This window comes from Schistocerca nitens, chromosome 7 (assembly GCF_023898315.1).
Source record: "Schistocerca nitens isolate TAMUIC-IGC-003100 chromosome 7, iqSchNite1.1, whole genome shotgun sequence".
NCBI lineage: Eukaryota > Metazoa > Arthropoda > Insecta > Orthoptera > Acrididae > Schistocerca > Schistocerca nitens.
Window position 1 is genome coordinate 519,847,437 of NC_064620.1, and position 144,179 is coordinate 519,991,615.

Here is a 144,179-nt window from a genome sequence, read left to right on the forward strand (position 1 = left end):
CTTACTCCGTGAGGCACATTCACACTGTAAGGATTATTTTATACCTAGAAAAAATAATTACAGCAGGTACAGCTTGAAGGGGGTGTAGTAGGACGTTTGCGCTTCTATACATTAGCAAAACTAACGTGTGACAGATGGATTCACTCACGAAGCTAATGAACACCACTATTAAGAGTTACAGTACAACACAGCTATCAATAATCACCATTAGGCTTAACCAGCAGTATGTAGATCAGACCGAACCAGCCATAAGACTATGGATCATTAATGTAAAACTTGAACCGACACCATAAATAAATCTCCTGGATTTGTCTTTTAGTGCTCAAAAACTCATGATGATGATGTTTGGTTTGTGGGCCTTCCGGTGCGTAGCTATGAGCGCCCGTAGAAATTCCCAAACTTTTCACTGTCCAGTATCGTCATATTTCCAAATGATGATGAAATGACGAGGACAATACAAACACTCAAGCCTCTGGTGTAGAATATCCCTGACCCGATTTGGAATCTAACGTGGGACCCCATGATTTAGAGGCAGCAATGCTAACCACTTTGCCGGCTGCAGTGGCCGAGCGGTTCTAGGCGCTACAGTCTGGAACCGCGTGACCGCTACGGTCGCAGGTTCGAATCCTGCCTCGGGCATGGATGTGTGTGATGTCCTTAGGTTAATTAGGTTTAAGTAGTTCTAAGTTCTAGGGGACTGATGACCTGAGAAGTTAAGTCCCATAGTGCTCAGAGCCATTTGAACCATTTTTTGCTAACCACTTTTTTTGTATCTCGTTTTGTTCATTTATGTCCGTTGCATTTGTTCGGAGCGGACGTCCCATGACACCCGTTCTAGCTCATCGATGATCCCTTAACTCAGTTTTTTTATTACCGAGGGCAGCTAACCCTCTGACCGAACACGCTCACCTACCGTGCCGGCGATCACAGGCCACGAGGTGTGGACTCAACAACTTAGTGTTTTCCATATGTTGCTTTCTTCACCGATTGTGTTGAGAACATCCTCATTTCGTTGCCGTACCAATCCAACAAATTTTCAACGTCCTGCCATAGCGCCACATGTAAGTACTTCGATTTTCTATATTTCCGGTTTTGCCACAGTCCATGATTCACTACGACACAATTCTGTGTTCCAAACGTACATTCCCAGAAATTTCGTCATGAGATTTAAGTCCGACGATAATACTAGAAGACGTCTCACTGCCGGGAATATTTCCGTTGCATCTGCTAATCTGCTATTTTAGAGTGTTAGGAGTTTAACAGTGATAACTACACTCCTGGAAATGGAAAAAAGAACACATTGACACCGGTGTGTCAGACCCACCATACTTGCTCCGGACACTGCGAGAGGGCTGTACAAGCAATGATCACACGCACGGCACAGCGGACACACCAGGAACCACGGTGTTGGCCGTCGAATGGCGCTAGCTGCGCAGCATTTGTGCACCGCCGCCGTCAGTGTCAGCCAGTTTGCCGTGGCATACGGAGCTCCATCGCAGTCTTTAACACTGGTAGCATGCCGCGACAGCGTGGACGTGAACCGTATGTGCAGTTGACGGACTTTGAGCGAGGGCGTATAGTGGGCATGCGGGAGGCCGGGTGGACGTACCGCCGAATTGCTCAACACGTGGGGCGTGAGGTCTCCACAGTACATCGATGTTGTCGCCAGTGGTCGGCGGAAGGTGCACGTGCCCGTCGACCTGGGACCGGACCGCAGCGACGCACGGATGCACGCCAAGACCGTAGGATCCTACGCAGTGCCGTAGGGGACCGCACCGCCACTTCCCAGCAAATTAGGGACACTGTTGCTCCTGGGGTATCGGCGAGGACCATTCGCAACCGTCTCCATGAAGCTGGGCTACGGTCCCGCACACCGTTAGGCCGTCTTCCGCTCACGCCCCAACATCGTGCAGCCCGCCTCCAGTGGTGTCGCGACAGGCGTGAATGGACGGACGAATGGAGACGTGTCGTCTTCAGCGATGAGAGTCGCTTCTGCCTTGGTGCCAATGATGGTCGTATGCGTATTTGGCGCCGTGCAGGTGAGCGCCACAATCAGGACTGCATACGACCGAGGCACACAGGGCCAACACCCGGCATCATGGCGTGGGGGGCGATCTCCTACACTGGCCGTACACCACTGGTGATCGTCGAGGGGACACTGAATAGTGCACGGTACATCCAAACCGTCATCGAACCCATCGTTCTACCATTCCTAGACCGGCAAGGGAACTTGCTGTTCCAACAGGACAATGCACGTCCGCATGTATCCCGTGCCACCCAACGTGCTGTAGAAGGTGTAAGTCAACTACCCTGGCCAGCAAGATCTCCGGATCTGTCCCCCATTGAGCATGTTTGGGACTGGATGAAGCGTCGTCTCACGCGGTCTGCACGTCCAGCACGAACGCTGGTCCAACTGAGGCGCCAGGTGGAAATGGCATGGCAAGCCGTTCCACAGGACTACATCCAGCATCTCTACGATCGTCTCCATGGGAGAATAGCAGCCTGCATTGCTGCGAAAGGTGGATATACACTGTACTAGTGCCGACATTGTGCATGCTCTGTTGCCTGTGTCTATGTGCCTGTGGTTCTGTCAGTGTGATCATGTGATGTATCTGACCCCAGGAATGTGTCAATAAAGTTTCCCCTTCCTGGGACAATGAATTCACGGTGTTCTTATTTCAATTTCCAGGAGTGTATTTATTTCAAACTTACACAAAAGAGATGTATGTTTCAAAGTAAACTATCATTCAAGGTAATCACCAGCATTGTATACAACTCGTTTCCAGGGACTTAGAAGTCGTAGGATACCATTAGAAACGCCAGATATGTTGATAGTTCGAATGAAGCTCTCTGTTGCCCGACGAATCTCTGCAGCACTTCTGAAGCGAATGCCATGAGTGCTTCCCGTTACAAGGGAACCTCCCCATCGCACCCCCCTCAGATTTAGTTATAAGTTGGCACAGTGGATAAGTCTTGAAAAACTGAACACAGATCAATTGAGAAAACAGGAAGAAGTTGTGTGGAACTATGAAAAAAATAAGCAAAATATACAAACTGAGTAGTCCATAAGCATGATAATCAACATCAAGGACAGTGTGAGCCTCGGAGCGCCGTGGTCCTGTGGTTAGCGTGAGCAGATGGGGAACGAGAGGTTCCTTGGTTCAAGACTTCCCTCCACTGATAAATTTAATTTTTTTTATTTTCAGACAATTAGCAAAGTTCAGGCACTCATACATAATCAACTTCGCTCTCCAAACTTCCAGGACATGTTCAGATTTGCTTGGACATATGCAGGATTTGACGGTCTACACATGGAAAAATTTGAAAACGTTAAAAACATATGTTTTAACAGAGCAAAGGCAAAAATGTGCGACTGTGAAACTGTTGCATTCATTTGTTGTAGTTTATGTGACAAACACTTATGTTTTCATCACTTTTTTGGGAGTGATTATCACATCCACAAGAAAACCTAAATCGGGCAAGGTAGAAGAATCTTTTTACCCATTCGCCAAGTGTACAAGTTAGGTGGGTCGATAGCATATTCCTGTCATGTGATTCACATGCCGTCACCAGTGTCGTATAGAATATATCAGACGTGTTCTCCTGTGGAGGAATCGGTTGACCTATGACCTTGCGATAAAATGTTTTCGGTTCCCATTGGAGAGGCATGTGCTTTCGTCCATTAATCGCACGGTTCTGCGGTGCTGTCGCAAAACACAGACACTAAACTTATTACAGTGAACAGAGACGTCAATAAACGAACGGACAGATCATAACTTTGCGAAAATAAAGAAAGTAAACTTTTCACGCCAGGGAAGACTTGAACCAAGGACCAATTCTTCCGCAGCTGCTCACGCTAACCACGGGACCACAGCGCTCCCGGGCTCAGACTATCCTTGATGTTGCCTATCATGCGCATGGACTACTCAGTTTGTATATTTTGCTTATTTTTTTAATGGTTCCCCACAACATCTTCATGTTTTCTCGATTGATCTGTGTTCAGTTTTTCAAGTCCTATCCACTGTGCCAACTTAAAACTAAATCTGAGGGGGGTGCGATGGGGAGGTTCCCTTGTTAGTAATGAAACCATGAGGACGTAAGTCTGAGGAGAGCAGTGAGATGTACAGCATCTCCCAGCCCAATCGATCGAACAAATCAGTCACAAATTGCATCATATGAGGTGTGGCTAGAAAAAAACCGGACTAGTACTGGTGAAACAATAAAGCGAATGCAATAAGGCTGAAAGTCGCGTGGCCTGTCACGTGACTGTCGCTCCGCCTACTGCTCGAGTTTCATCTGCCTCCTGCACTCAGTCTGCCCGTGGCGTCTGTTTTAAGTAGTTGACGTTTTGTCTGTGCGTCGGAAAATGTTGAGTGTGCAGAAAGAACAGCGTGTTAACATCAAATTTTGTTTCAAACTAGGAAAATCTGCAAGTGAAACGTTTGTAATGTTACAACAAGTGTACGGCGATGATTGTTTATCGCGAACACAAGTGTTTGAGTGGTTTAAACGATTTAAAGATGGCCGCGAAGACACCAGTGATGACACTCGCACTGGCAGACCATTGTCAGCAAAAACTGATGCAAACATTGAAAAAATCGGTAAACTTGTTCGACAAGATCGCCGTTTAACAATCAGAGCTGTGTCTGAGTTAACAGGAGTTGACAAGGAAAGTGTTAGGCAGATTCTTCATGAAAGTTTCAACATGAACAAAGTGTGTTCAAAAATGGTTCCAAAGTGTCTCACAATTGAACAGAAGGAACGCCGAAGAATGATTTGTTCTGACATCCTGGAAAACATTGAAAGTGATCCCACCTTCTTACAAAATGTTATTACTTGCGATGAATCGTGGTTTTTTACTTACGATCCCGAAACTAAACGCCAATCGATGCATTGGAAAACTCCTGGTTCTCCACGAGAAGAAAAAGCACGAATGTCAAAATCGAAATTCAAGGCAATGATGATTGTTTTTTTTTTTGACATCAAAGGGATTGTGCACATTGATTGGGTACCAGAGGGACAAACAGTGAATCAGCATTACTACATTAGCGTCCTGGCTACCCTACGTGAGCGAGTACGGAGAAAACGGAACGATTTGTGGAGAAAAAAGTCATGGATCCTTCACCAAGACAATGCCCCAGCTCACAGTGCGTTGTCAGTGAAGACGTTTTTGGCAAAACACAACATTCCCATCTTAGATCATCCACCCTACTCACCTGATTTGGCCCCCTGTGACTTTTTTCTTTTCCCTAAAGTCAAGTCAGCTTTGAAAGGAACTAGATTTGAGACTGTTGAAGCAGTAAAAGAAAAAGCGACGGAAGTAATGTATGGACTTACCGAAAATTATCTGCAGCATTGCTATGAACAGTGGAAAATTCGTAAGGAGCGGTGTAGAGACCGAGGAGGAGAGTACATTGAAGGAGATAACATGAAATTGTAAATAATTGTAAATAAATGTTTTTTCCAGCATCAGTCCGTTTTTTTTCTAGCCGCACCTCGTATGCGCCCGAGCACTATCCTGCAAAGTGGGAGACTGGTACTGCAGAAAGTGCTGCCGCTTCTCTCTCTAGGCTGTTCATTTTTGGAATAGGGCCTGCGACCATCTTAGAGAAAGAAACTCTTAGTGTCAACAGTCACATTGACGGTGTCGAAGGGAACACCGAATTGACACGGGCATTGCGTACCGATACGACTCTACACATTGTTTCTGGATAACGCTATCAAATATTTGTTAATGCAGACATTACTCAGGCAATCAGTCTTTCATGCCGTGGAGCACCCGTTTCACAACAGGGAATAACTACGCGTGAGGAAAACGTAAAATCCTGAGATTTGCAGGTGATATAGCACTGTTAGTCGAATGAACAAGGTATTTTCAGACAGATGCAAAATGAAATTAAGAAAATGAGAAGGAAACCGAAATCGGGGTACTTAGTGAAGTTCCAATAGCAGTAAATCAATATCTGGTTAGAGAAACTCTGAAGCAAGTCACCAGCTGTACGTACTTGACCAGGAGAATAAGGCAGTGTTGTTGATCATACCAAGAGATTAAACGTGGAGTTGCACAGGTTGAAACAGCACTAAACAACAAGAAGGAACTGCTAACATCGAAGAATATTAGTTTATACACTTGGAAACAGTATGTCAGAATTTCTGCTGCGAGCGTGGCGTGATATGGCCCAGAGACATAGACAGTAGGGAACAAAAACGGAAAAGACTAAAGACTTTAGAGGCTTGGTATCGGAGAAAAGTTTTAATCGTTTTACGGATAGAGAAAATTACGAATGAAGAAGTCATCAAAAACATCGAAAAGAAAAGATCGTTGTGGGAGACTTGTCAAGAAACGGAGGGACCGATGGGCTGAACACATTCACAGACATTGCCCCTTAATTGTGAAAAGAATAAGAGGAAAATGTAAGGAAAGAATGCACGAGGAAGAGCACGACTTCATTATATCGGGCAGATAAAACAATATCTGAGTCTGACAAAATACTCGCAAATGAAAAACTTGCAGAAGATTGGGAAAAATGGAGCCCAAGAATTGCTGCCAACCAATCTACGGACTGATCACAAAAGAGGAAGAAGCCATGGGGATTCTTCGTTGGACGGGACGTAGCGGTGGTTAGCCTTTTAATAAGGCTGCTTCACCGCTGCGACCATGTTGCTGAGCGTACAATAATTTTAAATACTTCCTCCTTTTTTTCATCACCCTAACCAAAGACATGCAGATCCAGCAGAAATGACAAAAGACTGACGTAAAACCAGACGGCGTGTGCTGACATCATGCTACAATTTAAAGGCGTGTGAGATGTTATTCTCAAAGGAAGCTATTACTTGACCCGAGTTGCGAGCCGTGCACTACAAGATATCTAGATTCTCTGATGGTGAGAATCACTTCAGAATGTTCGTACTAGTAGATGAGGTCCCCAGGAGATGGCGGAAATTTGTGTATTAGATCTGTAACAGCTCTCTCGTTGTAGCCTTTAGTAGTGATGAACTTTTAGTATATTAGCAAATAACCATCTTGACCAGGCTTTAAGGTTTTTTCCGTCTTTATCTGTATATGGACTATTTTTGGTTTTCAAAACTCCACCTGCTTCAAACCACAGTATTTGCCTTCTTCTTATTCAGTATAAAGAACAAAGAAAGCATACTTTTTTTACAAATGGCCAAGTTTTAAAAACAAAATTTACTGTAGCGAATTTTGCGAAGAGTTTCTTTATTATTCTGCTTCTCTTCGTCGATTACTGCAACACATTGATTCCGGGCAGACAGAGACAGCAGTCTTAGTAGCGATGAACGCGACACGTAGACTAATTTTAAAACTATGGCGACGATTCCGAGGTGCATGAGAGGATAACCACAGGCCAGAGTGTAACGCCACGACCATAGACAGAGTCGTCACGCGTCTGGACGCAGTGGTGTTCGCTCGAGAACTAACAAAAAAGAATCCCAAAAATTCGAAAATCAGTTTGTATCATTCGAGATTCCGTACCCTTTCTTAACGACTGAGGCGCTGGTGATCTCTTGCTTTCGAGAGGCTTTCAATAAGTAATGCAACATTTTTTTTTTCTGAAAGCAGGTTGGTTTCATTTAGGAATACACCATTATATTCCCCAGTCTTTTAGCTAAAAAAACCTATTTTCAGCATAATCTCTGTTCAATGCGACGGCCTTACGCCACCTTACTGGGAGGCATATATGCCAGCATGGTACCACTCTACTGGTGAACGTCAGCGTCAGCATCTTGCTACAACGACCACCCCATCATACATGAACCGCTTCCTTCATTGGGTCAAACAGATGGATGTCCATGTCTATGTCTACGTTGTGTGTGTGAAATCTTATGGGACTTAACTGCTAAGATCATCAGTCCCTAAGCTTACACACTACTTAACCTAAATAACCTCGAATCTCCGCCGGGACCTGCCGCACAGTCCACGACTGCAGCGCCACAGACCGCTCGACTAATCCCGCGCGGCGTCTATGCCTACGTCATACTCCGCAAGCAACATAATAGGATGTGGCAGAGGGTACTTTTCGTACCACTAACTTAGCCCTCCAACACTGTTCCACTCGGGAACAGCACGCGGGAACAATGATTGTCGGTAAGCCTGTGTATTGTCTCTAATTTCTCGAATTTTCTCCTCATGGTCATTACGTGAGAGGTATGTGGAGGGAAGTAATATGTTGCCCGACTCTTCCCAGAAAGTGCTCTATCGAAATTTGAATAGTAAATCTCTTCGTGATGCTTAACATCTCTCTTGTTACGTCTGCCAATAGAGTTTGTTGAGCATCTCAGAAGTGCTCTCGCTACGGTTAAACCGTCCCTTGACGAAACGTGCCGTTCTTCGTTGCATCCTCTCTATCTCTTGTATCATACCTCCATGGTAGGGATTCGAGACTGTTGAAGAATACTCAAGAATCGGCCGAACAAGCGCCTTATAAGCCACTTCTTTCGTGAATAGCCTACATTTCTTTAAAATTCTTCCTATGAATCTGAGTCTGGCATCTGCTTATCTCACTATTTGTTTTATGTGGTTATTCCACTTCAATGTCGCTGTAGATAGCTACTCCTAGAAATTTTACGGTAGATACTGTTTCCAGCGGTTTGTCATCGATAGAGTAGCTGTACACTAGTGGATTCCTTTCACTATGTATGCACAATACGTTATATTTATTTCCGTTCAGGGTTAACTGCTAGAGCCTGCACCATTCGTCATTTCTCTGGCGGTCATTCTGCAAATCCTCACTGTGTCCTGGCGTTTGTTATATGCAACCGCATCATTCTGGAACAGCCTTAAAGAGCATCCGACGCTTTCTACCGGATCATCTATAACTGTATTGCAAATAGTAACGGTCCTATCACACTTACCTGCGGTACTCCGGAAATTAAATTTACATCTGCCGTTAATATTCCGTTAAGAGCGACGTGTTGAGTTCTACTGTACCTGCAAGGGAGTCCTGAATCCAGTCGAATATCTGCTCCGATCCTCGGTAAGCTCGACTATTTGTCACTAAACAGCAGTGCGGGACTGTGGAAAATGCCTTCCTGAAGTCAAAGGACACGGCATCAACCAGAGCGCCATTGTCTACGGCGCTGTGGAACTCATGGAGGAATATAGTGAGCTCACTGTCATGTTGATCTCTGTAGAAGAGATTTTCATTCTCCTAAAATGTCATAATTTTTTAGCATAAAACGTGTTCCACACTTCTACAAGAGATTGACGTCAACGTTTTAGGGCTATAATTCTGTGCATCTGTCCTACTGCACTTCTTGAAAACGAGAATGACCTATGCATTTTTCCAGTAGTTAGGTATCTATCGTTGCTCAAGCGCTCTACGATATATTACTGCTAGAAGAGGAGCAAGTTCTTTCACATAATCTTTTTAGAATCTTATAGGTATCTCATCTGGTCAGGACTCCTTTCCACTACTAAGCGATTATAGTTGCATTTCTGTGCCGGATGCTGTGGCCGAGCGGTTCTAGGCGCTTCAGTCCGGAACCACGCTGCTGCTACGGTGCAGGTTCGAATCCTGCCTCGGGCATGGATGTGTGTAATGTCCTTAGGTTAGTTAGGTTTAAGTAGTTCTAAGTCTAGGGGAGTGACGACCTCAGATGTTAAGTCCCGTAGTGATTAGAGCCATTTGAACCATTTTGCATTTCTGTTCCAGGGTCGGTTATGCAACGTCAGCCATTTCGACGTTCGTACGACGAATGAAAGGAGGGACCGTGTTATGATCTGCGGTGAAGCAATTTTGGAAGGCCGAATGCAGTATTTCAGCCTCCTCTCTGTTCCATTTCGGTACCAGTATGGTCACTGAGTGAATTAATAGATGATTTTGACACTGATCTTCCATACCACCAGAACCTCTTAAAACACGGCTATTAAACCATGGTATGAGATCCAGGCCTTAGAGAGGATGAAGAAGAGCAGTTCCATGAAGTTCAGTGAGCCCCTCTTGCGTGCGCAGACTTGCGTGAGACCTTGCATTGTTATGGTGAAGGAGGTGTTCCTTTGCATATTGGTGGCGACGGACACAATGCAGGAGCAACAGCTGCTTGCGGCCGGCAGTCACGGAGGAGATCGACATCTTGGCGTGACCTTTTTGCGGTGATGACAGACCGCCTCGCCCAACGACTGAACGTCCATTTCTTGACTGCCAGGTCTCCGCAGGCATTCTGCAAGAGCCTGTGACTATCTGCGATGCTCTGGTTTTCCGCCAAAAGAAACTCAATGACAGATGTCTTCGTGGACCGCCCCTCCGATACTGAAATCATGAAGCCTACGTTAGCGCAGTCACCTATTGGAACTTCATGAAACTATTGGGGCTGAAGTGGGCATATTCCACCACGTCCCACAACAAATTCAAAATTTTTTCAACAGAAACTAGCACAGAAGAAATTATGTTTCATTGCTTACTGAACGACCCTCTCATTATAAAAGTGTATGTACGTATGTTCCACATCACTGGTCGATTTCAACCACACGTGGTAACGTACCACTTACTGCCTGGAAACAACCGCGTTGGTAGTAAGAACCATCTGCCTATCTGTCTGTCAAAAGGGTGGCGTGGGGGGGGGGCAGGGGGGTGCGAAAAAGAGGAGTAGCCCACGACCCGTGAATACCCAGAATTTATTAATCCAGTATCTGAGAATGAGAGCTCTTTGCATCTTCTCTACTTCTTGCCATTGAGACTTGTAGCCAAATTTTGGGTGAATACTAAAGACGTAGTAAAACATCACTAATATCATTCGATGTAATATCTTTTATAATGCATCAGTTGAAAAGTATCGAGTATAAAAATATGTGTGTAGAGATGTAGGCATTCAGTACGAAGATGTAGGGATGCTTTTCCGTGTCCCTACCTGTGGGTCTCACACACAGCGGTGCAGGGACGGATCCATTTATTATGAAGTACGAGAAGTCTAATTTGCACCACGAAAGGAGGAAGAATGTGCCACAATAGGAGACTTCCAGTTTCTTTGTAGAATGTTTCTCATCGTACATTACTGATTCACATCGTAAATTGGTCTGAAGAGTAGCGGTATCAGGTAGTGTCGCAGAAATATCATGGATGCAGACCAGATGGGTGATGGTGGCGTCCAGATGTGGAGAGTCATATGGAGTTTCACACTTTCGTTGATGATCAAAGATATATCTCCAACAGAGTTGGCGAAGTACAGCATCCGGGCACTGTGGCCGAGCGGTTCTAGGCGCTTCAGTCTGGAACCGCGCTCCCACTACGGTCGCAAGTTCGAATCCTGCCTCGGACATGGATACGTGTGTTCTCCTTAGGTTGGTTAGGTTTAAGTAGTTCTAAGTTCTAGGGGACTCATGGCCTCAGATGTTAAGTTCCATTTTTGTTAAGTTCCATTTTTGAAGTACAGCATGCGCAGCTTTTCAAAAATTGAATTATGCCAGACGTCCTCCGCATGAACGAGAATATTCGTCTGACGCAGGTTGACCTGCACCGTATGTGCAGGAAGTGCGTGATGTAACGAACGTCTCTCAGCTTGCTACCATTGACTGCTGCGTCGCTGCCGTGTATGTGCAGTAGGGAAAATCGCATCCTTTCAGACCTATTTTTTTTTCTTATATTGGAGAGTTTCCAGGATTGTTGCTTTCCTCTTTAAAAGGATTATTTATGATTCCAGATACATTTAGACTGAATGCTTTGGAACCTGTGTTATAGAAAAAATGGCTTTTGATTGAGCTACATCTTGATGTCTATCGTTTCAAAGCTCCCTGTTCAAGATACACGCTTTTATATCTTTAACACTTGGAAGGCAGCTTGACAGATTATGAAGGGTATGAAACAGAGAAGGTGTGTGAGTGTTTGAGATCTTAAAAGTGAACCTCCACTCGTACATCTTTAAAGAATCGAATCCCTAGTATATAACGCCATATCTTGCGAACTGTGTGTCATATAACGATATAATTTTGAAGGTGCATTTAATTCTATATGTAGATGCTGACTGAAAATGTGTAGCGAATACAGATAGTAACAAAGAAGTAATATTTTAAAACGTCGTGCCTGGTGCTCGAGTTTCACTGCACGAACAGCGAAAATAGAGTAAGCGATATTCTTCATTATTTTGGGTGCAGTGTAAGCGAGAAAAATTTTCGAAAGATTTAAAAATACGTGTAAAATTTGTTGGATGTCGATAAGTGCTTTAATTCTCAAAAGCTGGACGACTCATCAAAGACTAATTAATGAAGAGTAATGAAATCTCGGGAATACATTTATCTGGCTAACGTATTTGAGTTCTTATCAATGCAAGTTCACAGGTTAATGTGACAAGCTGGTGCATTAATAAACGGTGTAACCGCCAGAATGTCGAATGCAAGCATGAAAACATCCATGCCGGAGGTCAGTTTGTGGGATGGGGTTCCATTCCTGTCGCACTTGGTCGGTCAATACAAGAACGGTTAATACTGGTTGTGGATGATGCTGGAGTTGACGTCTGATGACGCCGCATGGATGCTCGATTGGAGATAGATCTGGTGTTCGAGGAGGCCAATGCAATATGTGGACACTCTATAGAGCATGCTGGATTACAATAGCGGTATGTGGGCGAGCGTTATTCTGATGGACAATACCTCCTGAAGCGCTGTTCGTAATTGGAGGAACAATAGGCTGAATCACAAGACTGATTTTCAGTTTTGCAGTCGCGGTGTACGGGATAACCACGAGAGCGCTCTTGCTGTCATACGAAATCGTACACCAGACCATAACTCCAGACGCAGGTCCAATGTGGCTAGCACAGACAGGTTGGTTGCAGGTCCTAAACTAGCCTCTTTATAACCAACAAACTGCCATCACTGGCATCTAGGCAGAATCAGCTTTCATCTCAAAGCACAACAGACCTCCGCCCTGCCCTCCATTGAGCTCCCGCTTGACACCACCGAAGTAGAAAAAGGTGTTAGTTTGGAGTCAGTGGGATGAACGCTACAGGCCTTCTCGCAGGGCGCTGTCCTTGAACTAACCGATTGTTAACAGTTCTACGTGTCACTGTGGTGAGAACTGCTGCTCAAATACCTGTTGCAGACGCAATACGATGCAGCAGAACCAGACGCCGACCACGATGGTCTTCCCTTCCGGTAGTGCCTCTTGGCCATCCGGATTCCGGTCTTCTTGCATCAGTACATTTCCGTGACCATCGCTGCCAACCGTCATTTATAGTGGCTGCATTCCTGCCAGGCCTTTCTGCAATATCGCGGAAGGAAGAACCAGTTTCTCGTAGGCCTATTACACGACTTCGTTCCAATTCACTGAGGTGTTGATAACGGCGTCTTTGTCGCCTTGAAGGCGCTCTTGAGTAACATCACTCACTATGTCTAATCTCAAGGATGATGATGATGTTCGGTTTGTGGGACGCTCAACTGCTTGGTCATCAGCGCCAGGCATAATCTCAATATTTACACAGTCTAATTTTTCACGCAATCCAATCGATCCACTGTCACGAATGATGATGACTATGATGATGATGATGGAATGATGAGGACAACACAAACAATCAGTCCCAGGGTAGATAAAATCCCCAACCCGGCCCGGAATCGAATCTGGGACCCCGTGATCCTGAGGCAGCAATGTTAGTCACTAGACCATGAGTTGCAGACATCTCAAGGCTAACTGACGTTCACGACGGTTGCAATGTTGAAGCAAACCTGATTTGCATCCTCATAGTTGTGGTACTAGCGCTACTCTTAAGCAACAGGCGAGAAACTGGAACAGACATCACCTTTCAGAGCAGAAACAGCTTCCTATCAATGTATACACATATTTAGTAAATATAATACTTGTGTTCCTGTGCTGAACTTTTCATAAGATTATACCCCTTTATGAGTACACCATGACAGCACTTTAAACTTTTATATTCAGTCAATAACTATACGTACCTTTGAACATTAAATTTTTGCATATCTGGTATCCGCTAGATGTGCATCCTGCAACTGGCACCGTGTACCGAGATAACCATTTGGTCAAAGAACCCTAATTCAGAAACCCTAATTCAGAATGACCCACATCATAAGAGTCAAAATCGTGGCACTGTGTACAGAGTTAACCATTTGGTCAAAAAACCATAATTCAGAAACGACCCACATCATAAGAGTCAAAATCATGGCACCGTGTACCGAGTTAACCATTTGGTCAAAAAACCCTAATTCAGGAACTCTAATTCAGAATGACCCACATCATAAGAGTCAAAATCGTGGCACCGTGTACCGAGTTAACCATTTGGTCAAAAAACCCTAATTCAGAAACCCTAATTCAGAATGACCCACATCATAAGAGTCAAAATCGTGGCACCGTGTACCGAGTTAACCATTTGGTCAAAAAACCCTAATTCAGAAACCCTAATTCAGAATGACCCACATCATAAGAGTCAAAATCGTGGCACCGTGTACCGAGTTAACCATTTGGTCAAAAAACCCTAATTCAGAAACCCTAATTCAGAATGACCCACATCATAAGAGTCAAAATCATGGCACCGTGTACCGAGTTAACCATTTGGTCAAAAAACCCTAATTCAGAAACCCTAATTCAGAAAGACCCACATCATAAGAGTCAAAATCGTGGCACTGTGTACTGAGTTAACCATTTGCTCAAAAAACCCTAATTCAGAAACCCTAATTCAGATAGACCCGCATCATAAGAGTCAATATCGCGGCACCATGTACCGAGTTAACCATTTGGTCAAAAAACCCTAATTCAGAAACCCTAATTCAGAAAGACCCACATCATAACAGTCAAAATCGTGGCACCATGTACCGAGTTACCCATTTGCTCAAAAAACCCTAATTCAGAAACCCTAATTCAGAATGACCCACATCATAAGAGTCAAAATCGTGGCACTGTGTACTGAGTTAACCATTTGGTCAAAAAACCCTAATTCAGAAACCCTAATTCAGAATGACCCACATCATAAGAGTCAAAATCGTGGCACCATGTACCGAGTTAACCATTTGGTCAAAAAACCCTAATTCAGAAACCCTAATTCAGAAAGACCCACATCATAAGAGTCAAAATTGTGGCACCGTGTACCGAGTTAACCATTTGGTCAAAAAACCCTAATTCAGAAACCCTAATTCAGAATCACCCACATCATAAGAGTCAAAATAGTGGCACTGTGTACCGAGTTAACCATTTGGTCAAAAAACCCTAATTCAGAAACCCTAATTCAGAAACCATAATTCAGAATGACCCACATCATAAGAGTCAAAACGTGGCACTGTGTACCGAGTTAAGCATTTGGTCAAAAAACCCTAATTCAGAAACCCTAATACAGAATGACCCACATCATAAGAGTCAAAATCGTGGCACCGTGTACCGAGTTAACCATTTGGTCAAAAAACCCTAATTCAGAAACCCTAATTCAGAAACCCTAATTCAGAAAGACCCACATCATAAGAGTCAAAATCATGGCACCGTGTACCGAGTTAACCATTTGGTCAAAAAACCCTAATTCAGAAACCCTAATTCAGAAAGACCCACATCATAAGAGTCAAAATTGTGGCACCGTGTACCGAGTTAACCATTTGGTCAAAAAACCCTAATTCAGAAACCCTAATTCAGAATCACCCACATCATAAGAGTCAAAATAGTGGCACTGTGTACCGAGTTAACCATTTGGTCAAAAAACCCTAATTCAGAAACCCTAATTCAGAAACCATAATTCAGAATGACCCACATCATAAGAGTCAAAACGTGGCACTGTGTACCGAGTTAAGCATTTGGTCAAAAAACCCTAATTCAGAAACCCTAATACAGAATGACCCACATCATAAGAGTCAAAATCGTGGCACCGTGTACCGAGTTAACCATTTGGTCAAAAAACCCTAATTCAGAAACCCTAATTCAGAAACCCTAATTCAGAAAGACCCACATCATAAGAGTCAAAATCATGGCACCGTGTACCGAGTTAACCATTTGGTCAAAAAACCCTAATTCAGAAACACTAATTCAGAAAGACCCACACCATAAGAGTCAAAATCGTATAGACGGTACATGTGGGATAACTCTAAACAGAATAGGAGTGCTCGGTAATGAGCGTTTCAGGCTGGCCGGAGTCTTTAATGAGTAATGCGTGCGTGGCACGTTTTCTAGACTGCATTTATTTTACAGTGAAGAAGTGCGTGCCTCAATGAGGTGGGTGTTGCCACCTTGAGAAACGGAGAAATGTTTCCGCGGTGGACTTTACTACAGTCTACAGCTCAGATCTCGTTTTCAAAGAAGAAGTGTTACTTCTACCCGGAACTTGCAGGTGTACCTCAGCAAGATGTGTCCGAATAGCCGAACGAATATGTAGATTGAAGATTAGCAATATGTGTCGTAAGTAGTAGAAGAAATGTTATGTCGGGGAAGAAACGTAAGAGGAACTGCACTGATCAAACTACGAATGATTTGCAAACGGTATCTTCATCTACATGATTACTCTGCAACTCACAATTAAGTGTCTGGCAGAGGTTTCATCGAACCACCTTCAAACTACTTCTCTACCGTTCTACTCTCGAACAGCTCTCAGGAAAAAGGGACACAAATCTTTCTGTGCGAGCTCTAAAATAATTGTTGAGAAAGAAAAACTTGAGGAAACAGTTACATCGTGTAGCGGAAGATTCGTAAAGAAGCAACAGTCAGTTTTTCACAGAACGCGCATTACGAATAATAAAATGTAGACATTACTGATACAGCTGCAATTACAACACTTGGCATAACAACGACCGCAATCATTGGGACAATATGATTTTGAATTCGAAGTAAAGTTTTGTCAATGGGTTGTGTTGTAATGCGAGCACTGAGGTTAACAGTCACCATTTTAAACAATGCAGTGACCTTAATTTAGTGCTGTGAAGTTTAAGTGAGGTAACGGTATGCCAAGCAAAAAGTAATTATTGCTGGCCATTAAACCCTTATCGCAAAGTAATTTTCGACTCCTTGCTATCTGCACGATCGTGAAACTAAAGATACGGAACACTCTACATCCGAAAAGATAAAGAATATGATGAAACGAGATCAAAAACAAGATTACCAACAGGATTCTAAACAAAAAGTGCAACGAATCAGCTACGATGCCACATCGGGGACATATTTTTCGTTATAACAGGAGAGTCGGAACTTTATGGAGTGGCTAATTAATTTTTGTGTATTGTAACCTGACCCCTTCACAATGAACACCAACATCAATTTGTACGTATTCAGTGCAAATAACATACGACTGCCGAAAATAGTAGTGCTATAAAATAGAAAAGATTTTATTTAGTATCCGATGGAAGACGATGTCATTTCCGAGAAACTGCAAGCTAAAAATGAAACAAAACGACTTCCAGTTTCTTTTTAAAAATATGGTTCCCGTATTCACCCTTTATAAACTCAACTGCGTAAAACTAACAGGACTGTTAGACAGACTATTGAACACTGTTGAGCTAGCGTTTGATGTTAATGGGAGAACATTAAACGGAAATTAGTAACGGATGCAACTGTCGGGGAAAGAAGTCAAAGATATAGACCAGACTGTTGAACATGTTGGTGAGATACAAGAAAATAATTCACGACTACGTATTTTAAAACTCCACAGTACCTTTGTTGCCATAGTTTTCTGTATGAACGCTGGTTTTGATGTAGCTTTCCACCTAGTCCATCCTATGCCAATCTCAATATCTATGCGTAACTACTACACACCATATTCTACTTGGACGTATTAATTTTAATCATATTTCTGTCTCCCACTACGATTTTTACCTCCTTCCTGTATACCCCCCCCCCCCTCCCCACTTCCCTCTCCAACAGTTCCATCCATTACCATGTTAACTGTTCCTTGCTACCTTAAAGTGAGTCGTATCAATCTGTTCATTTTATTAGTCAACTTGTGCCCTACATTTCTTTTCTTCTTTGCGATTATATTTATTATTTTTTCGTCTACTACCCGGTCTACCGCTCTAATTGTCAACATTATTCCGCAGTACCACGTTCCATAAGCTTCTGTTGTCTTCTTATACATTTATCCTGCACATTTCTCTTCAGTACAATGCTACTCCCAAGACAAATATTTTCGTAACATACTTCCAAATACTTCAATTTGTATTCGATATTTATAATTTCTCATTTTCAAAAATGTTTCCTTGCTATTGTGAGTCTGTATTGTTTACGCCATTTGCTTCGGCCTTCGTCACTTACTTTGGTGCCAAAGCAGCAAGTTCCATATACTACTTCTTGTGTCACATGTCCTAATACAATCTTGCCGGAATCACCTAATTTAATTCGACCACGCCAATGTACAAGGGGACACTGCACAGCGGAAGTAGAATTGAAAATAAAAATGTTGAGGTGTATGAATATAGCAATAAAGCAATGTTTATATTGATACAAGAAGGAGAACAATGCCAAATGACTTCTGCCTTGAGGAAAACGGATATACTGCGCAAATATATCATTGAAGCAATTACTGTACAACATGTATATGAAGTGAGAAAAGGCAACTGCAGGTGATGGAATTTCAGACGGGAAAATCTGAGGAAAGATAAAACAACAGGAAAAATATCAACATATCTCACTCTTTAGTATAAAACCGCTGTTATAGAAACTGTAGCTGCAGAAAGAGAGGAAGAGAGATTCTTTTGACACAGAAAGAGGTCAGAAACAGGGAAATGTGAACGCGATAAACCTGTAGCTCCTCGCAGTTGTAAATATTAATAGCACCAATTACGGGAGATCATAATGAAGACTGCTTGTTACGAAACAGAACCCACAATAAACGTAATTGCTGTTTAAAAGTTAACGTGGAACTACTTAGTAAGTATAGCCGAAACTCCACTGCTTACTCCGTAAATTAATGCTGTCCGTCACTGGAAACAGAAACGAGCAGACTAGTGGCTCAGAAATGCTCAATAATAAGAGTCATACGATATTTGAATGACGTTTCCCTGAACTCTTCGCTTGTCAGCCGTCAATACAGCACAGTACTTTGCAAGTTCTTAGCCAGGACGTGTTCATTTGTCATAAATCTGTGGAATGACAACACGGAATTATTGAGACCAGCACTTAATGGGAGAAGGCACACCAACGCAGACATTTGTAGGTGTGTTACCCCTCGCCACAGATACCTCGCTCGGTCGTACGTCGACTGACATCAGCGAGCAGTAGCGCCCTGCCATCGTACGTCAACATCTTCGAGCTGCAGCACTTGAAAGGTACGACGATTTTTCTGGGATACCTGTCGCTATTGTTTTCTGACATACGTCTAATTCTATGTTAGGAAATGAAATTCACTAATATCCATTTTCAACTGAAATTACAAATTATTAGAATCATTTGTAACATACTGACATTCTTCTTCAGTTTTGCAGGATTTAAACTTCCGTCATCACACTGATTTATCTAGATTATTAAGGCATGTATACGTTGAATGTACGACTTTTCAATAATCTGTGGCAGTGTCTGGTAGCAGGAAACAAAAAGCAAAGCATTATTTTAGTATAAGGTTTAACGTAGAAGATGCTGATTTCATATACAAAAAGTTGTCGTTTTCTTCTCTTATGCTAGTAGACAGTGCCACAGAGTTCCATATGTCGTACAAACAGTATTTGCATGCCTCGTTGTTTCACACAGATCCATTTGGTCGTGGAAGTTGAGCACTCGAAAATGCTTAGAAAATACATTGTGACTGGTTACAGTAATTTGTAGTTTCCATTACTGTCCATAAAAGACACAGTAATGCTTAAACTAAGATGTTCTTATTCAAAATAACCATTTCCTCTTACTACCTGATAATATTACTTTCCGCTTCGATATTTACTGTAGACAAAAATTAGAGAACACGTTTTTAAGCTCGAAAGGTTGCAGTCATACAACGTTCAGCATGATAGTCTAAATATTAGGTTACTGATGCTACCACCATATTACAATCCGAAATAATTTTACTAATTTCGACTTATACTAATGGTATTATTATTATTATTTAAAACTACAAATATTAAATTTGTGATTTTCAGGTAATTTTATCCGCACATTTAGTCCGTGAGCATAACTGAGCGTAGAAAGCATCAGAAATCCACTGATTTTTATTTTTAGTTATCTTCGGTGCTTGACAAATTTTGCTCATGATTTCATTTTAAAATTAATAAGCCTACAAATGTTTGCACTTGACAGGGCATTTATTACTTCTATTTCCATTCAATTATACCAACACCGTTTGAAATAATATTTTTATATATTCACTAATCAAAACTGAATGCTGCATGCTGAAAAACATTATCTAGAGCTTTCTGAAAGTAATAAATTCTGTTGCCGTCTAACTTAAATTACTAACTGGCACAACCGCTGCAGATTACTGCCGACGTGAACATTAGTTGGCAGGAGTAACGACAGTGTTATACATAAGGAAATGCTATTACAGTATTATACAGTATCATCAAAATGTTAATAAAATTTAAGTTATAATTCAATTTCATGATTCTACGAAAGTCCAGGTACAGAGTGAAGCTTTACAAAAAACAGAGATATGTTTTAAATAGGAATTAGGCTAAATATGTCTTTTACATAAAGTTTTGGAAAATAAAATGATCAACAATTAATTCCAAAAGACATTTATGTTTCACTATTTGCAACACTAATTTAGATGATAACATAGTGATGCCTAACTCAGATAACTTGCTGGTGACAAAAGAATGAAAACTCGTCTCTACATACTACTGTCGGCTCTGTAGCAATCTGATTACATCCCATTCCATCAGTAAAGGAAACTTCTCTGGATCAATGTTCAAAACAAGAAAAGCCAGCAGTCACAAGCAATGAAACAGATCAGTTCTAGTGAAACAATAAAGTTCATTTTCTTTCTAAGCGATCTAAAAACCTTAGTCCTTTATGTGATAAAGCTCCCTTCTGTTAATAACACCTGCTTTTTATGTATTGCGCACTCTGCTTCTGCACTAAATAACTACACTGGCCTTCAAAAGTCGGAAACTGTTGCTGAACCACCACGCACACGCACAGGAACTTAATTTAGAGTTCATTATATTATTATTGTAACCATAACATCACTTCTTCATTCTCCATGGACGACAAAAGTGTAGTGAAACCGAGATTTTGCAGAAATTATCCACTACGCTGTGCGTTTTCCTGAACGTTAAGACCTCTCTTATAGCCTTTATTCGCGCGCGCGCGCGCGCGCGCGCGTGTGTGTGTGTGTTTGTGTGTGTGCGTGTGAGGGAGATGATGAGAATAAAAGAGAAAGAGGTGGGGAGGGGGGTGGCAGGGACAGGGAGAGAGAGAGAGAGAGAGAGAGAGAGAAAGAGAAAGAGGGAGATGGTAAGGAAGAAGTGAGGGAGATGTCAAAGAATATGAAGAAGGCTGTAACCACAAAACACAATGATGAAAAAACATTACCACAAGGAAGAAGTACTGCGACGTAACACGCTCTTTCGCAAGTCGACGGCGGTTCTGCAACATGTGTTGTCCACCTACTGCTGCAGATCTGCACACGTCACAACAACATGTATTGTCCACCTACTGCTGCAGATCTGCACACGTAACTCCTGACTGCATCTACTTAAGAGATCTCAGAAAAGCAGTGGTGAAGAAACTGAGATTTCATAACTACACGTCGGAGGCCGCTGAAAATAGTCTTGTGAACTGTAAAGAATAAATCGGAAATGGGTTGCTGTTAAAATTTCTAAGTTCAAAGGTCTTTTTAAACTTGCATTAGGATTTTTTTATTGCTATTAAGCAAGATCATCAGGCAACATGTGTTTAAATCATTAAAGTTCCTGTTCACAGACCTCGTCACACTCAAACAACCAGAACTTTTCCTATCCAATTCCGCAATCATTTACGAGAGTAACACAGTCAATAAACTGCCATTTACTTTGGCACTCGGCATTCAGTGGTTGATTTTAAATAAAGGTTTAGCTCGCCATAAATACTCAGTAAACAAAAATTTACTTAGTACCGCCACGCTTTTAGTTCAAAGCTTACACACGCGATTTTCTCCAGAGCAAAATATCTCTAGACTCTTAAAATTTCGCAAATAGTTAATGGTAAACACCAACTACCTTTACCACTGTACCGAAACGCCGAAGACACAATGTCACTTCATTTTACACATAATGCGTTCGGACACTTTCAGCAGGACCGGCTCCTTCGAAAGCTAGTCCACCACCTCCTCCTTCTCGCTGCCTCTACAAGCCCCTCTATCTCACGCGTTAGGTGGCAAACCGTCTCACCCCTTATTGGCTGTACAGAATTACGGTCAATCAGAACTCACTTTCAGGGTGCGGCTCGCGCCAAAATCTAGCAAGAACCAACCACTGTTCTCAGCTCATTGACGCCATTAAAATAAGCAACTCAAAACTCTCTTGTTAAACCAATAAAATGAAATAAACCTTAAGCTGTACTTTACGTCTGGAATATAACTATATATTCGCGAACGTTCTGGCTGTCTCTTACATATTCAAACATACTTGGACATCCATCTCCAATAGTAGGAGAACCACTGGTGGATTCGTTCCCACGATACAAAGCTGGAACACTTGCAAGTTCCTATAGAGAATTACAAACTGAAAATCTCTGATATTTGCGAATGTCCCACATACACTCACACAAGTACTCTCTTTCACACTCACACTAACACATAATTACGAAAGGTTTTCTAAACTGAGAACTTTCCAAATTTGAATCTAAACACTGAGGTGTTAACATATCTTTTCAAATAGTCACAGTTGGTGAACTATTAACATATATATATTGATTTAGTTTTTTAAGTGTCATGTTTTTTACTGACTTTTCCTTTTTTAACTTCCAAATTATGACAGTTATTGTCTTCAGATTTTGACACATTGTTCCTTTACACAACAGAAGGTTATGTACCTAATATGAAGTTCCTCAGGCTATTTCTAGACCAGTTATTAATTTTTATAGTTCCAGAGAATGTAACTACTATGTAACCGCTTCTCCGCTACTTTCACACGCTGCAGTCACGCCATATGATCATGACACATGTCTGCAGGACACAGCTCGCCCTTTGCAGATCGAATAAGATTCTGACTGCTTACACTGGAGCTCACGTACATTCATACAAGAAAGCTTTAATAGAAAAATTCGCAATCGAGCCCTAGCTGCGACGCCTCAGTATGTCATAGCTCCATTTATGATTGGGAGAAAAGGATACAAGGCGTGAAAGTTTTGAGAACTAAGAGTGAGTTATGAAACAGACCACTTAAAATTGGACTATTTCGTAGATTTCGGGATTAATGACAGAGAACGAAAGTAAAAGAGTGGAAAGAGAGGGAGATTGCTAATTAAGAGGAAAAGGGTAATCTAAACGAAATCCACCTGATATTTTTTATTAGTTTTGGGAGGGCGGAGTTTAAGGGAGAAACAGAGAGAGAGAGAGAGAGAGAGAGAGAGAGAGTGGGGTGGCAAAGGGGGCGGGGGTTAAAGAGGAGGAACTAAAGTTCTGTTCCTTCTTTTGAGAATCACTATCCCAACATTTATTTTCGTAGTAATTTGAGAATCATTCCCCGATAGATTTATTTTAGCGGTTCGAAATCTCTTCTGAGGAAGTATCTTTCGCTATTTTTTGAAATACAGAACTATTCGAATAACAGGGTAGGCTACATGCAGTAAGGCCCGCTATTTCGTTACTCTCAAGCCTGTTAGTGTGGGTAAACATTCTTCTAAATACCATGGTCGTTTTCTTTCTGGTGAATTGGTTCGTTGGTAAGATAAAAGAGGTTGCTTATTCGGATCATCACACCACACAAAAAACTAATAGACGTCGAGAAAATTGACAAGAGAGTGCTCCCGATGATGGTATGAATCCATATACCTGCGACTGGCAAGTTTCTAGCATTAATCAGCATTAAAAAACTTGTAAACCTATGATTTCATTGTGAAAAAGACGAACATTTTAGCAAAAAACTTCTACATGTAATATGACTTTCATTTGCAGCTATTTTGTATTAAACACAAGCCGTTTTATTGCCTTCGTGCTTCATATACAGACTGAAATGGGTACACGTGGAGAAATTTCTATTGGTGATTCACGACGGTGTACTGAACATCAGAACCTCAGAATAATAATTTTGGCTATTATAAGTCTTTGTTTTTTAGATTGGGTAGTACTCCCAAGTACATGTGGCAAGAGCACGCCATTAATAGTTATTTTCCCCTGGGCGGCAAGTCAGGTGTTGAAGTGTGGACGCGTGGAAGAAAAACGGGTAGTCTATAGTGACAATGGTAGTTAATTTAGTGATTCCGTTATGACCGTGCAGAAAAAATCACGTAGTAAATTATGTGGCTTGTTCCCGGGAAGACGGTTCGACGCAGAGGAAAAACAACCAACACACGTATTAGGGTACCACATAAAAAATATCTGCGCGTTACCAGTTACAAAAAAGTAGTTGAAATGGCTCTGAGCACTATGGGACTTAACTTCTGAGGTCATCAGTCCCCTAGAACTTTGAACTACCTAAACCTAACTAAGGACATCGCACACATCCATGCCCGAGGCAGGATTCGAACCTGCGACCGTAGTGGTCGCGCGGTTCCAGACTGAAGCACCTAGAACCGCTCGGCCACTCCGGCCGGCATACCAGTTACAGCCTTTGTCTTTATATCCAGCTGCTGTTGCCGCTTTTCGAACCATCAGTCTGATGCACAATCTGTCTCATAGGCAGCAGGCGTACTAGGCCGTACTTTCCCAGAAACTAAACAATTCTGAGACCTGGGACATAGGAAGTTTCAGAGGGAACGTCAGCTATGTCACATTTTCTAATTATATGCCTCGCTTCCTCTGACTTCAAACCAAGGATCAGATTTTCTGCTGCCGTTGCCAAATGGTCTGAATTTTCTGTCGTTTCGTCTACAGTGGCCCTATCCCTTTGCTGTCGTGTGTGAAGTGCAACTTGTTATTTCACTGAAAGGTTTTTAGAATATGAGTGTATTTCATAAGTTGCGGGACGTTATTGGAAGCTCCCTTGCTACCTACACATTTACCATTTTAAGGCGCTTTCCCTGACTTGCTCTAGGCAAACGCAAGGATGGTTTCTCTGAAACAGCACAGTCGATTTCCTTCCCCATCCTTCCATCCTTGACACAATCCGAGCTTGTATTCCGTCTCGTACGACGTCCATAGCCAAAGGGCCTTCCTTCCTTCCTTCCTTCCTTCCTTCCTTCGTTACCACTTTAAAGTGTAACCTGTTCCAGTGTCGACAGTTAGTGATAGCAGTTCAAAGGTTTTCAAAGACATTAGCTACAGTGGGCATTGAAATGAGTCAATGGCAACAGGTAAAAATACATGCCAGACCAGGACTCAAACCCGTATCTCCCACATACTACGAGTGGTCACCGCCTCGGTCATCCGAGCATGCTTCCCATCCGTCCGAAATATGCACTGGATATACACCTCATATATTAGTGACTGCAGCCTATGTACCACAGATGGGTGGAGTCGCATAAACTATGCGATGCTCCTGTTAGTCATCAGCGAACATACGGGGCATGAGGTGCATTGGCTTCGTAATGCGCCATGTACGTTTATAGACAACACAACAAAAGGCGCTTAGTGTTTGTATAGAGTGTTACCTTATATGGAAATTAAACAAATAGAGTAAAGACAAGAAAAGAATAGATGCTTATGAAAAGCAGTGCCACAGAAGAATGCTGCAGATTGAATTGGTAGATGCAATGAAGATGCACCGACTCGAACTGAGGAGAAAAGTTGTCATAGTCTCCCTATAATGGGTCACATGCTAACAGGACGCATCCTGAAGCAATAAGAAACACTTAGCTAACGGAGGACAGAGTGGAATGTGAAAACTGTAAAGGGAGACCTAGACTTTATCATAGCAAGGCGGTCCGAGGAAGTAACGGAACCCAGCATGTTGTCCTCGATGCCGAGTATTCATCAGAGACAAGATTATCGTTAGGCGCTTCCCAGGAAAAAGCTATAGGACACTTATTATTTTCGATATGAACAAATGATGTGGTGGACAGGGTGGTCAGTAATATGCAGTTGTTTGCTGATGATGTTATGATGTATGGGAAGGGGTCAAATTTGGGTGACTTTATGAGGATGCAAGATCACTCAGACAAAACCTCTAGTCATTGTGCTGAATGGTAGCTAGCTCTAAATGTAGAAATATGTACGTTAATGCGAATGAGAAGAAAAAACAAACCTCTAATGTTAGGATACAGCATTAGAAGTGTGCTTCTTGAGACAGTCACTTCGTTTAGATATCTGGGTGTAACGTTGCAAAACGATTTGAAATGAAACGAGCATGTAAGGATTGTGATAGGGAAGGCAAATAGTCGACTTCGAGTTACTGAGAGAAATTCGGGAAAGCGTGGTTCATACGTAAAGAAGGCCGCGTATACTGCGATCTATCCTTGACCACTGTGCGAGTATTTTAGATCCGCACGAGGTCGGATTAAACAAAGACGTAGAAGCAATTCAGAGGCGGGATACTAGATTTGTTAGCGGAAGGTTCGCACAACACCCAAATAGTACGTAGATCCACTGGAAGCTTAAATGGGAATGGCTGGAGGGAAGGCGACATTCTTTTCGAGGAACATTATTAAGAAAATTTAGAGAACTTCCTTTAGAAGCCGATGCGAAAGTTTTCTACTGCTACCATCATGCATTTCACGTAAGGATCGCGTGGATTAGATACGAGAAATTAGAGCTTGTACGGTGACAAATAGGCAGCCGTTTTCCCCTCGTTGTATTTGCAACTGGAACAGGAAAGGAAATGACTAGTACCGGTAGGCGTTATCCTCCGTCACGCACAGCACGGTAGCGTGCGGATTATATTTTTAAATACATTTGCAGTGTGGAGCAAATATGAAGAGTTGGTAAGTCAGACCCAGGAAAGAGTGTAGAGCTGCATCATACACTGCAACTGGTATAGACATGCGTATGGCCGGCCGAAGTGGCCGTGCGGTTAAAGGCGCTGCAGTCTGGAACCGCAAGACCGCTACGGTCGCAGGTTCGAATCCTGCCTCGGGCATGGATGTTTGTGATGTCCTTAGGTTAGTTAGGTTTAACTAGTTCTAAGTTCTAGGGGACTAATGACCTCAGCAGTTGAGTCCCATAGTGCTCAGAGCCATTTAGACATGCGTATTCAAATACAGAGATGGACAAACAGTCAACGTCTACATAAGACAACAAGTGTCTGGCGTAGTTGTTAGATGGTTACTGTTGCTACAATGGGAGGTTATCAAGATTTAAATGAGTTTTAACGTGGTATTATAGTCGGCGCACAAGCGATGGGCACAGCATCTCCGAGGTAGCGATGAAGAGGGAATTTTCCCGTATGACCATTTCACGAATGTTCCGTGAATATCACGAATCTGGTAAAATATCAAACCTCCGACATCACTGCAGCCAGGAAAAAATCATGCAAGAACGGGACCAATGACGCCTGAAGGGACTCGTTCAACGTGGCAGAAGCGCAACCCTTCCGCTGCAGATTTCAATGCTGGACAATCAACAAGTGTCAGCGTGCGAACCATTCAACGAAACATCATCGATTTGGGGTTTCGGTCCAAAGGCCAATTCGTATATACTTGGTGACTACACAACACAAAGCATTATGCCTCGCCTGGGCCCGTCAGCACCAACATTTGACTGTTGATGACTGGAAACATGTTGCCTGCTGGGAGGAGTCTCGTTTCAAATTGTAGCGAGCGGATGGACGTGTACAGGTATGATGACAACCTCATGAATCCATGGAGCCTGCATGTCAGCAAAGCGCTCTTCAAGCTGATGGATGCTCTGTAATGGCGTTGGGCGTGTGCAGGTGGAGTGATATGGGACCCTCGATACGTCTAGATACACGGCACTGACAAGTGACACAATACGTAAGCATCCTGTCTGATCAACTGTATCCATTCACGTCCATTGTGCATTCCAACAGAGTTGGGCAATTCCAGCAAGACAGTACGACACCCCATACGTCCAGAATTGCTACAGAGTTGCTCCAAGAACACTCTTCTGAGTTTAAACAATTGTGCTGGTCACCAAACCACCCAGACATGAACATTTTTCAGCATATCCATTTAACGTGCTGTTCAGAAGAGACCTCCACCCTCTTGTACTCTTACAGATTTATGGACAGCACTGCAGGATTCATGGTGTCAGTTTCCTCCAGCACTACTTCAGACATTAGCCGAGTCCATTGCAAGTCGTGTTGCGACACTTCTGCATGCTCGTGGAGCCCTACTCGATATTAGGCAGGAGTACAACTTTCTTTGGCTCTTCAGTGTGTAAGTTAGTGTATAAACTACAACAGTGATTACGGCGTCTCGTCTGCCACTTTACTGCACCCCTGTTCCATTGTAGATCCGTTGGCGGCCCTACTGGTGCTTGGGATGGCGGACACGGCTCGCCAGAGCCAAGAGCTGCTCGGTCCCAGCTCGGTGGCGCTGTCGTGGATTGGGATCTGGAGGCCCCCTGGCGGACGCAGGCCAGGCTTCCGGCTTCTGGGCGCCATCTTCATCGCCACCACCGATATCGTCATCAACTCTCTCGCTGTCGCCCAGATGCTCATCGACACGCCGACCGACCCCGAAATCTTCCGTGAGGTTTTCTTCATCTGCACCTGTAGCCTCTCGTGGTTTGTGAAGGTGAGCCAACCTAAGGGTATCTGCGCGCCAACTAATTTCCAACCTGCTGATCGCAGTGTGTTGTGTATTGTTGCACATTTGGAGTCCCTAGCTGAACACGCATGCAGTCAAGTGAGACGTGAGCAGGAGGTAGTGCGAAACTTTGTGACTACCTACCTCGCCGACCACAGGTGGCAAGATGCAGAGAGAACACAGTTAGTTTACGTTGGCAAAACGAGACTGCCGAGGAGTCGGAGAAGCTGATGGAACAACGGAGCTGTGGGAATGCAACGGTCAGCGTTGGGTGTGGGCGGATGCCACGCAGATATCGTTTTGCTGGGGGCATACAAAATAAATGGCTCCTGGCATCCAGGCAGGAATAGTGCAAGGGGGTTTCGATTATGACGATTCTAAAGCAGGGCATAAGAGTGATTTGTGCCACTCAGTGTCCCCAGAAATGCATTTGTGCTGGCATTTATTACTTCTGCCACAGACAGCCCCTGCCAGGCAGACTACACTCAAGACCCCTATGTACCATAAAACATACACAAGCACTGGCAGGCGCAACCAAGAGGAAAACAATTCTTCAAAACAAACAGAACTTGCTAGAGACTAATGCGAACCTTTTTCTACAGATGTCGCCTCACAGATACAGGGAAAGTTGGAGTACTCCACCGGCCTCCGCCGGCTTTATAAGGCCAGCGCAGCAGCAGTACAGCCAGTTCCTCGCCGAGCTAGGACCAACTCTGACGGACCTCACCGACAATCTTGATGAATGGTCATCTACAAGTTATTTTGTTTTTTTGTGTATGTAATTATTGTTCGAGAAGTGTAGCTCAGTTTCAATAAACGACATTATACTGAATGTTCTACAATACTGAGTATTCTACAGCATTAGTGTGTGAGAAGGATTTGAACTGTCAAAACACTGTGACGCCATGTTGCACATGTATTGGTACAGGAGTACTCAAATAGCAGTACTTGATTTGAATAGGCTTGATGACACTGTGGTGTGCTCTGATTATGTTACAACTCCAACTGAATCGAAAAGACACAGTGATGGGACATAGAGATAAGTTTTGTAATAGTATATCCTTGACTGTATGCTAGCTTGTTGTGTCAGTGTAGAATGTTTTATTTACATGTGTTGACTGCCTGGTGTGTGCTTAAGGCTTCGGTTGTAGTTGATTGTGATTGTATTTCCTGATAAGCTAGCATTGTGGTCCAGCATTATTTTTTCTCAGGGATAAATGCATGGTTATTGTCAATAACACATATAAGTTACTTGAATAGTAAGGCAAAGAGAGCATGGCCTCGCATTGCAGGTTGCCTACATCAGGAGCAAATATACATTCAGGGGCAAACCTGTTATTCTTTTTTGACTGACAGGACCTTAACCTATTGTTCTGCTAAGTGGGTTATGACCACCTGGGGAAAATCCGTCTTTCTGATTGACAGGTCCTTAGCCTATTGTTGGATTAATTGGTTTTCCATGTCACACCCTTCTCCTCCCCCCCCTGTCCCTCCTCCTCAGAATACTGCTTCCCCACCCCTTTGGGAACTCCCATCGACGATACTAGTATATTATACATATCAATTTGATTGTCTAATTAATTAAATCGATCAGTTAATTAACTCCTGCCACTATGGGGAACCTCCCAGACCTCCCCCTCCTCCTCCCCGACCTTGAAATATGTGGGACGAAGACTCAGATGATTGGTGATTTTGTGGTAGACCGACTGCAGTGTATAGCATATTGTTTATAAACAGTTTATAGAATACAAAGCGGTGTCTGGAATATACACTCCTGGAAATGGAAAAAAGAACACATTGACACCGGTGTGTCAGACCCACCATACTTGCTCCGGACACTGCGAGAGGGCTGTACAAGCAATGATCACACGCACGGCACAGCGGACACACCAGGAACCGCGGTGTTGGCCGTCGAATGGCGCTAGCTGCGCAGCATTTGTGCACCGCCGCCGTCAGTGTCAGCCAGTCTGCCGTGGCATACCGAGCTCCATCGCAGTCTTTAACACTGGTAGCATGCCGCGACAGCGTGGACGTGAACCGTATGTGCAGTTGACGGACTTTGAGCGAGGGCGTATAGTGGGCATGCGGGAGGCCGGGTGGACGTACCGCCGAATTGCTCAACACGTGGGGCGTGAGGTCTCCACAGTACATCGATGTTGTCGCCAGTGGTCGGCGGAAGGTGCACGTGCCCGTCGACCTGGGACCGGACCGCAGCGACGCACGGATGCACGCCAAGACCGTAGGATCCTACGCAGTGCCGTAGGGGACCGCACCGCCACTTCCCACCAAATTAGGGACACTGTTGCTCCTGGGGTATCGGCGAGGACCATTCGCAACCGTCTCCATGAAGCTGGGCTACGGTCCTGCACACCGTTAGGCCGTCTTCCGCTCACGCCCCAACATCGTGCAGCCCGCCTCCAGTGGTGTCGCGACAGGCGTGAATGGAGGGACGAATGGAGACGTGTCGTCTTCAGCGATGAGAGTCGCTTCTGCCTTGGTGCCAATGATGGTCGTATGCGTGTTTGGCACCGTGCAGGTGAGCGCCACAATCAGGACTGCATACGACCGAGGCACACAGGGCCAACACCCGGCATCATGGTGTGGGGAGCGATCTCCTACACTGGCCGTACACCACTGGTGATCGTCGAGGGGACACTGAATAGTGCACGGTACATCCAAACCGTCATCGAACCCATCGTTCTACCATTCCTAGACCGGCAAGGGAACTTGCTGTTCCAACAGGACAATGCACGTCCGCATGTATCCCGTGCCACCCAACGTGCTCTAGAAGGTGTAAGTCAACTACCCTGGCCAGCAAGATCTCCGGATCTGTCCCCCATTGAGCATGTTTGGGACTGGATGAAGCGTCGTCTCACGCGGTCTGCACGTCCAGCACGAACGCTGGTCCAACTGAGGCGCCAGGTGGATATGGCATGGCAAGCCGTTCCACAGGACTACATCCAGCATCTCTACGATCGTCTCCATGGGAGAATAGCAGCCTGCATTGCTGCGAAAGGTGGATATACACTGTACTAGTGCCGACATTGTGCATGCTCTGTTGCCTGTGTCTATGTGCCTGTGGTTCTGTCAGTGTGATCATGTGATGTATCTGACCCCAGGAATGTGTCAATAAAGTTTCCCCTTCCTGGGACAATGAATTCACGGTGTTCTTATTTCAATTTCCAGGAGTGTAGTTTATTTAGAGAACTTGTCTGGAAAGACATCGCTGTGTGTTGAGTATTTAAACAATTGCGGCGCTTTTTCCATTCCGAGCGGGTAAGGAACACGTAAATACACTGTCACAGACAGCCTAAACATATCTGCACCAATGTTGTTCGCGCTGTAAGAGGCCATTTTCAAGGCTCGTAGCGCATGTGATCCCAAAATCGCCTCACTATACCTGAAAGCAGTTAGATCTTGTTGATTAACCTGTAAAATTTCATAAATGGGTGTTCGAGTGGTCAACAGAATCCCTGCCCACAATATTAGAGATCTTCCTCGATATCGGTCTCTTTCCACAATGTTTGGGTCCTGAAATCGTGTTCCCCGTGCCCTCCAGATGCGAATCCAGCAAGAATCGCTCTCCAGACCAAGTAGGGAGTCATCTGTGAAAAGAACATTGACGCAGTGTTCAGTCGTCCACGAGGCAAGCTGACGTCTCCCCTCTAGACGTTCTCTTCTGTGAAGACGTGTCAGAGGCACACATACAGCAGATCGCCGATAGTAAAGGCCAGTCTGTCGAAGCCTTCTCTACACCATTTGCCTCGATACAACACGTCCAGAGGATGCTGCGAGGTCAGACGTCAGTTGCAGTGCAGTAGTAAGGCGGTACCGTCGTGCTCTTACGGCCAAATAACGGTCCACTCTTTCTGATGTCACATGAAGTCGGCCCTGTCCTGGTCTCCAGGATACAGTTTCGGTCTCTATACACTGTAGCCTCATCCGAGAAACAACAGAACGATTCACATTAAGCCATCCGGTCACATCAGTTTGCGATGTCCCTTCACAGCAGACAGCCTGTAGGCGTCTTCTCTCTGTCATACTGCATTGTCTGTGACTGTACGCAGCGATTGTGGGTGTGGGACTAACCTGCAAACATTACCCGCTTGATATGTGCCCTGACGTAACTGTTGGCGTGGTTGTCCGTTGATCCGAATGCCATATTCCGTGCAGAACACGATTGTAACGACATCTGTTGACAGTTTGTATGGTTATATCATTAATTGGACACAGGACGGGGAAATAGCAGTTTGTTGCTTTGGTTTTGGACCCCTGTGTGAATATATACTACTCGCCATTAAAATTTCTACACCACGAAGATGACTTGCTACAGACGCGAAATTTAGCCGACAGGAAGAAGATGCTGTGATATGCAGATGAGTAGTTCTTCAGAGAATTCACACAAGGTTGACGCCGGTGGCGACACCTACAACGTGCTGACATGAGGAAACTTTCCAACCGATTTCTCATACACAAAGACCAGCTGACCGGCGTTGCCTGGTGAAACTATGTTGTGGTGCCTCGTGTAAGGAAGAGAAATGCGTACCATCACGTTTCCGACTTCGATAAAGGTCGGATTTTAGCCTATCACGATTGCTGTTTATCGTATCGCGTTGGTCGAGATCCAATGACTATTAGCAGAATATGGAATCTGTGGGTTCAGGAGGGTAATACGGAACGCTGTGCTGGATCCCAGCGGCCTCTCATCACTAACAGTCGAGATGACAGGCATCTTATCCGCATGGCTGTAACGGATCGTGCAGCCACGTCTCGATCCCTGAGGCAACAGATGGGGACGTTTTCAAGACAACAACCATCTGCACGAACAGTTCGACGACGATTGCAGCAGCATGGACTATCAGTTCGCAGACCATGGCTGCGGTTACCCTTGACGCTGCATCACAGACAGGAGCGCCTGCGATGGTGTACTCAACGTCGAACCTGAGTGCACGAATGGCAAAACGTCATTTTTTCGGATGAAACCAGGTTCTGTTTAGAGCATCATGATGGTCGCATCCGTATTTGGCGACATCGCGGTGAACGCACATTGGAAGCGTGTATTCGTCATCGCCATACTGGCGTATCACCCGGCGTGATGGTATGGGGTGCCATTGGTTACACGTCTCGGTCACCTCTTGTTCGCACTGACGGCACTTTGAACATTGGACGGTAGATTTCAGATGTGTTACGACCCGTGGCCCTACCCTACATTCGATCCCTGCGAAACCCTACATTTCAGCAGGATAATGCACGACCGCATGTTGCAGGTCCTGTACGCGCCTTTCCGGATACAGGAAACGTTTGACTGCTGCCCTGGCCAGTACATTCTCCAGATCTCTCACCAACTGAAAACTTCTGGTTGATGGTGGCCGAGCAACTGGCTTGTCACAATACGCCAGTCACTACTCTTGATGAACTGTGGTATCGTGTTGAAGCTGCATGGGCAGCTGTACCTGTACGCGCCACCCAAGCTCTGTTTGACTCAAAGCCCAGGCGTTTCAAGGCCGTTATTACGGCCAGAGGTGGTTGTTCTGGGTACTGATTTCTAAGGATTATGCACCCGAATTGCGTGAAAATATAATCACATCTCAGTTCTGGTATAATATATTTGTCCAATGAATACCCGTTTATCATCTGCATTTCTTCTTGGTGTAGCAATTTTAATGGCCAGTAGTGTATAATGTATGGATCCTGTCATTCTATGGAACCAGCCCGGTTCGAAACTGGGACATCTGTTAGTGTTTTTACTTTGCGTTAAGAACTTATCTTGGAAACGACGTCGTTACCCATCCTTTAGTTACACGTCCGTGTGGTTGTTGTTCTCCTCTGGGACTGATCCATTGCGAACCATGGACCGTAATTTTGTGTTTTTAATTTATATAACGAAACTGTCTTTGTACTTCACACTTTTATCGTTGCTCTATTGTGAAAACTGCTCTGACGTTATCTTGGTACTGTTGTAACTACTGCTGGTTGTCTGTGGTTGTCTGGTGTTTCTCTTTTAGTGTTTTTATTTTATATTATATTTCAGTATACACGCTCGTGGTAGCGTTTAAGATGTTAATTTTTATTTTTAGATGGCTGCTTCCGATCTTATAAGAAATCACCTTCCTGTGGAGTAGAATACAACTTAATGGCTTAGTTACGATCGGAACGGGCACTAAAATAGAATAATTTAGTCACAAAGTGCATCTGGTACACCCTTGATGACTGCAGGAACCGTTGACGTGGAGCAGGTCCATCTGTGCAGGCGTCGAGAATATTGCTAAATACGGCTCGCCTGCCGGAGGTTAAAATAGCTGTAGCCCCGCCCATTGTCTCTTGGATAACGTTACTGGTAGGCAGTGGCCGTGAGAACTGGTTATATTGTACGAAGAACATGTAGTAAGAATCTAGTCCTTGAGAAAACGCCGAAGAAGTTTCGATGTTAAAAGACGACGAAATAAACAGTCACCACCCAATGACAGTGCTCATTTAAACGTGAGCTGCCTTCTGGTAAACGTAAATGTGCCAAAGACAGTCGGTAGGTCATCAGCTTGATAACTAAGGAGACGATATACGTTACACCATTACTCAAAGATATTATGAATTTCCATGGCAAGAGGGACACCAGCTACTAACTAAGGCAATGACGTGGAATGCGTAAGTACCGTCAGCTGTCAACACGGGTGCGTGTGTACTGAAATAAATTGTAATATGTTCCTGAAGTTCGCTGTCAAAAATGGCAACTGCATTCGGATTAACACAAAATATTTATAATAAGAAATCACGTTCTAATTTCTGTAAACTAGGGCATTACAGCACTGTAATAACACCTGATTGTGTTTACGGAGCAGAAACTTTAATTTTAAACAGAAAGAGGGATACTGAAGAAATTCAAAAGAAAGAAAGATTATTAGGAAAATATTAGACCCCAAAATTACCGATGAAGAAACTTATAGGCCGAGAAGGAATAAGGAAATAGAAGAATGCATTGTCATACATGGTGACATGAGAAAATGAAGATTTAAATTTTATGGGAACATTAAAAGAATGTCATCCACTAGGTTCACAAAACAAACGGCAGAATTCTACAAAGACAGACCTAGCCAATTAAATGAATCGCTGAAATTAACGATGATCTTAAAATAGCCGGTATTGCTCAGGCAGGCTTTATAGATTCAGACAAAAGATATGTATTTGGATAGTCGGTCAGAGGGAAATTAGAAATCGGATTAGAACACCTTGGTCTGATGAGAGAAAGAGACTTCATTCTGAAAGGATGAAACAAATTTGGACACTAAGGAAGGCAAGCCATCAAACACGACATCCATTGATTGTACCTCGCGTGGTCCTGTTGGACCGATACGTCAATAGTATTGATAATATTCCTGGGACAACACCCCGAAAAAAGTTTGTATTTTATATTAAGAACTTACATTTGTACATCGAACCACTTTTGTTATTCTACTGTAGAAATTGTAATTACATTATTATGGCACTATTCGTTTCCCAAAGCCACAAATAAAAAACTTTAGTTTTTTTAAATAAAAAAAATATATATAAATCACAACGGCGTCTAGACAAACGGCCGTGTGCTCAAACAAAACCGAGTCCCGAGCCACCTCGGAGCTCTTTTCAGTCGGTCGTGTCACACACTGGCCACACTCAGACCCTTATTGCTTCTAGCTAATGCATCATATTTGAAGACTGCTTGTATTCTTCCATCTATTTATTGCAGACTGGTTATAATTGCTAGTGTTTAGATATTATCTAATACGCCGTATTATGTTGGCAGTTGGTGTCGTTTTTGGTGCAATGGAGGCGACTGCAGCGAATGGTGTTGAGTCTGCTGGATGCGAAGATACGGTTTCCCGACAATGGAACAGGCGTCCGGGAGAGATACACCAGGACCGCCTACAGCGTCTGGAGGTGGTGGCAGGTCAGTGCTGACAAACGTTAGTAGTCAGTATCCGGCCAGAGGCGCGACAGCAGTATCAGGTGATAGCGGTGTGCCCCCACACACAGATGGTAGCTGCATCGCGGACACAAGGTATAAAAGGGAAACACATCGGCGGAGCTATCATTTGTACTCATGTGATTAATGTAAAAAGGTCTCCTACATGATTATGGGAGCAAGACCGGAATTAACAGGCTTAACGTGGAATGCTAGTTGCAGCTAAACGCAGGGGACATTCCATTTCGGAAATGGTTAAAAAAAAAAAAAAAAGCACTCCGTCTTCAGGCCGAAAGTGGCCCATCGGGACCATCCGACCGCCGTGTCATCCTCAGATGAGAACGCGGATAGGAGGGGATTGTGGTCAGCACACCGCTCTCCCGTTCGTTGTGATGGTTTTCTTTGACCGGAGCCGCTACTATTCGGTCGAGTAGCTCCTCAATTGGCATCACGAGGCTGAGTACACCCCGAAAAATGGCAACAGCGCATGGCAGCTGGGTGGTCACCCATCCAAGTGCCTGCCACGCCCGACAGCGCTTAACTTCGTTGGTCTCACGGGAACCGGTGTATCCACTGCGGCAAGGCCGTTGCCGGGAAATCGTTAGGTAACTCAATATTCCGAGAGCCACAGTGTCAACAGTACAGTGTCTCGAGAATACTAAATTCCAGGCTTTACCTCTCACAACGGACAACGCGGTGACTGGTGGCCTTCACTTAAGGACGGAGTGCAGAGATGTTTGAGTAGTTGTCATTGCTAACAGACAAACAGCTCTGAGTGACACAACCACAGAAATCAATGTGGGGCATAGAATGAAAGTATCCCTTAGGACAGTGCATCGGAATTTGGTCTTAATGAGCTGTGGCAGTAGACGACCGGCTCGAGTACATTTGCTAGCAGCACTACATTGTCTGTAGTGCCTCTCCCGGTCATATCGGCTCGACCATAGAGGACTGGAAAACTGTGATATGATCAGATGAGTCCCGACTTCAGTTGGTAAGAGCTGGTGGTATGGTTCGAATGTGGCGCAGTCCCCACAAAGTCATGGACCAATGTTGTCAACAAGTCACTGTGCAAGCTGATGGTGGCTCCATAATGTTGTGGTATGGTGTGAACCGATCATTGAATGGAAATGGTTGTTTTCGGCTACTTGTAGACAATACGCAGCCATTCATGGATTTCGCTTTCCCAAACAGCGATGGAATTTTTATGGATGACAATGCCACGTGCCACCGGACCACAACTGTTAGCAATTGATTTGAAGAACGTTCTGGACGATTCGAGCTACTGATTTGGTCATCCACATCGCCCGACATGAGTCCCATTGAACATTTATGGAACATAATCAAGAGATCAGTTCGTGCACAAAATTCTGCACTGGAAAAGTTTAGCAGTTATGGACGGCTATAGAGGCAGAACGGCTCAGTATTTCTGTAGAGGACTTCCAACGACTTGCGGAGTCCCTGCCATGTCGAGTTGCTGCACTACACCGGGGTAAAGGAGGTCCGAAATGAGATTAGGAGGGGCCCCGTGACTTCCGTCACCTCACTGTACCACTACAATCGTAGACGGCTACACGAAAACAGCAACACATCTCGATTCCTCACTGTGTCATTCTGCTTTTTGCGGGAGTCCAAATAATGATGCGAGCCATATATGATAAATTTAGTGGACTACGATGTCGACAGTGTGAAATAGGGAACTTCGTGTTGGACCATGGATCGCATGCGGATGGCCGAAGTGGTTATGATTACAGCTCAGTATAAGCTGGACATCAGGGTTCGAGTCCCAGTACAGCATAAATTTCCCTGTGTCACTGTAGGGTCGTGGATCTATGAGGTGCGACAATAAAGTAATGAGATTGATTTTCTTTGCAAGATGTGGCAATCCTGCAGGCTTGCGTAGGCACAATATGTTTGACCTTGGTCTATAAGCTGCTTCCAGTCCAAGTAGCACATCGATGCAACTACCCAGTCATGCTGTAATCACTTAACACGAGTTTGTGTCTCTAGTAACGGAAATGGTACAGCATAAAATTGCGCAACGGTATGCCATTTCCTTTTGTGTTTAACTGGGTAAAAACGTGACGACAACTTACGATAAGCTTCAGAAGGCTTTTGGAGAGGAGGTTACGTCAAGAGCTCAAGTTTTTCGTTGCCATAACACGTTTAGTGAAGGCAGAACGATTGTTGAAGATGAAGACTGCAGTGGACGACCATCAACCTCACGGACGGATGTCAACTTGGCCAGGGTGCGTGAACTCGTACAATTTGATCAAAGATTATCCGTGAAAATGATTGCAGAAGAACTGAACATCAGTCAAGAAACGGTTCGTCTAATAATAACTGGAGATCTTGGTATGAGAATGTGCCATCTCATACTGCTCTGTCAGTATAGTAATTTTTCACATCAAAACAAATTTCAGTACTACCACAGCCACCTTATTCACCAGATATCGCCCTGTGCGACTTTTCTCTATTTCAAAGAGTCAAAACGGCGGCCAAAGGACACCATTTTCAAGATGTCCAAAAAGCTGTAACGAGGGTCTTGGAGGACTTTACAGAAGACGACTTCCAGAAATGTTACCATCAATGGCAGAAGCGCTGGAAAAAGTGTGTGCAATCAGAAGGGGACTACTTTGAAGGAGATAACGCTAAACTTGACTAAAACGGTAAGCAACATTTTTTTTCACATCAGTCTCATTACTTCATTGTCGCACCTCGTATACCTATACAGCTGACGGCGAAGAATTCGCTGTCAGCGAATTAACTTCGAAGTGTTTCTTATAGCGGTGGATCATCAACAGTGTCACCTCTTTGAGACATGCATATCACAAACAAAGGCAGGCTCATGACGATAACAGACACCTAGATTCTTAGATATCTCGTTATCCCTAATATGGGAATCCAAGTGATATACCGACCATTGGGTGCATTTTAAAGATGTACACTGTGCGACATATGGAAGTACGGATAACTGCAGTGGTTAAGGCAACCGCTCGCAGTAGGTGGGACATCCGGGTTTGAGTTCCGGTGCGTCACAACTTTTCAAATTTCACTACTGGATAATAGATCTATACGTAATACAGTTGTTGTCAAGGCATCGCAGACAGTGTCTTAATTTGAAAAAAAATCTTTTTCACATAGCAGGGGAGATACTTCTCACGGCATTCCGAGGTGTTTTTGTCTTTAACTGACTGCCTTTCGCACAGAATTCCCAGAAGGCGAGTTTTCGGCGAAAAAGAAAGTTCCCTTGAAGTTTGTTTGGCTCGGGGCCCATACTCGTCACGCCACGTTAACTATTTCTGGGAAACCTGTCCTGGGTGTGGGTATCTCAGAGCGCGTAACATTGTGTGAAACTGGCAGGAAGGCACCTGGCCATTGCCGACATTGAAAACAGCGGTGAAAGCGCCAACCACCTGCCTTTAGCATCGCTCCAGCTTGCAGTGTTTCCTATAAAAGTCGTCCTGGAGCCCCCAAGGCGGTCTTCTTAACATTGGGCAACTGATTTTGCTCATGTGGCTCGGCTGTTCGTACACTCTTCTAAGCAAAAGAGAAAATTACACTACTGGCCATTAAAATTGCTACACCAAGAAGAAATGCAGATGATAAACGGATATTCATTGGACAAATATATTATACTAGAACTGACATGTGATTACATTTTCACGCAATTTGGGTGCATAGATACTTAGAAATCAGTACCCAGAACAACCACCTCTGGCCGTATTAACGGCCTTGATACGCCGGGGCATTGAGTCAAACAGAGCTTGGATGGTGTGTACATGTACAGCTGCCCATGCAGCTTCAACACGATACCACACTTCATCAAGAGTAGTGGCTGGCGTATTGTGATGAGCCAGTTGCTCGGCCGCCATTGACCAGACGTTTTCAGTTGGTGAGAGATCTGGAGAATGTACTGGCCAGGGCAGCAGTCGAACATTTTATGTATCCAGAAAGGACCCTAAAGGACCTGCAACATGCGGTCGTGGATTATCCTGTTGAAAGGTAGGCTTTCGCAGGGATCGAATGAAGGGTAGAGCCACGGGTCGTAACACATCTGAAATGTAACGTCCACTGCGAACAAGAGGTGACCGAGACGTGTAACCACACCGGGTGATACGCCAGTATGGCGATGACGAATACACGCTTCCAATGTGCGTTCACCGCGATGTCGCCAAACACGGATGCGAACATCATGATTCTGTAAACAGAACTGGATTCATCCGAAAAAATGACGTTTTGCCATTCGTGCACCCAGGTTCCTCGTTGAGTACACCATCGCAGGCGCTCCTGTCTGTGATGCAGCGTCAAGGGCAACCGCAGCCATGGTTTCCGAGCTGATAGTCCATGCTACTGTAAAGGTCGTCGAACTGTTCGTGTAGATTGTTGTTGTCTTGTAAACGTCCCCAGCTGTTGACTCAGGGATCGAGACGTGGCTGCACAGTCTGTTACAGCCATGCGGATAAGATGCCTGTCATCTCGACTGCTAGTGATACGAGGCCGTTGGGATCCAGCACGGCGTTCCATATTACCCTCATGTCCCACCGATTCCAAATTCTGCTAACGGTCATTGGATCTCGACGAACGCGCGCAGTAATGTCGCGATACGATAAACCGCAATCGCGATAGGCTACAATCCGACCTTTAGCAAAGCGGAAATGTGATTGTACGCATTTCTCCTCCTTACACGAGGCATCACAACAACGTTTCACCAGGCAACGCCGGTCAACTGCTGTTTGTGTATGAGAAATCGGTTGGAAACTTTCCTCATGTCAGCACGTTGTAGGTGTCGCCACCGGCGCCAACCGTGTGTCAATGCTATGAAGAACTAATCATTTGCGTACCACAGCATCTTCTTCCTGTCGGTTAAATTTCGCGTCTGTAGCACGTCATCTTCGCGGTGTAGCAATTTTAATGGCCAGTAGTGTACAAGCAAAATATCCACCAGTAAAGAGAAGTAATTAATATAGAGGTAGATTTATTTCTCACAATCGCCGGTGTTATTCACTGCAGTCATTAGTTATTTATTAAATGACGGGAATTAAGTTCAGACAGTAATGAATGCAAATCAAATTATGATTAGCACATGAGCCGCACCTGCACGGCAACAGACTGCAGTTTATCAATATCTTCATTCTTTCGCGTCGTAAGAATGATTGTTCGGAAACTTCCGTTTTAGGTCTAATTTCCCGTTGCGGTCGTTTTGCGAGATGTAAGTGGTAATAAACATGTTGCCTGACACGTAATGTCTCTAATTTTCAACAGTAAACCTCCGTAACACACAACGCCTCTCACAGCACCTGCTACAAAAAAATGGCTCTGAGCACTATGGAACTTAACTGCTGAAGTCATCAGTCCCCTAGAACTTAGAACTACTTAAACCGAACTAACCTAAGGACATCACACACATCCATGCCCGAGGCAGGATTCGAACCTGCGTCCGTAGCGGTCGCACGGTTCCAGACTGTAGCGCCTAGAACCGTTCGGCTACTCCGGCCGGCGCACCTGTTACAGGAGATGCTCTGAGTAACAGATTATGTGCATATCACTAGCTTTGTATCTTCTATTAACGTAGCCTTGTTACGCGCCCACGCTGTAAAGCAATACTCGCAAAGAAGTCGATCGAACAAGTGCTTCCTTCGTGGATGGAATATATCTTCTTAAGATTCATCCAAACAAATACGGCCCCTCGGCATATGAATTTCGTTTATGAAGTCCTTCCACTTTCGATCGCTCCTGAGGATACTCCTAGAAATTAAATACTGTTTCCACTAGTAGCGTTAATCGTACAGTACAGGATTTGTTCACCTTTGTATATGCAGTACGCTATATTTGTTTACACTAAGTCTCTGTAACAATCGCGTATCCTCTGGAATTGGCTACGGTCTTCTGGTGTTACTGTCACCTTGGGGATAACGGCATCGACCACGAACAGCCTGCTTCTGCATCTTAACAGACACTCCGCAAGCCACTGAACAGTGTATGGCGAAGGGTAAATCGGAACAGTATCAATGAATTGTTTTCTTATTCCATTCGCAGGTACTGATAGAGTGAAAAGTGACTTTCTATATGCCTCTGCAAGTGCCATAACCTCTCTTACCTCATTCTTCGAAACGCTACGTCAGGTATACGATGATGGAGACATAATGTTATCACAGCATTCGTTTAAAGTTGTTGTTGTTGTGGTCTTCAGTCCTGAGACTGGATTGATGCAGCTCTCCATGCTACTCTATCCTGTGCAAGCTTCTTCATCTCCCAGTACTTACTGCAACCTACATCCTTCTGAATCTGCTTAGTGTATTCATCTCTTGGTCTCCCTCTACGATTTTTACCCTCCACGCTGCCCTCCAATGCTAAATTTGTGATCCCTTGATGCCTTAGAACATGCCCTACCAACCGGTCCCTTCTTCTTGTCAACTTGTGCCTCAAACTCCTCTCCTCCCCTATTCTACTCAGTACCTCCTCATTAGTTACGTAATCCACCCACCTAATCTTCAGCATTCTTCTGTAGCACCACATTTCGAAAACTTCTATTCTCTTCTTGTCCAAACAATTTATCGTCCATGTTTCACTTCCATACATGGTTACACTCCATACAAATACTTTCAGAAACGACTTCCTGATACTTAAATCAATACTCGATGTCAACAAATTCCTCTTCTTCAGAAACGCTTTCCCTGCCATTGCCAGTGTACATTTTACATTCTCTCTATTTCGACCACCATCTGTTATTTTGCTCCCCAAATAGCAAAACTCCTTTACTACTTTAAGTGGCTCATTTCCTAATCTAATTCCCTCAGCATCATCCGACTTAATTCGACTACATTCCATTATCCTCGTTTTTTTTTTGTTGGTGTTCATCTTATATCCTCCTTTCAAGACACTGTCCATTCCGTTCAACTGCTCTTCCAAGTCCTTTGCTGTCTCTGACAGAATTACAATGTCATCGGCGAACCTCTGATTTCGTCTCCATGGATTTTAATACCTACTCCGAATTTTTCTTTTGTTTCCTTCACTGCTTGCTCAATATACAGATTGAATAACATCGAGGAGAGGCTACAACCCTGTGTCACTCCCTTCCCAACCACTGCTTCCCTTTCATGCCCCTCGACTCTTATAACTGCCATCTGGTTTCTGTACAAATTGTAAATAGCCTTTCGCTCCCTGTATTTTATCCCCACCACCTTTAGAAATTGAAAGTGTGTATTCCAGTCGACATTGTCAAAAGCTTTCTCTAAGTCTACAAATGCTAGAAACGTAGGTTTGCCTTTCCTTAATCTTTCTTCTAAGATAAGGTTAATATTGCCTCACGTGTTCCGACATTTCTACGGAATCCAAACTGATCCTCCCCGAGGTCCGCCTCTACCAGTTTTTCCATTCGTCTGAAAAGAATTCGCGTTAGTATATTGCAGCTGTGACTTATTAAACTATTAGTTCGGTAATTTTCACATCTGTCAACACCTGCCTTTTTTGGGATTGGAATTATTATATGCTTCTTGAAGTCTGAGGGTATTTCGCCTGTCTCATACATCTTGCTCACCAGATGGTAGAGTTTTGTCATGACTGGCTCTCCCAAGGCTATCAGTAGTTCCAATGGAATGTTGTCTACTCCCGGGGCCTTGTTTCGACTCAGGTCTTTCAGTGCTCTGTCAAACTCTTCACGCAGTATTGTATCTCGCATTTCATGTTCATCTACATCCTCTTCCATTTCCATAATAATGTCCTCAAGTACAGTGCCCTTGTATAGACCCTCTATATACTCCTTCCACCTTTCTGCTTTCCCTTCTTTGCTTAGAATTGGGTAACCATCTGAGCTCTTGATGTTCATAGAAGTGGCTCTCTTTTCTCCAAAGGTCTCTAATTTTCCTGTAGGCAGTATCTCTCTTACCCCTAGTGAGATAAGCCTCTCAATCCTTACATTTGTCCTCTAGCCACCCTGCTTAGCCATTTTGCACTTCCTGTCGATCTCATTTTTTCCTTTTTGCCTGCTTCATTTACTGCATTTTTATATTTTCTCCTTTCATCAATTAAATTCAATATTTCTTCTGTTACCCAAGAATTTCTACTAGCCCTCTTCTCCTTACCTACTTGATCGTCTGCTGGGATCACTGCTTCATCCCTCAGAGCTACCCATTCTTCTTCTACTGTATTTCTCTCCCCCATTCCTGTCAATTGTTCCCTTATGCTCTATTAAAGTACTTTCTTGAAATTTACCCTCTAGTGTTTCGAGAAAAATACGTCGGATTTTTTACAGGGATTCCCCAAGCTTCTCTGTTAAATTTTTCGAGTGGGGTGTACTAACTTTATATGACCCTTTCTGCATTACGCCGCTTCCAGCACTATTCAGTGGATCACTTAGATAGATGCAGCTACTTCGCAGACCAAACAAAACCAACCACAGCAAAGGGATTTTATCAGTAGTAGTGTTTTGTAGACCACGTCTTTTGCGTAGCAGTTACAATTCCTAAAGTGTCCGACTACTAGTAAAAGTGCGGAATCTGCTTTTCTTACATTCTGTTATGTAGTCATTCCTCATTAGGCAGTTACTGTTTCCAGTGATTTCTCTGCAACAATGTAACAGAAGAGTACTGGATTTTTCTTCAATGTATGCACTATGCTACATTTATTTACATCCAGTATCAACTTCCAGTCTCTCTGCCAATCTTCGATCCTCTGCAATTCGCTACAGTCAGCCGGTACTCTATTTCGCTTATCTGTGACCAGCCTTAGCATACTACAATAACAAACTGCCTATTGGTTTCTGTCGCGGGTTCTTCGGCCGACGTTCATCTATTGATTTTTCTGACGTTTCGCCAGCACGAGTGGCTGGCATTGTCAAAGCTTCACCCTCCATTGCCGGTGGTGAACTGGAGCCGAGCTCGCGGCCGCAGACTATATGTGCCTGGCGCGCCAACGTCCGAGGGCTTCTCCGCGGTCATTCCCGGTGCGGTTCTCCTCTTGCTACCCGCAACGGTCGTTCGCTGCAGTACGGGAAGCCAGGATCCGTTTACCTTAAGGCTTTCCTCTTTCTTGTTGAAACTGTTCGCGTGTTTTTGTATTTCTACAGCTTCTCTGAACAAGCGCGTGTGATAGTGCTTCTCTACAGCCAGAACTTCCGCGTCGGCGAATTTTATTACGTGGTCGGTCTCATTCAGTGCGTGCTCTGCCACGGCCGATTTCTCCACCTGCCCCAACCTGCAATGTCGCTTATGCTCTTTGATCCTGGTGTTAATTGATCGTCCAGTCATTCCAACATAAACTTTTCCGCATGTGCAAGGTATACGGTATATTCACGACATTGCAAGTGGGTCTTTTTTCTCCTTCGCCGATCTAATACACGCTTTGATCTTCCTTGTCGGTTTGAAAATCGTCTTTACGCCATGTTTGTGCAATATACGGCCGATTCTGTCCGTCACTCTGGGAATGTATGGCAGAAAGGCCGTACACGACATTTCTTTTTCTGGTTCCTTACTTCGCCGAGTGTTTGGCTCTGTTACACTTCTAATGTAATTTGTGGAGCACCCATTGCTCCACGGAAGTTCTGGCTGTACAGAAGCACTATCACACGCGCTTGTTCAGAGAAGCTGTAGAAATACAAAAACACGCGAACAGTTTCAACAAGAAAGAGGAAAGCCTTAAGGTAAACGGATCCTGGCTTCCCGTACTGCAGCGAACGACCGTCGCAGGTAGCAAGAGGAGAACCGCACCGGAAATGACCGCGGAGAAGCCCTCGGACGTTGGCGCGCCAGGTACATATAGTCTGCGGCCGCGAGCTCGGCTCCAGTTCACCACCGGCAATGGAGGGTGAAGCTTGGACAATGCCAGCCACTCGTGCTGGCGAAACGTCAGAAAAATCATTAGATGAACGTCGGCCGAAGAACCCGCGACAGAAGCCAATAGGCAGTTTGTCAACAAGTGGCCGCGAAAGCCTTAACAATTTTATACTACAATAAGCAACCTGCATGTGTCTTGTAGACATATCATTACTTTCATATAGATAGAAATTGCTTACAAAACATTACTAAAGGTATAAATGTCGTGTGACTAGGGCCTCCCGTTGGGTAGACCGTTCGCCGTGTACAAGTCTTTCGATTTGACGCCACTTCGGCGACTTGCGCGTCGATGGGGATGAAATGATTATGAGGACAACACAACACCCAATCCCTGAGCGAAGAAACTCTCCAACCCAGCCGGGAATCGAACCCGGGCCCTTAGGATTGACATTCTGTCGCGCTGACCACTCAGCTACCGGGGGCGGACATTACTAAGGGTAAAACCGCTTTACGTGATTGGTTGTGGCTGCCATGCAAGCAGCTGCATTCACGTAAATGATCCACTGGATAGTCTTTATAGTTCCATGATGCAGTGAGGCTCATATCAGACTGTTAGATTCCTTTCTTAAAAGCGACAGAAAAGCTCGTGGAATTGCTGGAAAAAAAGATTTCGGCAAATACCTATTCGGTGGATTTAAATAAACTGCTTTAAAGGAATACTGTGATACCATTGAGCCACCACCGTCGTATGTCTGACGTACCATTCTTGAGAATGAGATAAGGGAGGTTAAAGCATGTACAGAGACATACAGACAACTATTTTCTTCCTGTACCAGTACATGAGAGTGGAATATCAGAAAAAAACCAGAACACTTTTATTACGTACCCTCTGCCATGCACCGTACACCGTGGAGTATGTGCTTAGTTTTGTAGTTGTAGGCTGTTCGTGGACGGTGTTGTTTCCTGTAAGCATCAGAAAACTATAGTGAGGTGCAGAGGATCAACGACTGGCACCGAGACAGAATGTAAACAAATGTGACGTACTGCACATAGGGAGAAGAAGAAATCCTGCACTTTACGACTCACAATATGGTTGAAACAATGACTGCCACATTATAAGTAAGAGTAATCGTCAGGAGCGACCTAAAGTGGTCTGAATTTGTAAGCGAAAAGCCTATGCCATGGGCTCAGATTCGTTTGGTTGAATCATAATGAAATATAATCCACCCACGAAAGAACAGGGTTACAGAACACTTGTTCAACCGACTTCTTTGCGAAAATTGCTTGTCTGCTTGGAACCATTACCAGGTCACGTTAATAGATCCAAAGTTAACGACATACACACAATTATTTATTTAGGGGGTCTCCTGTAGTAGATTCTGCGAGAGAAGCGTTCTGCATCATGGAGACGACTTACTTTTGAAAATCCGATAGAGTATGTTCCAAGCAACACAGTACTTCTTCCCACATACATCCCACACCAGGAAATAAGAGCTAATACGGAGGTTTACCGCATATCATTCCTTCCACGCAAAGGGCGTGCGGGCACGTGGTTGTGTGGCTGTGTGGTGCAGGTGCCCTCAAACACATATTGTAAGGAGGTATGCGGGTGTTACACATCTGATTTTCGGTACAACCTTTGTATAGACACTAGAATCGACAAGAGAAAGCTTTATGGAGCTTCCAGTGTTACAATATGCACATTTGTTTAGTTCCTAACTACTGCAAAAGTAAAGAATTATTTTGTGACTCCGTGTTATCTTTTACACATAAGTAAATGTAATCCTTTCTTCCATGTTTCTTGAGGAATAACGTATAGTTAATATGATTTGTAATGAAATCTCCTATTGTGTGCACGTGCACTGTCAGAGGAGATGTACGCTACTGTATCTGAAATCCGATATAAAAGGAAATCATATAGGCCATTACGCTACAAAAATGGCTCAAATGGCTCTGAGCACTGTGGGACTTAACTTCTGAGGTCATCAGTCCCCTAGAACTAAGAACTACTTCAACCTAACTAACCTAAGGACATCACATACATCCATGCCCGAGGCAGGATTCGAACCTGCGACCGTAGCGGTCGCAGATTCCAGTCTGTAGCGCCTAGAACCGCTCGGCCACCATTCCGCTACCAAACAGCACATGAACAAAATGTATATATTAAAACCGTAAATCTTTACATACTGTTAAAGCATCTTTGCACTGTGTGTGAAGAACCTCGTAAGAAGATACTTTAAGACTAAGTAATGCTCATCTCAGACGTGATACTAAACAATGTCTATTTATTAGTAACCTAAATTTCTGTACAATCCCCTATTAACTACAGGATATGCTCTAAATAGAATTGTGTAATTTCTGTTATAGATCTCATTCAGTTTTGTACCTCGTCACCCTCTGTCGGTCAGTGAATGCAATAACAATTATTATTACAGTTTAAAAATCTATGTATGCGTCTGTGCAGAAGAAACTTGGTGGGTTTGCTGCCGTGCAACTGCTAGTTGTAATATGTAAGCCTGTGAGGACAGTGCTACAGATTTATTGTGCTTAAATAATGTGTAAACATAACACTACATGACGTAAGAACATTTTGTCAAAGAGGATTATGTTCCGTTGTAAGTGGGAGATGACACCATTTATTGGTACTTTGACAGAGGCATTCTACGAGCATTGTGATTTATACACTCAGATACATTGCAGAAGTCGATCATACACAAGGAAGTAGACGTTTCTGTGCAAGTATTTCATCCTCTTAACGTTTGTGACTGAAATGTGTGTAATTCTTTGTACAGGGATACCGAGCTAGAAGTAGTACATATCTGAGGGTGCTGGGATGTTAGTAACATCTTATTCTTGGGAAGCACTGAGATGGATAAGAGACCAGTTAAAAAATTACAGCGCGTTGAAGACTGGCGACCGCTACCTATATGTTGTGTCTCTAATGGCCTTCATGAAAGAGATTTATCTTTTCCTGCTGGCGCTGGGTGGGACGGAACTTAACGCCTGTTTATCAAGATGAGTGGCAAAAGCCCTCTGCACGCACTCACTCGCACTGACAGTTGCGTAGCTGTGTATGTAGCAGGAGGACAATTGTTGCAGTGGTAGCGCACCATGGTGTGATGTGTTGCCTATATGGCCAGCATCAGCACAGCATGGGTGCCACAGGAAGCCTTTCGGGCACTTTGTTTGTTTACAATACAGATGTCGTCACTGTTCCTGTTCTAACCCAGTGGTGGTGGTAACATCACAAATGGGCTGCCAGCAGTGCGGGCCAAATTATTGAAATGTGGAAGCAAGGGAGACCAGTGTGATTCTGTGATGTCCTGCAGTGTGTCATTTAATATGTACATTTCTGGACAAACGTCCCTGCACATATAGACGTTTTCAGTTTCCTGCTTTCTTAGACATCCCCAGTAACGTCATGGTGTCAAACTCCTCTTAAGTAGCCATGTTTGATTGAGATGTCATAGTGTGTGATAAATTTTATTAATTAAGACAAGGATATCTTGGAAAAGCATCCAACGAGTGTATTGAATCATGAAGTGTAGCCATTAAGGTAAGGGTGATGGAAGATATAAAAGCTAGCATGTTACGATTTTAGCAGACAGAGTACGTTCTAAGTGATAGTGATGAAGATAAGATTGACATCTAGCAGCTATACTGAGTCATAAATTTGATATCAATGACATAAATATAGAGACACTCATGTTTTGATTGCAGCTTACATCCTGGTTTAATAAACTGTCGCCATTATGATAAGACAGCCATAGTGGGACATAGATTTCTAGCCATTAAGATTGAAAATCTGGCAACCATGCCGGCTGGGTCACTACCTGCAGTCAGTAGTGTAATGCTTCATCCCCAACTTTTTAATCTCCCATCAGAACCTCACTCCAGTGCTGTAGAAGATAGGGGCACGTTGGATCCGGAAGGTCACCTTCATCCTGTCTATTTGGGATTTCTGGCAGCCATGCAGTCTGTGCCAGCTTGCACTGCGTCCCCATACGACAGATTGGGTACATTTCGAGAGCTGGCACTAGACGTTAGGTTTACAAAACAGTGGAGAATTCGACAGAACTATGTCAGACTTCTTGTACTGGATCTGAAGTTGAAAAGTGAACCTCTGTGTTTCAGGCAATGCCAGCGGTGACGGTGGTGCTGTGGATGGGAGACCCACTCATGCAGACCCTCATATCGCCACCAGCCGAGAACGGCACCAGGCCACTCATCGTCTGGATTCCCGTAGAATTGCAACATTCGCCTGCCTACGAAATAACCTACGCCATCGAGGCGTTCTGCGTAGGATGTGTTTCGGAGACGAGCATCCTGCTAGACATATTTCTGATAATTCTCTTAGTCTATGCAGCAGGTGAAATAGCTGTTCTGAATGAGAATATCGCTGGAATGAGGCTTTCGAATACTCGTGAGCGAGAAAAAGTAGAGCCAGACAAGGGGGTACAAGCTCTAGAAAGGAGTATTGATGAAGTGGGCATATCACAAACAGCCTACGTGTTCAGCGAGGACAGTTCAGATAGTAAGCGCAATCTTTTCGTTCTGGATAGAAATGACACGTACAGGAAACTACACAGCAGTTTAGTGAAGAACATACGACATCATGAAGTTATTCTAACGTAAGTATCTGTTTCATTTAAGGTCTAAAATATATTGTAACATTTGTGACAACTCACTCATATAAACCATACAAAATGACTGAAACCCAGTTGTGTAACATGCATAATTGTAAACATATCTGGTGGGGGTGAGGGAGGGGGGTGGGGAGAAGGTGGGGGGACGAGCAGTGCTGAAAATGTTAGCCTTCTTAAAATCACGAGTATTTAATGCTTAGATGTTGTGTATCAGGTATTCGAGATGTTGCTTCTTAACCCTGTTCAGATGTTCAAGGTGGCTCTCCTAAGGTCATCAAGTCTGCGTTGATGCTTTCTGCAAGCAAGTGTTAACCGGTCACAAGCTGGATCAATCTGGCTGTTATCTGCAGAGGTCACAGCCAACTCCATTTAGTGGGTTACTTCCTTTTTGTGGAAAGCATTCGCTTGGTGAGCATGGTGTGCTTTATCGTGTTTTATCGCCTAAATACGGTCTGCAGGACTGGACAAATGCATACAGAATCATGTTGTGATACTGTACTGCATCTTAAAATACCCTCAACATCCTACAAGGTTGGCTCCGTATTCTACGACTACGATCCGGCGACACGCAAAAGAAATGGTTCAAATGGCTCTGAGCACTATGGGACTTAACTCCTGTGGTCATCAGTCCCCTAGAACTTAGAACTACTTAAACCTAACTAACCTAAGGACATCACACACATCCATGCCCAAGGCAGGATTCGAACCTGCGCCCGTAGTGGTCGCGCGGTTCCAGACTGTAGCGCCTAGAACCGCTCAGCCACTCCGGCCTGCGGCGACACGCAAACCTTGCATTCTCCAGTGGTGAGAACCCAACGCCATCAATCCAGCTTATATTTCCGGGGTTTTCTTGTACACCTCTTATGCGAACGATGGTTCTGTGGATTCACAAAGACACCTAGGAACCCAATTGACCGTGGAGCCTGCTGGGTACTGGCTGGCGCGTTACAGCCCGAGAAAACCAACGAGTAATTCTGTCACATTCTGTTAGGGTTACCTGCGAGTATTAGTCGGCGGGTAGCAAACAACTACTGGCAAACACTACAAGACAGGTACATAGCGTTGTTGCAGTGTGTGCAAATTTTATATTTGTGTCCTCATCTCGTTCCAAATGATCTCTTAACACTCTAAAAGCAAGCCATTCGGTCAGTATATGGAGGACAGGGATTTCAGCCATATGAGGGCTTTCCCACATTGGTAGCCATAGGCTGCACAAACTAGAACCGGAACAAAGATGGTACAGAGAATTGAGACGCGTATCACTGTCATTTGCTGGTCGTACCGACTGAGATACTGCTGTGTTCATTGAAATATTTTGCCCTGCAATTCTACACCCCTTATGCGCTGCTGTAAACTGGACTAGAGAACTGAAGGGGTAAGAGATTCAAGGTGTTGTGCAGGAACTTCAAGTTCTGACAAGGGAACCTCCCCATCGCACCCCCCTCAGATTTAGTTATAAGTTGGCACAGTGGATAGGCCTTGAAAAACTGAACACAGATCAATTGAGAAAACAGGAAGAAGTTGTGTGGAACTGTGAAAAAATAAGCAAAATATACAAACTGAGTAGTTCATGGGAAGATATGCAACATCAAGGACGCTCGGAGTGCTGGAGCGCTGTGGTCTCGTGGTAACGTGAGCAGCTGCGGAACGAAAAGTCCTTGTTTCAAATCTTCCATCGAGTGAAAAATTTAATTTTTTATTTTCAGTTTATGTGACAAACTCTTATGTTTTCATCACTTTTTTGGGAGTGATTATCACATCTACAAGAAAACCAAAATCGGGCAAGGTAGAAGAATCTTTTTACCCATTCGCCAAGTGTACAAGTTAGGTGGGTCGACAACATATTCCTGTCATCTGACGCACATGCCGTCACCAGTGTCGTATCGAATATATCAGATGTGTTTTCCTGTGGAGGAATCGGTTGACCTATGACCTTGCGATCAAATGTTTTCGGTTCCCATTGGAGAGGCACGTCCTTTCGTCTACTAATCGCAAAGTTTTGCGATGCGGTCGCAAAACACAGACACTAAACTTATTACAGTGAACAAAGACGTCAATGAACGAACGGACAGATAATAACTATGCAAAAATAAAGAAAATAAAATTTTCACTCGAGGGAATACTTGAACCAAGGACCTCTCGCTCAGCAGCTGCTCACGCTACCACGGGACCACGACGTTCCTGAGCTCATTTTATCCATGATGTTACCTATGCGACCCGTGGACTACTCGGTTTGTATATTTTGCTTATTTTTTCACAGTTCCACACAACTTCCTCCTGTTTTCTCAATTGATCTATGTTCACTTTATCAAGGCCTATCCACTGTGCCAACTTATAACTAAATCTGAGGGGGGTGCGATGGGGAGGTTCACTTGTGAGCAGGTAGAAAGTGCTAAATAAACTGGTATAGGCACGCATGTTTAAGTTCAGAAATATGTAAACAGGCGGAAAATGGTGCTGCGGTCAGCAACGTCTATATAAGACGACAAATCTCTGGCGCTGCTGTTAAATCGGTTACTGCTGCTGGTGTTATAGTCGGCGCACGAGCGATGGGACACATCATTTCCGAGGTAGCGATGAAGTGGGGATTTTCCCGTACGACCACTTCAAGAGTGTACCGTGAACATGAGGAATTCGGTAAAATACGAAATCTCCAACATCGCTGCGGCCGGAAAAGGATCCTGCAAGAACAGGACCAACGACAACTGAAGAGAATCGTTCAACATGACAGAAGTGCAACCCTTCCGCAAATTGCTACAGATTTAAATGCTGGACCACCAACAGATGTCAGCGTGCGAAGCATTCAGCGGAACATCATCGATATGGGCGTTCGTAGCCGAAGACCTATTGGTGTACCGAAGATGACTACACGACACAAAGTTTTAGGCCCAGCCTGGGTCCGTGAACATCGACATTGGCCTGTTCATGACTGGAAACGTATTGCCTGGCCGGACGAGTGTCATTTCAAACTGTATCGAGCGGAAGGACGTGTACTGGTACGAAGACAACCTCATGAATCCATTGACCCTGCATGTCCGCAGGGGATTCTTCAAACTGGTGGAGGCTCTGTAATGGTGTGAAGCGTGTCCAGTTGGAGTGGTACGGGACCCCTGATACGTCTAAATACGATTCTGACAGGTGACACGTACGTAAGCATCCTGTCTGATCACCTGCATCCATTCATCTCAACTGTGCATTCCGAGGGACGTGGGCAATTCCAGCAGGACAACACGAGACTCCACACGTCCAGAATTGCTACAAAGTGGCTCCAGAAACACTCTTCTGTGTTTAAATACTTCCGCTGGCCACCAAACTCCCCAGGCATGAACATTATTGAGCATAGCTAGGATGCCTTACAACGTGTTGTTCAGAAGAGACCCCTCCATCACTACTCCAGACATTAGTCGAGTCCATGTCACGCCGTGTTGCGGCACTTTTGCGTGCTCGCGAGGGGTCCTACACGATATTAGGTGGATGTACGAGTTTCTTTGGATCTTGAGTGTAGTTACAAAGCTTTGTTGGGAAGGTACAGCAGTGAATGTATCGGGTTCAGTACTGCTGTTATATATGCTTGAAGCCGTAAACATTGCCCCAAAATGTTACCAGTTGTCAGTATTCCCCTACCTTCCAGCTCCAAAGGTTCTGCAGCCTTAGATCGCCTTTGCCCTTAGAATTCGTGATAACTGCCACCTAATCGTATACTGAGTACAACCAGTGTGTATCTGCCTTTTAGACATATGGTATGGTGCGAGGATGTCTTGCTGACACCCCTCCTCTGTGGCCCCTCGTAAGAACAACTGCATTTCACACAGCGCTGTGGAACTCTCGATCGTCCTAGTTAGCGTTACACACTATTCTACGTGCCATTGTTCTTGCCAGATATGGTTACGATATTCCCTTCCTAAATCAGTATATCATTAATTGCAACATACATTTCATCACTTTTGTTGCTGTTGTTGGTATTGTTGTGATTATCATTCCGAAGAGTGGTTTAATCAAGCTTTCCTTACTGCTTTAATCTGTAACAGCCTCTTCATCTCCGAATAACTACTGCAACCTACATCATTCTGACTCTGCTTACTAAAGGCATCTCTTGGCCTCCCTCTACGGTTTTAACCCCCCACACTTCCCTCTAACACTAAATTGGTGATCCCTTGAGATCTCAGATTGTGTCCTGTCAACCGATACCTTCTTGTAGTCAGGTTGTACCACAAATTTCTTTGCTCTCCAATTCTATTCAGTATTACCTAATCAGTCGTGTGACCTATCCATGTAATCATCACCATTTTTCTGTAGCAGAACATTTCGGAAGCTTCTATTCTCTTTTTGTCTAAACTGTTTCACTTTTATGCATGGCTACACTCCATTCAAATAGGTTCCGTAAGGAGTTCCTGACACTTAATTCTATATTCGATGTCAATAAAGTTTTAATCTTCTCAAACGCTTTTCTTACCATTTTCAGTCTGCATTTTATATACTCTCTACTTCAGCCATAATCAGTTAATTTCGGTGTCCAAGTAACAAAACTCATCTACTACCTTAACTGTCTCGCTTCCTAATGTAATTCCTTCAGCGTCACCTGATTTAATTCGGCTGTACTTGATTATTCCTGTTTTGCTTTTATTGATGTTCATATTACATGCTCCTTTCAAGACATTGTCCATTCCTTTCAACTACTTTTCATGGTCCTTTGCTGTCTCTTACAGGATTACAATGCCAGCAGCAAAACTCATAATTTTCATTTCTTCTTCCTGATCTTTAATTCCTACTGTAGGTTTTTCTTTTTCCGTATACTTTTCTTTTCATTTCTCCAAATACTTTATAAATTTCTTCTTTCCTCTTTATTTGCTGCTTTCGCAAATTAAAGATGTTGTTTCCACAGCTGTGACCACAGTCATACCACCAGAAAACACTCGAAGCCTTACTACACCACATTCACACGTTAAGATAAACAAAAAAACACATACAAAATTGTTAAGGCTTTCGTGGCCACTTGTTGACAAACTGCCTATTGGCTTCTGTCGCGGGTTCTTCGGCCGACGTTCATCTAATGATTTTTCTGACGTTTCGCCAGCACGAGTGGCTGACATTGTCAAAGCTTCACCCTCCATTGCCGGTGGTGAACTGGAGCCGAGCTCGCGGCCGCAGACTATATGTACCTGGCGCGCCAACGTCCGAGGGCTTCTCCGCGGTAATTTCCGGCGCGGTTCTCCTCTTGCTACCTGCGACGGTCGTTCGCTGCAGTACGGGAAGCCACTATCCGTTTACCTTAAGGCTTTCCTCTTTCTTGTTGAAACTGTTCGCGTGTTTTTGTATTTCTACAGCTTCTCTGACCAAGCGCGTGTGATAGTGCTTCTCTACAGCTAGAACTTCCGTAATTTCTGAGGAGCAAGGGGTACTCCACAAATTACATTAGAAGTGTAACAGAGACCAACACTCGGCGAAGTAAGGAACCAGAAAAAGAAATGTCGGGTACAGCCTTTCTGCCATACATTCCCAGAGTGACGGACAGAATCGGCCGTACATTGCACAAACATGGCGTAAAGACGATTTTCAAACCGACAGGGAAGATCAAAGAGTGTATAAGATCGGCGAAGGAGAAAAGAGACCCACTTGCAATGTCGGGAATATACCGTATACCATGCACATGCGGAAAAGTTTATGTCGGAATGACTGGACGATCAATTAACACCAGGTTCAAAGAGCACAAGCGACATTGCAGGTTGGGGCAGGTGGAGAAATCGGCCGTGGCAGAGCACGCACTGAATGGGACCGACCACGTAATAAAATTCGCCGACACGGAAGTTCTAGCTGTAGAGAAGCACTATCACACGCGCTTGTTCAGAGAAGCTGTAGAAATACAAAAACACGCGAACAGTTTCAAGAAGAAAGAGGAAAGCCTTAAGGTAAACGGATCCTGGCTTCCCGTACTGCAGCGAACGACCGTCGCAGGTAGCAAGAGGAGAACCGCACCGGAAATGACCGCGGAGAAGCCCTCGGACGTTGGCGCGCCAGGTACATATAGTCTGCGGCCGCGAGCTCGGCTCCAGTTCACCACCGGCAATGGAGGGTGAAGCTTTGACAATGTCAGCCACTCGTGCTGGCGAAACGTCAGAAAAATCATTAGATGAACGTCGGCCGAAGTTCCCGAGACAGAAGCCAATAGGCAAAAAACACATAGTCTTCAACACACTGGGAATCTAAACAAAACAAATCCACACCTCACTACGGTACCAAGACAAATCTGTGCATCATCTCCTCAGAAACTACTATGGATTTCAGCCAAACTTGGTATACACATCATTTGCTATCTGGAAAGAAGTGTGAGAGTAATAACCATCTATCTCTCAAAGGGGCGGGTGTAAGGCTGATAAAAATGTGTAACGCAATGCGCGCAAATACGCAGCATATATTCATCCCGTCTTTGAGAATGAGAGCACTTAGCGACTTTGCACATTATTTGAAAGCTTAATGGAACTTTTCCTCGCTGACACATATCAGAAAATGAAGAAACAAAGGAAGTTTGTCGCTTACTACGTTATCGCTGTTCGTGCAGTAAAACTGCCCATCGCGCACGACGATTTAATTTTTACTTAATTTAATGCTAAGTCTATTGGCAACACATTTTGCAGAAATTGTCCACTCTACCACGGAATGTACTTGCAAAATTATATCACTGTCCGTCACATAGTTCAGGAGATGTGACGTAAACACTGAGATGCGTGAGAAACAGCCACATTATACATGACGGTTTGTTTCTTTCTTACAACTAACTCTGTTCGCAACATATTTCGAAGACAGTATCCACACACACACCTGCATTTTTAGATATTTATTCGCTGACTGATAACCTCTTGATGTCGGCTGTTTTGGGTATACATTCAGTAGCCAGTAGTGAAAGTTGAAAATTTGTACCAGATCGCGACTCTAGTCCGGATTTCCCGCTTATGACCATCGGTCGCCTTAACCACTTTGGCCATCCTTGCACGCTTCCCAGTCCGCACTAGAGTTCCATGTGTCAAATTTTCTATGTAGTCCTTTGCATCGACTGCCTCCAACCAGCGCAGCGCCGCAATACAGTATCAAGAAGGCACTGACCGCGCGCCAATGGGAAGAGCGTGCAGCGCCACGCCAGCCCGCCTTGGTGTTTGTGAAAAAGGCCCTAAAATATCCACTAAAATCATCTGAAAAGGGTTACTGGCATCCGGTAGCCTTTGCAGTGGAATATGCTGATCGTTTTTGACATCCCATCAGTGGGTACATTCCTCAATGACACTGTGTGCTAATTGCTCATCAGTGTACTGCTCCATCAGTAGCTGTAGTTGATGGGGTACCTGATGTAGCTTGTGGCATAATGGTGATTCATTCATTCCCAGTTGTGATTCTGTGTTGCATCACCAGGGTAGCTGGTAAATACCCATGAGGACTAAATAACCCCTTAAACTCTATTAATGATTAGTCCATCACTGCTTCCTCTATTCATTATAAGTGCTTCACTTTCTTATGTAATGAAGTTAAACTGGTGGCTTGCTTATAGTTAGGGTCTAAATTGATCCTACCAAGATCATCTTTATCTAGAACATTTAAATTAGCGACCGACAATCTTTAGAGAAATCCATGCCCTTGGTCCAAAAACTATCAACACCGACTGGTACCAACCAGTCACTGCCTACCATCCATAGAAGTAAAATGATCTGGTGGAAAAAAAAAAAAAAAAAAAAAGCCGGCCGCGGTGGTCTAGCGGTTCTGGCGCTGCAGTCCGGAACCGCGGGACTGCTACGGTCGCAGGTTCGAATCCTGCCTCGGGCATGGGTGTGTGTGATGTCCTTAGGTTAGTTAGGTTTAAGTAGTTCTAAGTTCTAGGGGACTTATGACCTACGATGTTGAGTCCCATAGTGCTCAGAGCCATTTGAACCATCTTTGAAAAAATAAAATCCTGCTTTATGTAATTCGTGTTTTTCTCCCAGTGGCACAACCACACACACTACCTTACAGGGTACTTTGTTACTACGCTAATCCTTGCAGTTTCCAAGTATCTTGCAGTACTGTATTACGCAAACTGATCCTTAGTGTGCTTGGATACAGCCTAATTGGTTCATCTTGGTGAACCTTGTTGCAGTGTGTCACTGATAACTGTTTTCCCCAGATGGAACAATGTCCCACGAAGTTCTGTGACACGTTTCCCAAGGTCAATTTTAGCGTGAAGTCATAAAGGAATGTAACTTCAAGATGGCGCAGTGACCGTCACCTATGTGAGATAAAATTTCAATACATTCGTAGAACTTTTTGCCCCCAACTGAAAACTTAATATTGTGAAACCTAGCGAATGTGCACCGTACCCACAACGCCACATAACATATACTGAGGAGGGTTTAACTGGTTCTTGCCCACGAGGTCCCAACCTACCACAAACACGTGTGCATCTGTTTGTATTAAAAACTTCCATCCACTATGCCAAACAAGCAAGATTCCGTTTCTGCATACACTACAGTCACGTTAAAAATTACTAGGAGCACTGATCAGCGCTTCTGGCGTTATCATTGTTGTTCATCAACTGATTATTCCTAATAAGTCCGACCATATTATACCCTTCACTTTGTCTACAGCCCCATTCTCCATGTCCAACTTTCAGACACCTGCAGGTACCGGAGTCTCTGTATAATAGTTTCATGGACTATTGCAGAGACAGAACAATCGTTTGGCAAATGGACAACCAGAAAGTGATTAAACGAATTACAAAAGGCTGTCCACAAGGGTCGATCTGCGGCCCCATCTTCTGGGACATAGTTATAGAACCGCTCCTACAGCTACTAGAGGAGCACATCTTGACAGATGTTGTCGCTTATGCTGATGATCTACTCGTCGTAGTTTCAGCAAACAACCGTGCCCAGCTAGAAGAAAGAGCCAATGGAACACTTCGGACAATAACCCAGTGGTGCACAGATAATAAATTAAAGATAGCAGGAAACAAAACAACTTATACATTGCTAAAGGGTACCCTGCGCAGGAATCCAGTAGTCAAAATCTGGGACACAAACATAAAAAGAGTAGCAGTCACACGCTATCTAGGAGTATACATTGATGAACGATTGAACTTCCACGAACACATGCGAATATGCACAAACTAAGCAGAAAAGATACTACACAAACTGGCTAGGCTAAATTCGGAACAATTCAGACTGCCCCTGTCAGTGACACGAACATACCATTGCGCTCTCTTCGAGTCAGTACTATGCTTTGCTGCCAGTACGTGGGCCCACAGATTAAATCTCTCAACCAACAGAACCATTGTACGTCGAGGCCAAAGAAGTGTTCGACTAACAGGGGCATTCAACACAACATCAAATGACGCACTATGTGTCGTCATGGGAATCTTCCCCATAGATATCACCATCAGGTACCGCGCAGCAATGTACTGGCTTAGGATGGGGAGAATAGACCAGGTTCAGCAGATCACTTGTGTACCGATTGAGACAACACGCCAGCTCAGAGCATGGCGAGTGGATACCTGGCAGAGCGAGTGGGCCAACAGCGATAAGGGCCGCCGTGTATACAACTTCTTCCCTAACATCCGGGAAAGACTAAAACTAAAAGATATCGATCCCAGTCGCGGTATGGTACATTTCATCACAGGACATGGCCCTTATCCCACGCACCTGTACCGCGTGAGTCTGCAGCAGACTAATAGATACACCGAGCGAGGTGGCGCCGTGGTTAGCACACTGGACTCGCATTCGGGAGGACGACGGTTCAAACCCGCGTCCGGCCATCCAGATTTAGGTTTTCCGTGATTTCCCTAAATCGCTCCAGGCAAATTCCGGGATGGTTCCTTTCAAAGGGCACGGCCGACTTCCTTCCCCATTCTTCCCTAATCCGATGAGACCGATGACCTCGCTGTCTGGTCTCCTTCCCCAAAACAACCCAACTCAACCCCCCAACTAATAGATGCACATGCGGGGAAGAAGGTTCCCCTGAACATACTGTCTTCTTCTGCGGACAACGCACAAACATAAGACACACTGTACACATTAATCGCCTGAACACACAGAACGAACTACATGCCATAATACGCGACCCGGAAAGGTGGACTGAACTCAACAAACTAACTGACGAAATCTCGAAGATCCAACAAATAGAATACTTGCGCAACAGACCCTACCGAAGGCAAGTCGGTCCAAACAGACATCACGATGCCCAGGGGGACACAGATATGATTAGCACCACGAGTGATGAAGAAGAAACAGATACAGACCAGGGCACCAACACCGATATTGAAGCGTCCAGCGCGGATGATCCATAGTGTCAATCAAGTCAACTTCAAAGAACAGAGTGGAACAACCGACAAGAGGCGCACAAGTCACACACAATCCTAAAAACAGGTTGCACCTAATATGTAAATAGTTAACAGCATATCCATGTCTAATAAGAGCTTAAAGCTAGGTACCTCTTCAAGGGACCTACGCCTTCCATTAAGAGGCAGTCTGGATGGAAGGATCTTAATTGTGGTCCCTCTCTTTTGAGCCCAACCCGACGGATACCTATGGTAGATCGGGGAAAACCACCGTTCAGGCTGTGTTGCTGGCGGGGCCGGAAGGTGCTAACTGCCACACCACGTATCATTTTGTAAGTCTCATTGGCTCAGCGTGAACTGTTTGTACAACCAATTTACACAGCCTATACCTCAACCTCCACTACAATAATAACTTCTGATCTGAAGCTTAAAGTTAGGCACCTCTTCAAGGGACCTACGCCCCCTGGTAAGAGGCGGCGCACGGCCTGGATGGAAGGATCTTAATTGTGGTTCCTCTCTTTTGAGCCCAACCCGACGGATACCTATGGTAGATCGGGGAAAACCACCGTTCAGGTCGTGTTGTTGGCGGGGCCGGGAGGTGCTTGCGCCTGATGTACTCTACTAGGAGCCCTGTAGACTCAACACAAACCGTTAGCGTCATTACCTTATTATGTTTACCACAAGTACCCTTTCATTAGCAACTTTGAGCCAAGCACAAAATCAGTTACCTCTCTATTGTACATCGTAAATAGTTTAGCAGGCTGGACATGGAGGTCTTCGTCTTAGTTTCTAGCTTTAACGTACCCTACCTCTTCTAGTTAAGTTAGTTTTTAGGATGGTAGATGTTAAAGGCATGGTGAGCGACGGCCAGCGTCTTGAGGGTCATTCCAAGACCCGGGCCGCCGCCCACAACCAGGTGATGGGCAATATTATACCTATTCCTTCTCTATTCAATTCTCTTCTTTCCTTCTTCCTAAATATTTAATTTCGTTTTGTTTATTAATATCTCACTTGATTTTGTATTAGTTATAAGTTTTTCTAATGCTGCATAAAAAAAAGATATCAAATGGATCTAAACAAATAGAGCCCGCCTCCATGTGGCGTGACACGGCCAACGGTGTGAGTGGGGACGGGAGCCGGTGTGGTGTTACTTTCAGTCACTCCGGACCCCGGACCCAGTCACAGCAGCTAAGTGGCAACATACGACCCACCATAAGAAAGTAGACGGTGGGTCGGCAGCTAGTGAAAAAAAAAAAAAGTGTCCAACTTTCCCACAGTTCTTACAGTTTGCCGGCCGGTGTGGTCGAGCGGTTCTAGGCGCCTCAGTCTGGAACCGCGCGACCACTACGGTCGCGGGTTCGAATCCTGCCTCGGGTAAGGATGTGTGTGATGTCCTTAGGTTAGGTAGTTCTAGGGAACTGATGACCTCAGCTTTTAAGTCCCATAGTGCTCAGAGCCATTTGAACCATCTTACAGTTTCGCTGTACGTCAGGGAAAAATATTTTTCTCCTATCACGGACTCGAGTTACCGCCACTATTTCTCCTAAAACCATTGCTGTGCCTATGGCCCCAGCTAACTATTTCGGAATTTCCGTCTGCAGTTTGCTTGACAAAAATATGTTCAAATGTGTGAATTCCTAAGGAACCAAACTGCTGAGGTCAGCGGTTCCGCAGCTTACACGCTAAACTGTAACTTATGCTAAGAACAATACACACACTCATATCCGAGGGAGGACTCAAATCTCCGACGGGAGGGGCAGCACAATCCATCAAACTGCACGGTCACTCAGCTTGGCTTTTGCTCGACACATATGCTGATAATCCCCGTAATGACTCTGGTCATTCCCTGAAAACTGGTTGGACAGAGAAGGTACTGTTCGTGGCCAGTACGTTCACCTGATCTCGCCGTACTTGTTTCTTTTGTGAAGCCGTGTGAAAAGTCAGGTTTACAAGACTCCTGTCGAGACTGAAGAGGATCTCCTGGGAAGAACTATCGTTGCTGGCGACACTGTTCAAACGACATCAGGGACATTAGAACCAGCAGAAAAACTCTCCTTTCTGAGAAGAGAAAGGCGAATTTGCTCCTGTTCAAAACATTCTAACTGAAAAGTGGGTTGCCTCATCCTACTTCCTCAGCACCTATAAAAATTTTCCAAAAAATTTGGCACGCGAACATACTAGCCCTCTTTTTAACACACAACTATCACTCCCACAAGCTCCCAAAACTGTAACTCAGTCATACCCACTAGTCCATTGCTGTAAGCCCCTAATACCCATCCACTCTTGCACAGTCAGTAATTCAGCCCAACTCATTGTCATCATCTCTATGAATCTCTCTAACTTCCACTGTCGCTTGTCTCACAGCCACAACCTCCTCCGTTCTGTCCTGCTACTACTGTCTTCTCTTACTGTCACTGTCTCTCTCTTACTGCTGCAATCTCATTCATTCATTCCCACTGTTGCTGTGTCTTCTCACTGCCATTATTCCTCTCTTCCTCATAGTCATTGTGGTAGAGCCTGTCTCTCATTGTTACTGGTTCTCACCTACTTCAACTTTCACCTTCTATTTATTTCTCTCCCACAGGCACTGCGCCATTCACTACTTTCGTAGGACTGTTCTGTCACTGTCAACCAAGCTCCACAATCATGGTTTCGCTCTCTTTCTCTCATATTGCCATTGCCTCCTACACACTCTCTAAAGTACAAACACTGTCTACTATCTTCCAGTATTTATTACCTCTCTGTCCCTTTCCCACTGCCATTATCTCCTTCTCCCTCAGTAAAAAAAAGCGCAACTATGTTCACACGTCAAAATTTTTGGGAACATTCTTAAAGGTGATGAGGAACCTAGAATCAAGCAGCTGCTACCGCAATTTTCCGTCAGAGTATATTAAAAAGGAGCATATTCGCCTTTTTGTGCTCTAAGGGGAGCATTTCTCCCATGGTTCCGTTTTTTCCTTGAAACACCAGGATATGTCGTTCACATTAAAAGAACATTATGGGTCAGTAAAATTTTGATAGTTTACTAACGCGGAATAGAAATAACCAAAATTAATTTTAAACCTAAGAGTGTATTTCACATGCAGAAAAATTTTGCCTTTGGCTGTATTACAACACGGGATTCGAGAGCCTTATAACGGTAATGGAGACACATTAAAGCAAGTTTCTTCCCCCTGAAGTGTCTTTATAAATTAATTTTTCGTCTCACATCTGATTTTACGTGCGTATTTTATGTGTCCCAGTAGGACAACTTTGAATCTCTGTGTCCCGGAAACAGATAAAAATATCAAGACAACCCTCAAGGATGTTTGAGATACGGATCTTAGGGAATATTTTTAGATAAATGCCTAGACAGAACATGCCGTTAAAATTTGAGCGTTTGTTATTTAGATATCCACTGATAACACCGAAAAAATTATGAAAAGCACTTGTTTCGGGTTTTCCTAGAAAGCGCCAATGAACTAAATGGTGCCGCCGTAAGCCCTTTAAGGTGAACTGTAGGCCACATCTATTGCAGAAAGAACCAACTGATTCGCTTCATTTCCCTAAGGTGTAGTATTCAGACTTTGACCTCGTTCTGCAGGATAGTTACCATAATACGATCCTTGTGTTGGATGCACAAATGGTCTGTAGCACAAGGACTATTGAAAACAATTTACTCTATCTTTTTGTCACCAACAGAATCCGCCTTATGAACCACACAAAAGTTCGATTTGTTAGAGTGACATTTTGGAACATAATGGCAACACATGCTGTCGCATGCGTACCATTGGGTACGACAGAAATTTGTGATAACATGCCATGCCCGCACAGACTCTGCGGGTCGTTATTTTGAACAAATGTAAATGTAGCAACATGTGAAACATGTGCGGGTAAGTAAAATTCATTATTACTCAGAATTTTTGGTCTCTCTGATATCGTGTTAGTGCGCCGTTACTGCTCCATCAACAGTCTTTATCACCTGAGGGTATTGCTGAGTATTCAAAGGGAATTCTGTACCTCATGATCATGGTTGGGAAGTTGGGGCACGTAGTCTTGGTTCTGCACTAGGCTAAGGTGGAACATGAATAAATTTTCGCTCATACTTTTCGACTTGGTCGTTTCCAGACTGTGGTCTCTTATCTTAGATTGCTACATTTTTACCGAATCGCTCTATATATTGACTCTGAACATCCTCAAATTATCGTCTGCACTCGAAAACCAAACCTTGCAAGTCAGCAGGAGGCGCTAGCAGTTATCCTAGCATGGGACGCCACAATGAAAGTTAACCCTTGGGGTGACTATATAAATTGATTCAGAAGGTATGCAAAATTTGTTTACTAACAACATTTGTTTTTCAAAAGAAAAAAAAAACAGACATAAATTATAGTTATTGATTGAATGCTGTACACAACTAACATTTGGGTTAAGAGAAAAATGGACACGGATCCTGGGTGACAGAAATGAGTCGGGTACTCTGGCCCTAAAATGTGGATTACGCAATCTGAATTGATCTGACACTGAGCAGACTTTGATTGATAATCTACAGAAGTTTCTCAATATACGAGGTGCGACAGTGAAGTAATGAGACTGATTTTCTTTGCAAGATGTGGCAACCCTGCAGGCTTGCGTGGGCACAATATCTTTGACCTTGGTCTATAAGCTGCTTCTAGTCCAAGAAGCACACTTTTGCACCTGCTCAGTTGTGAGTTGTGCTGTAACAAGTTAAAACGTGTTTGTGTCTATCGTCACGGAAATGGAACGGCATAATATTGCGCAATCGTATTCCGTTTCTTTTTGCGTTAAATTGGGTGAAGACGCGACGACAACTTACGGTAAGCTTCAGAAGGCTTTTGGAGAGGTGGTTATGTCAAGAGCTCACGTTTTTCGTTGGCATAAAATGTTTATTGAAGGCAGAACGAATGTTGATGATGAAGACCGCAGTGGACGACCATCAACCTCAAGGACGGATGTCAACTTGGCCAGGATGCGTGAACTCGTACGATCTGATCGAAGATTATCCGTAAAAATGAATGCAGAAGAACTGAACATCAATCGAGAAACGGTTCGTCCAATAATAGCTGAAGATCTTGGTATGAGAAAGATTTGTGCAAATATGGTCCCCAAAAATCTCACACTACAACAGCGAGAAACACGGAAAAATATGGCAGCCGATCTGTTAGAGCAAACGGAAATCAATCCGGAATTGTTGAGCCGTGTTATCACTGGTGATCAAGGTTGGTTTTTTCAGTACGATCCAGAGACAAAACGCCAAAGTTCTCAATGATGCTAAAAGGGATCACACAGACCATAAAAGGCTCGCATGTCAAAGTCAAAAGTGAAATGCATGCCTGTGGGCTTCTTTGATTCCAAGGGAATTGCTCATAAAGAGTGGGTGCCTCCTGAACAAACAGTTAACCAATATTACTACAAAGAAATTTTAGAAAGACTTCGTAAAAGAGTTCTTCGTGTCCGTGCCTACATTGCTGATAATTGGATTCTGCATCACGATAATGCACTGCTCTGTCAGTAGAGCAATTTTTAACCTCAAAACAAATTTCAGCACTACTACTGCCACCTTATTCACCAATATCGCTCCGTGCGACATTTTTCTATTTGCAAAAGTCAAAACGGCGGTCAAGGTACACCATTTTCAAACAACCTAAGATGTCCAAAAAGCTGTGACGAAGGTCTTGGAGGATATTACAGAAGATTAGTTCGATAAATGTTACCATCAACGGCAAAAGCGCTGGAAAAAGCGTGTGCAATCAGAAGGGAACTAATTTGATGGAGACAACACTAAACTTGACTAAAACGGTTATCAACAATTTTTTTTTTCACATCAATTTCATTGCTGTCGCACCTCGTAGGTGCAGCAGAGAGCAAGTGGTGTTTGAGATCTGTACTCCCTGATAAGGCCAGTGCAGCAGTATGTTACCCTGTTTACTTTGTGCGGTGATGTAAATTCCAGCTGTCGAGAAATGCACGGCGGTGACGAGACGTTGAGGCAGCACCTGTGAATCGACCGCGGCCACGGAAGAAATGAAAAAATCTTTCAGTCCAGCGATCAGACAGACGGATCGCAATTCACTCTCTACCAGAGCCCTGAAATCACGGTAGATTTCAGTGTGTGACACACCCGTTCGCTGGTCGTACCAAGAACCAATTTGGCTCACTTATACGACAGAGGGCACAAGGATACCAAACGTCGAGACTGGTAAACCAAAAACAAATAAGTGTGCCCTCACCAAACGAATAGTCCGAGAAGTTTGAAGCCACACTGTTGGTACAGTAAGAAATTCACCACAGCCTCTCCAGTCTAACTACTTGCAAGTGAAGTCAGTCTCAGACCAGGTCCCAAGCACCAACCACACATTCCAGAGCTTCGACCAGAAGATGCTTCCAGACCGTTATGCAGTACAGACCTGTTATGCACTACATTTTATACATTGAAGGATTACTTAGATAAAACAGAGCAGGTGTTTGATAAAAACTGTTATACATGAAATGAAATGATGGTATGGTGTTATTGGCTGGGAGGCCCCATTCGGGGAGTTCGGCCGCCATATTGCAAGTCCTCATTAGTTGTCGCCACTTCGGCGACTTGCGAGTCAATGATGATGAAGAACACACAACACCCAGTCCCCTGCAGGTATTCGAACCCGGGCCCCTGCGTAGTAGGCGGTAACACTACCGCTACGCTCCGGAGACGGACAATGTTACACAAATAAATAATAATAATAATGATTATAAAGCGTCCAACATTCCACATAACACCTTCGCTTTATGTTTTTTTCCCTTCTTCTTTCCTTTCGAGAAATATTTACCCCCAAGCTATGCACAGCACAATACTAACACCTCTTCCTATTTCTAAACCTCACTCGTTATGGAGGGATACTGACTCAATTTTTCAGGATAGCAAATGGGAAGTTGCGGTACAGAAAATGGCCCAGAGATCACCAGTGTGTGTGTGTGTGTGTGTGTGTGTGTGTGTGTGTAGTGAGTGAAGTGTTATGAAACAGTGTGTGTATATTGTGTGCAGTGACTGATAGTGAGATATGAGTGAACAGTGTGACATTACATTATTTAATAAGTCATTTGTAAGAAAAGTATTGCATACCAGGAGTAAATCTAATGATTGCCTTCGCACCTCTCTAGATAAACAATTTCCGTTTTCCCGCAAAGTGCACGAACGACGCTGCCTTCACCACGTCTTGCGCCAATCACAGGGCTTTAGAGGCGCTAAATCCTCCCTTCCAGACGAGTGCACAAATCCTGTCGAACCAGGACAAGAGTTAAGAAACCTTCATCTCTGTAAAAGAAAGAAACCGCCAATTGCCGGCTTTTTTTTAAGATTTCGCAGAGGTGGAAGATGTTTTTCCCGAAGTTGTGTCGCTTCCCATGGCAACAAGCGAACAGATACAATCTTAAAGATCTTTATTTAAATCCCCTGTGCCTTGGAGCATGTCAGTCCTAGCTATGGGCTGTGATAAAGATTCTCTCAACGTTTCTCAGACGCTGGAGTTTCTTATACAACCGAGGCGGCTAATGGAAGTGGGTCACAGGCATATTTCCAATACTGGCGAACACGAAATCTTGTGAATTTTTATCATGCGTGGCTCTACACACAATGCCCGGTTCACGACTCCACTATGTAGACGCATCCCTACAGTCCATTGCCCCCAGCCCAGCCTTCCACTGGCGCCATGGCAGGTAGCTCAGCAAATTATCTGCTGGAGAACTGTCTCGACTAGGGGCTGCTCTGTCTGCCCTGTCTGGCTGTGGACCTGTCCGGCAAGATTTGCTGAGGTATGGGCTCGCCGTCAATCGTATTCAACTTCCAACATGGTGTTTCTGAGAGCTAAGAACCATAAAAATACCTCGTGCTTTTATCGCCCTACCAGGCTCCATCAACATCTGCTCAGTCGTTAACTTTCTAGAGTCTCGCTCAAGGTGTGTAAGGCTGTAACAAAATCTTTAATAGTTTTCCGTATACAAAAGAGAGGTGAGAGAGTAAGTTGTCCCCTCCCAGCCCCAGCAGATGGCACCAGTTCAGATCCCGGCACCATCAAATTCTAGGCATGACCCTAGGCCAGCGGATCGAGGAAGCAGTGAACAGTTACATTATTTGTATCGGTTATTATACAAAGTTTGATGATGAGCGATTATGGAACTAGTTGTGATACATACCAATAAAGTATACATCAGGTGTCATTGGTTCAAATGGCTCTGAGCACTATGGGACTTAACATCTATGGTCATCAGTCCCCTAGAACTTAGAACTACTTAAACCTAAATAACCTAAGGACATCACACAACACCCAGTCATCACGAGGCAGAGATCAGGTGTCATTGCATGATGTGTATCTTATTGGTAAATGAAGCACAGCAGTAAAATATGTTATTATTTTCAGGTACATCAATGATCTGGAAATCGTGCTGAGCACATCTATCTATGTCCTGATGCTTACGAATGCACTAAATGTTTGTTTGCATTCTTTTGGAATTGTAGCGGTAAGTGAGTATGTTTTGCTATATCGATGAGGGTGGCTCGTAATATGGTTTGTGTATGTAAGCGTTCAAGCGAGTAAGTTGGTAAGGAAGTTAAACTTCAATACCGTTAATATGTCTGTATACTGAATATATGTTCCGATTGGCAAACACGTTTTTAGAACTCATATCAGGTGCAAAAATATAGTTAGAACATGTGTATGTGTCTTCTTTTCAGGATTCACAACTAAATGAAATGGCTGAAAACCTAAATCTCGAGTTAACACGCATGTGTTATGGGGAATTTAGAACTCTGTGGCACTAAAATAAACAAGATTTAGCTGGTTTTATTTTAGTAAAGTGTTGTGTGTTGAACGGTGTCATTACTTGCCCTCTACGAACGGTGTCAGTAAAATACACTCCTGGAAATGGAAAAAAGAACACATTGACACCGGTGTGTCAGACCCACCATACTTGCTCCGGACACTGCGAGAGGGCTGTACAAGCAATGATCACACGCACGGCACAGCGGACACACCAGGAACCGCGGTGTTGGCCGTCGAATGGCGCTAGCTGCGCAGCATTTGTGCACCGCCGCCGTCAGTGTCAGCCAGTTTGCCGTGGCATACGGAGCTCCATCGCAGTCTTTAACACTGGTAGCATGCCGCGACAGCGTGGACGTGAACCGTATGTGCAGTTGACGGACTTGGAGCGAGGGCGTATAGTGGGCATGCGGGAGGCCGGGTGGACGTACCGCCGAATTGCTCAACACGTGGGGCGTGAGGTCTCCACAGTACATCGATGTTGTCGCCAGTGGTCGGCGGAAGGTGCACGTGCCCGTCAACCTGGGACCGGACCGCAGCGACGCACGGATGCTCGCCAAGACCGTAGGATCCTACGCAGTGCCGTAGGGGACCGCACCGCCACTTCCCAGCAAATTAGGGGCACTGTTGCTCCTGGGGTATCGGCGAGGACCATTCGCAACCGTCTCCATGAAGCTGGGCTACGGTCCCGCACACCGTTAGGCCGTCTTCCGCTCACGCCCCAACATCGTGCAGCCCGCCTCCAGTGGTGTCGGGACAGGCGTGAATGGAGGGACGAATGGAGACGTGTCGTCTTCAGCGATGAGAGTCGCTTCTGCCTTGGTGCCAATGATGGTCGTATGCGTGTTTGGCGCCGTACAGGTGAGCGCCACAATCAGGACTGCATACGACCGAGGCACACAGGGCCAACACCAGGCATCATGGTGTGGGGAGCGATCTCCTACACTGGCCGTACACCACTGGTGATCGTGGAGGGGACACTGAATAGTGCACGGTACATCCAAACCATCGAACCCATCTTTCTACCATTCCTAGACCGGCAAGGGAACTTGCTGTTCCAACAGGACAATGCACGTCCGCATGTATCCCGTGCCACCCAACGTGCTCTAGAAGGTGTAAGTCAACTACCCTGTCCAGCAAGATCTCCGGATCTGTCCCCCATTGAGCATGTTTGGGACTGGATGAAGCGTCGTCTCACGCGGTCTGCACGTCCAGCACGAACGCTGGTCCAACTGAGGCGCCAGGTGGAAATGGCATGGCAAGCCGTTCCACAGGACTACATCCAGCATCTCTAGGATCGTCTCCATGGGAGAATAGCAGCCTGCATTGCTGCGAAAGGTGGATATACACTGTACTAGTGCCGACATTGTGCATGCTCTGTTGCCTGTGTCTATGAGCCTGTGGTTCTGTCAGTGTGATCATGTGATGTATCTGACCCCAGGAATGTGTCAATAAAGTTTCCCCTTCCTGGGACAATAAATTCACGGTGTTCTTATTTCAATTTCCAGGAGTGTATCTATGAAGAGAACATCACTGTATACGGAATTTCTACCACTCTGCCAGTTGTACACATTGGTTCACTCTTTAAAGAACAGGGACGTGATACTGTGCACTGAAACTGGCATCATATAGAACCTGTTGATGGAGAGACCATCGCTCGGGGTGGCTGCACCCCTATATCACGGCACACAGTAGTTAGGAACCCTAAACATGACTACTCTTAGGAATGACACAAGTGGTATCTGTCGTTACAGAGGCAACTCTTCGTATGAACGTCGACCAAGGCAGTGCCAGAGTAGTAATCTGATGGAAACAGCGTGAATAAGGAGTACACTTAGGAGACGCAATCACAACTCTTGTCCACTCTGTTATGGGGTATTACTGCGTATGGGGTACTTTCCAGACGGGATTAAATGTGTACGTTGAAACAAGGCATACAGTTTCACAGACATGATACAACTGAGGTGGCAATAACTACAGATCCCTTCTAGGAACCTTTCAGCTATTGATGACAACATCTAGATGCATTATTGAGCAATCTCAGGCAGTAAGTAGTTTGTGGAGATTTCAGTGTAGACAGTTAGTAGTTCGTGGAGATTTCAATGTAGATTTCTCAAAAGATACGGACAGAAAAAGTGAACTAAAATTATTATTTGAGTGCCTCAAACTGATTTCAATAGTCATTTTTCCAACTCGTGTGCAGCAAGATAGTAGGACACTGATTGATAACATTTTTGTAGACGGTGCTCAGACTAAGAAAATTAATGTGTACTCTATTGTTAATCGACTATTGCTCATACTGCACAGTTAATGGAAGTAAACAACATGGCACCGTGCAGGCCTAAGGAAGGTTCATAAAGAAGCAGTGAGGCTTATTAATGATAACAGGATAAAATGTTTTAAGAGTAAGGTGAGACAGGTAGTACGTGATGAGATGTTCATAGAAATAGATGCTAATGTCAGATTCAATTTTCTCCCAATTTATGTCAACATTTGGAAGCTGCTTTGTTAGAAAGTTAGGCGGAAGATCAATTAACAACAAGTAAGTCACCGAAACTAAAGGAATCAGAATCTCGCGTAAGAAGGAGAGGGAAACTTACATAAATCGTAGACTAAGTCAAGATCAGAAATTGCTTGTATACTACAAAAATTAGCGTAGTGCTTTAAGAAAAGTAAAAAAAAAAAAAAAACCAGAAATATGAACGTCTCAACAGAAATAAATAATGCAGATAACAACATAAAAATTATACAGGATATTGTAAAAAGGAACAATCATTCAATGTAGAATATTCCATAACAAACTGAATGACAATGTTGTGACTGATAATTCACAAATTGCGAGCAATTTTTACCATTAGTTTCTAAATGTAGCAGCGAAAATAGAATTCAATGGCTCAACTGAAGAACCAAGACAATATATTAAAAATTTAATTCCACAACTAACTAAAAGTAGCACCAACATCCTTCACTGAAGTTAATACGATTACAAAAATTCTAAAAAGCAAAAGCAAACGTGGTTTTGATGAAATTTCAGACAGAATTCTAGGAAGTTGTTTAACTTAATATGTAAAATCTAATAATTACTACAGAATTTCTTACCTTTTCCCAAGAAATGCGAAAAGCAATGTACTCAAGAGTAGTAGCAGGCTTAAGTAGGAACAGTTAGCGTATCACTGGATTTCAGGAGGGTTGCTCAAATAAGAATCTTAGTTATACATTCACTCATAATATAGTGCAGACTTTACGTAATGAAATCTCGCCAGCTGTTACTTTTGTTATCTTTTAAAGAGGGTTTGATTACATCTCACGTTACTCGCTTACAAAAGCTTAAGTTTTATGAAATTAATGGCTTTACACACAGCTGGTTTGAATCATACTTAACCCGACAGTGCAACACCTGGGATCTCGACGTCAGTACTTGCAGCTAGTTTCACAAACCCTTACAGTTTCCATCGCTTTTCATTTGCATTTTATTGTATATTATGGAAGGAAGTGATACTAAATAAGTAGTATCATTACCAATCACTCTACTACATATTTTAAAAGAAAAATTCTACATTTTGGACAAAAACTTTGAAACGCCCGCAAAACCCGCTGGGAAGAACAGGGGATTAGGATTGTGGAAAGGGCCAAATAAGGTGCCGGTCAGTTTCACATCAAAACTGTAATTTATTGTAATTTAATAACACATTTGCAACCAAAGCGGCAAACAGCCGAACTTTTACAACTACGAGTTTCAAACTCCAATTCCTTCAGGGCTGAAGGCCTCCAAACAAGAAAACTTAAAAATCAAGAAGGTAAATTTCAAGTGACTGAAGACTCACAGTTAAAATTATAAATAAAGTAATATATATATATATATATATATATATATATATATATATATATATATATATATATATATATACATACGAAAAATCTACAAAGAACGAAACTCGTCTAGCTTGAAGGCGGAAAGCAGAAGGCGCTACGGTTGGCCCACTAGATGGCGCTGCCATAAGTCAAATGGATATCAACTGCGTTTTTTAAAATAGGAACCCCCATTTTATTACATATTCGTGTAGTACGTAAAGAAATATGAATGTTTTAGTTCGACCACTTATTTCGCTTTGTGATGGATGGCGTTGAAATAGTCACAAACCTATAAGTACGTGGTATCACGTGACATTCCGCCAGTGCAGACGGTATTTGCTTCGTGATACATTACCCGTGTTAAAATGGATCGTTTACCAATTGCGGAAAAGGTCGATATCGGGTTGATGTATGGCTATTCTGATCAAATTGCCCAACGGGCATGTGCTATGTATGCTGCTCGGTATCCTGGACGACATCATCCAAGTGCCCGGACCGTTCGCCGGATATTTACGTATTTAAGGAAACAGGAAGTGTTCAGCCACATGTGAAACGTCAACCACGACCTGCAACAAATGATGATGCCCAAATAGGTGTATTAGCTGCTGTCGCGGCTAATCCGCACATCAGTAGCAGACAAATTGCGCGAGAATCTGTAATCTCAAAAACGTCGGTGTTGAGAATGCTACATCAACATCGACTGCACCCGTACCATATTTCTATGCACCAGGAATTGCATGCTGACGACTTTGAACGTCGTGTACAGTTCTGCCACTGGGCACAAGAGAAATTACGGGACAATGACAGATTTTTTGCACGCGTTCTATTTAGCGACGAGGCACGTTAAGTTATTTTGAATTGCAAGCTCGGAGCGGTCGTGCAAACCGTATATTTACCGCCGTCTCCTGTGGCTGCGATCAGTAAAGCTAACGACAATTGTTAAGGTGTTTGTGTAGTCAGGCTCCGTCATATTAAGTACACGTATGTTCTGACGGTCGAATGAGAGTCTACACAGCTTGTACCGACAGCTGTTATCAAAATAATACGCGTGTTCAGTGGAATACTTGGTGGATACAGTCTTGGCATACAGGAACAAAATTTTCAAGGAAAATTTATTTCTTTCAATTTTTAAAAACCTATCTAGTTTTCTTGGTTCTGCTTTTTCAGTCCACACACCTTCCTCGAGAGGTCACAGTTAATTCCACTTCAGAGATTTTAACACAACAGATTTCTCCAATTCTTTCATTTACCTTGGTGGCGAAGTTTTTGACATTATTTATTTGCTGAAAATGGTCCGGCAGAAGAGCAAAAGAAATATGCCTAAAAATTCTCTTCTTCTCAGTTGCTCTTTCGTATTCCTGTAGAAAAATAATAGACACTGAAAAGTTAGCGTCTTGGAAGCAATTGTCAAACGTTGTATCAATATGAAAATATTCTCTGGCTTACAAACCACCTGCATCTACTGACGTGTTAACAAACAGAATGAAAAAGATGGTTCTGATTAATTACAAAAATGTTGGAAGGGCACACCCCAAGTGTGAGTCATATTCTCCTCGGAATGTTATTTTATAATAACAATTTTTTTTCTAGAAATATTTTGTTTCAGATTTTCTCCTTCCTGCCACCTTCGCAATACGTACATTTGTGCTTCAAACAAGTAAACATTGCACAGAAACAAGAGATCTTATTTGGCATTCCGTTGGTGGATTTAACATACATCACCTCTGCATCTGGGCGGACGTGAGGAGGTGTCTTTCACAGAGCTGTTAGTTACCTGTTGTGCTGGACGCCTATGTCTCTCTGTCTCTCTCTCTCTGTCTCTCTCTCTCACTCTCTCTCTCTCTCGGTCATCCAGCTAGAGGCTGCACTGATATCCATAATATGTCTCTCAAATGCTTGCGTGTGTGTGTTTGTGAGCGCATGTGTGTAACGAAGAAAAGCTAATAAAACTTTTGTAAAATGGTTGGATTTTCATAAAAACAGAAACTCAATTCTTGGATTACATAGCAAGAGAAAGATGTAAGGTGTAAGGAGACGGTATTTGACGTGGAACATTTTTATAAATGGGCACGAAACACAGAGGTGAGTGCGTGCGTGTGTGTATGTGGGGGACGGAGGCGCTCGCGCACGTGTGCTAAATGACACTAGTGTTCCAAATTCAGGTGAAGATGCTGAAGTAATTATCTTTATCATACCAGCAATTCAAGTTAAAATTACATGTCGTTTGGCATGGAAATAGTATAATATTGCCAATACTGCTTAGGAACATGATGCCATTTTACACAATCAGGTAATACTTAAGCGATTTTTGGAAACAGTATAGTTTTGTCATATATGTTCAAATATGGCACCATTTTTGCAGTTCACTTGAAATTTACGTAATTTTTCTACATGGATGTACTACAGTACTGCCAACATTTTCTGAAGAGGGTACTGATTTATGCAATTCAGGACAAGTTTATGTATGTTTTTTAAGCTGTGTGTGCACATGTGAGATGACAGGTACAGCATTTTACATAAACATTTGATAAGTTATACAGGTCGCTCGGATAATTTTGAACAACACACTTCTTGGACTGTAATATCAATCGGTCTGATAAGTATAACTTGGCTACCTGCACCGTCTTGGATTAGTTTTAAAATCTCCCACCAGCGCTATCTTTCCCAATTTCCCATCACCGCCATGTCCCATATCTAAATTTCCCACCAGTGTAATTCGCATTTCCTAATTTCCCTCCAGCGCCATCTTGTATTTTCAAATTTCTCATTTGTGCCGTCCTGGATTTTTCGGCATCTACACCGCTGACTAGCGGCAAAAGCTCGAACTTTTTGCCGGGTAAAACTTTGCTATACCACTTCCAGATCAAAGTAAGTTCGTCTCTAAAGAATACTAAACCCGACAAATGAAACGAACAAAGTTGGAAACAGCTCCCGGAAACACATCTAAGAAGCTAATGCAGCCTAAAACAGAAAATAAACCAAATACGAAACTGTTTATTTCTGATCAGTACATCAGAATGAAACCGAAGCATAACATACACTTCGAAATATATTTTCACGTATTTCTACTTGATTCGTAAGAGATGAAGTGACGCACCAACAGAATCCTTCATGTAGAGTGTTAGGTGTAACTGCCTGAATCATGTTTATATTACGAATCTCCTTGAACTTTCTGTAGTGATTAAAATTAACTACCATTTCCGTTGAATGAAATATTCTCACGTTTTTGGACTTTTTACCTTACTTTATCACATGTGTTACATAACGGCATTCAAATAAAATTTTGTGTTATTGGTGGCTATGTTCATTAATTTTGCATATTGTTCTTATTTTAAAATTCCGCCCTTATAGCTGATCCAGGAGGGAGCAACAAGCTCGACCGTAATAAAGGAAGTGATCTCGTTTGCATCTTTCCTGGCTCAGACAGGCTTATTCTGCTTCTTCGGACAGCTAATAATCGATCAGGTATTTAACATTTGCTATTATAACTTTCCACTATTTGTACTGCCTAGAATAAGAACTTTGATGTTTTTCAGTGTCGTTATATTTCTGTAAGAGACATCAAAGTACTTGGAAGAGAAATTGAATGGAATGAATAGTGTATTGAAAAAGAGGTAATTAGATGAACATCAAGGAAAAAGTGTGAGGTAACGGAACTTAGTCGAAATAAATGACGTCCTGATGAGTGAATTAGATCAGGAAATGAGGCACTAGACATAGTAGTTGTGTTTTGACAGTGGCATAGCAAAATAACTGATGAGGCCCGAAACTGAGATGATATTTAAATGCTGACAGGCCATATCACGAAAAGCATTTCTGAAAAATAGGATTTTTTCCAGAAGAGTACTCTTCTTTGATATCACAGTCACAATTCGTAATTTAAAACCAGCAATCGAAAAACATGCTCATACTAACACGTACCGAGCCTCAACACGTCATCATCACCGTCGTCATTACCATCTTCATCGCCAGCATGGTTACTATCATCAACATGGTCAGCATAATCAAAAGGATTAGGCACGTTAAGACTGTGCCATCTCCATGATTTCGAAATTGATCCGCGCAAATTTTCGGTGCTCTCTCGGACTCAGATTCCGTCTAGCTGACTGAAGTCATAACCAGGACAGTGTGAAGTACGGTAAATAACCACGTCGACCCCACGTAGGTAAAGCGCGTCGGCCAAAGAAGAAAAGATGTTTGGTTTGGTTTGTGGGGCGCTCAACTGCGCGGCCATCAGTGCCCGTACAAAGTCCCAATTTTTACACAGTCCTGTTTTTACACAGTCCATTCTAGCCACTGTCACAAGTGATGATGATGGTGATATGATGAGGACAACTCAAATACCCAGTCTCCGGGCGGAGAAAATCCCCAACCCGACCGGAATCGAACCCTGGATCCTGTGATCCAGAGGCAGCAAAACAAGAATGCATGTATCTTAGATTTATATACATATATTTGAAAATTGTGTACTTCATAATTAACTACAGATCTAAGGAATAACAATGTAAATAATAATATTTGAATTTTGTTAGGGTTTTTTGGTCGCATAAAGAGAATAACTTCATTTTTCATAGCTCAGACGATCTGTGTTCTCTCAGGAGGCCTGACATATAACTTGTAGATGTGATAGTGAGGGCCGAAACCGACATTGGTGGAGACTGTATCACCATTAGTCACAGTCTGGACAAGGAGTTAATTAATTTAGCTGGCATCAATTACGCGCAGACATTAGGATAGTCCCCTCTAGATTTAAATACAACAGCTAGTCAGAAGGCAAGTAGTTTCTGCTGGCACAGTTTTCCACAACGGCTGCATCAAGGAATCAGAACATGCCGTGGTTACCTCATTCCACCCAGTGACGTCTTCTATTGTAGCCTCCTTAGGCCAAGGATATAGCACTCCGTCTTCAGGCCATCCGACCGCCGTATCATCCTCAGCAGAGGATGCGGATAGGAGGGGCGTGTGGTTCGCACACCGCTCTCGTGGTCATTAGGATGGTTGTCTATACCGGAGCCGCTACTATTCGGTCTAGTAGCTCCTCAATTGGCATCCAGCTGAGTGCTGAGTGCACACCGGAAAATGGCAACAGCGCATAGCGGCCCAGACGGTCACCCATCCCAGTGCCGGCCACGCCCAAGAGTGCTTAACTTCTGTGATCTGACGGGAACCGTTGTATCCACTGCGGCAAGGCCGTTGCCCCTAAATGATATAAGGACGAACAAAAAGTGCTCAAACCTCAAAGACAAGATCATTTTATTGATAAGAAACTTGATTGACAGGTAGTTCATCCTTGTAGGAGTGTACGAAAGCAATTTCAGACCAAATGAGACACACTTGTCGCAGTAAAGGACACCGATATTTCGCATCGCATCGCATTGAAATGATCGTCCCCTCTGGTGGCAACGTAGGCGTGTATTGTCGCGTATACAAAATCATACGGGTGCCGAGCAGCATCCTGCGACAGATTGTCCCAAGAATATTGCACCTCGCTGGAACTCAGCAATGATTTTTGCAGACCCTGAGTACCAGTAAGTGTCAACCATGTCTCATACGCGTTCCATAGGCGAGAGATCGGGTGATCTTGCTGCCCGTGGCAGTTGTACACCCCAAAGAGAACGTTGTAACACAGCGGCCGCATATGAACGTGCGCTGTGTTAATGAAAAAGTGCATCACCTTCCTGTCAAATAAATGGCAGTACCACAGTGATAAGAACCTATCCAAGGTAAGGGCCACAGGTTGCTTTATGTTACGGATACACCAGATGCGACTGCGACTTGTAATTGATACCCGTCCCTCCCCCTCCTCCCCCCTCCACCAATAAAGACTGCGGTGGTTGGACTTAATGTGTCGTGGGGGAGTACTCAGTAACAGGCCGCTCACCAGGTTTACGCAGTACGACTGTACATTGCATCACTCGCATACAGTGAAAGCCTACTCTCACCACTGAAGAAAACATAGTGTTATTCCAGTGTCCATTTGACTCTTTCACGGCACCAGATAACCATACTTGACGGTATCGTGGTAATAGGTGGTGTCCTGGCCGAAGAAGTTGGTCTGTGCGTATGGAAATGTTCCACAGGCTGAAATCAGCGACAAAGCACTGGTGCATTGTGGCCAACACGTGCAGCAACCCGTCGATGCGTCTATCCGGCTTCTCAAAAACCCATTGGGATCCCCTTCAAATGGTCCACGCTGTTCTGCAGTGGCACGTACAAGGGATAGGCAAAATAATGTGAACGGTGGTAGTAATGGGATGGTTGTGTTTGACGGTCAAAAACGCAGTTGCGGCGCGTGTCCCGCTGGACTGCGCATGTCCAGTACGGACTACGCCTCAGTGCAGGTTGTTTACGAGTAGTGCACACTTCCTATTTGCATTCAGAGGACGAGGTCGACGTGAAATGAAAGACCTAACAGAGTTCCAAAGAGGGCAGATATTGGGGGCCTGGTTAGCTGGAGCATCATTAAACCAGCGAGCCAACTTATTGAATGTTTCAAGAGCAACAATGGTCACGACAGCCAACACAAAATGTGGAAAGACATTATCGTGTAAACGTAATAGCGGGCGCAAACCTAAAATAAATGACAGAGATCGTCGTACGCTAACAAGAATTTTGTCAAAGCAACACAAAGCTACGGTTGCTAAAGTGACTACAGAGTTCAATAGCCATCTTACAGACCCCGCATCTATCGACATTGTTCGCCGAGAACTCCATAAAGCGAAGATTAATGAGCTGCTATACAAAAACCATTAGTGAGGACAACCTACGCACAGAAAATTACAACATGGTGTCAGGAGCATAGATCCTCGACTGCTGATCAGTGAAAACACGTCATATGTTCCGACGAGTCAACATGCGTGACACATGCCGCATCTTCTGAAAGAAATGCTCTATACGAACTGAGAGGAGACCAAGACATCGTCATCTTACCTACTGACAAAGGAAATGCTACTGTGCTTCTCTCACGCACACAATATAACATAAGGTATACAGACTAATCGACGATCCTGCATATAGTAAATTAAAAAGTGATCCGACGGGTAGGATCCAGAGGAAAACTGTGGAACTCATCAGGAAGAGATCGATTCCAGAGAAAGTCGCTAAGGGTTTGCGTCAACAGGCTGCAGTTCCTCCTACACTCTACGGCCTACCCAAGATTCATAAGAATGGGGTGCCTCTCCGTCCCATTGTAAGTAACATAGGAGCACCTATTTTTGCCAAATACCTGACTTCACTATTGGGACCTTTCGTAGGCAAGTGCGACCATCACATTCGAAACTCTGAAGATTTCATAGGGCGCCTGAAAACCCTTAGATTGCAATCATTGGATCTGTTAGTAAGTTTCGATGTTGTGTCTTTACTTACAAAGGTGCCTTTGCAGGAGGTCATTAGCAACAACTTTGAGGAGGACATAGTAGCATTATTCAAACACGTGCTTACTTCAACATACTTCTTATTTGAAGACCAATATTTTGAACAAGTGGACGGTGTTGCCATGGGGAGCCCTCTGTCTCCTGTGGTGGCCAATTATTTTATGGAGGACTTTGAAGAAAAAGCACTACAGTCAGCCACTCTCAAACCCTTTTGTTTTTTGCGGTATGCGGATGATACATTAATGGTGTGGTCACATGGCCTTGATACTCTACCTACGTTTCTTCAGCATCTGAATTCGCTCCATCCGAATATAAACTTCACAATGTAAGTGGAAAAATATGGTACTTTACCTTTTCCTGGTCTTGGTATGAGGGAAAGCAGATGGAACCTTGGGACACTGCGTCTACCGCAAGCCAACGCATACAGATTCATATCTGCAGGCCACAAGCTGCCATCATCCTGCACAATGCGGTAGTGCATTGCGTACGTTAGTTCATAGAGCACATGTGGTATCTGATCCTGGGAGCCTGTCGAGTGAAATACAACATTTGAAGATAGTGTTCCGACAAAGCGGTTATTCTGAGAGACAGATACGTAATGCATTCAGGCCCAGAATGAAGATACGAAGACACCCACCACTTTCGCCTTTTTGCCGTATTTTGGTGTCATGTCGTCAAGAATCGGAAGAGTTCTCGGAAGATACGGAATTATTTGTGCTTTTCAACCATCTGCAGAACTGAGAAACCTGTTGGGTTCGGTTAAGAATGGCCTTGGACTGAGGAAATGTGGTGTGTACAAGATTCCTTGTCAGTGTGGGGCATCCTAAATAGGCCAGACATGCCGCACAGTACAAGAACGCTGCGATGAACATCAGCGTCATACACGCCTTCGTCAACTGGAAAAGTCGGCAATTGCGAAACACTGCCTGAATAAAGGAAATCATATGATTTATGAAAAGACGGAAGTTTTATCCCCGGCATCATCCTTCTGGGACCGTGTCATTAAGGAGGCAATACATATCCGTACAACCGATAATCTCATCAACAGGGATACGGGATTTCGATTGAGCACCGCCTGGAACCCTGCGTTGGCTGCTGTTAAATCACGACCCGAAAATCAAGATTCTTCGACAACAGGCCTGCTATGATACCGTCAGTCGTACCTAGCCACGAGCAAGGTTGAACCACCTAAAGATGTCGGACAGTTGCTCCGAAGAAATACTGTGGAATTTGCACAACGTGATCCGGCGGCAAACCCGTGAAGACTATTTACAACACATCCGCCGGGAAAGTCACAACATTTTTCTAATTTCCAACATCGGGTCGGGTTTAAGTCTGGAGAACGCCAAAGGAAGTCTACAATCCTGATCGCTTGATTAAATTGTTAGGCAAGGAGGTGAAAGTATGATGGTGTGTGCCGCCATATAATAGTATTCCGCAGTTCCCATCATTACACCCATGGCCGTGTTACAGCCAACGATTATGTGAACATTTCCGAAAAACGATGTCATATTTCAGGACGATAATACACCAGGTCACACAGCTAGGACAGTACAATCGTGACATGAAGAGCATGCAACTGAACTGCAGTCTTCCCTTGCCAGCACAGTCCCTGGACTTGAACATTATCGAACCCTTGTGGGCGGTATTGGAGCGCAGACTCCAGAGCGATTTCCGCCTCCCTCGTCACTACAGGAGTTAGAAGAGGTTCTGAGCGAAGAGTGGCATAACATTTGACTGGGAACGATGCAATCATTATATGCCAGTATTCCAAGATGAATCGCAGCTGTATTACGGGCAAATGGGGGTCCAACCCCTTATTAATAAGCCATTCCCAAGTAAGTACAGGTGTTCACATTATATTTCCTATTCCCCGTAACTGTTGGTGGGGCATGACTCTACCCTAGAAATATTGTTGCAAACACCATTGACCTGTAAAATCATCACAGTTACTGCCTTCAGGGTCAAAGCAGAGGGTGCACAGACCGGCGTCCTGAGCGCCATCTGATCACCGACTGTGTAAACTGAATCACTGTCACTACAACCCCTCAGTATGCACATATTATACTCTGGTACAACTGAATGCACACCTTGAAGGTGTTCCATTTTCTTTCTGGCAGTTTACTTATAGAGATTCAGCTAGTCCTACTGCTGAGTTTTATGCAACCTGCAACACCTTCAAATACCAAGTTCAAGATTCTGATAGTCTGTCGCTCGCTACTCACAAACTATCAGTCCTACAGAAAAAATCAACACGATCTTACTGTCGGAAATTTAATGTAGTTAAATTTTTTACTGGGAGACGTTTTCGCTGGAGACCACGGTTTTCGAGTTATTCAAGAAAAACGTGTATGAAGGCTACTTTTGAACGTTTCTCTTGAATTATTCGGAACCTGTGACCTCTAGCGAACTAGCGAAACGTATACCAGTACAAAATGTAGCTACATTAAATTTCCTGAAAAAAAACATTTTTTAGGCTTAAAGTTTGCACATAGCGAGAGAAAGAATATGGAAGTGTTGCATGTGGTATTTGAAGGCGTTGTGGGTTTCATAAAACCGATAGATAGTCAGCTGAATCGAGCTGCAGACCGCGCATACCCCTATCTCTGCCGTGCTTAAGGCAGAAACAAACACCTAAATACCAGAGTGTGATGGAGGGCAGAAACCAGAGTTTCTCTCATTACGTACTGTGTGAAGTGGAGCCGAGAGTTACATTCTTTCTATTTTATAACGGAAATCAAGCATTGATTTTGACAATTGGACCACCTGTTTCTTTACTACTACGCATGTAGTAATACATCTAACCTAATTTCTACGAAATTCCCAATACTAATGCATTGGTTACCGCTTTTAACATTGGGCCATGTGAAATGGCTACAGTTTGAAACATTGCATTGACAGTTATTTCCTTTTACAAGCGACAGAATTACAGTTCTTCAGTAAACTCCTGTTTTTGACCAATTATGAGTCATTTAGCAAACCGCATTCGTAGGGGTAGAAGACAAAATATCAGTGTGGTATGGAGCATTTCGATTTCTGCCTTCCTCTTTTTTTCTTTTGGTTCTTAGCACGCTGGAGATTAAAAAATTGATGGCACAGCATAATCCTTCAGTATATTCCTGATAATAATGACCCGAGGGTGAAACAGTTTTGGGAGAAAATTGGGCCCGCATCTCGTGGTCGTGCGGTAGCGTTCTCGCTTCCCACGCCCGGGTTCCCGGGTTCGATTCCCGGCGGGGTCAGGGATTTTCTCTGCTTCGTGATGGCTGGGTGTTGTGTGCTGTCCTTAGGTTAGTTAGGTTTAAGTAGTTCCAAGTTCTAGGGGACTTATGACCACAGCAGTTGAGTCCCATAGTGCTCAGAGCCATTTGAACCATTTTTTGAGAAAATTGGGTATAGCTTAGGCTTACAATTTTCTTTTCAAAGTAAAATTTCAAACTAGTCTTCCTACTTCATTAGTAGGAAAACTATAACTAGTTCCGAGACTATGTAAAAGAAATTATCAATTTTATATTATGGTACAGTATTGGAACTGAATACACCTCTTCAACAGAGTCATGCAGCCAGTGAAAAAAATGACTTTATTACTTAGATTCCTCACTTGACGCGTTTCGGATTTATTTCCATCATCATTTATCTGTTACTTCAGCAAATACTTTGCACTTAATACCTCAAAAAAGCTTACAACATATTTTTAAGAAAATGGTATTAATTACCCTTATCATTCAATTCAAATATTTGTACACAAACAAAACCTCTGAAACACACGGTAACGGCGTGGCAACGAAATCATTCCATAGTTTCAGGCTATGAATTTACTGACTTATTCTCAATAACTGTGTTCCCAAATTTGGTTGTATTTTTATAAAAACATTGCCTGTGGGAACGAAATGACGCTCCCTTTCAAGCAAATTTAGGTGAAACCAAACACTACACAAGGTTTCGCCATTGTAATAGAGAACCATCTACCAGAAGTACGACGATCAGGCCTCATCCCACATTGTGACGCCGTAGTCTATTTGTGTAGCCTTACTGTATTCAGGTACAATCTATAGCAATAATGCAATTGGTCAGAGAGGCAGAAATGTTACAAAACGCTCTAAATAAATAAATAAGCAAATAAAAAGGACGCCTCACGAAAGATTTAGCCGAGTGAGACGGAAATCGGTAGATGTGATGGACATGTACAGACATATAAATGATTACAATTCCAGAATAATTGGTTGATTTATGCAAGAGAAACAGTTTCACAATCTGAGAAACAGCTTCACAAGTAGAGAAAGTTGAACAACTCTGGCCCTTGGCATTGATTGGTACAGTTGTTGGATGCTCCTGAGAGATATCGTGCCAAATTCTGGGCAATTGGCACGTTATATCGCCAAAATACCGAGCTGGTTGGAGGGCCCTGCCCGTAATGCTTCAAAAGTTCTCAATAAGGGATAGATCCGGTGATCTTTCTGGTCGTGGTAGGGTTTGATAAGCACAGAGACAAGCAGCAGAAATTCGTAGCGTGTGCAGGCGGGCATTACGTTGCGGAAATGTAAGCCCAGGATGGATTTCCATGAAGGGCATCAAAATGGAGCGTAGAATATCCTCGACATACTGCTGTGCTACAAGGTTAACGAGGATACCAACCTAAAGGGTGATACTATGAAGAGAAGTGGCATCCGAGGCCACCACTGTTGGGCGATAGTCAGGTTGGTATCCCACCATTGTCAGGGGCGTGCTCCAGCAAGTCTTCGCTGATCGTCTGGTCTATATTCGAAGAGGGACTCATTTAGGAGCGGGACTCGTCACTGAAGACAATTCTACCTCAGTCAAAGCAGTTGCAGGCCGAGGAATGGTCTGGAGACGCCCTGGACAGCACTGGGATACCAGGCTGACAGTCGCTCACTATACGTACGGACGAGCAGGGCTGTTTGTCTGGTATCACATTTCTTTTCATAGCTGGACCCCTTCGGCTGTCATCCACGGCATCCTTACAGCACAGCAGTACTTCGACTATATTCTATGCTCCGTTTCGTTGCCCTACATGGCAATCCATGTCTGGCTTACATTTCAGCAAGATAGTGCACATGTAAACACTGCGAGAGTTTCTACTGCTTGTCTTCGTGTTTGCCAAACTGTACCTTGACCAGCAAAGTTGCCAGATCTCTCCGCATTTGAGAACGGTTGGAGCATTATGGACAGGGCCCTCTAATCGTCTTGGGATTATGACGACCAAACGCGCCAATTGGACAGAATTTGGCACTGTACCCTACCTGCTACTACAAACAGCACAGTGAACGTATTATAGTGGCCAAGATAGACACGAAGCCCATGCCTACTACAGTAGTACAAGTTTATATGCCAACTAGCTCTGCAGATGACGAAGAAATTGAAGAAATGTATGATGAGATAAAAGAAATTATTCAGGTAGTGAAGGGAGGCGAAAATTTAATAGTCATGGGTGACTGGAATTCGACAGTAGGAAAATGGAGAGAAGGAAACATAGTAGGTGAATATGGATTGGGGCTAAGAAACCAAAGAGGAAGCCGTCTGGTAGAATTTTGCACAGAGCATAACTTAATCATAGCTAACACTTGGTTCAAGATTCATAAAAGAAGGTTGTGTACATGGAAGAATCCAGGAGATACTAAAAGGTATCAAATAGATTATATAATGTTAAGACAGAGATTCTGGAACCAGGTTTTAAATTGTAGGACATTTCCAGGGGCAGATGTGGACTCTGACCACAATCTATTGGTTAGAACTGTAGATTAAAACTGAAGAAATTGCAAAAATGTTGGAATTTAAGGAGAGGGGACCTGGATAAATTGACTAAACCAGAGGTTGTACAGAGTTTCAGGGGCAGTATAAGGGAACAATTGACAGGAATTGGGGAAAGAAATACAGTAGAAGACGAATGGGTAGCTCTGAGGGATGAAGTAGTGAAGGCAGCAGAGGATCAAGTAGGTAAAAAGACGAGGGCTAGTAGAAATCCTTGGTTAACAGAAGAAAAATTGAACTTAATTGATGAAAGGAGAAAATATAAAAATGCAGTAAATGAAGCAGGCAAAAAGGAATACAAACGTCTCAAAAATGAGATCGACAGGAAGTGCAAAATGGCTAAGCAGGGATGGCTAAAGGACAAATGTAAGGATGTAGAGGTTTATCTCACTAGGGGTAAGATAGATACTGCCTACAGGAAAATTAAAGAGACCTTTGGAGAAAAGAGAGACACTTTTATGAATATCAAGAGCTCAGATGGTTACCCAATTCTAAGCAAAGAAGGGAAAGCAGAAAGGTGGAAGGAATATATAGAGGGTCTATACAAGGGCGATGAACTTGAGGACAATATTATGGAAATGGAAGAGGATGTAGATGAAGATGAAATGCGAGATACGATACTGCATCAAGAATTTGACAGAGCACTGAAAGACCTGAGACGAAACAAGGCCAAGGGAGTAGACAACATTCCATTAGAACTACTGACGGCCTTGGGAGAGCCAGTCCTGCCAAAACGCTACCATCTGGTGAGCAAGATGTACGAGACAGGCGAAATACCCTCAGACTTCAAGAAGAATATAATAATTCCAATCCCAAAGAAAGCAGGTGTTGACAGATGTGAAAATTACCGAACTATCAGTTTAATAAGCCACAGCTGCAACATACTAACGCGAATTATTTACAGACGAATGGAAAAACTGGTAGAAGCCGACCTCGGGGAAGATCAGTTTGGATTCTATAGAAATGTTGGAACACGTGAGGCAATACTGACCTTACGACTTATCTTAGAAGAAAGATTAAGGAAAGGCAAACCTACGTTTCTAGCATTTGTAGACATAGAGAAAGCTTTTGACAATGTTGACTGGAATACTCACTTTCAATTTCTAAAGGTGGCAGGGATAAAATACAGGGAGCGAAAGGCTATTTACAATTTGTACAGAAACCAGATGGCAGTTATAAGAGTCGAGGGGCACCAAAGGGAAGCAGTGGTAGGGAAGGGAGTGAGACAGGGTTGCAGCCTATCCCCGATGTTATTCAATCTGTATATTGAGCAGGCAATAAAGGAAACAAAAGAAAAGTTCGTAGTAGGTATTAAAATCCACGGAGAAGAAATAAAAACTTTGAGGTTCGCCGATGACAGTGTAATTCTGTCAGAGACGGCAAAGGACTTGGAAGAGCAGTTGAATGGAATGGACAGTGTCTTGAAAGGAGGATATAAGTTGAACATCAACAAAAGTAAAACGAGGATAATGGAATGTAGTCGAATTAAGTCGGGTGAAGCTGAGGGAATTAGATTAGGAAATGAGACACTTAAAGTAGTAAAGGAGTTTTGCTATTTGGGGAGTAAAATAACTGATGATGGTCGAAGTAGAGAGGATATAAAATGTACACTGGCAATGGCTGGGAAAGCGGTTTTGAAGAAGAGAAAGTTGTTAACATCGAGTATAGATTTAAGTGTCAGGAATTCGTTTCTGAAAGTATTTGTATGGAGTGTAGCCATGTATGGAAGTGAAACATGGACAATAAATAGTTTGGGCAAGAAGAGAATAGAAGCTTTCGAAATGTGGTGCTACAGAAGAATGTTGAAGATTAGGTGGGTAGATCACGTAACTAATGAGGAGGTATTGAATAGGATTGGGGAGAAGAGAAGTTTGTGGCCCAACTTGACTAGAAGAAGGTATCGTTTGGTAGGACATGTCCTAAGGCGTCAAGGGATCACAAATTTAGCATTGGAGGGCGGCGTGGAAGGTAAAAATCGTAGAGGGAGACCAAGAGATGAATACACTAAGCAGATTCAGAAGGATGTAGGTTGCAGTAGGTACTAGGAGATGAAGGAGCTTGCACAGGAGAGATTAGCATGGAGAGCTGCATGAAACCAGTCTCAGGACTGAAGACCACAACAACAACAACAACCCCTTGAGGAGGACATGCAACAACTGTTATCAGTCAATACCGACACGAACAAATGCTTGCACGAGGGCAAAGATGGAACCGACACTTGACTGACTTGCTCAATTTGTGAAGCTGTTTCTCTTGAATATCTCAACCAGTGTTCCTGAAATTGTAATCATTTGTTTGTCTCTACATGCACGTAACATCTACTAATTTCGGCCCTGTTTCGATAAATCCGTGATCGTACATCCGGTTTTCTTTTTTTTTTTTTTGTCTTAGCATTAATATGAACATTCAGATGCCATAAAGTGAAGGGGAAGCCTTCTGATTCCACTTATCACGCCGTACCGTATGGGCGTGCTGTTGCAGGCGGACCGCCTGCAGTTCTCTGCGTTCAGCTGTGACTGGCCACAGGCAGACGAGTCGTTCTGCAGATCGCTACGCATCTTCATGCTGCAGGCGGCGTGCCCGCTCAGCGTGAGGGTCGGAAAACTCGTCGAGCTGTCCAGGAACTCATTCCTGCAGGTACCTGCTTCCAACAGATGTAATCTTAAGTGCTCATTTCCACGTTCTTTTCAGCCCATGGCAAGATTCGGAGGAGGTCCGAGGCGTTCCGCGGGAGTGCCTAAACAGCCCCCTCCCCCCCTAAACTAACCCCCCCCCCCAGATTGCAGCTGCATGTTGCTTGGACCCGAAGGAAGGTATACAGGATATAACGGGTGTGATTGTAGATATTTTTATTCGTGGTTGAGAATGGTGTACTGAACAATATTAAATCAGTATTTATGTCATTTTCATACAAATCATTGTGGCCATTTCAACTCACATGTTTTTGGGCTGGTGAGTACCTCCAGCCACATGTGGAAAGAGCAGGCCATTGATGTTTATTTTCCCCTGGAGAGCAGGGTAAATGTTTAAGTGTGGAGGTGTTGACGCGCACCTATTAGTCTACACTGACAGGCAATATGACCACGCAGAAAACATCAGATCTTAAAGTTTGTGACATGGCTGTGGGAAGACTGCTCGATGCAGAGGTAAAATGGCGAACAAACTGATGTGTGTACATATCAAGGTATCATATACAAAAATATGTGAAGGTATACCTGTTACACACTGTATATTCCTGCACGAAAGCGCACACAATAATACACTAATACTGCGACAGAAGATGAACAGTTCACTAAGACATGGGACTTCTAGAGGTGACAAAATTTGCAACTCTGCACTTCATAGCTTATAACACTACCGCCTGCCATTTTTGAACAGAAATTACGTCACCTCAATTGGGTAACACTCAGCCACTCGCTATAATGCGGATCTCTCCCCAAGTGATTATCACGCCTTTGGTCTCCTAGAAAACGCCTTGCAGAGTCTACGACTCCTCTAGGACGAGGATGTGCAGCACACAGTTACGGACTTCTTAAAGCAGCAGGACACGTTACTTTACCAAGCCGGTATCTGCAACGTGGTGCGTCGGTGGGAAAAGTGCCACAGTGTTCCTGACAATTTCTCCCGATTGGCATACCGATTCTCGACTTTAGGGCCTTCGAACTTTTTGATCACCCCTTATATTATACCCATCTGATATTACAGTTATGAGACACGAACACAACAAACAAAATTAGTACATGGTCTTAAGATTCTGGAGCGTATCTAAATAATGGGAGATGTTTCAGTCTATTGCTCTGTTTTCTGAGTAAATGTGCGATAATTAACGTCCGGAAGCCAAAATAGACAGCGACGTCTCTATAGTCTAAATTTTTTCACAATAATTTTTGCATTTAAAAAATAAAGTGAGATTTCCTTGAGTAGTGATTAAATTTAGTGTCGTGAAATTACGTGGACGTATAAGGTAAACGTGTTATAATTTCCTCCCTCACCCCCCCCCCCCTCCCTTTCAATCGCAGCCGAGGCAAATATATCTTCAGAATCCTCTCCAATTTTAAGTGGCTAAGGCTCTTGTAGATTACAAACATATTTCATCTGTATTAGTTCTATTGTCTGTACCGTGCATAGAAAATGACCACGATAAACATATTAGAGTGCTCCGTGTGTCACTACCATCTTAACTCGTGAGTTAATGCCGAAGCTTTAAACAAAACAACAGTTAAATCTAAATACGTACTTCGATAACTCCAGTCGAGGTTGAAACGTGCAGCAACTGCCTTTTTCTGTGCGGCACGCTCTAAACGGTAGATGCAACGTACCTGCAAGCAAAACAAGATTTATAAGTAAGATATTGAAAGGCTACGAGAAAGCTGCACGGTGTTTACCCAAATGAACCCATAGTCAGGCTCGATTCTTGTGGAGCTCCTCCGGCTCATGTTTTCAACTGTTTAGTGTAGCTTTAGCAAAGGTTTATATACTACTCATGAAATAACTCTCAGCTGTGATTTATAGATTTTTAAGGAGGTCAGTATATCTTCGAAACCACGATTAAAAATTATTTCTGTGAATGAATGTAGCCGATCGTATTGTGTACTAGCTGAGAAACAAGGCATTGCTCCAGTATTTATTTATAGCTGTGCCTGAGGCTTCATACATGTGGAATTTAAATTTGGCTTATAAAGTTTCTTTGAATACAACTTTTGAAATAGTGTGATTGGGGTCATGTACGAAGAGCTTGTTTGCTTCATTAACATGGGTGATATCGAAGTAAAGCTGACTCTGTGGAAACCAACTGACACTAAGATCCATGGCCGTAACACACAGTATTTGGCTTTGTGCTTTGTTTACGATCATGACATAACATGAGTTCATCGGGAACTGTATACGTTCAAAGCGAAATGATATATTATTATGAATTCACGGCATTTGGTGTACGAAAGCTCACTTGCTTTTGCCACTTTCTATCAAAACTACCGCTTCTATGGTGTTATGTTTGAGAGGAGTAACTTAACGCCTTTGTGAGTGAAGGGTTCTGAGGAGCGAGATGATGCACGAAGCTCTCTTTCGGAGTTACGTCACACCACAAGGAGTTTCTAGAGAGCGCGTTAAAGTCTGACGTTCTGGAGCTGCAGTTGGCCTCGCTTCGTGATCTTCATTGGATTCTTCAGACCACATAGTCCCCATAAGGCTTTTAGCCATTCTGGTGTATCCAGAAAGGCTCGACCCCTCTCTGGACATTTTTATTCATGAACAAAACGAAATCAGAATGAAATGAGTAGGCACACAAATCACAATGCAAATTTAATAAATTCGTTTTTCCTAACGGAGAATATAAATAAAACCTGTCGAAAGAAGCAATGCAGTGTCGTTAAGCTTGTAATACACAAAATGAAATCATTAAATCCATACATCCTAGCCAAATAAATTAAGTGTTAGTCTGTATTGGTAAAGATAAGATTACAATGTTTAATCTGTCACCGACGTAAGCTTCTGAAAATACATATGTCACTGAGTTAAAAAAAACTAACAGCACCATCTACTCATTGTTTGGCATACCAAAAGACTAACAGTGTGCCATCTATTAGTTCTTTGGTTTACTATGCTGTGATGATTAAACATCTGAACTACTATGCTATGCAGGCGATATTAGACAAAATTTTAAATTGCAATATCTGTATTTCCATGTTTTGATTTTGATAAAAATAAAGCCTGTATGTTTCCACAAGCCACGTGCAGTTTATCTATGAAAACGCCATGAAAATTCATCTAGTAGTTTTGGAGATCAGCGTGTGCAAACAGACAGACACAATACTTTTGTAGTTGTATTATTCCTACAGGGTAACGACCTTACAAACAATATTAATAGTGAGCTCAAAGTTTTTGATGTCGCCGCAGTTACTTATAATGATGTTCTAACTAGAGGAAGTTCTGCGAATACAGAGTCAGATCTTGATAAGATTTAAAAGTGGTGCAGAAGCTGGTAACTCGGTGCAGTGTTCAGAAAAGAAAAATTCAGCATTTTACAAAATGTGCACATGTAGTGTCTGATGACTGTAGGACATAATTGGAAGCAGTCAATTCTTACAATTACCTATACCTAACAAAACGGGGAGATATCAAGGGGAATGGTCATGCAAGTTCAGTTGTAGATAAAGCATCAGACTCTAATTCTTTGGAGGAATACTAGGAAAATTCATTCAGTTTACAAAGCAGATTGCTTGCAAACTTCTCCTGCGTCCTAGAGAATATTTCTGAAATGTCTGGGACTCGAGCGAAGTATGACTAACAGGGCATATTTAGCTTATACACAGAAAAGCAGCAGGAATCTCTTAGGGTTTGTCTGACAAGTGAGAGGGCGTCGTGAATATGCTCATAATTAATACGATAGGAGAGAGACTATCATCTTTCGAAAGCCTGCGTATAAAGTTCCTAACACCGAAATGGAATGAAGAACCTAGCAATATGCTACAGCCGTGTACTGTGTCACTGCAGTATGGACAGCGGAAAGTGGATTTGATTTATTATGGACGGCACAGGAGCACTTGCGCAATCATTATTCCTGTGCTCCAGAGGTGAATGGAAACTGAAATATGTTGTACTTTGGGAAGCACCCTTTGCCATGTATTTCACAGTGTTCAGCAGAGTATTGTTGTAGGTGTAACGAAGTATTTGACTAAAATCATCATGGCACTGGTAACTAAGTTTCATACAATGTAGTGTAATATTTCAAAATGTCAAAATTATATTATGTAACAGATACAGTGAAATTAGTAAGACTTTGATTTTAGATCTCTAAACATCCCAGTGGGTAATTTAGTTTAGGTCCGTCCCGATAAACGGAGTTAACTTCACTGGAAAAGGCTCTATGTATGACCATCCAGTGCTGTTTCGATAGTAAGTAAACCGTGTGTTCAGATGGAAGCATATCGATACTGGATATGAAAACCACTCCATTCCGCTGTAAAAATTAGCCATACTGCGAGGCCGTCTTCAGCAAAGATATTCCAGCTGTGTGCAAAACAAATGATGTTGAAAGTCGTAATCTAGTAATTTTTCTTTGTGACATTAACCTATTGGAATTTTTGTTTTTACTGTTGTTGATGTGCTTCCAAGCTTACAATCTGAAGTATAACTTACATGTTTCACTATTGACTAATGAACTTTCTGTTGTTGCAGGCGATGAATGCTTCATACACAATATTCAACATGCTGTTTAATCTGCAGACGGCAGATTAACGCTAGAAAATTTCACGCGACGGCTGCATCTGGACCTTTGGCTGATCACAGACACTGCTAGAACGGAAAGATTTCATCTGCCACAAAATAAACTTTTATATTAGGAAAAACTATTTATTTGCATTAATGCTCAAGATTAGTACCCTCTTGATTCTGTTGAAAAAGAATGGTATTCACAACAAATTATCACAGGAAAATAATCAGTCACACACCATTTCACGGGCCATATTCTTTCGTGTTATAAGACTCCTTACGTGTTGCAAGCTGTAACGGTTACTCTTATCAGTCCAATGTTGGCCACTAGATTATGATGTGACACTCCTGCCCCAACAGCTGTTTTCATGACTGCTGACTGCTGAAAATAAACGAACAAAAATCTAATTTGTAGAGTTAGAAACATACTGCAATGGTAATTTTTAAAGCGCAGTTATTGAAACGAAATAACGGATTATTAATTTATATTTAAGAACAAACATTTTATCACAGGAGAATAAACAGTCACCCATCATTTGATTGGGTAATTGTTCGGTGTTATAAGACTCATTAGGTGTTCCAAGCTGTAATGGTTACTCTTATCGGTCCCATGTTGGGCACTAAATTATGTTGTGACGCTCTTGTCCTATCAGCCGTTTTAATGGCTGCTGCCCGCTAAAAGTAAACCAACAAAAATGTAATTTGTAGACTTGGAAACAGATGGCAATCGTAATATGAAAGCACAATTATTGAAAAGAAACAATGGATTCTTAATTTATGTTTATGAACAAAGAAATTAAGCAGTGGCTCACAATATAACATAGCCGATAGAAACCAAAACGTTATGATCACTAACAACTGCGAGACGAGTGCTGTCTGGTAACGTTATGACGGTAAGTAAAGAATACAAGCAGAGTAGGATCCAACAGACAGTAAATCTGAAGGTGATACGGGCAGAAAATGGGGAAATCCACTGAGATAATTAACTTTGAACACAGAATGACTATAGGATAGAGGCTATCACGCTCGATGTTTACTTTAGTTAAACTGGCTCTAATGACCTCTTCCTTCCTTCATTCCCGCCCTCCTTCTCTCCTTCCTTCTTTTCTTCCTTCAGTTGAAACTTCTGAGCTGAGAGACCATGGTAGATATATAAAACAGCTCCATGATGTTTCGTCTGCGACCACGGGAGACAGCTGCTGTCTTAAATCCCAAGATGTCTCCCGCAGTTAGAGACGAAATGTCAGCGAATAGTGTTGTGCTGCCTGGAACATTTTTCGGTGCGCATGTACATACCGTATACACACATATACCATATCTTTGTCACAATAAACGCCTCTTCCTCTCTCCTATGCCATTTTCCTAGAAAATAGACCAATCAGATAATTTTTAAGGATCTTAAGGCACGCTCCCTGGCCAGTCAGAGAGCTTTTAGGAACGGCCCATTGTTATAGTTTCTGCTTCTTCTTAAGTCACGGCCCTTAGGTAATCATTCTAAGACAACAGACATATTTAGTTCTTCCAGTCAATACCCAGTACTTTAGCATTTTTCTACTCCATACTAAGCCATGCTAGGTAGCCAGTAAGAAAGCATCTTTTCCTTTCCTCCAGGCACAGCCATTACTGCCAGCTAAATAAAAGATTCTAACTACTGAAGTCACTAACTACTGATTGGCATAGTTAGCAAATGAAAGATTTCGATAGAGAACAAAGAATGTATTTACGTGGACAATATAGCAAGTCCATAAACCACCACTTGTGCACTCACAAACTTTTTGGAATTGTCCTTAGAACCTGCAATGCTGTTAACCAGTCCCTTGCTGAGTTATTAAGACATGTGCAAACATTAACATTCCCAACTTCTCACATATTGTGTATATACTATGACCAACAGAAACGTGTGCAGTGAAATGAAACTTAATTTGAAGAACTGGTGTCTATACAATTATAAATTTACAACATAAGAATACAGTTACAAAGCTACAAAATACAGCATTAAAGAACATAATAGTACAGATAACATTTGTAGTAATACAGGCTTTACAAACGAATACAAATAAACATATACATCAGTGTTACAGGTATTATGACATAAGTAAATAAATAAAATTATGAGAATAGATTTCGAAACATTAATTTCACACATGATCATTAAAGCAGAACAGAATAAATAATGTCTAAACATCTTTACCAAGTAAATAACATAGTATTAACGCAAATTATATTTGAGGATAACAGTATATCTCATCATCGTGAATGTAGCTTACTATTAGAAAAAAATTCTATGAAACAGTACACAGAGACAGGAAGAACACAAATACACAAGGGTACACAAACACATAGCGGGATAACACAAAAGGAAAGGACAGTGTTTATTTTACTGCGGTATGTGTAATATTTGATTTGCAAACAAAACTTTCTTCCATATGAAACATCCACTTAGAAAAATTAGTAAAGTACTGTGCTGGCAAACCCCTTACGTTATTTGATTTTCAAACAGCTGAGCAAAACTGAACGTACTCAGACAGTTCACTCTTTACTTATTCTGATCATCACTAAACTGACACACAATATTTTTAGCGCAACGCAATCTGACTTTCAATAATCCCTACAAAAGAATGGGCCCGACTAACATTAACCTACACCTTTCACAAATCACTTATCTCACAAAAATCTTCGTTACTCGAACTACTGCAGTACAGCGAGCGCCACTACTGCCAGCTAAATAAAAGATTCAAACTACTGAAGGCACTAACTACTGATAGGCATGGTTAGCAAATGAAAGATTTTGATAGAGAACAAACAATGTATTTACCTAAATAGTATTCAAAAGTCACAAAATATACATGTATATATATATATATATATATATATATATATATATATATATATATCAGTTCATGATATAGTATTTCAAATTTACTCTTTCTGGCGGACACATGTCCAGATCGTCCGCTCTCAAAATTCTGCCATCTCTCTCCCCACATCCACCACTGCTGGCGGCTCACCTCCAACTGTGCAACGCTACGCGCTGTTCACATCCAACAGCCCAACACAACAATAGCGAATGTTACAACAATGCCAACCAGCCACAGACTGCACACAGCACAGCCAGTGATTTTCATACAGAGCGCTACGTGGTGTTAGCAACATAAAAACCTGAACAGCCTACTTACAAGCAAAACTGGCAATCCCTATTCTGTCCTCTGTACTTCCCACTTCTCAATGAGCAAAGTACGGTCACTATACTACGCTTCCTTCAACGTACAGTGTGGTGTCACCGCTAGACACCACACTTGCTAGGTGGTAACTTAAATCGGCCGCGGTCCTGTAGTACATGTCGGACCCGCGTGTCGCCACTGTGTATTCGCAAACGTAGCGCCACCACAGGGCAGGTCACAAGACACGGACATGACCTCGCCCCAGTTGTACGGACGACATAGCTTGCGACCACACGTATCACGTCTTCCTCTCATTTGCCGAGAGACATATTAAATAGCCTTCAGCTAGTCCATCGCTACTACCTAGCAAGGCGCCATGTGTATCATTGCTAATTGCTTACTACTATGCAAGAGATGTATTTCAACAAGAAGAACATTATTAAAAGTTAAGTAGATGACAATCTCTCTTCTTTTCTTTATAGTTTTTCATCCAGTCTCCTGTTTCAGAATTTACGCCCGTCTGCGTTAGTTTCGCGTGCACCTAGCCACTCATTGTGTCGAGACCTTAGGGAATCGACACAACAATATTTTGGCGCCGAGGAGTGGTGCCGCGCCCACGTTGCAGTCTTTGTGTTATACTTGCTCTAATTTGCTTGTGTCATGGCTTCGCCGCAATCTCCAGATGTACTGTCCGAATTTTTTCGCTTGCAGAATCAGCAGACGCAGGCGTTATTGGAAGCCCTTGGACAGCTCGTCCAGGGTCAACGTGCGCTGCAAACCGATGCGGCGGCAGCCGTTTCATCGCTACCGCAGCCACACACCGCTGTCGCACCGCCATTTAGGCCCTTTGAGGCCCATAACGAGAGCTGGACTGAGTGGGCCGATCAGTTCAACTTCCACCTCACTGCTTATGGAATTCAAGGTAAAGAGCGGCAGCCGTTTTTGCTTTCTTGTGTCGGTGTGTCTACCTACCGTGTGATAGTGAAATTGTTTCCCCGACGCGACGTAGCAACTCTGTCCTACGAAGAAATTTTGTCGGCTTTAGATGCCTATTTCAAAGAAACGGTAAATGTAGTTGCAAAACGGTATACGTTTTTTCGTACAAAACGTACGGCCGGTCAGACTAACAGGGAGTGGGTAGCAACTTTGCAAGGACTTACTAGAGACTGCGCGTTTGCCTGTGAATGTGGCCTCCCATATTCAGATACTATGGTGCGTGATGCAATTGCACAGAACGTTTCTGATGTTCGCATAAGGGAACAGATTTTGAAACTAGTTAATCCCTCCCTGCAACAAGTGATAGACATATTGGACAGGCAAGACACACTTGACTTTGCTCAGGAATCATTTGAAACTTCGCCAGCAGTGTGTCACATTAATCGGCCCGCCCGGCCCGCTGCACGGGACGCTAAGCGGCCCTCGCGCCCGACTTCGCTGCGGCCGCCTAGCTTGCAACCACGTGCGCCGCGTAAGCAAGCAAATGCAGTGAAATCTTGCCCGCGGTGTGCGACTAGACATTCGCGTGAAAATTGCCCGTCACGCCAAGCTATTTGCTTTTACTGTCACAAGAAAGGACATGTACAAAGTGTTTGCCAGAAAAAGTTCAGATCAGACAATCACACAAATTCCAGGCCCTTTGCTTCGCGCCGGAATCGAACCCAGGACAATCAGGCTCGTGGACCTTCGCCCATGGACATTCATGTAGTTCATTCCCACCCATCCAGTGACACTTTAGCTACCAGTGACTGTGTTCGTCCCACCCAACAAGTGCGTCGACGTCGCCGGAAATCCCGTAAAGTTGCAAGTGCTTCTGGACCTGTATCAGTTCAAATTGCACGAGACAGTCGCTCTTGTCGTCAACAAGACAATAAACTTTTTGTGGACTTAGACTTTGCAGGAAAAGTGATACCATTCCAGCTCGATACCGGAGCTGCAGTTTCCTTGCTCACTCACGACACGTACAAACAACTGGGCGCCCCGCCATTGCGTGCCGCAAATGTTACGTTAACTAGTTACTCAGGACAGCACATACCTGTGTTAGGACAGTGCAGCCTTATTGCAACATACAAGGGACAGACAAAACTTGTGTCATTTTATGTTCTTCGTTCCTCTAGTGCAGTGAACTTGTTTGGCTTAGATTTGTTTCAATTGTTTAATATGTCTATTGTCAATCAGGTCCTATCAGTGAATCAGACTGTGCCTTCCGCCAGTGTTTCTAGTCTTTGTGAAGAATTTGCAGACATTTTTGCACCGGGCCTTGGTTGCGCTAAGAACTATGAAGCGCATTTGGAACTGAAAGACAACGCGCAACCGAAATTTTTTAGAGCGCGCAATGTTCCCCACGCATTGCGTGATGAGGTCGCACGAACATTAGCCGAATTAGAATCTCAAGGTGTCATTGAACGAGTGCAGGCTTCTCTCTGGGCCTCACCCTTAGTAATTTTGCCACAACCTTCCGGAAAATTGAGACTTTGTGTGGACTTCAAGGCCACTGTGAATCCACAGCTTGTGACTGCTTCTTTTCCTTTGCCCCGCCCGGAAGATCTTTTTGACAAACTGTGCCCGGGAAAATATTTTTCCAAATTGGACCTAGCAGATGCGTACTTGCAAATACCTGTGGACGAAGAATCCCAGCGCGTCTTAGTGGTTAACACGCATCTTGGCTTGTATCGCTTCAAAAGACTGCCATTCGGGTGTGCATCCGCCCCTGCTTTATTTCAGCAATATTTACAAACTATTTGTGCGTCGGTCCCTACTGCTGCGAACTATCTGGACGATATTGTGATCTCAGGACAGACAGAAGCAGAACATTTGCAAAATCTCCGAACATTATTTCAGGTATTGCGTCAGAATGGTCTTCGCTTGAGGACGGACAAATGTGTGTTTTTTGCTCGTGACTTACCGTACCTGGGCCATGTCATAAACGCCCAAGGTATACATCCGAGTCCAGAGCACCTTCGTGCCATTCAGGACTTGCCGTCACCGCAGAACTTCAAACAGCTACAGAGTGTGCTGGGTAAGGTAACTTATTGTCATCGGTTTGTGCGCAATGCTTCTTCCATTTCAGCTCCGCTTCATCGCTTACGCCGTAAAGGTGTTCCGTTCGTCTGGACGACGGAATGCGAACGCGCCTTTCGCCAGTGGAAATCGGCGTTACTTTCCAATACTTGCCTTACGCCATTCGATCCCCGAAAACCCCTTTTGTTGATGGTCGATGCATCGGATTTCGGGATCGGTGCTGTGCTTGCGCACAAAGATGGCTCGCATGATCGCCCTATTGCCTTTGCGTCCAAATTGCTCTCATCTGCGCAAAGAAATTATTCACAAATAGAGAAAGAAGCTTTCGCTCTTGTGTTTGGTGTTACCAAGTTTCATGACTTCTTGTATGGTCGTCACTTTACAATCATCACCGACCACAAACCTTTGACATCGCTTTTTCATCCGAACAAGCCTGTACCTCCACGTACAGCGCAGAAATTCATTCGCTGGTCTCTTTTTCTCTCGCAGTACCGCTACGATATTTTGTATCGGTCCACTGCTAAGCACGGCAACGCTGATGCGTTGTCCCGTTTGCCTGTTGCTGAGGATAAAGCCTTCGATTCTTCCGAACTTGCTTGCATGTTCATTGATTCGGAAGCCGATGACGTGGTCGCATCGTTTCCGATTGATTTTTGTCGTGTAGCTACAGCCACAGCTGCTGACCCTATCCTTGCTACTGTTTTGCGTTTTGTTGCTACGCTATGGCCCTTGTCAAAGTCACGGATCGAGGATCCTTTGGTTCGCAGATTTTTTGCTCACAAGGAGAGACTTTTTGTACGACGTGGTGTTTTGTTGTTGCGTTCCGATAATGATCAATCCCGAGTCGTGGTCCCACGTTCGTTACAGTCCTCTGTCTTAAAGCTTCTTCACCAAGGACATTGGGGTATCGTGCGAACGAAACAACTTGCTCGACAGCACTGTACTTGGTTCGGAATCGATGCTGCGATTACGAATATGTGCTCCTCTTGCGTGGCGTGTGCCGAACAACAATCCGCACCGCCGCGGCAATTCTTTGCATGGCCGAAAGCCACTTCCCCTTGGCAACGCTTGCACATCGATTTTGCTGGTCCATTCTGGAATGCTCGATGGTTGGTTGTGGTCGATGCTTTCAGTAATTTTCCTTTTGTTGTCCGGATGTCTTCCACGACGTCTTCTGCCACAATCCAAGCCTTGTCTGCTATCTTTTGCATTGAAGGTCTTCCGCAGACTATTGTTTCCGACAATGGCCCACAATTCATGTCCGCAGAATTTCAGTCGTTCTGCAAGGCCAATGGTATTCAACATCTGACGTCCGCGCCGTTTTCGCCTCAGTCAAACGGTGCCGCTGAACGATTGGTCCGGACTTTCAAGTCGCAGATGTTGAAGTTGAAAGAGTCGCATTCTCGGGAGGACGCTTTGTTGCTCTTTTTGTCCTCATATCGCTCTCAGCCCCGCGATGGTCGCTCGCCGGCTGAATTGCTCCATGGTCGTCCTCATCGAACTCTGATGTCTTTGCTGCATCCGCCACATCAGGTTCCTGTGCAGCGGCAGACTCCTGCTTTTGCTCCTGGCGACGTTGTCTATTATCGCAACTATCGCGGTTCACAGCGTTGGCTCGCAGGGCGCATTCTTCGCTGCCTCGGCCGCGCGATGTATTTGGTTTTGGGGGCCTCTGGTGAGGTGCGTCGGCATCTCAATCAGCTGCGCCTCTGTCGTCGCCTGGGTTCTGCCGCTCCCCGTCTGCTTTCAGCGACGGAGCCGTCAGGTCAGCGCCCTGGGGACCCATCTACTGGCTCGCCTCATCCCCAGGTGTTACCGACGATGCCTTCCATTTTGCCTCATGGCGTCGCGCAACCGCAGCCGCCGCCGGCGCCGCCAGCAGCGGACGCTTCGCTGCAGCCGCCTCGCGCCTCCCTGGGTCACGCGCCGCCGCTTGCTTCCCGTGACCAGCCGTCCTCCGCCATGGACCTCTTGCCCGCTCCGGACCAGATGTCGTCTTCGCCCGTCGGGTGCTCCGACCACATGGAGGTCGACCCCGCGGCTCCTCTTATATCATTACGTGCGCATACACCTCATGTTGACGTGCACCCTGGACTAGGTTTGCAGGCGTTTCCTAGCTCCCCTCGGACCGAATGGCCGGGTGCGGGTGGCACAGCCTCGCCTGTTGTTAGGCTCCCCACCTCATCGCATACGTCAACATGGGGTCCTCCCCACGGCGGGCGGAAGCCTTATCTCACGACCGTTCGCCGATTTGCGGGGGAGGAATGTGGTGTCACCGCTAGACACCACACTTGCTAGGTGGTAACTTAAATCGGCCGCGGTCCTGTAGTACATGTCGGACCCGCGTGTCGCCACTGTGTATTCGCAAACGTAGCGCCACCACAGGGCAGGTCACAAGACACGGACATGACCTCGCCCCAGTTGTACGGACGACATAGCTTGCGACCACACGTATCACGTCTTCCTCTCATTTGCCGAGAGACATATTAAATAGCCTTCAGCTAGTCCATCGCTACTACCTAGCAAGGCGCCATGTGTATCATTGCTAATTGCTTACTACTATGCAAGAGATGTATTTCAACAAGAAGAACATTATTAAAAGTTAAGTAGATGACAATCTCTCTTCTTTTCTTTATAGTTTTTCATCCAGTCTCCTGTTTCAGAATTTACGCCCGTCTGCGTTAGTTTCGCGTGCACCTAGCCACTCATTGTGTCGAGACCTTAGGGAATCGACACAACATACAGTTAACTATTTGCGTATTTAAATTGCCTGTATTATTTATAAAAATTACTTCTATGACACTAAAAAACACACACATGCCCCGAGTGGTATAACTTACGGGTTAAACTACACTGGTCTGTGAGTGAAGTTAGATAATCGTACTGCACTTGGTTCAATCCACAATGGACTTCCAAATTAAATACAAAACTTTTATTTTTACGTTTTTATTGTTCTATAACAGTACACATGCACATGTCTCTCTTATTGGCACTACTGATGCACACTTGTTTTCACAGTGTTATTTTTACATCTAGAAGGTTCATCAAAAATAAGTTAAAGGAGTTACTTAGAGTTTTTCCATACCTATTTTATTTACCGAAAAATGCATTGACAATACTGGTCTAACGTACAGTAATTCGACACCTGTATCACTTATCAAAAATATGTAACCACACACACAACGTTTACGTCAATGTTATTTTTACGTCTATAATTTCCGCGAAATATATAAAGATATTTTAAATATTTGTGTAACTTACAGCGTTTCCATTTAAAAAATGTCTGTATTATGTATCAAAAATAAGTCAGCAACACACACAACGTTTATGTTAAATGTCAATATGTTATTTCCGTGTCTAAAATTCATTAAAAATATGTAAATATATCTATCATAATGGTGTAACTTACAGTATTTCAACCTATGACTATGTTCCACTACCGTGAAAAAAATGTTTACAGTTTCTCCATAATCAACTACTAAAAGAAAAGCATGTTTATCCGCCAACGTCACTTTTTATAATATTTTAGCGCAATAGAGCGAAGTAGACAACTTCGAACTGCACCAAAGATGATATATGAACACTACATGCTTTGCTTGTGTTACAGATTACGATGGACAAGGTTCCACACAGAGAGGAAAATTCGGTATCTCACACATTCGATCTTTGTATCAAAACATTATTTTCTGTGTCAGTTATTAAAATAAGTAAAGATTTCTTCTGTAACAGTACAAAACACACGTGTCACTCGTCGGAACATGCTGAAACAAGTCTATGCAGTAGGAGCTATGAAGGGGCTGGGTAGTTATGTGGAGATTCTGGCGAGTTACAAGCTAAATGAAACATGTCTACACCATTGGTAGGGGGGGGGGGGGAGTAAAGATCCTGGCAGGGTGAGTTAAGCAAAAATAAATCTATGTGGGGAGGAATCAAGTGAAAATATCTGCAGTTGATTCTACTACTGCTAACAATTTTGATGGAAGGGTCGCCGGATATCACATCATCGGTAATTAACACAAAAATAAAGAATTATATCCTGTGGCCTGTCAGCTGATAGGGAGCTATCTGATTAGAAGGAAACTTACATCACATGAAATATAAGTAGGACTGATGGCGTTTGTTAATGGATATTCAAGTGATGTGAGGTTAACTAATTACCGAAATAATATCCAGATGAATGCTATTACTGCATATATAGTAACTGAGAACTATACACACGAAGAAAGAATTTAACATTGCGGACGTCTTCGTTAAAAAATAACACGAAATACATGAAGTATCATATTATCTCAGATGCACGTAATGGACCAGCAGGGTACAGGGAAACACCGTGTAGAAGCGGCATTACTTCCAGAGACCGTAACTGACTCAACTTTAAATGATGTGACAGAAATAATTGCATAGCATCAAGGTAAGGTTAGACATGCACCAGAATCAGTACATTCAACAGGCAAGATAACGATCAAGTCAACGGTAGCTCAAGATTCACTGTAACGAACGTGAGTACCGAATTGCGAAAGAATGGCTGTGAAACGTCTCAAATTGGCCGAAAGGTGTTTATACTTCACAGGACACCGACCTCGATTAAATACTAACAGTGCAGCGTGAATGCTCACCACACTGGCTGCTTCCTCGTATCTGGAAAGAAGTTCAAGAGTCAACCATCCATCTTAGGACCAAGAGCCGCTATCCTCAGCCACTCTTTTCTCTATCGCCTCAAGAACGAATGTTCGCTGCGCCGCTCTCCAAAACCGAATGACTTCTCTACGCTTTCCAAAATCGAATGTCTTTTTTGTTCGCCCTACAGAACTGAGTATCATCTGTACTCGTTCGTTTCACTAACTCTGGCGTGTCAACAAACATTATTTCTTCAAAAACGCACGTCAGCCAACCGTGGTTCGTGCTCATTCGTGCCACATATCAGAAAGGAGGATAAGGCAACGTCCCTTCTCTCATTATACGAGTCCCAGAAAGCGTCTTAACTCTCCCCACTGTTTTGGTAAACATTATTGACGTCAGTACGTCTGTCGGGCCCCGACAGCTTCCTACTGAATCTGCGAGATGTCAACCTACGACTGACGCCAATATGTCCCCTGGGGGTGTAAAATGATAATTAATTTCTGAGCTGTCTTTTGGGGTTAGTCAGCGAGTCTGCAAGGGGCGTGCCTCCAGAGTTCATCAGTAAAGTGCCGTCCATGGTGCATACACGTGGGAACAAGCGTTGACGAACCCGTGCGGGCTTGAAAAGCGACCATGCCAGGCAGTGGCTGTGTTGAGTACCTTACTTGAGTCTCCATTGTCCACTAGGAACAACAAGGACATCTTACTGGAAGGAGCGCATGATTGACCTGTGAAATTTCGCAATCCAAACATCATTTCATACAAACGAAAAACTGTTATTTAATAAGATTTTACTTTCTTGTTCCTTGACTTGTTAAGAGAAGTATTCTGCAGTCCATCCAAATTGTATTAAAAGGATGTAATTACAAGGGTGGCTGCAAATGTTTTTGCTCTATTCCCTTTGCTATGCTGGTGGAAACTGATGTTAACATACGCTGAAGCAAGCCAGGCGGGTCTCGTTCAAAGTAAAACCAGTGAGACGCACGGCAGAATCTGTTATTACTCTACCCCTTTCTAATCTGTTTCGCATAGGGTTTTTACATTAGTGGGATTAGGAGGGAACTGAGGAGTTCGGTCGCAGATTATCGTTTAACAAACATGTAAGCCTAAAGAAAACAATGGCACACTACTATTCAAGAGGTTGATTGTATTCACAAGCGATTAACAAGTGGCCAACGGAAAGTTTAGAAAAGCAAAAAAAATTAAAGGGATCCGACGTATCTCTCTCACTGCAAGCAAAACGCCGAACTTTACCAACAATAAGTAAACGCAATGAAACCACAAATGTACGTATTATTTATCCAATAACATAATATTTCTTCTGTGACAGTACAAAACACACGAGGACATACTGTCTTAACTAAACTGTCCTCTAACATTTAAAAAAATACACTTGTCTTGCATATTGGCACTACTCGTTCAACTTACAGGTCAAAGTGGAGTAGACAATAAGAAAATTTAGATTATTCTACTGCACTTCAATGAAATCATAATTGCTTGCATTACTTATCAAAGTATGTAAAGATCTGTTCTACGTTATTACAAAACACACTGCTGCTAAGATAAGTTTCAGCATAAAGTTCACTTGTCATGTTGATAAATCGGGTTTCTGCTGGTTATTCGCGCCTCTCTCTCTATCTCTCTCTCGCCGGCCGGGGTGGCTGAGCGGTTCGATGCGCTACAGTCTGGAACCGCGCGACCGCTACGGTCGCAGGTTCGAATCCTGCCTCGGGCATGGATGTGTGTGATGTCCTTAGGTTAGTTAGGTTTAAGTAGTTCTAAGTTCTAGGGGACTGATGACCTTAGAAGTTAAGTCCCATAGTACTCAGAACCATTTGAACCATCTCTCTCTCTCTCTCTCTCTCTCTCTGGTATTGACAACCTCCTCTGAGGTGATCTACAATATCGGAGTGTTTGTCAGTTGTCGTTTACTCGACAAGGATCAGATAAAAATTATTTGTCTGAGATTGAAAGGATTGACTAAGACTTGTCTGAGCTCGAGAGGATAAAATATTGTGGGTGCTAGGGAACTAGCGGTGCGAGGAAGAAATATGTTTTATCTTCTTCTTCTGCTTGACTCTTAGTATAGCAGCGATAATGCGCTGACAGTCATATTCGGTAAAGACAGGGAAGCGGTTTATGAGATCCAAGTCCCTCTTAGGAACGACGGCGGTCAGATTTGTAATGGCCCAACCTAAGTCATAAGGTTTGTGGGGTAGAGGAGGTTTAGGAACATTGGAATCGGTGGTTCTGTGGTACGCGTACGTCTTGTCACGCGATGATTTCGCGACCATCTTCAGTAGTGCTGGCGCGGTCATCTCTGTTTCTGCTGGCTGCGTATTGACTACCTCTTCTGCAACCTATTCTTGGCCGGGCGCAGCAGTTATGACTTCATCTCCCAGCAGCGGTTGTTCCGCTTTGTCCTGGGGAGGGCGGTCGGGCAGTTCGTTGTCTTTGGCCACGTCATCCCACGTTGCTGGCGGAGCTGGGTCGGAATCTTGTTTCTGCAGGCCCTCCCCTTTCGAGGAGGGGGCAGACATCTCCGTCGCCACCTCCCTGGGCACCCCCATAGCGCCCTGTGTTACCACAGGGGCCGGGAGAGCGTCCGTCTGCGTGGCGATGGTGGCAGTCTTAACGTCTCGCCCCTTGCGAGGCTTGCACGCCAGCGACTCGCCAGCTGAAGGCGCACCTCGTCCGCCTCAGCCTGAAGTACATCCCTCTCCTCTGCCATGACAGGTTTGAGAGCGGCAACTGCATTGGCGACAGCATCGTCGATGTTGTGCATACTGTCGGGACTGCAGCAGCACAGCCTCCACTCACGAAAACACCGGCAGAAGTTCCGATGGCATGATGCGCGGGCGGGGCGTTTGCCGCATCTTGGTCCATTGCCACCTCGTCTTGCGCGGTGATTCGCTGTCGGCATGGGTGCCACCCCTTCCCGCGGCTATAGCTCTTGAGATAACTGCAACGACGGTAGTTGGCGGCGTGTGTGGCGCCGCAGTTGGAACATGTAGCGGCGGCGTCCCTAGGTTTCGTGCACTCGCCTGTGAGGTGCGGCTTTGCACACTTTAAACACGTGAGTACGCCATTGCAGTCCGCGGCGAAGTGCCCCAGCTTGTAACAGCGGAAGCGCTGCACAGGCTTCTTCCTCTTCTACTTACCGTCCAGCCCGAGCGCTTGGACCAGGAGGCTGACGATAGCGGTAACTTCTTCTCTTTGTCTTTCCTTCCAGCGTCCAGGCATGTTGGCCCAGCGAGCGCGAGCAGCTGCGATGTGACCCGCAGCGAGTCAGCAGCAGGATTCTTGTGTGTTTTTTTTTTCTTTATTGTCATTTTGAAACCTCATACAAGGTAGGCCGGCAGCGGCAGAACTACGCCGCTCTTCGGTCACAGATAAGACATTCAGTGCAAGAGGAGACACCAAAAATCGAAACAGTCACGGTGGATAAACAACAGCAGACAGACAAAATTAAAATACATGAAGTCGTTCACAGGTGCAGAGTCCATATAAAAAACGTGCAGCACTCGGACACGAACGCAGACGACAGAAATGACACACGTGAACGATGGAGCACAAACGAGGAAACATTGAATCATTAACACGATGGCCCACACAAACACTAGGCGATGATCTCCGGCGCGTGAATGTTCACTGTTTGTGTACAACTCTGGGGACCTGCCAAAGAGGAAAAGGTGGGGGAGGAGGGAGAGGGGAGGGTGTAGATGCCAATGGGAAAGAAGGTGTGGGGTAGGGGAAGCCCAGGGGAGAGGAAGGAGGGGAGAAGGGAGGAGGGACAGAAGGGAGAGAGGGTGCCCTTGGGAAAAAACACAGGAGGTGGATGGGGAGGATCAAAGTTGGTAGGAGGGGTAGATGGAGGGGATGAGGGCATCATCGGGAGGGGGATTTGGCGGAAGCCACCTTGGGCGAGGGTATGGAGAGTGGAGAGATGGAGAGCTGGTGGGATGTGGGAATACAGGCGCCGTAACAGACGGGGGTGGGAGAGGATGGGAGAGACAAGCGGGTGAGGGGGATCAAGTTTGTGGGAGGTGTAGAGGATCGGTATCTGTTCAAGGAAAAGGAGGAGGTGTGGGAATGGGATGAGGTCATACAGGATCCACGTGAGGGAGGGGAGGCGGATACAATATGTGAGGCAGAGTGCATGGTGTTCTAGGATTTGAAGGGAAGAGGTAGGAGGGGAGGAGATCCAGGTGGGATGGGTGTAGCAGAGGACAGGGTGGATGAGGGATCTATAGGTGTGGAGGATGGTGGAGGGGTCCAGACCCCATGTGCGGCCAGAATGGAGCTTAAGGAGACAAAGTTGGAGCGTGTCTTGGCTTGGATAGTTCAGAGATGGGGGGTCCAGGACAGGCAACGGTCATGGGTGACGCCAAGGTACTTGAGGGCTGGAGTGCGAGTTATAGGACGGCCATAAATGGTGATGTAAAAGTCGAGGAGACGGAAGGAAGCGGTGGTTTTGATTACAATGATCGCCTGGGTCTTGGGATTCCTGTGTGGAACGAGTCTGGTATTTATGCCTACGCTACAGCCGTTGCTATTCGTCGGCGCACACCACGGGCAGACGCAAGACGCGGCGCGGACCGCAGAGGGAACGCCTAGCACAACGTAGGCATAAATACCGGACTCGTTCCACACCGGAATCAGTGTCGGACAGCACCTGAAGAAGACTGAGAGTCACGCAGTAGAAATATCATCCAGAAACCCGATTAATCAACATGACAACGACTCGCTGGGAAAGCCTTAAGAATTACAATAACGTTCACTTGTTAACGACAGTACTTCAACCTTCGTGTCGCACATTAATTAACAGATAGCCGCCTCAAAACGAAATTCTAACACAATACCCCATACATCGCCATTTTATAGATAAGTCTTTTTTTCTCTGCATAGTGAACGGCAATTGCTCTTAACTTGCCGTATTACCATACAATATCTCCAATAACAAAAAAAATTGTACTACTGGGAGGCAAATCAAGGTCAGTTGATGTGTGAGTTGAATTACCTCAGTCGTGGTAACTATCTGTTAACGTGGGTCGGCTGAATTGTTTCAAATGGCTCTGAGCACTATGGGACTTAACATCTTTGGTCATCAGTCCCCTAGAACTTAGAACTAGTTAAACCTAACTAACCTAAGGACAGCACACAACACCCAGTCATCACGAGGCAGAGAAACGGTCGGCTGACTTACTGACTGCCATTGATGGTGACCACTTTATCCCAAGTGCACGAGTTGGTTACAGATAATTATCAAACTAAACTATAGCAAATTAATCACTTTTTATATTGTATTACAGAAAAACATCCTACAAAGTTTTAAAAAAATTACCTGTTTCTGTATTCGACTACAGATACTCAAAGTGAAGGTTACATAATACTGAATTTAACTGATGAAATCAGAAATTCAGAAATGAAACAGGAAAAAAGGAATACAGACATCTTAGAATTAGATTGTTAGAAAATGCAAGATTGGAAAGCGGGGATAGCTAGAGGAGAAATGAAAGACTATAGAAGGCTCAAATGGCTCTGAGCACTATGGGACTCAACTGCTGTGGTTATCAGTCCCCTAGAACTTAGAACTACTTAAACCTAACTAACCTAAGGACAGCACACACATCCATGCCCGAGGCAGGATTCGAACCTGCGACCGTAGCAGTCCCACGGTTCCAGACTGCGCGCCTAGAACCGCGAGACCACCGCGGCCGGCGACTTTAGAAGTATGAATGACTAGGACAAACATACCAATCACCTATAAAAAAATTAAGAGGAATCTGGAGGAAATATAAGAATCTTTATAAATATTAGGAGCTCAGATGGGAAGCCAGTACAGAGACAAGAAGGGAAAGCTCAAACATGTAGGATATACAGGGTGTTACAAAAAGGTACGGCCAAACTTTCAGGAAACATTCCTCACACACAAATAAAGAAAAGATGTTATGTGTACATGTGTCCGGAAACGCTTACTTTCCATGGCTCTGAGCACTATGGGACTTAACAGCTTACTTTCCATGTTAGAGTTCATTTTAGTTTCGTCAGTATGTGCTGTACTTCCTCGATTCACCGCCAGTTGGCCCAATTGAAGGAAGGTAATGTTGACTTCCGTGCTTGTGTTGACATGCGACTCATTGCTCTACAGTACTAGCATCAAGCACATCAGTACGTAGCATCAACAGGTTAATGTTCATCACGAACGTGGTTTTGCAGTCAGTGCAATGTTTACAAATGCGGAGTTGGCAGATGCCCATTTGACGTACGGATTAGCACGGGGCAATAGCCGTGGCGCGGTACGTTTGTATCGAGACAGATTTCCAGAACGAAGGTGTCCCGGCAGGAAGACGTTCGAAGCAATTGATAGGCGTCTTGGGGAGCACGGAACATTCCAGCCTATGACTCGCGACTGGGGAAGACCTAGAACGACGAGGACACCTCCAATGGACGAGGAAATTCTTCGTGCAGTTGACGATAACCCTAATGTCAGCGTCAGAGAAGTTGCTGCTGTACAAGGTAACGTTGACCACGTCACTGTACGGAGAGTGCTACTGGAGAACCAGTTGTTTCCGTACCATGTTCAGCGTGTGCAGGCACTATCAGCAGCTGATTAGCCTCCACGTGTACACTTCTGCGAATGGTTCATCCAACAATGTGTCAATTCTCATTTCATTGCAAATGCTCTCTTTACGGATGAGGCTTCAATCCAACGTGATCAAATTGTAAATATTCACAATCAACATGTGTGGGCTGACGAGAATCCGCACGCAGTTGTGCAATCACGTCATCAACACAGATTTTCTGTGAACGTTTGGGCAGGCATTGTTGGTGATGTCTTGATTGGGCCCCATGTTCTTCCACCTACGCTCAATGGAGCACGTTATCATGATTTCATACGAGATACTCTACCTGTGCTGCTAGAACATGTGCCTTTACAAGTACGACACAGCATGTGGTTCATGCACGATGGAGCTCCTGCACATTTCAGTCGAAGTGTTCGTACTTTTCTCAACAACTGATTCGGTGACCGATGGATTGGTAGAGGCGGACCAAGTCCATGGCCTCCACGCTCTTCTAACCTCAACCCTCTTGACTTTCATTTATGGGGACATTTGAAAGCTCTTGTCCACGCAACCCCGGTACCAAATGTAGAGACTCTTCGTGCTCGTATTGTGGACGGCTGTGATACAATACGCCATTCTCCAGGGCTGCATCAGCGCATCAGGGATTCCATGCGACGGAGGGTAGATGCATGTATCCTCGCTAACGGAGGACATTTTGAACATTTCCTGTAACAAAGAGTTTGAAGTCACCCTTGTACGTTCTGTTGCTGTGTGTTTCCATTCCATGATTAATGTGATTTGAAGAGAAGTAATAAAATGAGCTCTGACATGGAAAGTAAGCGTTTCCGGACACATGTCCACATAACATATTTTCTTTATTTGTGTGTGAGGAATGTTTCCCGAAAGTTTGGCCGTACCTTTTTGTAACACCCTGTATAAACAAGCATTGTGGAATGGATATCATCTCAAAGACAATATTATAAAAGAGAACACAAACTGGACGTAATGGGATGGGAGATATGATGTTGGGACAGGAACTTGTTGGAGCACTCAAAGACCGAATTGTAACATGGCTTGTGCACTGAAGTATATTTCGTCAAAGCTATTGAAATTCTTGGGCACCCGAATTGTAACAGAAATATTTTATCTGGTATGCATATTATATGAAAATGGCTCAAATTTGAAGAAGGGTGTAATAATTCTAATGTCAAAGAAGGAACGTTTTGACAGTTTCAAATGGGAGTATCGAAGTGCAGAAGAAGTTCTTCAGTCCAATACTGAACATCAAAAACCGGTAAGTAGACATATGTTCTAGGTCGGTGGCTCCCTCTGTTTGAGATACCATTATCCCTTAAGAAGCTCACACATTGGCCGACACTCTCGACAAAGTTTAGTACCTAACTAACATTTTCCATTTCTCAGTACTGACCAAGGTATTCGAGGGGTGTTCCTTGGTTGTAACGTCAATGCTGGAACTGGAAAACAGGGGTGAGTGTCACGACGACTCCGTATTGAGCTGTCCCGCAATGACGGCTACCATATCACAATACAGGGTTATTACAAATGATTGAAGCGATTTCACAGCTCTACAATAACTTTATTATTTGAGATATTTTCACAATGCTTTGCACACACATACAAAAACTCAAAAAGTTTTTTTAGGCATTCACAAATGTTCGATACGTGCCCCTTTACTGATTCGGCAGACATCAAGCCGATAATAAAGTTCCTCCCACACTCGGCGCAGCATGTCCCCATCAATGAGTTCGAAACCATCGTTGTTGCGAGCTCGCAGTTCTGGCACGTTTTTTGGTAGAGGAGGGTTAAACACTGAATCTTTCACATAACCCCACAGAAATAAATCGCATGGGGTTAAGTCGGGAGAGCGTGGAGGCCATGACATGAATTGCTGATCATGATCTCCACCACGACCGATCCATCGGTTTTCCAATCTCCTGTTTAAGAAATGCGGAACATCATGATGGAAGTGCGGTGGAGCACCATCCTGTTGAAAGATGAAGTCGGCGCTGTCGGTCCCCAGTTGTGGCATGAGCCAATTTTCCAGCATGTCCAGATACACGTGTTCAACCGTTTCTTTGCTCACTGCAGGCCGACCCGTTGATTTCCCCTTACAGAGGCATCCAGAAGCTTTAAACTGCGCATACAATCGCCGAATGGAGTTAGCAGTTGGTGGATCTTTGTTGAAGTTCGTCCTGAAGTGTCGTTGCACTGTTATGACTGACTGATGTGAGTGCATTTCAAGCACGACATACGCTTTCTCGGCTCCTGTCGCCATTTTGTCTCACTGCGCTCTCGAGCGCTTTGGCGGCAAAAACCTGAAGTGCGGCTTCAGCCGAACAAAACTTTATGAGTTTTTCTACGTATCTGTAGTGTGTCGTGACCATACGTCAATGAATGGAGCTACAGTAAATTTATGAAATCGCTTCAATCATTTGTAATAGCCCTGTACTTTTGCATCTGTACATAGACATCTCCGAGAAAGTAAATTCTTCCATTTCAGAATACTTACATGTTAGAGACATTTTACCAGAAAGGAAGGCAATTAGTGTAACGAACTGAATAAATCATAATTACATTATTATCCAGTAACGAGTCACAGGAGGCTCTAGGCACCGGAAATGCCCCTAAACAATCTAAGAATTTTTTTTTTTGTTTACCCGAAGAACGATTAATTACAGGCGCTGGTGTGAGTACTACAATGAGATCAAGAAATCAGCTCACTCTAGTAAATAGTTACGGGTTGCAAGGAACCAGTCAGGAGAATAAAGTGCATCCATCCCAAGAGAAAGTTTCTTATATCACAGCTAGTGTTGATCGCCGATGAACACCATAGTTAACTGTTACCTTCAAAATAATATTGGGTTGCAATGGTTTGAGAAGCACTTCATTGACATGAGGGTGTGCTGGTGTGACCGTCAGGACACCTGAGATAGTTTAAGGTACCATCTTGTGAAATTTTTTTTGACATGGACCGAGATCTGATCAGTCCCTGTATATTGTGATCGGGGCACCCAGGTCTTTCATTGTCTGGCAGAGTCCATCACATGACGCGTGGCTGTGACGGGTCAAAAGTTGGTTCAGCAGATAATTCGATAGCTCACGAGTCTAAGTAAAGAATATAAATAAAGATAACTGTCCCGAATTCACGTTCCTCATTCTTTCTTCCACTGAAGTCTGTACAATAGTAACAGCAAATTGGGTCACGGAGTCGATCCAAATTCACACACAGCGATAAACGACAGGTTGAAACTTCATTATTATAAGCTATTACAATTTAAGACTTGTAACACTGCTAGACAGATCGGAAAACTTGCCGACTCCGATTCTGAGACAGTTTAGATAGAACCTTTACGCAAACAAAGACAGAAAAAAACGAAATATATTAGTATGTTTTGATAAACACCCACAAATATATTCATAATATAGATCACATGACTAGACAGCGTAAACTGGCACTGAAATAGTTGGCAAACGTGGACACAAAATAGTTATTACTGGAGCGGGAGAAAATGATGAATAAATTAACGAAAATACACATAAGTAATCAGAGGACAGATTCAAGGTGAGAAAAGTGAAAAACTAGAACACGTAATTAGGGATGTACGAGAAAGACATTGTCTAGTAAAGGCATACAGCAATACAGTGTGACGGATTACCTTAGTGGCCGCCTGGAGAAGTAGAAAGTCCACATGCGATCGTAATTAGAAGTCATCATCATCATCAGTTATCTGCTATATTAGCAGGTCTTTTGCCTCTCCATTTTCTGCGATCCTTTGCTTGCTTCTTAAGGCTGCTGTATGTTGTACCGTCCATCATGTCATCCAGTATCTGGAATCTCTTCCTTCCTCGCTTCCTTTTCCCTTCTACATAACCTTCTAAAACTGTTTTTATCAGTCTGTCATTCTTTCTTAATATATGCCCAATCCAATTTCTTTTTCTTCTCTTTATTACATCTAGTAACTGCCTTTTCTCTCCCACTCTTCTCAGTACCTCTTCATTTTTTACTCTGTCCATCCAACTTATTCTTTCCATCTTCCGCCATGTCCAGATCTCAAAAGCCTCCAGCCTTTCTCTGTCTTTTTTCCTCATAGTCCATGTTTCAGCGCCATATAGAAGAACACTCCATACAAGACATTTTATGAGTCTCTTTCTGAGTTCTCTGTCCATACCGCTGCAGAAGATTCTCCTTTTCTTATAAAACGCCTCTTTTGCCATTGCTATCCTTGTTTTAATTTCTGTGGTGCACTTCCAGTCTGTGTCTATCCTGCTTCCTAGATACTTAAAATTTTGCACCTGTTCTATTGTTTCTCCATTCAGCACAATTTTTATTTCCTTATTTCCTCCTATTGCCAATACTTTTGTTTTATTTGTATTAATTTTCATTCCATATTTTTTTCCGTTAGTTGCAATGGTGTCCACCAAATCCTGTAATTCTTTTTCCCCTGTGGCTAGAAGGACCATGTCATCAGCAAATCTCAAGCACCCTACTCCTCTTCCTCCAATTTCTACTCCTTTGTCATCTAATGAGCATTGGTCAATCATATTTTCCTAGTACAGGTTGAAAAGAGTAGGTGATAAACAGCATCCTTGTCTTACTCCTTTCCCTAGTCTGATCCAGTTTGTACTTTCTCCTCTCACTTTAACTGAAACTTTTTGATTAACGTTCAATGAGTTTATAAGTCTTCTGGTTTTCCAGTCCACTCTCTTTTCCCTCATAATAGTTGCCAGCTTGTCCCAAACCACATTGTCAAATGCCTTTTCTAAATCGATGAAGCACATATATAGGTCTCTTCCTTTTTCAATAAACCTTTCTGCCAAGATTCGTAGGAGCCCTATTGCATCTCTGGTGCCCGTATTCCGTCTAAAGCCAAACTGCTCCTCGCCGAGATTCTCCTCTATTACTTTTTCAAGTCTTTTATTAATTATTCTTAACATCACTTTGGCTGCATGTGAAATGAGGCTGATTGTCCTGTGCTCGCTGCATTTCTTGGTTCCTTGTTTTTTCGGTAATGGAATCATTACTGTTGTCAAAAAGTCCTCAGGCCATTCACCACTGTCATATATTTTATTACATAACCTCAATATTTCTCTTATTCCATTGTGGTTCAAGCATTTTAGTATTTCTCCCAGTATTGTATCTGTACCTACTGCTTTGCCATTTTTCATTGCAGTAATGGCAGACTTTACTTCTTCCATTATGATGGTCGGTCCTTTCTCTTCATCACTTACACAGTTGTGTGATTCAAGTTCCAGAGTTTCTGGTTTGCTATTTGTGTCATATAGCTCTTTTATATATTCTTCCCATCTCTGGAGGACATCGTCACGATCTTTATACACTACCTCTTCATCTTTACTCAAAATTTCCATAGTAGCACTCCCTGCTCTGTTTTGTTCCCATGTCATAGTCATTAGAAGTAGCCATCATAATTGCGAGCTATGTGATTGTCACAACAAGCGAGCAACAAAGTCATTAATTCTACCTCCGAGTAACTGGCAATCTTTTATCGATCTCCTAGTGCCTGCAATACTCAGTTACACAATTTCAACATGGCACCTAATCGAGAGGACCACGTGATCCGGTGACTTGCTACGCCAATCACAAACAAGTGTTTTGATGGCACAGGAAGTCGGTTCCCAGTAACCCAGAACTCTTGCTATGGGTGTTATTGAAAACCGCAGACAGTTGACGAAGATTCTCGGCAAGGGATTGATCACAGACAGAGGAAATAGTGTTGGTGTGAGAGAAGTGGAACTAATGGGTTACTGGTCAACTTGCCAGTGAAATGCTCATTTCAAAGAACACAGAATGCGGAGTACTAGTAAGCCATCAATTGCTCCGTCATCAAAAAAAGCATGTACAAATGAATTTGATCCCAGAGAAGCGTTCAGCCAGAGGATTATAGCCGGCCGCTGTGACCGAGCGGTCCTAGGCGCTTCAGTCCGGAACCGCGCTGCTGCTACGGCCGCAGGTTCGAATCTTGCCTCCAGCGTGTGAGAGAAGTGGAACTAATGGGTTACTGGTCAACTTGCCAGTGAAATGCTCATTTCAAAGAACACAGAATGCGGAGTACTAGTAAGCCATCAATTGCTCCGTCATCAAAAAAAGCATGTACAAATGAATTTGATCCCAGAGAAGCGTTCAGCCAGAGGATTATAGCCGGCCGCTGTGACCGAGCGGTCCTAGGCGCTTCAGTCCGGAACCGCGCTGCTGCTACGGCCGCAGGTTCGAATCTTGCCTCCAGCGTGGATGTGTGTGATGTCCTTAGGTTAGTTAGGTTTAAGTAGTTCTAAGTCTAGGAGACTGATGACCTCAGATGTTAAGTCCCATAGTGCTTAAAGCCACTTGAACCATTTTTAGTAGATTATAAACCGTAGTACTGCCGACGCGTATGAGGGTGCACCGTAGGTGGCGTTCATATGAAATGTGTTGCCACAGTAGCGGGGGACTCTACGCCATGCTGTATGCAAAAGAGAGTGGGCGCGTTTACCAGACAATGGGATTTCTGAGCTTCCTGTTCGTCACATGTAGTTGCTGGAGTATGAAAAATTCATTCCGCTAATCAGTTAAACTTATGCAGCGGTGTATTAGAGACGGAGTCCCATTATAATGCTTATCAATTAGTATCAATAAGTTGCAAGCATCCTATGTGAACAGATTTCTCATTTGTACCTTTGGACGTTTAATATTAGCTTCTCTCTGTTAATGAGGATCGCGAAACTCAAAGAAACTGAGCAGCGGGTGCTAGTTTATGTAAACATGTCAATAAAATACAATAGAATGTTTCACTATGTCCTCATACTGTCGTAACTACAGATGCTATTATAGCCTTTGTGTATGACATATACACATATCAACAACGGCTCTTGAGTGAAATCACTTACAAGTTTATGTAGCTGTACTGTTTCTCTAAAACCGCTTACTTACAACACCTTTGATTTTATTGCTTCATACACTACTGCTAACTCAGTACTGAACGTAAGCCTCACTACGTGTCAAAAGTTCTCATATATTTATGGCATTTGTTGTTGTTCACATTGCTTGTTTATCGCTTTTTCCCCAAGGAATGTAAATGCCAACAAATGTAAAACTGTCGTGAACCGCTTCATTTTGTGAATTGTTTGAAAAGCTAGACATACTAACAATAGCCTCTCAACTGATGTACCCTCTTACCACATTTATTGTGAATAACCAGGCACAATAATAGAAACATTCATCAATGTTTATTTATACACAGTAGAAGCAAAGTATGCAACCATAAAATATTGGCTGACATTATATCTTATTACTATGTAAAGAAGTATAGAATACCTCACAGTCCAATGAGAATAGTGAACTATTTTAAGGCATTACTGACATTAGCAAATAAGAATGAAAACATGCAATGCTCATGAATGAACCAAGTTTCCCGACACTGTTGGTCATACAAACAAAGTTACAGAGTAAATCAATAACCTATGGAGACATTTTTTTGGATCATCCGTTTTCTAACTGGTTTATGTGGCCCGCCACAAATTGCTCTCCTGCACTAATCTCTTCATCTCAGCGTAGCAAGTGCACCCTGCGTCCTCAATTATTGTTGAACGTATTAAAATCTCTGAATTGCCCTACACATTTCACCTCCTACAGGTCTTTTTATTGAAATGGAGGTTATTCCCTGACGTCTTAAAACATACGCTCCTGTAACGTTTAACTATTTTACGGAGTTATTAGCACTGTCACAGAAAAAAAACTACGTTTAATGTTGAAACGGCTTCTCATACAGACACAAGTATAAAACCACTCATGTGTAACCTTCTCCTCTAAACATTGTCTCCTGTTGGAATGTTGGAATCAGTAGCTTCTCTAAGAATTCCTATCAAGCTACTCCCAAAGAAGGTTGTAAATTTACATTCGCTAATGTAACGTTACTCCTTTTCCAGGAATTTTAAAAGTTTGTTTGATAATGTATTGTGTATCTGATGGATACAAGTAACCTTTTGGTTCCAGGCGTTTTATGTGGTGAAGACTATTTATGAGTGAGAAACAGTCTCATTAGGCACAAAGTTATCTTCACCGAAAGTATGATTGCGATTTGGTATTTTTTATGTACCTCACTGTACTTAGGAAAACGATTTCTAATGTACAGCACAACCATTAACTTTGATTCTTACTTTATCAACTCCAAAGGATGTTCCAGATACGTTAATACTTCCTCTATTCTTGGTGTACCTAGTATTACTCAAGTTCAGGCAAAGAAAAATAGACCTTGAGGGGGCTCTACAGTTGAGATCTGAAGAACCACCCATTATTTCAAGTTAGTTAAGCAAAATAACTATGTTATGATACTAATACAGTATCCACACATACTACGAAATTATCCTTTTTTCATTTACGGATCAATTTACTAGTTAACCAAATGGTGGCCTTTAATGTGCACTTTGCTTGAGAATGGTAAAAATTTTCAACTCTTATGAAACCTTCACTACAAACTGTCGGAAAAATAAGACAAACCTAATTGATTAAGTTCTATTTTGATTATACCTGTGAATTTAAGCAGTTAATCCTTTATATGACAGTATAGTGTTTTGTACAGTAATCAATTTCAGGGTACAAATTCATTTTATATTATCAGAACACGCTACGCTCGAAGTTGTTTGTCAAAATGGCAATTTTTTTTGTTTCTAAACAAATAATTTTCTTTCATATTGCTGTTTTCGTTGAGCAAATCTTTCTTTTCATTTCACAACTGACTTGTGGAGTTCAGTAAAATTGTAACTTCCAGAAAACTTTGAATTTAATGCTTCATAAACGACATTTACTGATTATATAACAAAACTGTTTCAAAATATTTTTATAGATTAAGTTTCTAAAATCTAGTTCTTTACAATTTTACGATACTCAGAATCATTATCACTAGGACAGGATGTTGTCTACATATATGTCTTAGGAAAGATTTTTTAATCAGTGTATGGTAGCAACAAATCATTATTTCTAAAAACACATACAAAATTTAGTGGTTGAAGCTGTTACAGTTCTAAATATTCTTAACCCTTTGCTGTAGGCAACAGGTGTAACCTTTCTTTTTAGTGGCTACACAAATGGCTCAAATGGCTCTGAGCACTGTGGGACTTAACATCTGACGTCATCAGTCCCCTAGAACGTAGAGCTGCTTAAACCTAAGTAACCTAAGGACATCACACACATCCATGCCCGAGGTAGGATTCGAATCTGCGACCGTAGCGGTTGCGAGGTTCCAGACTGAAGCGCCTGGAAACCGCTCGGCCACACCGGCCGGCTAGTGGCTACACAGTCCACGCATTAGCAGCCACGGCTCTTAATGTTTTTGGGCGTAATAAATGCTACACATCCCAACTGCAAGTGCTGATATACATATCACAACTGCAAGTGCTCTGCTACTATAAAACAGCAGGCTATTTAGACAGTGATTGATACATAAGCCCCTCTCACACTAAGCCTAAGATGTTACCACTATCTCTGTTGCCTACAGACCAACTTCACCCTTCTTTGTTCAAGATGGCTGCAGCATGCACAATCATTCCACCTACTCGCTTTCTCGCTTTTCCATCCCTTTTGACAAGGGAATTACTGCCTCTTTTACATTTCACCTATACAACTGTAATATGTGTACCAATTTTCCAACTTCAGAATTTTCTTTTAACACGTTTATCTTATTTAGAAATAAATTGTTTTCAAAAAATGATCTACAAAACTCTTACACAAATAAATCTTATTACAATTTAGACATAAATATTCTTTATAGCAGTTTTGTTCAAGGTCTAATAGATGGGCAAGAAAACTTCCGATCGATTTTTATACGATGGATTTTAAAGAAATTTTTTTTTATAACGTTACATATGCATGAGGGACAATGGTGTTACACTATCATCCTATCCCTTCTTCTTGGTGGTGTATCGGAAATGTTCCATTCCTCGCCGATTCGGCAGAGAACTTCCACATTCTTATCGTGTCAGTCCACCTAATTTTCAACATGTTTCTGGAGCACCAGATCTCAAATACCTCGCTTCTCCTCTGTTTCGTGTAAGTAAATAAACGAATCAAACATATCAAAAATATAGACACTAGACCACCTTAAAGTCATAAATTACTTTGAAAGTGATGGAAAGGAAAAATGTGAAATATAAGGAAAGATACTCAAATATCGCATTCTCTAAAAAAATTTTCAGGTTTTTAAATTAGTCGTAATAAAAAAGATCGTACACCGATGCAATCATAAGACTAAACAGACAGAAACCAAATACATCATGTATTATGTTCTAGAACTTTCACTTCTTTGATGGTGTGATTTATGAAGATCATTTGCTAATGTTCCATTTATGTATCCGTGAAAGAGGTTGCTTTAAACTACGTTATCGAGCCAAATTATTTCATTTAATAATTTGATTTTTTGTTGAATGAAACATTACTACGACAGCAGTATTTTTTTTTGTTTCCGAATAAGTCAGATCAACAAAATCGAACGAAAATGGTTTCTATAATGTATGACAATTCAGTCTATATTTTCTTATTCCAGTGAGTAGAATGTAGAATAGCGTCAGAGAGCCTTAAATTGCCTGCACAAATGGACCTCTGAAGTCTTACACTAACAATCAGAGATGAAGATATTACGATCGAAATGTGATTCATCACAATACCATGCTCACTAACAAGTTACCTACGTACAAAGTACTCGGAATGTCAAATACAATAATATGCAAAACTGATCAGGCTTGTTCGTCACCTTTTGAGGTCATTAGCACTAATCGCTGTCTATGCCTGTGAGTGCCAATCAAAACCTTCCAGACAATTCAAATACCGCTATAAATTGTTATAAATATGATAAATTCGAATTATGAAATAAGTAAGAAAATGACAAGGGAAAATGCAACTCACAATACGAAGATCAGTTTCATAGTGTCTATATCGAGACTACATAACAGCGAATAGTAGTTATCAGAATGCAACTAATTAACAAAAGCAGAATTAAAACACGTAATATCCATTTTTATAACAAATGTGTACAGAATAAAAATATTGTAGTCTACGAATTAAAATAAAAAAATAGAAGCACTTGGTCTGACGTTGTGACTAAGGCACCATCAGCTCCCACCATGTCTATGCAGTAGGGTCGATGCAGCCATGCGAGTGCGCATATGGCCATAGGGAAGACAGCATTGCAGATCGTAGTTTTCCATGTGGAAGTAATTCAAACGGATCCATCGCAACAAAGCTTTCAAAATCCAAACTTGCAACATATTTGTCACAGCTGGTTTTCAAAAATATTGATAAAACAGTTACGATTAAATTCACGTTGGTCAATTTGCATTACTTCAGGAAACGTTCTTCTTATTACTGTTAATTTCAATTTCCTCCAACAAATCAAGCATCCTGGCGGTTAGTGACTTTTGGCTAACGGTTAAGGACAATATGCGAGGTCGCGTATTCACCAGCCATGATGCTGTTGCATCAGCGATTTTCCAGTGGTCAAACCAGAATTCTAAACAGGCCTTCGCAGCGGCCATGCAATCATAGTGTTGTCTTTGTGAAAAATGTATACGGTAGTAGGGTGTATATAGTAGTTGGGAGATTACATGGAGCAGTGACACGAGTTTCGCAGTTTTGTGTGATTAGTTTCTGAGAAAAATGTCGGAGGTGTTATAACTGGATTCATTGCGTAGGCCAGTTTTTCAGGTTAGCGATGATATTACGATGGCACGTGAATTAATTTTCATTATAATTTGATTCATCATTTTATGTGTGTTATGAGGCCAGACGAGAGATGTCGAATAGACATTAATGAAACCTCTGTATGGAGATATTGCCAATAATTTCAGTTTGTCGTAATTGCAATTACACTGCTGGCCACCGTAAATGCAACACCAAGAAAGACAAGAGGTAGCACAACAAGATTTATTTTGTAGATAACATGTTGACCAAGTATCAAATGATTACGTTTACAGACGTCTGTGACATGTAGTTCCTGCCAGGTTCAAATGGTTCAAATGGCTCTGAGTACTATGGGACTCAACTGCTGAGGTCATTAGTCCCCTAGAACTTAGAACTACTTAAACCTAACTAACCTAAGGACATCACAAACATCCATGCCCGAAGCAGGATTCGAACCTGCGACCGTAGCGGTCTTGCGGTTCCAGACTGCAGCGCCTTTAACCGCACGGCCACTTCGGCCGGCGTTCCTGCCAGAATCAGTAGCCGGAGTAGCCGCCATTGTTGGAGATCACCACTGCCACACGACTCGGCATTGAGTCAAAGAGACGTTGGATGTGTCCCTGGGGTACAGCAGCCCAAGCAGCTTCCACACGTTGCCAAAGATCATCTGGTGTGGCAGCTGGGGATGTAATCTGGGTCACTCGTTGAGCAACCATGGACCACATGTTTTCTATCGGCGAAAGATCCGGAGAGCGAGCCGGCCAGGGAAGCAATTCAATCTGGTTACTGACGAAGAACCTTTGGACAATGCGTGCCACGTGTGGTCGCGCTTTATCCTGTTGAAATATGGCTGTGGCCGAGCCCTGAAGGTAAGGAAGGACAACTGGCTCCAGCACCTCGGATATGTAGCGCTGGCTGTTTTAAAGTCCCGGCAATGCGTACTAGAGGCGTGCGAGAGTAATATCCAATGCCGCCCCATACCATAATACCCGGTGCAAGACCAGTGTGGCGGTGCATAATGCAGCTGTCCAGCATCCTCTCTCCACGGTGTCTCCACACTCGAATCCGACCATCGTGGCGCTGCAGACAGAAGCGTGCCTCGTCAGTAAAGACAACGTCATTCCATTCTGCCGTCCACATCTGTCTGTCATCACACCATTGGCGACGGAGACGTCTGCGGTTCTGCGTCAATGGTAGACGAAGCAATGGACGTCTTGCGGACAGACCACTCTGCTGTAAACGGCGTCGAATGGTACGCGCAGACACTGGATGATGCGTTACAGACGCTGTGCTATGGTTCGGGATGTCACTGAGCGATCCGTCACTGCCATACGCACAATTTGCCTATCAGCACGTGCAGTGGTGCACCGAGGTGAATGCGATCGACCACGTCGGTCCGTCGTACCCTCCTGCATTCAACGGTCACATATCCGCATTACAGTTATTTGGTTTCATCCAACACGACTAGCGATTTCTCTGTATGATAATCCACAATCTCGGTAAGCCACTATCCTTCCTCTGTCGAACTCGGATACTTGATCAAACGATGTTCGCTGTTGTGTACGAGGCATAACTGATCGTCTTGTGAAACAACCACAGGGTAAACAAACGTGCCGAACGTACACTCATTGAAATCGCCAAGCCTTAAATGGAGCTATGAGGTGGCGCCTCAGGCACGCGTGATGTGCGTCTGCGCTGAAATTCTAATCAGTTGCATATCTCATCGCTGCAAACCCATGGTGTAAATTTCACTTGATTCGGATGCTTCCTTCAGGGTGTTGCATTTACGGTGGCCAGCAGTGTATTTCAGAAGTTAGTATTTTTTGCCAAGCTGGCGATTTCCTTTTTACGGATGTCCTTTGAACAGCAATTCGCTCATGAGTGCAACAGTGAGGTGTCAGAGAAACGGTTCTGGTCGCTAGACGAACTACGTGCCTGGCAGTCCAACGTAACCGAGCAGCCTGCTGAAAACTATGCAAATCAGCTCGATCAGGTTGGCTGTGAGCAGCAGAGCCCTACGCACAGTCAGACGTTTTCTTCGTAATTCGAAATGTTAAACAGCCCCTACAGTAAAAATGGTACATGGCTCTGAGCACTATGGGACTTAACGTCTGAGGTCATCAGTCCCCTAGAACTTAGAACTACTTAAACCTAACTAACCTAAGGACATCGCACACATCCATGCCCGAGGCAGGATTCGAACCTGCGACCGTAGCGGTCGCTCGGCTCCAGACTGTAACGCCTAGAACCGCACGGCCACTGAGGCCGACCCTAAAGTAAGAACTCTTCCTTTAGGGATCCGACTTGTTCTGCTGCCGTAAATTCAGTCTCCAGACCACATGATCTTACCGTTTAGGAGTCATATTGAGATAGTTTAATTGAGAGCTACAGGCACACGAAGGTTGATAAAATATTGCCTGTTTGTCGGATAAACAGTTATTGATCTTGTTGCTCAATATTATGAGAGTTAGATCGTCCAAAATTATTAGCCCACTTGTAATTCGCGTCTGAACCACTGACGACTGATCCTGACGCTGAGGCAATGGCCTTTATCGATACTTGCCCCTCTGTCGTATCGACTTTGGCCCGTTGTCTGGTAACAGCGGCTCGGGTTTGTTTCACAAGGATAATGGCTAGCTCGTGAGCTACGGCAATGAGTTTGGTTGAGTGCCTACCGCAGTACTGCCACTTGTGGGCAACGTTTTGCTGATGGCTGCATGTAAAGGCCGAGGGACTAGTTCAGACAGTTAGTTTCGCTGGGAGTACCGAGATAGACGTGTTGACCGCTAACGGGGTGGCCATGCTGTTGGAAGCGACTGTTTGCTTCCTGCCTGGGCAGTGGCAAGTCGCTGGTTGGAATCCGAGTCCTTGAATTCGCTGCCTTGCCTGGAGGACACGCGGCTTTTGGCGATTCCAATTCCATCCGGGAACATCGTAAAAACTACAGTGAAAATATCCTTTACAGCCATCGGGTGTGGAGGAGGGAAATTTTGGAAAATCCCAGTGTTCTGCCGTAACGTCCCGTCATCCTGGTTATCGAGGCACACTATGCTGTAATAGTATATGGTCCTGATCTGTGTGCTCGCACTGATTATGCTCTGTTCCTTTGACAAAATAGTATGTATTTTCTTGTCAAATTTATACTAATTTCTGCCTCAAATTTGGCAGAGGGTTGCCATATCAGCACATGTAGTAGAGTGGACTGCGGACACAGCGTATAATCGATTTTATTTGCGCTTACATATGAAATTGCGTGTGGTCGGTGGCACTGACAGAAATATTTGTCACATGTATCATTATTTGCATTTCGACTTCTTCTATGCCACTTCAGCGTTAAGTGGTATTTTTATTTTGATTTCTGTGGCCTCTCCCGCTGGTGGCCGTTTGTGCCTGTTTTTTGTGTACTCTTTACTTTTTTCACTCTCTGAATACTAAATACTTCAGGCAGCCTGTTACTATTTATGGGCGTTGACACTGTAACGAATTTATCTTAGAAGACAGCCATTGGAGGGCCTTGTTTCCTAAAAGTTTATGTACAAGAGGTGTTATCTAAGTTTTGTAACTCATATGAAATGAAATGTATTTGGCTACCTGAGGTGAATCTTTGAATTCTGATGACTTTTATTTTGGTAATTTAATATTACTGCTGTTACATCTAGTTGCCAAATGCTATTTTTCTAATTTTATCTTGGTTGCCGTCTTAGGCGAGCCACAAATTGTAACTGTTTTCGAAACTTTTGGAGCATATTAGTCGCGGGGAAGGTGCTTACTTAATTTACTGTGTTTCTTTTTTTCTTTTGCCTCTTAGCCAGCTGACAGTTGCAATGGTTCTTCGTATTTTATAGTTTGTAGCCCAATTATTCTGAGTGTCTTCCTGCCTGTCACAGTGGCCGTGCGGTTCTAGGCGCTGCAGTCCGGAACCGCGGGACTGCTACGGTCACAGGTTCGAATCCGGCCTCGGGTATGGATCTGTGTGATGTCCTTAGGTTAGTTAGGTTTAAGTTGTTCTAAGTTCTAGGGGACTGACGACCTAAGATGTTAAGTCCCATAGTGCTCACAGCCATTTTCTTTGAGTGTCTTCCAGGAAAAGTTAACAGTGTGTTAACTGCTTTTCTAAAGTGTCAGCCTGGAATATCAAGAGCTAAAACATCCTGCTTTCTTTGATGTTTCATTTTATTGTTAAATAAACTCCTTACCGTCTCAGTAATCTACCACGTCCTACTGTCATGTGCTATCATTAGACAGTCTTTGTCACTCGTCCTCAGTTACGCGTTTTATTTCTTCATTTTGATCGTTTCTTTTTAGTATTTATGTGTGTTTCTCTTGATTGATCTAGCAGTGGCACTCGGTGCAGTAATACTTGCTTTGTATTCAGACATTTCCGCCCCCTATTTCAGTGTCTTTTTACTTGTTCTATCGTGTGAACTTTAGTATTAAAATTTTTGAAGGTGTTCATCAAAATACACAAGATTTGAATCTGTATTTCACTCTTATTTAAGTATAGTTATGATACACCTTCTATCCTTAATCTATCATCCCTCATGCCTGATCTGGAAACAAGGTCGAATCAGGCTCGTAGTTGCATGTGAATTCGATGCTTTAGACTCAGTCAGGGCAGGGAATAGGGTAGGGGCTTTTGCCTTGCAAGTCACACAGATGGGAACATGGTCTCTGCTTTTCGCAAGCTCACCGATATGATTCAGCTTTCTTGAAGGAAAGAAAAACTCTTGTTGCACCTTTTACAAAGCTATTCGGTACGAACTGTCACAAAGAGAGGTTCATCATGCTGTCTGATTCAAGTGCGTATTCCGACGTTACACGCAGTACCGTATCTTTTTTGATGTCGGCAGAAATCAATAGGTGAGATTCATAGCTACAATATGTAATAAATTAAGAAAATGTGGTGTAAGGATTCACTTTCCTCTACAGTCCGTGCCGTGATAGTAGAAAAAAGGCCTCGTCAGAAAGTGGCTAAAATAATTTTAATCTCTGATCTACGGTAACAGAAAGGCCATGATAAATTTAAAAGTGTAAAAAATTATAAAATAAGAATGTACAAAACTAAAACTATTCCTAGTGTTTACAGAACACGCAACCATGTGAGAGCGCTGCCAAGCGTGTTTCTAGAATGAATTTAAAAAATGATAGGGCTGTTAGGGTGGGTCATAATGAGCAATTTCACATTGCAACCCTTGTCAGCATCCCTTAACGTTCGGCGCTAGACGTTACTGAACAATGTTGAACACCACCAGGAAGGTGGGCGTACAACCCGGCATCTGAGTCGACAAGGTAGGAGGTATGAAGGGCATCGTTTTCAATTATTATCTTGTGAGATCTAGGTAAAAGACAAGTGCCAGTAACGCCTCGTGCCAAACTGGTAGGGATATGGTCATGGTGTGCTATCTGATTATTGCTTGTTATGATCCACTCTACCAAATTTCTGATTTCTCACATTCATTTTGAGACACCCAATAGATATGGACGTAAGGTCATTGAGAGGACACAAGGAAAACTCTTTTGCAAAACGTTACGTTTCAAGTTCCTTGTCATTAATGGCGTTTTCTGTTCTAGAAGTTTCAAAAAATCGATTTTTATTGCGTATTTCGATACCTTATATTATCGAGAACACTTGGGCGAAACCGCTTTGCCCGTAAACTATTGCATACATTCGAAATACACGTTCATCGGACCGGCAGTCCCGCATCGTCGACCGCCTACCGATGGCCCTCGGAGGCAATCAGGCCTATATACGAGAATGACAATTTACTGGAAAGATGTGTTGGCGAGAACACTCAAAACTCTAACGAGTCGATAAATTTGCTGAAATGGACGCTTTCCCCAAAACACACAAATTACGGTAAAGAAGTAGTCGAAATTACAAACAATTTGGCTACAGTTATCTTCAACGACAACTTCGTGGGACTCGCAAAGACAATTTATGTCATGGCCATTCAACTAGGCAAGAGGGCGTTGGAATTTTGCAGAAGGCGCGACTCGGACCGCCTTGTAAGCTCAGAGAACCGCTCGTCTGAGGCCGGAAAAGAAGCCAGATCTGCGGCCCGGAAGGAAGCGCTCCACGCGAACGAGATTTACGAGATCGAGGAAGGCTAACTATATGGCCCAGGCATTGCAGGCTGATGAAAAAAAAAAGACGAAAACTCTTTCCGAAACTTTAAACGCGCTTTCCAAAAAATCACATGTCTTTTGCTCGATGTTTTGGTTGCTGAAAACCTACTCGGCCATTTTTTGCCGCTTAGCTATTTTTGTAGAGAACTGAAATGGTTATGTTTGGAAGTTAAACAATTTTCAAGATATCGATTTCAATGTACGTTTGAACGCTCAAACAAAGTCGATTTTTCTTGCTTTTTTGAAATGGCTGCCATATTGCGAAAAAGTTCATTTTTTCACCATAGCTATACTCATATTTTAATAATTTTTTGGTCTGGTATGTTTCAGACTACCCAGTTACCTGAAACAGATCCACCAGCTTACCAGTGCCACGGCTTGCACTACGATCTTCGGAGTCATTTTGTTTGATAACACTTTAATATTTTTGGACAAAAATTTTTTTTGACGCAGTTAAAAGATGGATGAATGATATGCTACAAGAATTGTTTGACTTATCTTTTGATTTCACCTAAAATGTTTAAAATGAGGTAAAAATCGATCCTCTAGACCAGAAAACCTCCTTAAATACGGTAGCAGGAATGAAACTGGTATACTGTTATTTCATACTCCATTCAGCTGTTTTAATGATGATATTAAATCACATATTCGATTTCAGAATTTTACAGTGTGATGCCACCCATCAGTAGGCAATGCTTCCCAGTCACTGTATCATTCCAAACACACGTTTTAGTTATTGCACGCATGGGACAGTAATTCCCGTTTGTAGCCCCCGATCGTGGTGGCAGATAATACAGAATGTTGCAGGGGGTGCGTTACTTGTTTTTGAAAGGCAGACGACGATGTGAAGGGGTTATGATGTGCATGGTGCACGATACGGAGATATTCCATTGAAGCGGTCAGACGAGGAGACGGATACCTTGAAGACCAGTGTATCTGGCCTCACTTCCTCAGTTAGTCCAACATCGGGCAGCTGTCACACACGAAATGTCCCACAAATACGTATACCTGTAGGACCCCCTTCCCCCAACCCTTTTTTTTTTTTGCTTAACTTCCACTTTATTTCCAAGGGGAGGCCACGACGTTTGGAACGCGGATTTACTGCAAACTTCGCACACTCGTAGTACTCCACGAGGACAACAAAATGTGTAGGCAGTAGCGCGTACTTCTCAAGCGTTATTGAGAAAATCGAAAGATAATTTCGGTCGTCGAATATGTACACTCCTGGAAATTGAAATAAGAACACCGTGAATTCATTGTCCCAGGAAGGGGAAACTTTATTGACACATTCCTGGGGTCAGATACATCACATGATCACACTGACAGAACCACAGGCACATCGACACAGGCAACAGAGCATGCACAATGTCGGCACTAGTACAGTGTATATCCACCTTTCGCAGCAATGCAGGCTGCTATTCTCCCATGGAGACGATCGTAGAGATGCTGGATGTAGTCCTGTGGAACGGCTTGCCATGCCATTTCCACCTGGCGCCTCAGTTGGACCAGCGTTCGTGCTGGACGTGCAGACCGCGTGAGACGACGCTTCATCCAGTCCCAAACATGCTCAATGGGGGACAGATCCGGAGATCTTGCTGGCCAGGGTAGTTGACTTACACCTTCTAGAGCACGTTGGGTGGCACGGGATACATGCGGACGTGCATTGTCCTGTTGGAACAGCAAGTTCCCTTGCCGGTCTAGGAATGGTAGAACGATGGGTTCGATGACGGTTTGGATGTAACGTGCACTATTCACTGTCCCCTCGACGATCACCAGTGGTGTACGGCCAGTGTAGGAGATCGCTCCCCACACCATGATGCCGGGTGTTGGCCCTGTGTGCCTCGGTCGTATGCAGTCCTGATTGTGGCGCTCACCTGCACGGCGCCAAACACGCATACGACCATCATTGGCACCAAGGCAGAAGCGACTCTCATCGCTGAAGACGACACGTCTCCATTCGTCCCTCCATTCACGCCTGTCGCGACACCACTGGAGGCGGGCTGCACGATGTTGGGGCGTGAGCGGAAGACGGCCTAACGGTGTGCGGGACCGTAGCCCAGCTTCATGGAGACGGTTGCGAATGGTCCTCGCCGATACCCCAGGAGCAACAGTGTCCCTAATTTGCTGGGAAGTGGCGGTGCGGTCCCCTACGGCACTGCGTAGGATCCTACGGTCTTGGCGTGCATCCGTGCGTCGCTGCGGTCCGGTCCCAGGTCGACGGGCACGTGCACCTTCCGCCGACCACTGGCGACAACATCGATGTACTGTGGAGACCTCACGCCCCACGTGTTGAGCAATTCGGCGGTACGTCCACCCGGCCTCCCGCATGCCCACTATACGCCCTCGCTCAAAGTCCGTCAACTGCACATACGGTTCACGTCCACGCTGTCGCGGCATGCTACCAGTGTTAAAGACTGCGATGGAGCTCCGTATGCCACGGCAAACTGGCTGACACTGACGGCGGCGGTGCACAAATGCTGCGCAGCCAGCGCCATTCGACGGCCAACACCGCGGTTCCTGGTGTGTCCGCTGTGCCGTGCGTGTGATCATTGCTTGTACAGCCCTCTCGCAGTGTCCGGAGCAAGTATGGTGGGTCTGACACACCGGTGTCAATGTGTTCTTTTTTCCATTTCCAGGAGTGTATACCAGTGCGTGGCCATTATTACCACGAAGCGCCGGCAGCCGAATGATAGCTGGCACGGTAGCTTAGCGTGTTCGGTCAGAGGGCCGGTTGGCCTCTGTAAAATAAAACTGAGTTGAAGGATCAACAAACGAACTTGAAGGAAGTTATTTGACGTCCCCAACGACCAAACAGGCACAAAAAAAGTGGTTAGCTTTCAAGCCCCGTAATCGATGGGTCGCTGGATCGAGTCCCGCTAGTCAGTTTTTTTTATTTCTAACACAGTCATTTTCTTTACTATTTATATTACAATTGATGTAATGGGAAAAATACGTGTAATCAGATGTTTTCACAAATAATATAATATTCGTAACTACCCACTATTAAACGACCAAACGCATAAAGTGATACTGAAAATGTATGCTTGTCCGTGATTTGAGAAATCCCTTATACCTGGAAGGAGCCCGAAACGATTTGATACCTCCAAGTTTTGACCGACACAGACGGCTTTCGGAAGATGTACAATTAATCGTCGCTTTCGACGTTACGAGTACAAGTTGCTGGATGGTATTTTTCGTAAAAACACAAAAACAAAGTTAAACGGCACCAGCTGAACTGAATAAATGCTATGTTTCCGCACACGCAAGATTCTTTTGAGGTTTTCCGTGGAAAAACAAACCTCGTCAACATTTTCAAAAACCTCTCTTTCAGCCGATAATTTGGAAGCAAACCATATATAACGCAGCATTTCCAAAATATCGGCGCTGATCGTTGGTCATGCAGTATCGAGCGTATTTTAACAGCGTCTTCACGAGAAGCAATTTCTTTTTCTCTTTCGATTAAATACGAATAATTTTGAGGAAACGGACAAGCATACATTTTCAGTATCACTTTATGCGTTTGGTCGTTTACTAGTCGGTAGTTATGAATATTATATTATTCGTGGTAATAAAAATTTGTAGACAGCCAAATAACATTGTAAATTTAATAGAAGTTCATCCGATTACACGTATTTTTCCGATTACATCAATTTTAATATAAATAGCAAAGAAAATCACCGTGTTAGGAAAAAATAAAAAATCTGACGAGCGAGACTCGATCCAACAACGCGTCGATTACGGGGCTTGTACGCTAACCACTCGGCTGCCGGCGCTTCGTGGCATAAACGGCCACGCACAGGTATATATTTGACGACCGAAATTATCTTGCGATTTTCTCAATAACGCTTGAGAAGTACGCGCTACTGCCTACACATTTTGTTGTCCTCGTGGAGTACTACGAGTGTACGAAGTTTGGAGTAAATCCGCGTTCCAAACGTCGTGGCCTCCCCTTGTTAGTGAGTCCATAGAGGATGACATAAAGAGGGGTACAGCAGGAATATGAGTGGTTGTGCTTTTCCAACCGGCATTTACACAAATAAAGACAACCCGACCAGGGATTATTTTAGCGAGTCGTCGCTTACGATTTTCTCCTACCTGTTTTGCCGCAAAGCTCTCCTACTTGATATTCCTAGCAGAAGCAGTAAGTTCCATGGGATTCTCTAGGAAGTGCTATTTTATTTCTAAGTAAGTAAACGGGAAGCTATATTTGTTGAAACGATGTTCTTAGATGCCCTTATGATCCGAGTTCCTTCACCCGAAAACGCCGTTCTCTGACAATAATGAAATAATTCATCACTTTTATCTTGAAACTAGCTATTTCCTCAGAGCATGGTCCTACGGCAGAACTGGATCGAAAGGCATCCTATTGGTGACTGGCGACTATGACCTGCAGTCTATATCTCGTACTTACAATCGTGGAAAATCATAACTGTTCGTACAACTTCGTTATCTTAAACATTGCCCATTTGTTTATTGAAATGACTACTTTCTTTCGTCGTAATGTTGTTGTAAGAAAGTTTTTATGATAAATAGGCTTCTCCTAGTATCTGGAGTGGACAAAAGTGGCTTTTATCAGTAAATACGTATCGTGCACTGGTGTAACTCTTTCCCACAGCTAGCCTCAGCACCTCACCCCACAACGCCAGATGGTTCAGCGGCTACTTCAGCCAGCGTGGGAACGGTAATCTCAGTGCCTGTTATCCGTTTTGCAGTGCTGTCTGAGCTTAAATGATGCTACCAATATTTACGGACACGACACAGAATGTAAGTCAGGAAAATAGGGAAATGAAATGTGATCTGAAGGAATAAAATTTCGTTTGAAAACAAGGGGCACCTTACACACGGTACGATTCGACAAGCTGGCCAACTGTAGACCCACAAAGAGGTTCTTTTCAAACACCGTCAGGTACACATAACGCTATCCCAGACTAGTTCGTGGCATCTCTGTGTCCTTCCTTCACAGACATCACTCAACATCTGATGCTGTTCGCACCTCTTACAAGCCCAACCACCTCTGTTGAAGTTAGCTAGTGAGTTGTTAGTTGGTTGATTCAGGGGAGGGCACCAAACAGCGAGGTCATCGGCCCAATCGGATTAAGAAAGGATCTGGAAGGAAGCCGGCCTTGCCCTTTCAAAGAAACCATCCAGGTATTTGCTGAAGCGATTTAGGGACATCACGGAAAACCTGAATCAGGATGGCCGACGCGGATTTGAACCGTCGTCCTCCCGAATGCGAGTCCAGTGTGCTAACCACCGCCACCTCGCTCGGTCGTGAGTTGTAAAACATTAAACCTCGACTGGGAACGTTGCTGCTGTGCTTCCGAGTAAATCGAACTTTTAATTATTGCCGACTGTGCCCATAATTAAGCACTCATCAGTAAGAGGTCACGACTTCGTTCTGTTTTGAATCGAAGACCAATTCACCAATATATCGCGGAAAGTCATTTCAGAAACGAGCCTGCATTTCTATAATATTCAGTTACAGTTTAAATACCTGCAAATAAGCGATTTCAGGAACTTATTTGGCTGAATTATGGTCACCCTTTGACAGTCAACGAGCCGCATTTGAAGTCAATAATCTTTCATTCTTCCACCGACCTCTTCGTAGGTTTCAAGATAGGCAGTTGTATTACAGGGTGTAGTATTTAACACCAGGGGTCAGCACGCCCTAGACGGGGACAACACATCTCTGCAAGCGCCCTTGCACTTGACAAGTTCAGTGGCGATACTCGTCAGCCCGTGCTAAAACATTTTGTCCCATGTCACACTTGCGTATCAGAGGCACACCTATGAGATGGTGACTATATACCTCAGATTTAATGAGCACTCCAAATATGCAGATGTAAGTAATTTCTTGCATTGGTATAAGACAGAAAAAAGTATGCTAAGGAAAACAAAGAGTTATGGATTCAGGTATTTCTCATCTAACACAAAACTTGAAATACGTTTCGTACATTCAGTATATTGAGTGCTTCCAGAAGTGCACCAAATGTTTTTCGTTGTCCTAGCTAGGGCAATGCGAAGAAAATGTTTAAAACAATACAGTACGATTTTCAATTATTTCGCAGTTAAAATTACTGTTTCTACATGTTGTGGCATTGCATCAAAATCGTTTCTGAGACAAATGTATGACCACCCAATACCAGACTTAAGCTACATTGTTTGTTGAGTCAAGATTTGTTAACTACATGAGCATGTTAGCACTCTTCATTTTTATTATTTGGTTGTTTGATGATGTAATGTTCACTCGTCACAGCATCAACGTCATACGCAATTCACATCGACGCCACGACGAACTCCCACTACTTGCTTTAGAGTATACGTGTGGCATTTCTTCAAAGAAGTAAATGTATACTCTACATCGGGATTCCTGAAAATACCATTTCTGGTAGAGGAGACAGTGGCCAGGAATCAGAAGTAGCTTTGTCGAAAGACGTCTCTTGCAGCTAAATAACGTCTGATGAAACACAATCGATATCTACCCCTCAAGAAGTCCACCAAGTCTGCCGTCGCTGCACATAGTGAAAAAGATGGACAAGGTGTAAGTCTAACTAAATTTCGTGTTTTAGGAAAAGCACTATGTGCGGATGTGGAGTCTTGGATGCAGTCGAGGTTTACTAAACGCTTGAAGAGCTTAAATTTTGACGAAGGGTTCCGGCTGCTACGATGACGACACCGGCTTATGCTAACACAAATCTACAGCTACAGACAAATAATGTGCACTCAACGTCTCGCACGTCGCCACTTCTAAAAGAACGAAAGTTTTCATTGGTTACTGCGCTGCCATTCAACAGCCACTCATCAAAAGTCCATGGGAATGAACATGGTACATACTGCCCTTAAATTAGCAAATTGTGTCTGTATGCCACAAGGCGCAGCCAGCTTCCAGCAGAAGGCATAATCAAGAAGATCGAAACGTCGTGTCAAAGACTGCAAGAATGACGCTGTACCCAAGAACTTTTAATATCATCGACAACATCTACATAAGAATATACCCTCACTATACCACACTTTTTCTTACATATAGCGTTCTAACATATACTGTGGTGGCTCCTTTACCTAAAAGCTTGTTGAATAAAGTTTATAAACAAAGTTAAAATTTGAATATTTAAGTTTGGTTTGATTCGGATGAGCCGCCGCAATTGGGAGCTTAAAATAAAAACGTCCTGGAAAAATGAAGTCACTAGCATACAATATGAATGGAATCATACTATACTCACCCGAATCACCATGCTTCGCCGATACAGCACTGGCTCAAATCCTAAGGACACTAATTAACAAAATTAAGAGTGAGCAATGGTCCGAGCTTCGTGCCACAATTACCGAACTGCACACACTATAGTTAACCGATAGCAAAGTAATCTCTGTTTCACTTCATTTAGTTTGTAAATGGTCGGCCACTGTGGCCGAGTGGTTCTACGCACTTCAGTCCGGAACCGCGCTGCTGCTACGGTCGCCGGTTCGAATCCTGCCTCAGGCATGGATGTGTGTGACGTCCTTAGGTTCGTTAGGCTTAGTAGTTCTAAGTATAGGGGACTGATGGCCTCAAATGTTAAGTCCCATGCTTGAGCCATTTGAAACATTCTTAGTTTGTAAATGAAAATGACGAGTTACTGAGAACAAATATAATGAACTTTCTGTACATTGAATTATTGTGAGTAAGTGAACGTATAGTTCCTGGGTAAAGTTAGGAATATATATGGTATTATGAATTCTTAAAACTATTGAGCAACTTTTGTTTAAAATTAAAGCCCAGAAGGAAACAGTAGCATGAAATGGCTATCATGTGATTTTTATTGTAGTGTGTGGAACCATATAAGTGAAGCTCTTTTTTCATTAAAACTTGTAGAAAATAACTAGTACAAATTGATGTCATTTATAAAACTGTTTAGAATTGTATCATTACTATTTGTTGATAAAGTAAAAGAATAACACTTTGCAGGCAAGTAGTATGAGTTAAACTATCAGGTTTAAAAGTGTGACAAATTATATGAACGCTAGAGAACCCTGCACCTAAGAACGAAGTTTAATGTTTTCAATTTATGGGTATTATTATTCTGCATAGCTTTCGTTTTTGTTGTCTATCTCCAATTAACGTCCGTATGTAGAGTCGATTTTGAGAAAATATTTACTGATAAGTTGAAAACAATGTTCATTGCCAGGGATGTATCACTGTGGTCTTTTTGTTTCACCTGAGATGCTACTGCTGTAGTAATTGACAGTCGCTGGGGCCATAGCGTGTCAAAACTCTCGGCGAAACTAGACGACGTAAAGATTGCGGTAAGTCGTCTCGAAATCGTACAAAATCACTTATTAGAAAGTTAAGCATCCAAAACTACTGTTTCGGTGCATCTGCTTCCTTATAAAGCCTCTTAAAACTCCTTTTGAAGGGAAATTGGAAAGGAATGGAATGCGTTGGGTTGAAATGAGGCCACAGATTGAGCACAACAATGGACGACCACGTAATGATGTGTCTGATTAGCTTATCGATAATTTATGTAAACCATCATCCTTAAGCTTAGAATGTTATTTGGTCCTCTCATTAAATGCCATTTAACACTAATCGATTGATTCGCTTTTTGTCTTCTTAACCACAAAAGATCGATAACTCGCTTTTCGTAACGGAGACCGACCTGCTGGTGAAATTCACAATCTCTTCTCAATCGAAAGAATGCCGATATCTATTCTGTACACATCCTCTTGTAGTCCTGCATATACTCGCATTCTTTGATGGCGAGTAGTCGTTTCTCGTTTTTGATGTCTTGATTATTCTAAGCTTCAGCGTTGGTCTTCTGTTGAATTTTAAAATCTTGAAATCTTGTCTCCTGCGTCTTTCTTTTTGAAATATTCCGTCCTTCGTCTCTTCTTTGTTGATAATCTCAAAATCGGTGATTCTTCTTCAAATTTATTATATTATTGCAACAATGGCTCTTTGATAGGTTTCTGCAAACATATGTATCCTATTCGTTTCTACATATTCATATTGCTTGCTCAGCCTCAGTGCTATAATTCTCTTTTTCCACGTAGCACCTTCGACTCTTACCAGAAGGAAACTACCTATTTGCTGCGAAACTATGAGTAATTTCAAGTAATTAAATGACACGTTCCTCTCATCTATCTTTACATATCAAAGTTCGAAGGCAAATAACTCGCTTTCATTTCTCGCTTCCTCCTTCACAAAATTTTGCACAGATTTAAGTTTTACTACTGGACCAAAATGTATTCTCTTGCATATAAATTATATGCAGTCAAAGTTACATCGAATATAAGCACAATACATCGAATTAATTTAGACCTAAGTAAATAAAGAGTGTTAATGATGAACAAGTTATATACAATTATCATTACAAATGACGATCATAAAAAACATAATGAAAAATAAATCTACGTTAGGTAGTCAAGCTTAGCACTGGAGAGCATGCATTTATTGGCAGAGGATATCCGTTTAATAGTTTTCCTGGCCCTTCAATGCCTCAACACTTTCCAGTAATCAAGCCTAGAAATAAGAATGCTGCTGACTATGTTTGATAAAACAGCAAATCGTACCAGCATGTAGAATGAAATGTTGCAACCCGCCCTCACATCTTGTGACATTTTCAAGGTTCCTCCTTCGAAAACTTCTCTTCTTTATGTCTTTTTATCTGAAATGAACACTAACGTTCACTGAACTCCTCACCAAATAAACAACGTCTCTAATACTCTTTACTAAATGTTACATAACAGTGTAATATGATAAATAAGTAGCTAATGAATCTTCGTTCTACTATTTTCAATTGACAGGGCTTTAAAAAAAAGGAGCGATTACCTACAACTAATATGAATGAACTTGAATAGAAAGTGTAATTACGACAGCCTAATTAAAGGCAGATACGTACTCGTATATATATATATATATATATATATATATATATATATATATATATAACGGTATAATATTATTTGTCAAAACTATTGATATTTCCGATATATCAATGTTTCGCTGCCATCCCTGTCTGGGGACCTAGCGAAATACAAAGATCTTTCTGAAAGAAGCACGTGACGAGAAACAGTGTTTTATTTGGCGAGCACGCCTTTAGTCACAGCTCGTATCTAGACTGAACGACCACGAAAGCATCTTGATGGAATTCTGTTATCGCCTGACAAAGACCACGATTCCCATGCGCATTTTGTCCTTTTGTTAATCTATATGGGGAATTAAGAACGCTTACAGTATAAAGGTATGCTCGTAGTGTTCAGAAATGAAGTTTTATTGTCAATCAGTCAGCAATAGAAATTCTGGAGTTGAAACCATCATGTGCTATCCTATATGAGACATACGTACAACTAGATTCAGTATATTGAAAAGTGTCCGTAAAAAGGCCATCAGAGTATACAAATTAGACTGTCTCGAGTTGTGAAAAAACATTGTGGACACTTTGCATCACTATAAATCAAAAGAAGGCAACTCACAAGAGTGCTTAGAAGGAGTACGATTTCCAGAATCAGTTTCTCTATTATACGACACCTCACGATAAAACCCAGCATATCTCTAGTCCTTTTAGCAAAATTTCATTTCGAGTTTTTCGCGTGGATTTTGTCTGTGCGACCAGGCAGAACGATACAGTACAAATGTGTAAAACAATGGAACATTCGTTAACATTTTCTATAATTTTTATCGCTTTGCATTAAATAGTTAGAGCTGTTTGTAATCGCTGTATACAGTTGGAATTTTTACGTTCTTAAAAAAAATGGTTCAAATGGCTCTGAGCACTATGGGACTTAACATCTATGGTCATCAGTCCCCTAGAACTTAGAACTACTTAAACCTAACTAACCTAAGGACGTCACACAACACCCAGTCATCACGAGGCAGAAAAAATCCCTGACCCCGCCGGGAAACGAACCCGGGAACCCGGGCGTGGGAAGCGAGAACGCTACGTTCTTAAGGAGCACACTTAACTTTTAAAGTCGCAATTGTTCATGCAAACAAGTGAACACATCTTATGTCGTGAAATTAGCTCCAGAAAGTGAGACTAGCCAATTGATAACGCTATCTGGCCATCGGCTCAAGAAAAGCATAAGTGTGAGGGCTGGTGGTCGGGGGAGTGTAGGGGCTGTGGTGGAAGAATTTATTCAGCAGTAACACAATGCTCACTTGAGTTTACTCATGCTGAGTATGAAGGGGCGATCTGTATTTACTTTCTTAGCAGAAGAAAAACTTCTTAGGCAATATTTCAATAAAACACTGTATTGTGGAAAACGGTCACCCACAGTACGGTGTTTTATTGCGATCTTGGCTACGAAGTTTTTCTTCTCCTAATGATGCTCATTATAATGGCATGACATTGTTTCCAGTTAACTAACGGGTTTGCAAGGCTTGCTGCTGTAATGTTGTCAGAGTTCCAATGCTTGCTGGTGAGAAGCCGTCATATTCACACTAGACAATATGCCCCTTGGCGGGTGTTGACAATGGTGGGCCAATAACTACACCGGATACATGTGCGGTACCACATCTTCTTCTCAGATTAGCCCAGGTTCTGTATACAGCATCACGTGGACAACGGTGCTTAACTCGTGATTTACAATATTAAGCCATAATCCGACGCTGAATAAAGGCGAGAAAACAATTTTTTCTGGATATTCAACAACCGTTACGGTGTGAATGTGCATAGAGAAAGATTTTCCAAGGAACACCTTTTTTAAGGAAAATATTGTACAGAAAGGAAAACTCAGCAATCTCTAACCATCTTTAGCATCACCTTATTTCCTGTTTCCGCAAATTTATAAATATCGTAATGATGGTACTGTTAACTGCGTTCATTTCTTAAAGTCTTCAGGAAAACTTCTCTCTGCTAAGAGAGGACAAGTCACTTTGTTACTATATTTTGTATTCAAGTCTACCTTTTAATACTGATTTTACACCCAAGACATCATTTTTGTGAGATGACAGGAAGTTACCAACATGAGCAGGCAGTGATGGGAGCATGTACGCTGTTAATGCATGCAGGATATTTATGGTGGTTCTCCTTCAAATATCAGTTTCTGGAGTTGAGAACAAGCGGGCAATTTTGTCACTTAACAGTGATTCTTGCAGTGGACATTTGGGGCTTGGAACCCAAGTGCAGCTATTAGGGAAAGGAAAATCTCGAAGCATTTACAGGGGACAGAACGATTGTCCCAAGAATTTCTCGCAGCGGCGAGCAGACAATTTTTTCAACCGAAGCGACGAAAAGACTGCCTGCTTCGATCTGCCCGTTAGGCGCCTCTAGCCATGGCAGGGGCAGGGATGCAAGAGAAATTTATGTCGCCAGACAAGGCGTTTCGACGTGATCATAAACGTCCTTTATGTATGGGGATGGTGCCCATAAAAATTTGCGAGTTTCCATGTTCACCACGGACCGATACTACCGAGGGAGCCGTCAGGTTGTGCCCACCCCCAGCCTGCCGAGTTTTTTTTGACAAGCCTCAGGCCTTCCAAAGAATTTTAGAATGGAATACTTTTTTGATGAATCTGCAACGGTCTAAGTTGGGACGCAAAAGCACTTCTCTTAGTTTAGCTGATGCTCCTGGTTGGACTCACTGTTCAAAAATGCCTCTGAGCACTATGGGATTTAACTTCGGAGGTCATCAGTCCCCTAGAACTTAGAACTACTTAAACCTAACTAACCTGACATCACACACATCCATGCCCGAAGCAGGATTCGAACCTGCGACCGCAGCGGTCGCGTGGTTCACGACTGTAGCGCCTAGAACCGCTCGCTCACCGCACCCGGCAAAAAGTTTTTGAGTATGTGTATGGGTATACAGTGTAACACATCATAGCTGATGCTGCTGATTGTTGGTTTAAGGGGAACAAACTTCTCTGGTGATTACTCTGCTGGTCACTATGGTAATTACTCTCCCGTTCACCCCCAGGCCGAAATCATTGTACTCATGTACCTGCGTCAAGACTAAATTCTATGTGGAAGTGTGAGAAGGGTGCTAATTGTTCGCATAGCATGTAAGGGATAGATCACGTTCCATCAGAATTTCTAAAATCACCGGGGGAAGTGGCAACAAAACGACTATTCACGTTGGTGTGTAATAGAATATATGAGTCTGGCGATATACAATCTGACTTTCGGGAAAACATCATCCACACAATTCCGAAGACGGCAAGAGCTGACAAGTGCGGGAATTATCGCTCTATCGGCTTAACAGCTCATGCATCGAAGCTGCTTACAAGAATAATATGCAGAAGAATGGAAAAGAAAATTGAGAATGCGCTAGGTGACGATCAGTTTGGCTTTAGGAAAAGTAAAGGGACGAGAGTGGCAATTCCGACGTTACGACTAATAATGGAAGCAAGACTAAAGAAAAATCAAGACACTTTCATAGGATTTGTCGACCTGGAAAAAGCGTTCGACAATATAAAATGGTGCAAGCTGTTCGAGATTCTGAAAAAAGTAGGGGTAAGCTACAGGGAGAGACGGGTCATATACAATATGTACAACAACCAAGAGGGAATAATAAGAGTGGACGATCAAGAACGAAGTGCTCGTATTAAGAAGGGTGTAAGACAAGGCTGTAGCCTTTCGCCCCTACTCTTCAATCTGTACATCGAGGAAGCAGTGATGGAAATAAAAGAAAGGTTCAGGAGTGGAATAAAAATACAAGGTGAAAGGATATCAATGATACGATTCGCTGATGACGTTGCTATCCTGAGTGAAAGTGAAGAAGAATTAAATGATCTGCTGAACGGAATGAACAGTCTAATGAGTACACAGTATGGTTTGAGAGTAAATCGGAAAAAGACGAAGGTAATGAGAAGTAGTAGAAATGAGAACAGCGAGAAACTTAACATCAGGATTGATGGTCACGAAGTCAATGAAGTTAAGGAATTCTGCTACCTAGGCAGTAAAATAACCAATGACGGACGGAGCAAGGAGGACATCAAAAGCAGACTCGCTATGGCAAAACAGGCATTTCTGGCCAAGAGAAGTCTACTAATATCAAATACCGGCCTTAATTTGAGGAAGAAATTTCTGAGGATGTACGTCTGGAGTACAGCATTGTATGGTAGTGAAACATGGACTGTGGGAAAACCGGAACAGAAGAGAATCGAAGCATTTGAGATGTGGTGCTATAGACGAATGTTGAAAATTAGGTGGACTGATAAGGTAAGGAACGAGGAGGTTCTACGCAGAATCGGAGAGGAAAGGAATATGTGGAAAACACTGATAAGGAGAAGGGACAGGATGATAGGACATCTGCTAAGACATGAGGGAATGACTTCCATGGTACTAGAGGGAGCTGTAGAGGGCAAAAACTGTAGAGGAAGACAGAGATAGGAATACGTCAAGCAAATAATTGAGGACGTAGGTTGCAAGTGCTACTCTGAGATGAAGAGGTTAGCACAGGAAAGGAATTCGTGGCAGCCATTTCGTCTTAGCTTCCCTGCACTTCCTATTTATTTCATTCCTCAGCGAGTTGTATTTCTGTATTCCTGATTTTCCCGGAACATGTTTGTACTTCCTACTTTCATCAATCAACTGAAGTATTTCTTCTGCTACCCATAGTTTCTTCGCAGCTACCTTCTTTGTACCATGTTTTCCTTCCCAACTTCTGTGATGGCCCTTTCTAGAGATGTCCATTCCTCTTCTCACATACCTGGAACCTAAACCTATTCTCGGACCGTGGTCAACATTCTGCAGTTGGGTTCCGTTTCAAATACTTTCCGGAAACCTTGGAGTAAAAACCAGAGTA

General features: G+C 43.4%; 1 protein-coding gene across 1 annotated transcript; it reads left to right on the plus strand.

The window, feature by feature from the left end:
• The first annotated feature begins 19,119 nt into the window (after positions 1–19,119).
• LOC126195364 (uncharacterized) lies at positions 19,120–94,381 on the plus strand. Its single transcript, XM_049933941.1, has 8 exons — positions 19,120–19,192; positions 28,342–28,625; positions 36,415–36,558; positions 50,481–50,977; positions 69,677–69,776; positions 77,279–77,392; positions 89,551–89,706; positions 94,246–94,381. The coding sequence occupies exons 2-8, from the start codon at positions 28,371–28,373 to the stop codon at positions 94,303–94,305; spliced, it is 1,326 nt and encodes a 441-aa protein (XP_049789898.1). The 5' UTR covers positions 19,120–19,192; positions 28,342–28,370; the 3' UTR covers positions 94,306–94,381.
• Positions 94,382–144,179: the final 49,798 nt, after the last annotated feature.

Excerpts from the sequence above, each read along its gene's own strand:
- LOC126195364 (XM_049933941.1), top strand. The coding sequence starts at position 28,371 with ATGGCGGACACGGCTCGCCAGAGCCAAGAGCTGCTCGGTCCCAGCTCG. Across the intron at positions 28,626-36,414 it reads GCCTCTCGTGGTTTGTGAAG|TTGGTGTCGTTTTTGGTGCA; the intron begins GTGAGCCAACCT and ends TTATGTTGGCAG. Across the intron at positions 89,707-94,245 it reads CCAGGAACTCATTCCTGCAG|GCGATGAATGCTTCATACAC; the intron begins GTACCTGCTTCC and ends CTGTTGTTGCAG.